At 26.3% G+C, this 144179-nt stretch overlaps 6 protein-coding genes across 7 annotated transcripts; 2 read left to right on the top strand and 4 right to left on the bottom strand.

The window, feature by feature from the left end:
• Positions 1 to 1621: 1621 nt before the first annotated feature.
• LOC145828540 (neutral ceramidase-like) lies at positions 1622 to 9045 on the top strand. Its single transcript, XM_082936296.1, has 16 exons — positions 1622 to 1733; positions 1943 to 2016; positions 2169 to 2350; positions 2999 to 3153; positions 3367 to 3484; positions 4128 to 4183; positions 4306 to 4439; positions 4644 to 4728; positions 5118 to 5304; positions 5599 to 5724; positions 6224 to 6402; positions 6668 to 6837; positions 7441 to 7603; positions 7773 to 7966; positions 8207 to 8469; positions 8823 to 9045. Exons 1-16 carry the CDS (start codon positions 1622 to 1624, stop codon positions 9043 to 9045), a joined length of 2421 nt encoding a protein of 806 aa, XP_082792422.1.
• A 1435-nt stretch (positions 9046 to 10480) lies between these two features.
• Positions 10481 to 18368, bottom strand: LOC145828539 (cytochrome P450 2U1-like). The gene is made up of 7 exons (XM_082936295.1): positions 18114 to 18368; positions 14375 to 14487; positions 13472 to 13587; positions 13089 to 13201; positions 12669 to 12813; positions 11196 to 11353; positions 10481 to 10789 (listed from the first exon to the last, which is right to left on the bottom strand). Exons 1-7 carry the CDS (start codon positions 18366 to 18368, stop codon positions 10481 to 10483), a joined length of 1209 nt encoding a protein of 402 aa, XP_082792421.1.
• Positions 18369 to 28465: 10097 nt separating this feature from the next.
• LOC145828538 (cytochrome P450 2U1-like) lies at positions 28466 to 45562 on the bottom strand. The gene is made up of 10 exons (XM_082936294.1): positions 45559 to 45562; positions 35339 to 35508; positions 34761 to 34909; positions 33635 to 33734; positions 33061 to 33173; positions 31874 to 31989; positions 31496 to 31608; positions 31073 to 31217; positions 29218 to 29375; positions 28466 to 28774 (listed from the first exon to the last, which is right to left on the bottom strand). The coding sequence occupies exons 1-10, from the start codon at positions 45560 to 45562 to the stop codon at positions 28466 to 28468; spliced, it is 1377 nt and encodes a 458-aa protein (XP_082792420.1).
• Positions 45563 to 52073: 6511 nt separating this feature from the next.
• Positions 52074 to 104814, top strand: LOC145829821 (cytoplasmic dynein 1 heavy chain 1-like). Its single transcript, XM_082937689.1, has 85 exons — positions 52074 to 52315; positions 53385 to 53466; positions 53716 to 53889; positions 55567 to 55825; positions 56620 to 56806; positions 57167 to 57270; positions 57936 to 58166; positions 58369 to 58460; positions 58735 to 58858; positions 59172 to 59277; positions 60423 to 60558; positions 61563 to 61635; positions 62557 to 62737; positions 63022 to 63254; positions 63526 to 63615; positions 63887 to 64031; positions 64137 to 64316; positions 64674 to 64810; positions 65127 to 65318; positions 65929 to 66126; positions 66580 to 66681; positions 67176 to 67346; positions 67546 to 67692; positions 67862 to 68061; positions 68219 to 68420; positions 68654 to 68878; positions 69298 to 69411; positions 70027 to 70122; positions 70375 to 70521; positions 70858 to 70943; positions 71215 to 71329; positions 71593 to 71732; positions 71982 to 72147; positions 72271 to 72404; positions 72689 to 72851; positions 73288 to 73428; positions 73795 to 73973; positions 74698 to 74854; positions 75066 to 75248; positions 75722 to 75877; positions 76263 to 76508; positions 76702 to 76873; positions 77187 to 77383; positions 77537 to 77791; positions 77991 to 78189; positions 78485 to 78594; positions 78792 to 78908; positions 82420 to 82587; positions 83014 to 83191; positions 83549 to 83681; positions 84181 to 84384; positions 85203 to 85431; positions 85624 to 85767; positions 86097 to 86288; positions 86390 to 86581; positions 86980 to 87160; positions 87298 to 87493; positions 87963 to 88118; positions 88502 to 88676; positions 89112 to 89299; positions 89473 to 89636; positions 90078 to 90240; positions 90501 to 90728; positions 91422 to 91581; positions 91980 to 92225; positions 92506 to 92714; positions 92953 to 93205; positions 93497 to 93769; positions 94081 to 94197; positions 94516 to 94676; positions 94809 to 94926; positions 95235 to 95339; positions 96035 to 96208; positions 96350 to 96478; positions 96770 to 96931; positions 97229 to 97443; positions 97843 to 98061; positions 98380 to 98555; positions 98788 to 98861; positions 99199 to 99353; positions 101845 to 102009; positions 102083 to 102185; positions 103298 to 103466; positions 103773 to 103903; positions 104438 to 104814. The coding sequence occupies exons 1-85, from the start codon at positions 52099 to 52101 to the stop codon at positions 104558 to 104560; spliced, it is 13989 nt and encodes a 4662-aa protein (XP_082793815.1). The 5' UTR covers positions 52074 to 52098; the 3' UTR covers positions 104561 to 104814.
• Positions 104815 to 111018: 6204 nt separating this feature from the next.
• On the bottom strand, positions 111019 to 119213 carry LOC145830088 (UDP-glucose 4-epimerase-like). Of its 2 annotated transcripts, none has more exons than XM_082937978.1 (6): positions 119011 to 119213; positions 118379 to 118553; positions 117846 to 117996; positions 117429 to 117594; positions 114728 to 114853; positions 111019 to 111698 (listed from the first exon to the last, which is right to left on the bottom strand). In XM_082937978.1, the coding sequence occupies exons 1-6, from the start codon at positions 119194 to 119196 to the stop codon at positions 111411 to 111413; spliced, it is 1092 nt and encodes a 363-aa protein (XP_082794104.1). In that variant the 5' UTR covers positions 119197 to 119213; the 3' UTR covers positions 111019 to 111410. The 2 variants fall into 2 exon arrangements, with proteins under 2 accessions (XP_082794104.1, XP_082794105.1); XM_082937979.1 differs by having other exon boundaries at positions 118379 to 118473; positions 119011 to 119209.
• Positions 119213 to 120662, bottom strand: LOC145830087 (intraflagellar transport protein 57 homolog). Its single transcript, XM_082937977.1, has one exon. It carries the CDS (start codon positions 120633 to 120635, stop codon positions 119421 to 119423), a length of 1215 nt encoding a protein of 404 aa, XP_082794103.1. The 5' UTR covers positions 120636 to 120662; the 3' UTR covers positions 119213 to 119420.
• Positions 120663 to 144179: the final 23517 nt, after the last annotated feature.

Raw genomic sequence — 144179 nt, 5'->3', positions numbered from 1 at the left:
ATATAGTAGACGGTGAACTGAATTGCCTAATTACTTAAAAGGCCAAAGTTACCTTAGAAGCTTCAAACTTTATCATAGGAATGCTTCACTAATCGAACAATTAAATAAATAAAAAACAAAAAGGTTGCAATAAGGATATTGCTAACACGATTTTCGGGCTTAGACTGGTAATTACTTTATATCTAAGAATAGTCCGGAGTATGGCTATTGGATTCTTATGGCTTCGATCTAGTCTAATGTTAGCAATAAATACTACATGTTAGTTATATTTTAGACTACTGATAAAAATTTATTTTTAAAATTTAACTTTTTTGGTTAATAAATTTTAACAAGCCCTTTATTTAATTGTTTCCAGACAGGTTGAATACTTAAATCAAAAGCTAAAATTATTGTTAATTTATGAAGTTGTTATTATTTTATATAGTTTTTTACTTATTTTCTTCTAATGAAAAATGAAAAGTATACAGTTAAAATCTCTTTTCTTTTGTATCTGCATACATAGCTTATATCATTATAGTATAATTTATCAGTATTGATTAGAATTAAAGTTTTTAGATATAAATAGCTTAAAATAATAGTTCTTTTCTGTTTCCTAGAAGAACATAGGTTTTGATTTTTAATTTTTTTAATAACTTAATGCACCTATGTTTATTAGTCTGAGCCTTTTTTTTTGAGCTTTTTTTTATGTTAATTTTTTTTTACATAGCTAAAACCATTTAAAGTGTTAAGTTAAATGTCGTTCGATGATCGAAAGACCTTTTTATACAACAAGGTCCTTCGACCATACTTTTAACGCCTATTTATTATGGTGTTAAATAAGTTAACTGTACGTAAACAGGTACACTTTTTGAACAATTTTTATTTCAATAAAAACTTTGAAAATTTTAAATACAATTGATTTATTAGAAAAATTTTTAAATAAACATATTTACACTCTTTTTCAAATACAACCAACTATTTTAATACGTTTTTTTATATTGTTAGTATTAAGTTTTATCACTAAAAAGTTTTATAGTCAAAAAAAAAACATATAGTTTTTAAATTTTTAGTTGCTGCAAGACCAATTTTTACAAAACAAGATTGTTATTTACTCAAAAAAATTTGACTGTAAATAAAAACAGTTTCGTGATTAAACAAACTTTTTGTTTCAAAGTAAGTGAATAAAGAGCCACTCTTTACTGATTCTTTATTTTCACAAACACTTCAAAAATGTTTTTATCGAATGGAATATAGAGTATATATCCAAGTTGCTTGTAAAACTTAAGATTGTTACAACTTTTCTTAAATGTTTGTTCTAATTAATTAAAATCACTGTTTTTTTTTGTTTGTCGTGCAATAATAGCAAGTAAAACATTAACTAATACCTCGTTATAGGCATTAATTACTAAAAGATATTAATGTGAACAAAGTCTTTTTTATATTCTAATTAGCTGTTACAAACTATGAAAAAACATAAAATTATCATTTCATAAAGTTGTTTTTTATTACAGTTAAAAACTTTTGAACCTTTCGTAATTTAGTTTTTTTACCATAAAACAATTAATAAATTTATTTTTAAACTTAATTTACGTATTACATAGTAAATAGATATATATGGCAATTTTTAGAACCATATAAAAATATGGGACCATCTAAATCATTTTTTGTAGTGACATGTGCAGTTTTAGTGGCAGTTGGAATTGGAGTTTTAATCGGGTTTCTTTCATCTGACAGCCAAAATAGTAATACTACAGGTATTTTTTTTTCTATTCATTTACTTTTAACTAAATATTAGTTTATTTTACAACAGTTCCAAAACTTTTTTTAACAGTTTTTAACCTAAAAGTTTATCACAAGCAGTTTTTGCTTTACAAAAATCACGCACTGTTATTTAATTAAGTATCTAGATTTTTTTTATTGTAGCCAGTTTATTCTAAAAAAAAAATTGAACAAAAACTTTTAGATGAAAACCCAACGTATTTTATGAGCGGTGCTTCGAAAGTCGATATAACTGGACCAATAGTGGAAGTTAACATGGTAAACTAAAACTGTTTGTAAAGCAACTTAATTAGCTGATCCATTTAAGTTTTATGATTTTTTCTATAAATTTTTTTAAACAGTTTCTTAACATCTAATAATAACAGTCTAAGGATAACTAAATACAACAAAAAAAAAACTCTAAATAATAGATGGGGTACGCACATCCAGAACAAATAGCTGGGGGCTTACACACGAGATTGTACAGTAGGTCTTACGTCATCAGTGATTTAAAGTTACGTAGCAAAATAGCTTTTGTGACGTTTGACGGTGGTATGGCATCACAACTGCTCAAATTAAAAGTTGTTGAAAAGCTAAAAGAAACTACTGATGAGTAAGAAATGTGATTTGTATAGTTTTTTTGATTAACTAGAAGTTATTTTACACACATAAAAAGTGTACTGCAATTTTATATATATTTGTAAAAGTATGAATGTTTTTAACTATATTAAGTTCTTGATACAAAAATATTAGTTGTTTTAACATAGATTATAGTTTTTAAAATTTAAAGCATAAAAAAGAGAGCAAAGATAGTAATAAGTACTAAATAAACTATATTATGCTTAATCGTATTGTTAAAAAGTTATATTTTTTAATGACTTAGTTTTATAAAACTATAAGTGTTTTATCTTGTAGAAAAAGAGAATAGCTATCGTTATGTGTTTGAAACTTCGAAGTAATACTCTAAAGTTGTTATACGAAAGTATGTCATATTTTAAATTATTTTTTGTATTAATTGCTTATGATATATTGTTGTTTCAATTTAAAAAAAAGTTTTAAACAAAATCAATAGATATATAAAACCAATATGATATATTGTTGTTTCAATTTAAAAAAAAGTTTTAAACAAAATCAATAGGTACGTTAAACCTTGTTTCAAATATTTAAACTCTGTACAATTTATCATGTAACAATTTCTTTGAGTAAAATTAAATTCACTAGAATGCAAAAATCTACAGAGATTCTAAAAAATATTTTACAGTTTCAACGAGAAGAACGTAATGATATCAGGAACTCATTCTCATTCAGGACCAGCAGGATTCTTTCAGTTTCTCCTGTTCGAAGTTACTTCACTCGGTCACGTGGATGATACGACACAAGCTTTTGTTGATGGAATTGCTAAAAGTATTCTGCAAGGTTATTTTGAAATTGTCAACTTAAGCATTACTTATACTGCTGTATTGTTTGTGTTTAAGTATTACTGGCAATACTTTAAGTAAGCGTTTCAAAAGTTTCAACTTTTTTACAACTTTAGAAAAATTCTAAGATTTTAATAACTCTGCTTAAAATTTTGAAGTAAAATTATAAAAGCAATAATACATTTTTTCCATAAAATAACAAAATTTCTAGCAAATAGCAACATGGTAAAATCAAAAATTAAATTGGGAAAACAAAAATTAAAAGAAGACGCAAATATAAACAGAAGCCCGACTTCTTACTTGAGAAATCCTGAGGAGGAAAGGAACAAGTACGTTCAAGTATTAATTGATTTTAAAACTTAATATACTGTTTTCCTGAATGTAAACATATGCACAACAGTTTATTTATGTTTTATTTTATAAGTTACTGAACTGGCAAAAAGCTGTAGTATTTTAAAACTTTTTTCTTGATCATATACTAAGTAATTTTTATTGTTTTTTAACTAAAATCAATGTAGTTTTCAATACTCAACACAGTTAATCCACAATAGTAGATAATTTTGTTTTAAACAAACTTAACCTGATGTTTTCATAGTATTGTTGTCATTACCAAAACTACATGTAGTTGATAAAATCATAACCACAAGTTTTTTAAAATCTATTATTACTTTCAATTATTTGAAAGCTTTTCAGGGTAGTTTCATTAGTATTACCTAATATATTTGATTAATAATAACAGTTTGTCTTGTAAAGCTAGTTTTACTTTTTTAAATAGACTCAGCAATCTATTTTGCCTATGATTCGTCTACCTTTATTAAATTTTTTAAAGATCTAAACTAAATATTCAGTACAAAATAAAAACCAACTTGTTGTTAACAATAGCTTTAAATTTTTCAAACGCTTGTTAATATACACTATATGGCAATCTTGTTTAAATACAAATATAAACAAACAAATGCTTTATTCTTAAAGGTATGAACACAATACCGACCAAGAAATTGATGTGATCAGCTTCGAAGATGAATTGGGTATATTTTATTTTGATTTATAATAAATTTTGGTTTCTTTTAATTCAAAACCTTTATAATAATTTAAGTATGTTTTAACTTTTAAAAAGTGTTTGCTTGATTAATAACCTTTTAATCTATAGGGACAAGTAAAGCTATGTTGTCATGGTACCCTTCTCATCCAACCAGCATGAATTTTACTAATAATTTGATAAGCAGTGACCACAAGGGGCGTGCTTCTGCTCTTTTTGAAAACAGAATGAACAAGAAGAATGATGTAGTAGAGTTACCACTAAATTTTTATAACTTTTTATAATAAGCTTTAACGTTGAGTTAAAAAATCAAAAAGTAGCAAATACAACTTTTTAGTGTTAATATGAATATAAGGATGACAAAAACAACTTAATTACAATAAAAACTGTTTTCGATTTTTTAAAGCTATATGTGAAAAAATACTATTCAAATTTAAAAACTTATGTAGGAATTTGAGTATGTTGGAGCTTTTGCACAAGCAAATGTTGGAGATGTTTCGCCTAGAACAAATGGGCCAATATGTATTGATTCAGGTTAATTCTTTATACTCCGCAGTCGAAAAATCTTAGTGTCTTAATTAAATTTAGAAGTTGCTAAAGCTTTTTATAGCATAAGATATAACTGCTTTTAATAAGCATCGATTTTTGCTCAAGTTGTATTCACAATGCATTATCGCTAAGTCGGATTAAAAAACATTATTTTTTAATTTAAAAAAGTAAAAAATATATATTAAAATATAATATGACTTGTTCAAATAAAACTTACATAAAAATCAACTAAATTCGATCAAAATACCAATACTAATTTATACTTAAATACAAAATTATTACTAAACTAATCTAAGTTTGTAGATTAAATATAGTTATCATAAAGTTAGTCCGGCTTAAGTAATAACTTTAGTTTGTAAACTTTCTTTATAAAGAAAACGCCACAAGCATAGGAAGTCCTTGTAGTTCTGAGCACTCGACCTGCGAACTATTAGATGGAAACAATAATAATATAAATAGAAGTCAGGGTTGTGTTGCGTTCGGACCAGGACTGGATATGTTTGACTCAACTGACATTATCGCTGGGAGACAGTACGATGCTGTTGTTGAACTTTTTGAAAAGTATGTTTTAATAGATAAGGAAATTAAAGTTTTGTTTTTTATATTTTTTATGTAAATAACTTTTTATAATGAGAAGTTGTAGGTACAAATAAAATTAGTAGGTTAAATTTGGAAAAAAAATATTTTAAACCTTATAAACTTTTAGACTATTTTTCCAAATATTTTTGCTAATAAAATCGCTTTTAATTCAACAAAAATATTCTTAGAAAAGAAACAAATAACTATGCTACAAATTTTCATAAATGAAAACAAAAATATTTACTTTGCATTTATTTAAAAAATAATACCTTTTAGTAACAACATGGTAGAGCTTAGTGGTGAAGTGTCTTTTGTTCATCAGTTTATTGATATGGGTGGTACTTCTCATCAGTTAGATGATGGCAGAAATGTAAAGTCGTGTCTTCCTGGAATGGGATACAGGTTTTGTTAAAGAAATATATATGTCGCGATTAAATAACACTTTTGTATTATGTCATTATTATAAACCGTAATGTTTAATTTAGAACTACAATTAAATACGTATATTGTCTATCTGAAAACTTTAACACTAATAACTTTTATATTTTGTTTTAACTGTTTTATAACTACCTAAAAAACGCAATTAGTAAAAACTTAAGTAGATTATTAATTAAACTTTTAGTATGACAAAAGTAGAACACAGCAGTAAAAGTATTAAAGCGTAATATATTTTGCATAACAAAAAAAATTAGCAGCATATTTTAATCTACATACAAACATTAAATAAAAAATAACTCAATCAGTTAGATTTTTTTAGTTATACTTGCTTAAGAAAAATTTTAAAATTTATAAAACAACACTTGATAATTATAAAAAGATTTAAATAAATTATCTCTAACAAAACTAGAAAATAAAAAAATAACAATAAAAATAAATATTAAATACTCCGAAAAATCTTTAGTTTTGCCGCTGGTACAACTGATGGAGCGGGAGCATTTAACTTTTATCAAGGAATGACTGAATATATTCCGTTTTGGGAGACCGTTGTTAGTATTTTGAAACCAATTGTATGTACTAACCCACCTACCAAAGAAGACTTAGAATGTCATTCTCCTAAACCTGTTCTTCTCCCTACCGGATGTTAGGTTTTATTTATGTGTAATTCTTTACATGTAAACTGTAACTTATGATTTATTTATTTATTTTTAGACAAACCGTACTTAGTTGTATTTAGAATATTATAATTATTACAAAAGACAAAAAGTTAGCTAAAAGTAAAACACTACTATACAGGTTACAGTCGTTAAAGCTAGCTTCCAGAATTATTTTTTCTGCAACTTTATTACGTTAGGTTATATCTGGTCTTATTAAAATTTATTTTTATAATCAAGTAACTTATTTTCAGATATGGATAAACCTAGACTTTGGCATCCAACTATAGTCGAAGTACAGATTTTCAAAATCGGCAGTCTTGTTATTGCTGCTGTACCTGGAGAGTTTACAACAATGTCTGGAAGAAGACTAAAAGATGCCATCAGAATGAAAATGAAGGAATATGGGCAAAATGATGTTCAAGTTGGTATTTTTTTGTAAACTTTAGCAGTGAGTATTGCATTTTTATTTAAAAACATTACTTTCATAAATCTAATAGAATAAAAGATACAAGTTTGATATTTATTACTATTATATTGTTATTGTGCAATGTTAGACTCGGGCATCAAAACCTGAGCCAAAACCGGGACACACAATGAGAAAAAAAAAACATTTATATTAACCAAAAAATAAACATAAACAAAACATTAAACAAAGTTAAAATTATAAAAAACTCATTAAAAGTTTAAACTATATAAAAGGTGATAACTTATTACATACAAACACATCTGTGCAAAGTTAATAAAAGTAAACTAATAGTCTGTTAGGGGGAGGGGTAGGAAAAGAAAACTAATTAATATTACAAATAGAAAAATTTAAAAATTACTAGTTAATTTAGATAGGATAAATTTTATGAAAATTTTATTAGTTTATTTTTCTGTATTGTTTTTGTGAAAAGTTACTGAATTTTTATGATATTTATACTATTTAGATAAAATCTTTTTATTTTTAAGCCAAAAATATATTCTAATCTATCTTTAAGTTTAAAAAATTGAGCTTTGTTGTAGTGTAAAAAATTTGAAACAGGTAGTTATAGCAGGGTTGTCAAATGTTTATACTCACTACATAACTACATTTGAAGAATATCAAGCTCAAAGGTATGAAGCTGCTTCTACTATATATGGACCCCATACACTTGACATTTATTTGCAGAAGTATAAGGACCTTCTTAATCCTTTATTAAATGGAGGTAATGAATCATACTGAAAACTTTTTTTTACTAGACTTCGAACAGATACAAAAAGTAAAAGCTTATTTAGGGTTAATCTAAACTATTAAAACGTCTAACAATAAGGGAAATTGTTTTCAAAAGAAGCCATCGGTATCTTCATATGATATATATTTTTAAACTTTAATAGGTTTTTATGAGAGTGGAGAACCCCCTTTCTTAGAAGAGCCTGAGCAATCAGGTCTGAGTTCTGTACCTGGCTATGATACGGCACCTACAGGAAAAAGTTTTGGAGATGTTCTGCAAGACGCTAAACAGTATTATTTTACCGGTGAAAAGGTTGTTGTGAAGTTTCAGGCTGCTAATCCACGTCAAAACATGAAAGTTAATTTTACAGTTATTTGCTGTACGACAAAAAAAAGAAACATTTATCGAAAATTATTCATAAAAAGTACATTTACGTATGACTGTATCTGTTAAATGTCCACATGATATTTTTTTATTTTATTTTTATAACCATAACCATTTTCAGACTTTAAATTGTAAATCGAAGTTCGTATGTTATTTATAACGTTTACCTTTAAGTACATATAGCTACAAAATTATAAAGGATCAAAAAAATAGCTTGGAAAGACATACTTGGAAGTATTGAAGTTAAATGATGACGGATCGACTCAAACAGTTTACAACGATGCTGATTGGTCCACAAAGTTTGCGTGGGCGCGTACAGACCAACCAAAAGTTTCCGGTACAGATGACGTAAATATATTTTCAGCCTTGTCTGACGTGATAGCCGAGAGTACTGGTGTCAGGTTCGATATAAACAAAGCTCAAAAACTAAACCAAGAAGGTAGATTCGAATGCAGCGAAAAAATGGAAAGACATAAGTTTGACATTTAGATTTAAGTTTAAAGCTATTTTCTATAGAATTTTTATTCGAATTTCGAAAATAATGTTGCTTAAGTGTGATTTTGTATCTTTTATTTCTAATGTTTTTATATAGTAAGCATTTTATTTGTTATAAAAATACTATTTCTAAATGAACAAAAACAACTTCTGTTTTTTTCTTACAAATACAATTCAAAAATATACAAATAATAGTACATGCGTTTGAAATTTGATAAAGTGTTTAAAATCTTTTCTTTCAATGGTATTAGCATATGTAGTAATAACATTACAACTAATGTTCAAGCTTATAAAATAAAGTACTTCTTTTTGTTAAAAAACATTTTTTACTTAGGTTAGTCGAATGTTTTAAGAAGTCAGGTGTCTTAAAAGACGAAAGCAAAACATCGCAACGAAAACAATCAAACGGTAGTAGTGAAGTTACAATAACATGGGAAATTCCTAAGAAACAAACAAGTGGAAATTACCAGATTGTGTACTATGGTGATTCAAAAAATAGAAAAGGTGAAATAACTTCTTTCGAAGGAAGAAGTAGTCAGTTTAAAGTTTATTACTAAAGTATAAAAATATGAAAACACTAGTTCTTTTTTTTTGTTCTTCTTATATGCTAAAAAGATTGTTGATAAAAAAAAATTCGATTGATATAAAATATTAGAGATTTTTTATTTTCTATGTAATAGTTTTGATTCTTTTTAATACACAGTGTACTACTTATATGTAAAAGTAGATAGTTTATGTACAACTAATTCCAGTTTTTGTTTTTCTGTTAGACCACAACAAAAATAAAAATTCAAACTAAAATATCATCAATGTTTGTTTTTAAGCAGCTCAGCGTAATGCAATCATATATTTGAAAATTATTTGTTTATTTTATTTCGTTCTCAACCCAGGCTTTTATTTTTAAATGAGAATATTACAATAAACCAATTTCTATTTGTTTCATAAATATACTTTTATAACAAAAAAATAAGAAAAAAATTAGCAATAATTTTTGAAATACTTGTTCGAAGAAAATTTCATAAACACAGTAAGAATAAAAAAGTTTAAAAAGTTAGTGAATATTTGAGGGTTAAGAATTGTCGTTTTAGTGCTTAAAAACAAGACTTATTAAATTAAACCTTTTTACAAAAGTAAATAATTTTAAGTACGTTTAGCAATAAAAATTTCATACTTTTTATAGTTAAAAAAAAAATTAACACTAAATTAATGTCCTAGACAAGACGTTAAAAGGTATCCATGGTGTGCGACTCAATAACCGAAAGGGTTTTTTCGTGCACCAGGTCCTAGGACCAAAATTTTTGAGCGCTTTTTTTTTGTCGTTCAATAAACTATACTTAAGCATAAAAATTTTACATTAAAAAGGTTTTATAAAAAAGTAGTTTATATTTTGAGGACAACCTATATCATAAGTTACAAAAATAAAACAGAAAAATAAGTAAACAACTTTTATAATATTTTGTTTTTTAAAGTAAGTGTTTGGAAGTTTATTAATAAAACGTAAAGTTCTATACTTAAAATAAAATTTATTTAGTAAGTAAACAATTTTTTTTGACAAAACTTAAACTTAAACGTATAGTAAAACTTAAAATTATAATTAGAACATAAAAAAATAAGTTCTATCTATATCGAAATACAAACAAATATATATAGTTTTTTTGTTGTGAACAACCTAAATTTCGAGAACATTAAAAATATTATATGCAAAACTGTTATAACTTATTTTAGATTACTTCATACTCGTTTTTATCTCTAAAACATTTAGATCTATTAATAAGAATTAAGTATAATGTAAACAAAACATTTTAACTTTAATATTTTAAATTTTGTTTTATTTGTAGACATTGAATACATATTTTTAAAATTAATATTAATTTTAGTTAAGACTGCTAAAAACTTATTTTTTATAATTAATTTTTTCTTTACTTAATTTTTTTTTTTGAAAAAAAAATGTGGGCGACAGTAACAATAAAAATTATCAATTATACAGTTGTTTTATCTTAAGCTGAAAACAAAGTCATAAGGATTTGGAGAGTTGATAAACCCTGGAATCTCATTGAGATCCGGATCTTTTTCAGAGTTTGGACTAACTCTAAACTTTTGAAAAATTCCGACTGTAAACAGGAATACTTCCATTTTAGCCAAAGTTGCACCTAAACAATTTCTACCTCCTAATGAAAATGGGATTATTTTTCTACTAGGAACAAAGTCGCCCCTTTCGTTTATATGTCGCATTGGATCAAATACTTCTGGGTTTTTCCATAAAGCTGGATCGTTGTTAACTGCCCATAAGTTTGGAATAACCTTTATAGTGTTATAGTATAGATTGCATACATATTTAGTGAAGTTAAAATTCTTACTAAACTATTGAAATTCGTTTGTTTTATATCTTCATGCATTTACGATTTATAATGTGAATAGTTTATAAAATTGTTAGCTACATTTGGTTTAAGATAAATAGAAAAAGTAAAGTAGATAAAGATACGTTGGAAAAAATAATTTAAAATACTTTTTGAGAAGATTTAAACTGCACAAAAAATTGTGGTTAATGATAAAAAAATACTACAAATAAAATCATTGATACATTTAACAGAAATTTTATAACTACTTTAAGGTAAAATCTAAATGAGTTCGTTGTCGTTATTTTGCCTTTATTTACAAGAAAGTACAGTCCACTAAAAAAAATAAAGGGTAAAGCATTTTCAAAAACCTCAGTTCCTTTTGGTATGTGGTAACCACTGACAACTGCATCAGAAGTAGTGAATCTCGGAATAGATAACGGAACAACTGTCTTCATTCGCATAACTTCGAGAATGCAAGCACGAGTGTAATTCAATTTTAAATCTTTTGATATCTTTCCATCTCTACCTTTATTATTAAAAAATTGTTTTTGATTAAATTTGTACATGACTGATGAATGTTTTTCTTATTGATGAACTTAAGTGATTGTTGAAATACAAAAAATTATATACTGTGTTGCTTTTGTTCTTACAAATAAGTTAACTTAAACATTGACTATTAATAGTTTACAACTTAAACTTCTAAGTCGAAATAGTAGTCTAAACTTTTTATGTCGTTGAATAATAAAGCTTAGTTAAAACACCTTATACTAATTAAGATAGGAGAGTAAAAACTAGAAAGTTGTTTAATTATCTCTACACAAAAAAAGCAAGTATTTACGTTAAATTATAAGTTTTCTTCTTAAAAGAGCTACAGTATAAATACAGTAAAACTCTATTTTGTAGATGTAAGAAGCCTTTTAATATATATTTCCAAGTAAAAGTATTTGTTATGTAAATTTATCTTGTATGTATATTGAAAATTTATATTCGTGGTTCATGGAGTTTAGTTCCGAGAAACACAGTAAAACAATTTAAAAAAAATTGTTTACAAAATTCTTTTGTCTTGTTTTACTTAAGCAAGCTTCAAAGACTTCAAAACTTTTAAAACATTTCGAAATGTTTTGTTATTAAATATATACCAATGTTGATTTTGACTAAAATAAAATAAAAAATTTTTAAACCGTTATAATTTTGTACAAAATAAGTACATAAACTGCTGAATGCTTGACTAAAATTTATATTGGATATGATATTTAAAACGTGGTTATATAAACGGAACATTCTTTAACTTGTAAATTACACCAAATAAATTTATAAATGTAATAAATGTATTAAAAATTTATTATTTTGAGTGTAACAGAAATAAAAATTACAAAAACACATAAAATTTAAATTTATCATAACTTTCTTTAAAATAACTCAAATTTTAAAAATTCGGTATTAAAATTACAACATTTTAGGACAAACCTTTTAGACTAATTAAAACTTTGTATAAAATATAAGTTTATATTACTAAAAATCCATAATTAAGAAACTTGAGAACTTTAAACTCTTACTAGAATATAATAAACTAAATAAGTTTTTTTTCAATGTTCAACTGGTTTTGATTTCTAATTAAATATAAAAAGCTATCTAAATGACAAGTAACTTTAAAATTTTACAAGCATTGAAAAAGTTATGCACAATTTCGTTTAATAACATACAACAAAACTTCTTACAGATCAAAAGCAAAAGTATTTCTTTTTATGTAAAGGTTCAAGCTTAGCTTTAAAGCTCTTCAGTTAAACAAAAAAATAGTTAGATCAAAGTTTTAAAATACTAAACATGTTAAATACGCTTACCAATTTTGTGGTCAATTTCATCTTGAATTTTTTTCTGAACTTCAGGGTGTTTAGTAACCATTAATAAAATCCATCTGAGAGTCGAGGCACTCGTTTCAGTACCCGCTACAAATATGTCCTTTAAAAACTGGATCAATTGACGTTTCTATAAAACAAAACTAAAAGTTAAATAAATGAAATATCTAAAAATATTTAAACAAAGTTCATGTCGTTATTTATTTTTATCGTAAAGTTCTATTCAAGTACTTTTCGACCACTTTAAATTCGTATAAAAGTATTAAGTCAGCTGAAAGTGACATTAAGAAATATTTGTTAATAAAACTTTTTACATTTAAAAGTTCATATATACTTTTTTAATCTTAAAAGTTTATTAAAAAATAAAGTTAACAACATTTTTCAGTACTTATCAGAGTAACATACATCAAAAGATTTGTTTGTAGCATCATTTTCCGCAATATAATGATCAATAAAATCTCTTATATCAGAAGAATCAAAAGTATCAAGATGTTCCGTTATTTGTTTATCCATTGCAGCTATAAGCAAAACATTTATGATATATTATTTTTAAAGGTTAATCAATTTCAAATAATAAAAAATTGATATTTATTAAATTTTTATTATACAGTACGCTTTAAGTTAAGCTAAAAAAAAGCTAATTAAAACTTTTTTACTTCAATAGTTTTTACAAAAAGTTTACAACTAAAAGTGCATTATGTAAAGTTATGTTTTTAGAAGTTAGTAGGATAAAAAATATAGAACTGAACAATTATGTTTTTAAAACAAGTTGTTTGAGTTAAAATCACCATATCCAACATCCATTCCTTCTTTCATTTCATCCATCTCCTTACCAAAACCTGGAAGAAATCTGGTCCAAGGCATAGAATAAAGCAAATTAATCACGATAGACTTTTCTCGACAACTAAAAGGTATTGATAACAACATACTTTTGTTATATACTTTAAAACTTCATTTTGATAAATAAAAATACTTTTTCTACATGATGAGGAGGTTGAGATATTTTTGCTTTTAAGAGTTTTATCGAAATGCGGTAACAGACTGATAAGTATAACAAATATGTTTAGAAGCAATAAACTTTTGGTTTTATATTTTACTTCATATTTTAAATTTGTAAAACTTGTGACATATAAAAAAGTTAATAAGTTAGTTGTACAAATGTTAGTCACAAGGAGTTCAGTATGTTCCTAAAATAAAAAAACAGATTTTTTTCAAGTAAAAGTAGAAGAGCTAAGAAAAAAATTACAGAAACAAATGTCAATAGTAAATATAAAACATAATGTTTTACTCATTACATTAGTTAAATTACTATCCTTATTTATTATTATTATGTTTTCACTTTTAAGGTCCTCTTATCATTAAAAAAAATTACCTACGCTTTCTATGTTTCAACCTGTAGAATTGCCATTAACGGTTTTTATACTGTCTAAGATTACTTTTAACTAGTATCAAATAGCTAGAAGAAAAATTTCAAAACCAAATTTGAAAAGTTATTTTATTTTGCTTGTTTAAAACTTATTAGATATTTAAATGTTTAACATAAAGTGTTTTAAACATAAAATATTTTCTTTAAAGATTTTTATCCTTAAGTATCAACTGAACTTTAACAAACTAATGAAATCTGTAAATGTTTTTTAACATAAATTTTCTGTTTAGTATCGTTTAATATACAAAAATTTAGTCTTAATTACCTTGTACAACTTATTTTTATATAGTCCATCAACAATTCATTGCCTTCATCTTCAACTCTGGATGAAAACATCATCATCGAAATTATATTCGAAACTGATGACATCATGTCCGACTGTTACGTAAAATTTGCTTCGTATTTCTTAATTTAAAAAGTTACCTTACTTAAAAATTTAATATAGTAAGATTTTTTTTTGAACTGTTTTAATTTAACGTAAACTAAAAATATTTTGATACTTTTGACCCGGAAATTTTATTATTATCAGCTTCAAAATACTGAGTTTTTTATAAGTCTTTATAACTTTTTTACTACTTTTTTATATTTGACGAGGCCGAGAGTTTTTTCCACTGAAACCGGGTAACAAGTAGAATTGTTATTTTACACATTTACTATTATTCAAGTTTTTATATAAAACACACAAAACGTGTCAAAATGTTTGTTTTTTCTTAGTGATTATTTTACAGTTTATGTGTAAAAAATTACGATAACGTATTAAAACTAAACATAAACAAAGTTATATTGTAAAATTATCGCCTTAGAAAAACTGCTAGTTCTAATAAATTTTTAAAGAAAATCTTTAAGTTAAAATAAAAAGCAATTTATTCAATTCTAAAAATGACAAACAACTATTTTAGATTAGTTTATACTAAAACGATAAAAAGCTAGTTTCAATTTTTTTTTATTTAATACAAATATGAATAGTAATACTATCAGCTAAGCAGTAAACACGGGGTCAAAAATCAATAATATTAGTATAAGTTTTTTAAATATAGCAGTTTCATCAGAAAACATATAAAGTAACAAAATATCTAAACAAACTCTAGATTAAACCAAAAAAATTAAAAACAATTTTACCTCAATATCATACAATTTGTTGCATTTATTTAATATTTTCTGTTGAAGTAAATTAACTTCGTTTAAAACAAAATTCTCCATATATGGTCTAACTGTTGATCTGTTTTTTTTTTGTTTAAAACTATTTAAGTATAACTTAAACAAAAAAGCAATCGTGCATTTTACTGTTTACACAACAAAAGACTGCATTAAGTGTCGTTAAACATTTTAAAAATATTTTTTTTTTTTTTTGTAAAAGTAAAGCTTAATGACTCGATTTACTTGATTTATGAATTCATAAAGAAATAAACCTATTGAAAAAGACTGAAGCAATAAATTAAGGTGTTTTTTTTGTTTAGTATTTCTAAAATTAATTCTAATGAAAAAAAAAATTAAACAGTTAAACTGTTGGCTGTTTATTTTTTGCTAAAATCAAAACTATATATTGCATTTTTAACGCTATGCTGTAGTTTAGAATTAACAACTCTTGTTTAAAATAAAATTAGTTTAGTATAAATATATTTATGCGATACGATATTTTTGACAAGTTTAAGCATAAACAACGATGTTTTTATGAATTAAAAATGTTCTAAAAGGTGCTTTAGGGTAAATATATTTAGTATTTAACTTAAAGTAATTTCTTTAAGTAAAGTAAAAATACTAAAAATAAGCTTTAGTGCTAAATAAATTAAAAAAAAACATTGGGTGTAATACATAAAACGAGACACTTTCTAAATGAAAAAGCATTATATTTGATCTTTAATTCTTTCCTTATGGCAATGGTAAATATGGCTTGTTGTGCTGGGGAAGAGCAAATAAAAAATGTATAAATGACATCAATGTTCTCATAAACAGAGCACTTATACATTATAAGAAATATGATGATAGTGTAAGAGAATTAAAAACTCAGAAAAAATATTAGATGTTGAAAGTCTGTACCTATATGAATTAAGTCTGTTTGCGTTTAAGTTTTACAATAATTTGTTACCAGCTTACTTTTATAATTTCGATAAAAGTATAAAAAACTTCCATAATCATCATACGAGGTCTTCAGAAACTAGTTTTTTCCTACATAGATTCAACGGCAAAATAGGTCATAAATCGCTATCCTACCAAGGAAGTAAGTTGTAGACTAATATACCACTATGTTTAAAAAATATAAGTCATTTTGGAAAGTTCCAGGATGAGCTTAAAAGTTATCTAGTAAATAAGGATTATCAAAGTCATTAGTGATCATTACTACTTATCTATTTACTTTTGTTCAAAAAGTTAACAATATTTGTCGTTTAATACCCGAAATTTTTCTTTGTTCAAAATTTTATTTGTTGGTTACAATAACAGTGGTTTAGTCTAGATTGCAGCATTTTCTATCTGGTTATTCTTTAGATTAATTTTTAAGATTAATATTTGAATTAAGTTCAAAATACTTACAAACGTTTTTTAAGCATGCCAATGCAAAAAAAATAGTTATAGATGTAAATACTTTAACAGAAAATTAAGTGTTTAAACAGTAAGCTGAGATAGCTGTTCTAAGCAAACTTATGTTAAAAAATCTTTTTTTCTAAGGAATTAAAAAAAAAAATTATGTTTGCAAATATTGTTTGCTTTCTATTATTACAATTTTAGACTTAGATAAGTATTCGAAAGGTAAAAAAGAATGTTTTAAAATAGAAGGAAATTTGTTGTTATTATTATTTTTAATTGTTATTGTTTTTTTTTCTTAATAAGTGCATAAATGTACAGTATTATCTTTATATTTTCATTTATAAAAGTTAAGTTCAGTTCTGGTAAATTCACTTCTTTAAAACTATTAAAAAACTATACAATAGTTTATTTATCTATTCAAATAGAAAGTTATTTTTACTTTTCAAGTAAAAACATTAAATAAAAAAGAAAAATTGCATTTTTAACACAAAATACTGATAAAATTTTACGCAAAAATATTTCAGCGTACTACATTTTTACATTCTTTAAAGAGTTTCTTTTAATTGATTGTTATGTTACTAAATGTTTAAACATTTAGACGATAAAAAAATTATGTGTAATAGCTCGTAAGAAATTTTATAAGCATGTGGTGTACGACTCGATAACCGAAAGGTTCCTTTGTACACCAGGTCTTTAGACTAAACTTTTTGAGCGCTTTTTTTGTTGTTCCATAAACAATATAGTGCTAAAGATTTAAGAAAAAAACAAATTTTTGAAACGTATACAGCACCAGAAGTAAATATTTAACATTATTTTAAAAATTTTACCCAAACAAAGTCTTTAGTACGAATTTTCGATAGGAAATGCTCTTTTTACTGTCTAAATAGAAAATTCCACGAGAATTGTCTGCAGCGAAGGCAGTGAAAAAGTTGTTTTTTCTTCCAATAAACTTTGAAGATTGCTTCACGAAAGCCTTGAAAATTAAAATTAGTACTACTTAAGTTTCTTTTGTATTTTTTCTAATAACTTTTAAAATATAAATTAAACCTTAATAAACTAGTTATCTTTTTATCCTTATTTTGTTAACTATGTTTTCCTTATCATTATATAATAGTTTATAAAAAGAAATAAACTGTAGTTATGTCCTGGACAAAACGTTAAAGGGTATCCAAATGGTGTGCGACTCGATAACCGAAAGGTTTTTTCATGCACCTGGTCTTAGAACCAAACATTTTGAGCACTTTTATTTGTCGTTTAATAAAGTATATATATATAAGACATGTTAGAAATTACTTAAATATAGAACTTACAACATCGTAACTTTTAGTTTAATTCTACGTTACAAAATCATGTTTAAAATTTTTACATCTAGTAAAAGAAAGTAATAAATAAATGTTAACTACTTAATTAATCTAAAACCGACATGAAAAACTCCATACAACTTTAACTAGTTATATAAATCAAGTGAAACAAATCTTTACCTCTTCAACTGTATTGAAAGAATTTAAAACTACAGTCCAAGAACTTCCAATCTTCAGATAAAAAACTGGTCCATACCTCAGTGCCAAATCTCTGAAACTTTTTTGGCCGTTTATTGACAAGAATGGCAGTGATCCTACAACAGGAAAACATGGTGGGCCCGGGGGTTTTCCTTTATTGGAACATTTGATGCGACGATTAAAATCGAATAGGATGACCGTAATTAAGAAAAGGACAAAAGTTATAAACACCAACATTTTGTTGGTTCCTGTCAAATAGATTAACAAGTTTTGTAAAACAACTTAAATTAAGTTATATTTACTTTTTTAAGATTTTAGCACAATAAAATATTATAAAACACTATGTAAAAAATGAAGTAATTAACACTGATTCCTAAAAAAAATACGATACCAACTTTATTTTAGATAAGACCACTATCTAATAACGTCTAAACTTGCGGCAAAATTACATGAACAACCAACTTACATGTATATTAGTTTAAAACAATATATGTAAGAATTTAAAGTATTCTCTTGTTATAAATTTTTTTTAGACTTTTAATATTTAAAGATAAAACGTTTTTGTTCATTGTATAAATGTAGAAGTTTCTTTGGGAAAAAAACAATAAATTAAAAAAAAAAAGGTGATTAAACAATCTGTATAAAACCTTGTTTTCAGATAAACTTTCCGAATTTAAAGTTATTTAATGTTATATGCTGATAAAAAAAAATTTTTGTAAGTAAACATAATTTTTCCTTGACAAAATTAAAACTTAAATTTAATCTTTAGACTATTGATAGGACATAAAAAATAAGTTATATCAATATAGAAACACATAAAGATATTTTTTTCTGATTAAATTCTTATAGAAAATTTAAAATATACGTTACAAAACTATTATAACTTATTTTCAAGTTCTTTCCACCTACTTTCATCTCTAAAACATTTAAGTAGCTAAAAATAAAAATTAAGTATAATCTAAACATAACATTTTTAATTTAATATTTTTAAAAGACTAGTTGTGGAAACTTATTATTTTAGTTTTAGTAACTGATTAATTTTTTTAATAAATTCCGTTTTAGTTAAGACAGCAGGAAATAAATGAAACAATATAGTCACAGTGATCAACAACACTTTTCAGAAAATTATCGTTTATCTAAAGATATGACTATTATTTAAGACTGGTAACAAGTTTATAACTTTAAACAAAAACTTTTTAAATCAGCTTATTAAAAATTAAATGTAGCATTAAACAATTCAACTTAATACACTAAAACGGAGTCGGTTACAATCTGATAAGGTTCAGCAATTTTTCCCTTATTATTGTCTAACACATCACTTTTTTCAACATAATATGCCTCTTCCTCCACCATAGTACACATCTACCCTTTCTTCTGTGTAGATAAACTAAAGGACTGCTTGCGACTCAGGCTGAAATTTTTGATCTGCATCAAAAAGTAAAACATGCAGCCCATCCCCCAAGGATGAAAACAAACAGAAAACGAACGCCTTTTCCTATATCAGGAGTTCCAAAAGTCATTTTTATAATCGTAAACTTTCTAGGTGTTGAAAAATAATCGCACCCTTAACTAGATATCGCCCCTTCACTTGTTAACTATATTTTTGATATCAATTACTTTTTCGCGCTCTTGTAGCCATCCAAAGGGGAGATATTTCCCCCTTTTGACGAACACTGTTTTAGACCCTTCTTAAAAAATTGTTGATTTTCTTGAACTAGGACTTGATTTGTATAAAATTGGTTTTTATTTTAGTTTTAAATGTAAATTAATAGACTTGTTTTAACCTTTTATAACTTTTTTACAATAACGTAAATCTAGATTAATAATACCTTTCAAATAATTAACAGTAATATAAGTCATCTTCTACATTAAATTTTAATTTTGCTCTGTTAGAATATTATTTTGATATCTTAAGTTTGATTTTTCAATCGGATTTCACATGTTTTATTAATTTCCCAAGTACTTTACCAATCAGACTGGGTCGAAAGCACTGTAAAATAAATTTTGTTAATATGGAATGTGTTATTCTAAGTTTGATAATCTAACTAAGATGTATAAATTGAGATTGTATAGATAATATTATATGTTTTGGTTTTAAGAAAACAAATAGAGAAGACTCAACTACTGGAGGAGAAATAATGAATTTATTCTTTCAAAAATTTATTATACAAACTAAGTTTCGGTCAAAAACCTCGTCGGTACTTAAATAAATCTTATTCGAATAGAATATTTTTTGTATTAATTCAAATCCTATTAACTCAAATGAATTAATAGATAATTCTATTTGAATAAGATTTATTAAAGCACTGACAAGGTCTTTGACCGACACTTAGTTTGTAAAATATATTTTTGAAAGAATAAATTCATGATATAGATAATTTTATTTAAAGAAAAAAAAACTTTAATAATAACAACTTGTCTGCCAACTCTAACTAAATATAGATGATTAACATAATATTCAACATAAACTTAAAAGCAGGAGTAAAAAAATGTTGTTGGAACAAAAAAAAATAAAACCACGATTTAATTTTAACATGACTATATGCTTAACTACTGTAAACTTACAATAGAAGTGACTGATTGAAAATTATGAACTGTTTGTTATTTGTATCTTAATTGAAACTTTAAAGAGTTTTTAACACGATTTATACATATATTTACCAACACAGAGATTTTAAATTATTTTTAAATGGAATGTTTTCTTTCTTTGTAGTTTTGATATAAAAATTGTTGTAGGAAAGTATTTAAAAATAGCTGTATTTAATGCATTGAAATATAACATATGCCAATCACTTAAATACTTCATACTACAAACAGTTTTAAAATTTTTGATATGCATTTTTAGATATCTTAAAGTTAAAAAATACTATATTTTTAAGTAATGTATTTTGAAGTCTTTTTTTTTTAAACATACTACATATTGTTTGTAAAAAAATTACATTTAGTTATTTTCAATAAATTTTGAATGTTTTTTTCTTGTAATTTATTGTTATTTGATTCAGTTAGTAACCTTTTTAGGTTAAACTTGAAACACGAAATTAATCAAAATGTTTTTTATTTTGTTTAATTACTCGTTTATTTATTAAAGAAAGTTTTTTACCATCGTGTACAATATCTTCTATTTAACTGAACGCACTAAGTGTACCAAAATAGAAAAGTTAATTTCAAATACTTGGTTTTTATAGAACGTATGTATTAAAATTCTACATATAAGTTACAACTTTCAACTAATACTAGTTTTCTAAACTTCAAAATGTATTAAAGTATATTGTTTTTATTGAAAGCAATTTAAATTTGGTTGCGATTTAATTAAAGAATATAAATTTTATTAAAGGTTACAATTGCTAGAACAGTTATACCTAAATTATAGTTCTGTTTTTATTTGTTTTATACATTTCTAACTGTTTTTTTGTTGATACTCACCACTTAAGATAAACATTTAACTTTTATAGTTTACAAGACTTTTAAACTTCCTTTTTGTAATAATTTAGTAAAAAAAACAATTTAATATATAAGTGTTAAAAGCAAACTCTAAAACTAAACTAATCTTAATGACTAGAACTTTTAAATATCTTGATTCTTTTCTAATAATTTTAACACAAAACTAGTCCGTAACTTATTGAACATTCAGAAAACTAGTGTAAGCTTACGTAAAGCAATAAAGACTTTATAAAGTTACTTTTATTCTTTTTGAATATTAATATTCTGGTTTAATTTTTTATATAAAATCACTTATCACCTGAACGTTTTCTCAAGCTTTAAAAAACGTTCGCTTAATATTCTTAACTCTTTGCAAAAAAAGAACACTGTTGATTCAACTGAAGCATACTACCGGTAGTATTTTGTTACAGCACACTATCTTGCCTAGAAAAGTAAAGAATGTGCAGTAGTATAATATAACTTTATTATTTTTTACTTATTTTTATTATAATTTTAGTTATTTAAATATATAAAAGTTGAAAAAAGACGTTAACTTTTCGAGTACTCTGTGAGTTATTGTCTACAGTGTATATATCTAACCAAAAGTATTAAACTTTATAATCAACATTTAATTAAAAGTATACGTTCGGTTACAAACCTGTAAAACATTTTATTATATAATTCTTTATATGAAATTATTGTGTTTCGTTTAATACAAGCATAATACATTTCAGAGAAATAACAGATAACACGACACGTTTAATGATTTTGTGCAGTAACCAACTTTATTTACAGTCTAGAGCTTTGATGTTTTGAACAAAAAAGCTAGCTGAAATATTTAAATTAAATAATTTTAAGTTATATCTTCAAGTGGTAACAGCATTAATGAATTTTATTTACAAAACTCAATGAAAGCTTGTTATATTAACTTTTATATTACTTTTTTCCAATGCATATATTATTCAAAAAATATTAAAGACATATTTTATAATTATCTATTTAAGTACTTTCGACCAAGGCTTATCAAATACTGTATCTTAATAAATTAAAATAAAATAAAAGCTTACTGTAGTAAAAGTTAAGTTAAATATCAAATGACATAATAATCGAGTGCTAATTTAGATTTTAAAAATTAACTAAATGTTAAAGCTGAAGATCATTACTGTTTATTATTATAAATTGTTAGATTTCAAATCTTACTAAATAAAACCAACGATAAAACTAAAAGTAACATTTTTCTTTAGTATTTAAAAAAACGACTAGTATAAAACTGATTAATGTAAAATAGTAAACATTATAGTGGTCGTTCTCTTAAATATTAGAAAATATATATATTACTGATAGTTTTATCGTTGGTTTTATTTTGTTTAATTTTATGTTAAATATTTTTTTTAATAAACAGTAACTTTTTTTTATCTATTAAAGTTAGTTAATTTTTAAATTCTAACTTTGAACTTGATTATTATATTATTTGATAATTTATAAACTTATTAACGCTTTCACTAAAGTAAGCTTTTATTTCAGCTATGTTTACTAAAACACAGTTTTTGATAAGTCTTTGTCAAAAGTACTTGAATAAATAATAATGAAATGTGTTTTGTTAACTTTTCTGACGAAAATTATTTTTATATAACAACCTAATTTGTTTTTTGTTTAGTTATTTAAAACTAAATTATGAGTAACTTTGTTTATCATCACGCTTGCATAGCGTTAATAAAATTATTAACTTTGTATTTTTTATTAAAGACATTCAAATTGTTAAAGTTCTAAATATTTTGTTAAAAAAGGTCCGAGCGAAACAAATTAGTTGGACTTTAGCAGTAACCGCAATTTGCGAAGTACTGTAACCTTTCGCTTAAGCACGGCTTTCTTAGGTACGCACTTTTTAGCCAAAAAACGCTGTGTTCAAAATGCATTTTTTTACTTTGAAAATAAAAATGAATCTAAAAGTAGTAATACAAAAGTATTGTATTTTTAAATAAAATATACTGTTTTGAATTTTGATAAATAAAAACTAAAGCGACCGGAGAAAAAGTTATGAACTTACTAACTGTATATCCAATCCAATATAAAAAAAAACATATTACAGTGTAATTTAAAATTTAAAATTTTTATAGTATATAACTGTTATTCTTTATTGAAAAAAAAATAGAAACAGTTTAAAATAAACTTGCATTCACCCAATTAAATCAAATGAATAAAAGGTATCTAAAGGGTCATACAAAATTTATATAATCGAAATTTATATACAGTGCAATTAGCATTATATACCCTTTAATTGAAACATAAATGTGAAAAGCGTATAAAAATTTAAATTATTATTTAGATAATCGAAAATAATTAACAGTGCAATTGACATTTACATACCCTATGACTAAAACATGATGTGAAAATTATATAAAAAATAGATATTAAAAGATAAAGTTCATTGCAGTTGTTAATTACATATTGTATGATTGATATATAAATGTAAAATTCGTATAAAAAAGCAATACTAATGTAAATTTTCATATGTTAGGTTTATTTTAGGTTATTAAAAACAACAAAAAAATTTTAGGTACTTAGGCAGCAGGTTATTGCATTTGCTTTTTTAAATCTTACGTACGTAATTTAATTTACAATATTTATAAAATGTTGTGTGTTTTATTAAAGTATCTTAGTCCTTAAACTAACAACGCAACAACACAATGAAGATATTATATTAAAATTTGATTTATTATTCCTATTAAAAAATAGCTATAAATAAAAAGTTGTATTTTTTTTAACTATTTTCTCTAATAGTTTCAAATTTATAAATACTAATCATTTTGCTTACCAAACTTCAACCTTTATTGTTGTTTAATGTTGCAAACGTTGTCAGAGTTAAATAAAAAAATTTAAGTTTTTTAAGTGGTAGCTAGAAAGGCGCAACGTATAAATAACTGTTAAGTTATTCAAATCTTCTTTAAATATTTTGAATAATTATTTTTTAATTAGCTGTTTATTATGCTTTAAAAAAATAATACTTGTTTATAATATTGATATTTATTCATTAGTTTACAAACAAACCAAAACAATTTTAGTAAAAATAATAAAACTGGTTTACGTAGTATACATAAAAATATCAACTTTGTAATTAAAATGTAGTAAAACAACTAAATAAGAGTTAAAAAAAATTCTTGTAAATAATTTTAAGAACCTTTTTTTTTCAACCATTGCTTTTTTGAATTTTTAAGTTTTACCTTACCTTCAAAATAAAGTTTATTCGTTTCGCTTCATATCAACTCTCCATCAACAGTTTCTCACGAATCGCTAATACACTTTTAATTGAAGCGTGAAAAAATTGAGTTGTTTAAAAACAAAGTGTATTACGAAATACTATTTTGTGGTGAGAAAATATAGTTTATAATTTATAAATAAGTGTTATATTACTTATTGAATTTATCTTGCTTATACTGTATAGAAGTCAATAAATTCACCTCAAGTTGTTTAAAAAAGTTTATGTTTGTTCTGAAATGTAATTCGCAATATTTTTTAACTTTGTGATAATTCTAATTACTTCTACTAGTAGAAATACGACTTTATTTAAAAATTAACAATATTGCTTAAAGCATAATTCTGTAAGCTAAGTAAGAATTATAAAAAAAATAAGTATTTAAAGGTAAAAGATACTAAAAGTTGAATAATTCTTGCACAAGCAATATAAATGAGTTGGTAAATCTTTACAAAACTCAGATATCAAACACAGTTTAGCAAGAGTTTAAATACTATTTTCAACACAACGAGTAATGTCTAAACAGTTTTAAAGTTGTTCTAAAATTAATTTTTATCACTTATATCCACTAATCAGCAAATCAAGTAATTAAAAGAGTTTTCGTTTTTAAGTAAACAAACCGAGATAATAACAACATAACTTTAAACAGTAGAAAAAAGTATTCGTAGATTATAGTTTTTGATCTTGCAAACTATTAATATATTTTTATTAGAGCTTAACTACAGTTTGAAACGAAATTTTTTCAAATAAAATCTCTTTAGTTGTAAGAAAATTTTACAACTTTTAGCATTTATTAGCTAAACTGTTTTTAATTTGAATTACTGAGTTTCAGAAAACGAAAGAACACTTATTAAAAAAAATCGCGCAAATACTTTATTAGACTGACCGCGTATTGCAGCAAATAAAACATAAACAGCTCTACAGAGTATTTAGAATCGAAGGTATGAATGTATTTATAAACTAAGTAGAGCTGTTTGTGAATTATCAGCTGCGAGATATGATGTCAGTCTAATAAATTATTTGCGCAAAACAATATTTATTTTAATTTTTGTATAGGCTTTGCATATTTATATCTCTAGCTTTAAAACCTTATTGAGTTATATTTTATATATACACATTATATTTTAAAAAAATACTTATGTTTTACGTTTTATCAGTGTAATTTAAAAACGCCATTTTTATGTTTCATGCAAACATTTAAGTTAGATATAAGTTTAAAAATAAGGTATCCAATAAAATGCTATAAAAAGTATTTCGCTTAATTTAAAGTAAATCTTATTTATAAAAATATATCATAAAGATTTTTTGATAAAGTTTAAAACATGTTTAGAAAATCTAAACTTTTCAAGTATCTAACCTTTTTCTTCAAGATAAGTCAATTTGTTTTTTGTAATTTTTTAAATGCTATTTAAATTAATTTTAGAACAAAAATAAGTGAAAAACGAGTACAGAATTAGCTGCAAGTTAAATCGAAATTGTGCTCAATATAATAATGGAAAAACTCTTTTTTAAAAACTATCAATATGATACAATTTTTAGAACTACGTACAATTTTTTTTTAATCGAGTCAATTAAAGTTTATTTCTTATATTTCCGACGCATAAACATTTATACTTATTTTAAACTTCTTGCAAAATATTCACTATCAAAAACCGTATTTTTAGTTGGTTTTAAATATTACTATTACTTTTTTTTTATATCTAAAGCTTAGTCTTAGTTTGAATAATATACTTTTTTAGATTATAAGAGACATCTTTTTTCGTTAAAACCTTAAGATTATTAAACTTCAAAAATAATTATTTTATATACAAAAATTTTTTATAGTAAAACTGATAAATTGAAATAAAGTTCATCTATATATAATATGTATAGACTTTTTATTTACCTATCTAATGAAAATTTCTACAAAAGTTCTCAAAAAGCTGTTTTATTATAAAAACTAATTAAACACATATGTTTAACGCCTTTTAACGTTACATCTTATATTTATTTATATATTTTTTTATTATTTTAATCTGTAATATTCAGTTTGTGACAAACAAAACCTTTAGCTTTAGTACTAAAGCAAATAAAAACTATAGGACTTACTGCAAATCAACCACATTTTAAAATGTTTTGCCTGTGTAGTATAGTTCGACTTTGTAATTGTTATACTATTAATAATAAATTTTTAAAAACTCTTTGTTGTATTGATTTAAGACTAACTCATTTAAAAAACTTTGTATTGTGTGTGTCATAATTTAATTGTGTAATTCTAAATCAAGTTCACCTATGCTATAAATTTTATAATTGTTAGAGCTCTTCTATAATAATAATTACCTAATAAACGGAGGAAATTTTACTTTTAGAAAAGTATAATAGTCTTATTTTAGTGTACCATTCAATTAATAACAGCGTTTAAATAAAAAATAAAGTAAGGTTTAACATTTAAAAACTACAACTTTAAAAGTTCTATTTTGACCATAACTATGCAAGCGAACTTTTTGTACTTAAAGTAATTTCTTCACTTGATTTTAATCAAAATAAGTTTAAGGATTAAAGCTTGTAAACAAAAAATTAAAGTAACATTTCTTAAATTAAGAGCTTAAGTTTAAGAGTTGTGCTAAAGTTTTAGAATGAGAGGTAGGATTAAATTTTTTTTTAAAGATTGAGTTGTTAAAACTAAAAGCTAAACACAAAAAACGAAGAGTAAATGTTTGGAGTAACGCTTTTTAGTGATCAGAGTTTAAGATTTGGGTTTAAGGTTAAAATATTAGAAAAGTTAATAAATATTTTTAAATAAATAGAGAACACCAAATATATAAAATTCTCGTTTGCAAAAAAATGTAATGTATGAAATAACATAATGGTAGTTTTGTAAGTAAGTAGAATGTCTAACTATGTTTGGTTTTACTTCTATACTGTTTTAGACTTATGATTTTATATACTTCATTAACTAGTAAAATATATCAATACACTTCTAAATTTAATTTTAATAATACTAAGTTTGTAGATGTTTATATTTTTATTAACGTTAAATCACAACAGTATTTCAATATATCAGGAGAATTAAAAAAGAAAAAAAAAAGAGAAATTGAAAAGTTTATAAACACAGTTAAGTCAATAATGGCCAAATAAGTAAAACAGTGTTGATGTATAGTAAGAAAAAAATTCGAAAATTTAAGTAGAATAACATATTTACCGAAAAATTAAAAAAATGTTTTGACACTTAGCTTTTTTCAAAGTTAGTAAAAACTCCAATAAAATTTCAAACCAAAAAATTGTTCGTTTATCTAAAATATTAGAAATAAAGACTAGCTTTTAGTATCATTAGTTTTATGTTTTAAGGCAGTTTATACAATGATAATCGTGTAAAACGAACTGTATGAAAAAATATTAAATAACAAATTGACTTACTAAAAAAATGTCAAAATAATTTTTTTCCAAATGTAGTAAGTACTAAACTAAGTAAAGAACTAAACAAAGAAATTAAAGCAGAATTACTTACTATTTAGCAAATTGACAATGAACTTCAGTCTATTTAGTACGTTTAGTGTTTAATAAATATACTCGTAAGTATAGAAGTTTGTTGTTCAAATTGATACTTTTGAAAATGAATATTTTTTTATAACTTCAGTTTATTTTGTATATCTTTACAGAAGTTTTCTATTGTACAAGTGTTTTATCTTAAGCTAAAAACAAATTCATAAGGATTTGGAGAGTTGATAAACCCAGGAATCTCAGTTAGATCCGGATCTTTTTTAGAATTCGGACTAATTTTAAACTTTTGAAAAACTCCGACAGTAAACAGGAATACTTCCATTTTAGCCAAAGTTGCACCTAGACAATTTCTACCTCCTAATGAAAATGGGATTATTTTTCTACTAGGAACAAAGTCGCCCCTTTCGTTTATGTGCCGCATTGGATCAAATACTTCTGGGTTTTTCCATAAAGCTGGATCATTGTGAACTGCCCATAAGTTTGGAATAACCTTTTAAAAAATAATAATATAAAATATGTTAACAATAGCCTTAATCGAATCTATACTAAGATATTGAACTACTTTAGTTTAGTTTTTAAAACAAAAGTTGTACAAAGTTTAAAATAAAATTTGAAAATTAAGTTGTATGAAAAGGGCTAAGCAAGCGATTTTGTTTTTGGTACGTAAAGCTATAGAAAATGTGCAAAACAAACTTTCAGATAAGAAAAGTTTTGACTATTTTTAACGAAAAATTGCATAAAAAAAACGAACGTATTTGTTGTACAACAAATCACATGTAATAAATTAATGTTGTTTTGAATTTAAAGGTTAGAAAAATAAAGCTTTAAAGTGATTTAAAACTTTTATTTTTGTCTTTGTACAAAAGACTACGACAGAGAATTTTAGCCTTAAAACTGAAGAAAAAACGACGTATTTGAAGCTTTCTTACAAACCTCAGTCCCTTTTGGTATATGGTAACCATTTACAACTGCATCACAAGTAGCAGATCTCGGAATAGATAATGGAACAGTTGTTCTCAAGCGCATAACTTCGAGAATGCAAGCACGTATGTACGGTAAATTGAGATCTCTTGATAACTTTCCATTTCTTCCTAAAATACAAAAAACAAATTTAGTTTTGATTGTACTCAACATGTGAATTAAAATTTTCAGAGTTTTATTAAAGTTAAAAACAAAGTACTCATAAATATAAACTTGTCTGTTGTAATAAACATATTTAAAGTGTTAAGTGATTATGAAGTTATTAAAGTTATAAAGAATTACAGAAAACCTCAAAACATTAAAATATTAATTTAATTAAAATATTAATTTAAGTAAAATAATAATTTTAGTAAAATATTGATTATATGCTTACATTGTAATTATTTTTTATAAAAGTTTAAGTAAGTTTGAGTATTATTTTTTAAAGATTACAAAGTTTACAGCAGCATAAATTTATAAATATTGAACAAAAAACATTTTATTTATATTGATTTGATCGAAAAACAAAAAAATGTTTATTCAGAACAATAAAAACTTATAGTTCATCTTTAAAAATTGTATGAATCTAATTAAGTTAAAATATTTTAACTTCTTGTGATCATTAATAAAGTTCATAAGTTCAATTTTAGATTAGATTTTTAAAATATGTTTTTGTTTTAGTATTAGTTTATTTTATAGTAAGTTTCTTATTGTACATAACTAATGTGATGTATATTTTTTTTAGAGTTTGAACTTTAAAAAAATAAATAGAAATACTAGCTACGACAGATATTTGTAATTATTTAATTTGCTTCTCTTAAAATTCTAAGAAATACTAGCTTAATGTTTAATTTCAACTTTGAAATGATTTTAAAACAGTTTTCAAATTAAGCTGTTTTTTTCAACTGGTCTTTACTTTAAATTGTCATATTGTAAACTTTAAACTGTCTTTTTTAAAGATAATAAATAAAAATATAAGAGATTTAGTTGTGTTGTGTTAGCTTCTTTAAAAAAAAATTAAAAAAAATATGTATATACCTGATAAAGTTTAAAGTTTATGTATAGATTAAGTTGTTTCAAAAAATATAAAATACATTTCGTTAAAAAAAAACTTTTTATACTTAAGGTTTTTTTTTACAATTATTAAAATACTTTTTTTATGCCGTATTATTTTTAATCTGAAAAAAATTGTCTAGGATTATTTAAAAAAAAATTTCTGCCCAGACCCCTAAAACTATATATAATTAGTTTTAAAACATTTTTATTAATTTAATATCTTTTATCACACTAATTTGTACTAGTGTGAAACTTAAAATAGTTTTTATAAGAAACAACTTTGTTATGGGTACTAATATTGACTTTAGTAAATAACCCTTGAAAGTTTGATTTACTAAAGTATAAGTTATTGAACTTTGTTAAAAAAAAAACATCTAAAACTAAATACTTTATTCAAAATCGATATAAAAAAGTATTATATTTAGGAATTTTTCAAGCTAATATGTTTTTATAGTAATATTTTATTTAATGTTCGACTAATTTTAAAACAAAAGGTAATTTACATTTATCTAAATAGTACATTAAAGCTCTAAATGTTATTCAATATAAATAGTATTTTTCAATAATAAAGTTAAATTGTTTTAAATTTATCGATATAAGTACATATTAAAACACAATATTAATCAAAAAAAAATAAAATAAAAAATATTTATAATGATACTAAATACTATTTTAAAATGTTAGCTTATGTATAAAACCTGATAGTTATGTTATTAAAGTTTAAAATACTTGTATATTAAACATGAATACTAAACATGTTAAACACGCTTACCAATTTTGTGGTCAATTTCATCGTGAATTTTTTTCTGAACTTCAGGGTGTTTAGTAACCATTAATAAAATCCACCTGAGAGTCGAGGCACTCGTTTCAGTACCCGCTACAAATATGTCCTTTAAAAACTGGATCAATTGACGTTTCTGTAAAATAAAACTAAAAGTTAAACAAATTAGATAGCTATACAAATTTTAAAAACTAACTTTGATAGTTATTATCAGCGAAAACTTAGTACTTAAAAAAACTTTTGAATCACTTTAAATTTGTAAGAAAAAATAAAATCAGTTAAAACTGACAAACAACTAAATATTTTTTAATGATTATTTTACATTTATGATTCATATAGTTTATATTTTATTTTATAAAATTATTGGAAAAATTGAACTAACAATTTTTTATACTATAAATAAAAGTAACATACATCGTAAGATTTGTTTGTAGCATCATTTTCCGCAATATAATTATCAATAAAATCTCTTTTATCTGAAGAATCAAAAGTATCAAGATGTTCCGTTATTTGTTTATCCATTGCAGCTATAATCAAAACACTTATGAGATTTTTGAAAATAATTTTAATCAATCTCAAATTATTTAGAAAAAAACGTTTATTGAATCTTTATTATATAGTACGCTTTAAGTATAAATTTAAAAACCATATTTAGTTTTAATTACTTATACTCTTTTTACAAAGTATTTAACAAAGTTGTATTAGGTAAAATTATTTTAAAAAAAGTGAGTAGGCTAAAAACTATAGAACAAGTTAACTAAATTAAAATCAAGTCTTTTTAGTTAAACTCACCATATCCAATATCCATTCCTTCTTTCATTTCTTCCATTTGCTTACTAAATCCTGGAAGAAATCTGGTCCAAGGCATGGAATAAAGCAAATTAATCACGGTAGCTTTTTCTCGACAACTAAAAAGCAATGACATAAGGATTACTTAAGTTACGAAAGATGTGTAGTATAGGTAAAAATAATAAGACTCTCTTTTCTGGGAGATTTTGATAATTTTTTTTTATACAATGTTACAATATTAAGTTTTCACAAAGGTAAAAACTGTATTTAAGATCATAAAAAGTCGTTTAAATTTAAAATAGTTTTTAACTAGTTCAATACACGACATAAATTATAATATAGCTTAAATAGTTTATGAGGAAAATAATACGTCGTAAGTAGTGATGCACCGGACCCACAACTTCGGTTCCGGCCGGACCCGGATCCGGACTTTTTTTTTCAAATTAGAATCCGGCCGGAACCGGATCCGGACTTTTTTTTAATATCAAGATCCGGCCGGATCCGGATATCAGACAAAAATGGCAATATCCGGCCGGATCCGGACCCAGATAGTGAGTCCGGTACATCACTAGTCGTAACTTAAAATATATACCATGTTTTTGTTTAAAATAAAGGTTAGTATCTATAATTAAATTTGAAACTTAACTTACTCTACGGTTTATAAATCTTACTTAGTACTTTTTTTTAGTTTTATTACAGTTCCAACAGAAGATGTTTTTTACTTACTGATAATTTTAGTAATGTGATAAAAAAAAATTTAATACCATATTAAAAATGAGAACAAACATTTAGATTAAGAAAAGTTTACAGGTATTTTTTATTTTATCTTGTTTTTACATACAGGTATCAGCTTAGTTTTACAAAACTGATCGTTTTTCTATAAGACTAACATTTGTCCATCATTGAGTTAAAAAACTGATTTTTTTATCCTTAAAATAATATTATAAGGCTAAACGCAAATTACAAAAAGTAAAAATAAATTTAAAAAAAAATTTTATACGTAAAGTTAGCTGTTTTATATAAGTTGTCTAAATAGTAAACAGCCAATTTAATTTAGTAAATTCTTATACAACTAGTCAACCTAAAAAAGAACGAAATTGAAAAAACATTATTATTTTGTTGGAAATTCTAAAACTATTACCGTTAAACATACAATAATTTAGGTAAGTTCTATTTTCAACCTCAATTACCTTGTACAACTTGTTTTTATGAAATCCATCAACAACTTATTGCTCTCATCTTCAACTCTTGATGAAAACATCATCATCGAAATTATATTTGAAACTGATGACATCATGTCCGACTGTTACGTAAAAACAATTTCGTATTTCGTAATATAAAATAATTTACTATCATAAACTGCTTTTTAATATGCTTATTTGGTAATTCTTTAAAAGCTAATTTTTCCTGTGACTAGATTAGATTGGCTCAATCGATTGAATGCTTGAATGTAAATAAAAGAATTACAAATAGTTTTAGTACAAAACACAGTACTCGTAGCTTTTTAACTTCTATATAATTTTCATTACTTAGAAGTTGTAAAAAATTCTCAAATTTCTTATACAGCTTTGTGTGTTAAACTTTGAAAATCTTTGTCTTCATTGTATGCATAAACTTGAACTAAATTTTTTGAGTTAAACTTTTAAAAATGTTTATCAAACTCAAAATAATTAAATTGTATTAGTTACTGCTTCACAAACAAACAATTTAAATATGCATAATTTATTTTATATATTATCAGAAAAAAGATACAAATAGCTTTACCTCAATATCATATAGTTGGTTGCATTTATTGAAAATTTTTTCTTGCAGTAAATTAACTTCATTTAAAACAAAACGCTCCATATGAGGTCTTACTGTTGATCTGGTAATTTAAAAAAAATTAATACAGTATAAATATAATACTAATAAGATATAGAAGTTTTTTAATCTTTAAAAGACTACATTATAACTGTCATTTTCTTTAAATATAGTCATAAAACTTGTTTTTTGTTTACATCATAATTTCTTGAAATGTTCTTTGAATTTATTTTTATGTACCAAAAATATTTTAATAAGAAAAACTAATGAAAAATCAAATAATGAAAAAAATCAGTCGTAGAAAATTATGTATTGTTTTGAAAAAACATAAGCTTTTGAACTGTAGGTTGACTGAGGTTTTATTTGATTAAAGTATGTGAAAGAGTTATAAATAGCTTATGAACTTAACACTTATGAACAGTTAAACTTAAAACTTTATCAATATATTAATTATAAGAGAATGTTTTTACTATTATTTATTTACTTAAAAAAAATATACCACTATATTAAAGTCTAAATTAAACTAATTTTTAAGGAACCTTTACGAGAGTTGAGATTTTTATATTTACAATAGAAAATTATTGTAAACTTCGTACACAAAATTTATTTAATTTTAATATAATAAAAATAATTGAACCATTTATATCAAAAAATCTTTTTATAGCTAAAATAGCATGGTATTTTAATTTTAGCTTTTGTTTTGATGAAAACACAGTATCCTTTTTTCGTAAACAACACGAACTTTTAAGTATTCTCTTGCACCGATATGTAGTTTGTGAAAATCGGTTTTTGCGTAGATTAAAGTTAATTTGTTTGGTAATAATATTTTTAAGCGCTCCCAATCGAACATAATTCCTCTGAATTTTCAGAACTGGGGACTTAAGTTTTTAAGCAAAAAAATTATCGTGACAATTAAATTATACTTTTAAAGTTATGATCGTATATCAAAATAAACACCTTGTAACTTTTTAAAACCACAAAACTTTTCGGTTAGCGTTTTAAATTTTTATTTAATATTTTAACTATTGATTGCATTATATGTATTAAAACAGTATTTGTTTTTAATTTAAAAGATTTTAAGGTAACTAACCCAAATAAAGATTTTAGTACAAGTTTCCGATGGTAAATGCATTTTTCAGCCCCATCTAAATAAAAAATTCCACGAGAATTATCTGCTACAAAGTCAGTGAAAAAATTGTTTTTTCTTCCAATAAATTTCGAAGATTGCTTAACAAAAGCCTAGAAAATTAAAAAAGAAATTTATATTTTTGAATAAAAGTTTTAAATCTATAAATACCGTATAAATTTGTCACAAAAATTAAAAAGTCGTAAAAATTTACATTAACTAGATCCATGTTGCAAAAAAAATTCTAATTACTCAATGTTAACTTCATAATTTTTTAAAGATGGTCTTATTTTAAATATTTTTATTATAGAATATTGTTATTATAGACTTGTTTTTTTGATGATCTAAATAATTAAAGTTTTACATTTTATCGACTGTTGCTTATAAAAGTCTTAGTTTAAGATTTTTTTAATTGAAAAAAAATTGAGTTTGAAATTACATATGTTGAGTATTAAAATATACTTAAAGACAATAAATGGAAATCATTATGAACAACTAAAAATTAAACTAGCTATATTAATCGAGTAAAACACAACTTTAACCTCTTCAACTGAATCGAAAGAGTTTAAAACTACAGTCCAAGAACTTCCAATCTTTAAATAAAAAACTGGTCCGTATCTTAGTGCCAAATCTCTGAAACTTTTTTGACCGTTTATTGACAAGAATGGCAGTGATCCTACAACAGGAAAACATGGTGGGCCCGGGGGTTTCCCTTTATTGTAACATTTGATGCGACGATTAAATTCGAATAAGAGGACCGTAATTAACAAAAGGAGAGAAGTAATAAAAGTGAATGCGAACATTTAATAAGTTCTTGTCGATTAATTTAGTAAAAATAAAATAAAAAGATCCTGTCAAAAATTCAACAATTTTATAAATTAAAACTAAATGAATAGTTAAAAAAAACCTTTGAAGCTTAAGAAATATCAAGCTATTATTTAAAATATATTAAATTGCATTACACTTATATTTCAATAAACTAAATTTATCTCTTAAAAACTGATAAAAACTATAGTCTTTGTAAAGATAAACAAACGAATAAAAAAAAAGTCATTATTTAATTTAGGAAGTGTTAAAAAACTTTATAGCAAACAATTTAAGATAAAGGTCTTTTAAAAAGGTATTAGCTTGCAATTTTCAATTTCGTTAATTACTTTGAATAAAAAACTTAAAGTGTTCAAAAGATTTTTTTTTTAATTTCAAAGTATAAAAATAGAGTTAACAAAAGTTCTAAAACCTTAGTAAAAAAACAAAACTAGTTCCAATTAAAATATGTAGACTTATGTAAAGCTTAATTTTTTAAAACATATGATGTTTAGTAAATAAATAACTATTATCTCTCTGATAAGAATTTAAAACAAACAATTTGGTTTGTAAAGTTACTTTAAATCATTTTCACATCGATTATGAAAAAAATAATTTATTATGGAACTTATGAATTTAGATCTAAGTAACAAATACTACACTCTTGCTTTTTTCAGACTCGTTAATGATTTTTTAAGGGTGTTTATAGTTTATGTTTTAAGCTTTTGTATTAATTTATGCTTATGGTTTTTAAATTAAGTTATGTAATATTAAATATTACTAAAAATCTGATCTGAAATTTTTTTATGCTATGGCAAAAAAAAAGTATTAAAAGGAAAAATAAAATTTTTTACATGCCTTTATCTAAAATTTTTTATTCCTAAAGAGTTATAGTAACAAATTATTATAAAACATTATGCAAGGAATATAAAATTGTAACTAATTATTTCATTATAAATTAAACCAAACCTGCAGTTTCTAACAAACCAGCTCTCAAAATAGACCTATCAAATTTGTTGCAATTTATAAAGCTATTTTAATTTTTTTGTAGTTCTCTCGTTTAAAATTAATTTATAATGAAAAATCAAAGTTGACAATTTCTTTTTAAAGTTCAAATGGAAGTTGTTAATTTTGCTGTTTAATTTAGAAATAGCTTGCCCCAGCATCGCAAAAATAAAGTAAAAGTTTAAATTTTTAAGTCACTTTTCTAAAATTTATTAAGATTAAAGCATCTGAATTTTAAAATAAACTTTTTAACTTGATTTTTTTGGTCTTTTCAACAACAAATTACAATTTAGAGTATGATAATAATCGTTAAAACAAATATTCTATAACTAAATTTTAACTTTTACTTAAATATTTTCATAAAACTACTTGCGATTAATTTGCTACTACAACGATATTATTGTACTTACAGTTTTCCGTGATAATTCAAATAACGAAAGCTTGAATTTGCTTAAAGGATAATTTATATCTACATTAACAAGCTTACATGTACAATTTTTTTTTAAAGTTTCAATATGTCTAAAAACTTTAATTTTATAAATAAAACATACATGAACAACGAAACCCTTAGATACTTACTTTTTTAATTTTCAAGTTTTTATGTTCTACCATAAAAATAAAGGTTTACAAATTATTGAATAATGAAATACTTCTATTTAAGAAAAAACTTAATAAATAAATAAATTTTAACCTGTTTTTTTTTATTCTAAATGAAAACTTTTTTTTTAATAAAATTTATCATGGTTTTTATTCTGTCTTTTTTATTTCATTAGGATTTTAGATAACTATATAAATATCAAATCTTGTACCTTATTTTAAAATTCATTTGTTGTATATAATATTTTAATACTATGGACAAGTATCAAAATTAATGAAAAATCTTCTTTTGTACAAAAAATTAAATTCAAAACTATTTTTGGGCAGAAAATACAGATAACTGTACCAACACGAGAGGGTAAACTACAACTTTATTTTATAACTAAATAACATATTAAATAGTAATTGAAATAATTTTTAAATAAAGAATATCAGATTGCGATAAAAAAGTTATAACTCGTTCAACTTCTGATGGTGAAGAAGAAAAACAAGTAACAACAAAAAAAAAATTGTACCTTTGAAAAGCGTTAAATAACTTTTGTTTTGTGTTAAATAATGAAAAGTAGTTTTAGTTTTCAAATTTTATTGTTTAACGAGAGAAAATAATTCAACCTGCAAGTAAATTTTTAAAGAGTCATAATGTTATTTTATTAAAAAAAAACGAAAATGAATAAAAACCTAATGCAGTCAAAAGAAGATTTACATACACTGATTAAAAAAACAATTACCTTTTTTTTTTGTATTATAAAACTAATTCTATTTGATAATCTTACTATGAACAATCATCGTATTTTTTACTAATGTTCACGTTATCTAGGACTTAAATACTTTTTTGGGATTTTTCGTTTACTTCCTTTTAATTGTCACGTTTTTTTATGCATTGTTTTGCTATAAAAACTGCTTTTATCCTAATTTAGCGCTTTATTTAATTTATGCATTATGCAAATTTGAAAATATATTTCAAGGGAGTAATACCTACCTGAAAATAGTTTTATAAAAAAAAACTTAGCTTCTTCTATAGTTAAAACTACGTACATTTAAAATTTATTGTTTTTTAGTTGTCTAATATGTAAATAGTTTCTAATTTAAGTAGTAATATATAAATATCGACTGTAACTTGTTTTCAATAGGGTTTACTTGTTTGCTTTTTTCTCTATAATTAACGTATCAAAAAAAGCAATGCTTCATGTACAACTTATCATTCTCAAACCTTTTAATTCCAATTAAAACAAGTTGTTTATCTATTTACTAAAGTCCAAATGTAAAAGGTGAGGTGCTTAAAAATTCAAATATTTTTTAATGGTTTTAGTCTTATTAAGTAAACAACAATTATGTTTAATCGTGACAAAATTGAACCCTTATAATTACTGAAATAGTTCACATTTATTTTTGTAAGATTTTCTAGGAAGTTTAGGTAAAAAAAGATTTGTATCAAAACTGAGGGGGTATTTTAAGCTTGCTCGCTATAAAAACTTACAACTGACTTTTTTTTAATTGTTCTATAAGATTAAAAACACAGTATTAACTAAAATCAAAACAGTTTTTAAAAATTATTTAAAGAAGAAAAAATAAGTATTTTGTTGTATTTATTTACAAGGAAAACTTTATATTAAGCATTTTGTAACCATTATGTCATCAAAGTTTAGTTAAATGAAATATTAAAGTCGTGAATTACTTTTATTAAGTAACAATATATTACATACTATATATAAAAACATGTTGTAATTTCAAAAAATTTAATATTTTTTTGATAAAACGTCTTATATATATAAAATCTTAACTGCATCATGTACCACTAAATAATTCAGTTCTTAACTAACTTAATTACATTTTGTTTAAGTACCGTATAATAATGAACTACAATTTATTCAATGAATTGATTGATTTTCTGTACCAATAACTTTTTTTTTTTAGATTTTGTAAAGTTCACACTTTACTTACAGTTTGATATGTCTAGATTTACTGTATTATAATTTTGAGGAAACTTGATCATTGAAATAATAATAACTTTTATATTCAATTTAAAATCATATCTAATATTAAAATTTTATAAGCAACTAATTTAAAGTATAGTTTTTATTTTGTAAAAAAATTTTAAAAATACATACACTGTGAAAAATCTTAAGCAATAATTATTTTGTATGAAAAAGAAAGTCTTTCATCGCAAAAACTTAAACTGTTTTTTAATTAGGATATTTTTAAATACTTATAAGTGTTTTTGTAATTCAACTTACTTTGTTTTAAAATTTTGAACTATATGATTTTTTTATGTTAATCATAAGAAAAAAAAGAGAAAAAATAGTTGGGTTATAAACTTCAAAATTCCGAAATACATGACCAATATTTAGTTATAAACTTGTAGCACTTTATAACTTGTCTAATCGTTATGTTTTTGTAAGCTATAAGCCACATAATGTTTATTTTAGATTTCAAACACTTTTTTTTCAAACAAATTGAAATGCTAAGTATTATAAAACACTTCACCAAACTATTTTAGTCATTAACTTAGCAATTTTTTTAATCTAGCTGACTAAAAATAGAAACTTACCGACAGTTTTTGTTGTTGTTGTTGTTGTTGTAATTTGATAACAATTTTACTTATAATTATATTTTTTTAAAGTTTCTAGCTCGTGGATTTTTAGTTTTAAAAAAAAAATTAAATAAAGTTCAACCGATTTCGTTATCATTTTTTATTACTTTAAAAATCACAATTTAAAAAAAGTCATTCTAGATTGAAAGTTTAACATTACTACACAAAAAGCTTCATTATAAACTGAAACTATTTCTCTAAGACTTTTTGTAACTCTCAGTAGACTACCTAAACTTTCTACATTGTTTCATCATTATATGTATACTATAATCATGTCTGTCAATTCTACAACGTATTTTATTTTTAGATACAATTGTTTTGTTTAGCGGCAATTTCAACAATTTCAACCAAAAAATCGTGAGAACATCTAATTTATAAACAACAATTTATTATTTGATGATGTCTTTTAAATAGCTGTTGAAGTTCTGGTTAGAACATTTAACAATGGGAAAACCCGCTATTTTTTTGATTTTTGACAAATATTTGCTAGTTTGTTTAATTTCTTGTTTATAACTTTTTTTAATAAGTAGTTCCTATAACAATGATCGGAATTAAAGTATAAAATTTATACAATGTAGTAACTAACAAAACTAGATATTAAAAATTTTGAGACTTTATTAAAGTAACAAAAATAAAAACAATAAACCTAAATATAACACATCTTCTATGAGTTTTGTTAAAATTTTACAAAATAAAACTACGCGAAAATGAAAGGACTCTTTTTTAACTATAATCTAAATAATTTTCTACAACTTCTATACATAAAACACTGCTACTTTATAATACAACTACGTATAAACATTTTGACAAATACCGTTCTAAGAATTAATTTTAAACTTGTAACAATAGAATATTAATACCAAAGAAAAAAAAAGTTTTCTTTTATTATTTGGTTATTGTTGTATAACTATCCTACATAAATTTAAAATTGTCTTTGTTAGTTAAAATATTCCTTTTTAATAATATAATTTTTCTTCGAAATAGTTATGCGTTTTCCTTTATTAAGTTAATAATTTTAAATAAGAATGTAACACTTTTAATAAGTTAGTATCAAATAGATATTTACCAGAAACTTTCAACTCTGAAAAATTTTAAATTCAACAATATATATTTATTTTTTTACCTATATTAATAACAATCAGTTTTTTCAATAAAAGTTTTAATATATTTTCACTGCAACTCATCAAAAAATTACTGCAGACATTTGAGTTAAAACAATAGGTTTTTTTACTAAAAACAATAAATTTTAGAAAACTACTTAAGTGATTGATTAGATTGCTGTAAAAATCCAATCAACAAAAATCAACTTTTAAATTTTTCTACATTAATGTAAAATAGTAATTAAAGCAACATAAACACTCTAAATTACAAAACAAAAAGTTTAAAACAAACAAAGATACTTTTAAGTAAATAAAATAACCAAGGAAACTTTTAAATAAATTAACTAAAGACACATTTAAATAAATAATTAAACCTTATAGTCAAACTCTTTCTGCTTACATAGTTCAGGTTTACTTAAAAAATTTGAGATTGCTTCTAATCTCTAACTAAATAAATGGAATTCGTACAATTGCTAATAACCTTAAATCTCGATAAGTCATAGATGTTTGGACAATTGACGTTGTTAATCAGATGTTATGCTACCGAAGATCTTTTTGTCGCATTTATAGCAGCTTTTTCCTTATTATTAGTCTTTTCTTTTATAAAGCTTAATACACATTTAGGTATATGTTCATTTACTCTCGTTTTTAGATGCCTAGATGTTTGTCCAATATAGCTTCTTTCGCAGATGCAACTAAATTTTCTAATTAATAAACTTTTATCAAGGATATTAGGTCTTTCAGTTCCAATCTAAGAACTGGTTTAGAAACAAATATTACTTTAGGCTTAACTTGGTTATAAGTCGACTGTGTTAGTTCTTTCACTTTCTTCTCAAATAAACTTGATACATTACTTAAATATGGTAGTTTATGAATGGACGATTGTCTAGTTATTACACAAACAGAGAAATTTAATGAGACTTTGTTTTGTAAGTTAAACATGTTACATGAAAAAATTTCATTGACTAATGAAACAGAAATCAATAACCAAATTCCTTTTTTGGATATAATAATTACAAAGATTAAAGCGAAATTCTTTACCAGTGTGTATAGAAAGACTCCCTTTATAAGGCAATATTTCCATTTTTAATCTTTTTGTACCAAAAAAAGAAAAATAAACCTGATAAAAACCTTATACCATCGGGCTTGTATAATTTGTTCTCCTGAACTGCTTCATACTGAAACAGAGAAGATTAAGGAATTTCTAATCAGAAATATTTATCCATCTGAGCTGATAAAAAGAGTCATAAAATCACACGATGACAACCGTATGAAGCCTAAATTGTTTGGACCGGAGAAACTTCCTGCGGTTCTTAAACTACCATATTTGAGTAACGTATTAAGTTTATTTGAGAAGAAAGTGCAAGAACAAACACAGTCGACTTATAACTTTATTACTTTTTATTCTTTTAAGCTTCTTCTAAATTTACATAACATAAATAAAATAGTTCATTTTACAAAAATAAAATACTTTAACTTAATAGAAGTATTTACTTTTTCATCTATTATCTATTATTATAATATATCTAAGCAATAATACTTACAGTACATAACTCTCAGTGTTTGCTGTAATATACGATTAAGTTTAAAAAATCTACACTTCTTATTATAAAATCACTTTTCATTAGCGTTAATTCTGATAAAAGTGTTGATTTTGATATTTTCAAAATGTAGATTAGTAAATGAAATATTTACGAAGCAACATGAAAATTTAAGATAACCGTTGCTTATTATTTTTTTATAAATTAAGTACGTATTTATAAGTAGAAAATTTAAATATATATATAATCCTTCTAACTGAGTAGTTTAAATGTATCAAAATCAATTACAACACAGCTTTTTATCTTTTCAAATCTACTTCACACTTAAATTTGTTAAAAAAGTTTAACATAAAGTAAAAAAAAATATTACATAATAATTTTTTAAACAAATTAGTTTGTATTTCTAGGAATGGCATTTTGTTATTGGAATACAAATGAGTATATATCTCCTTTAGTCTGATACAGCAATGAGTTTTTTAACAAATTGAAAAGTCTCTTAAAAGTTTTTCAAAAAAGTTTTACCAACAACTTTTCATTTAAAAGGTGTTATCAAAGCAACAAAACTTTGCAATTTAAGTATGTTGGTAAATAGAAAAAATATATTATCTTATGGGAATACATAATAAATATATTTCCTGCAGTAGAATGATAGAACATAAAAATACATAAAAAATACTAACGTATGTGAAGAAGCTGCAATCTGAGTAAAAAATTTTAGAAATTAAATGTATTGAAAAACTTATAGTTTGATAATTTTGTTTATTATCTGAAAATTATTTTAAGCTTTAATCCTCCATTAGATACAAATAGTTAGAAGTATTTTACTATTAAATTTAAAAGATTTATTTTTCATTAACTTTGAAAATTTAAAAAGTGTTATCTTACTTTTTAAAGTTATACTTTTTGGCAATGCGAAGTCAGTTTAAAACTTTATAAGTTAAAACACAACATTATCAAAAAATTCTTAAATTTGAAAATTTTTTAATAAATTTACTTACAAAAATTTCCCGTTTAAGACATTAAGTACGTTTTATCATTTGATACAAATTGTTACATTTTAAAACTTATAAAAATATTTTTTTTAATAAGTTTAGAAAAAAATAGATACTATTATTGATAAAAAATTATAGATAATAATCAAAAGTGTAAAATTGTTCTATTTATTTAGAACTAAAAACATATTTTAAACAAAATAAATGCTACAGATTAAAAGTTAAAGAAAATGTATAGACTCTTTGAAAAAAAAAAACTCAAGTTTAAAAATGATTAGAAAGTTCGTAAACTATTTTGAAGTTAAATGACTAAAGTATTTAAAAAACGGTTTAAAGGTTAAATGAATAATTTTGTGGTTTATTTTTACAAGTATACAATAATTAAAACAAGCATTAACTACAAACGAGATTTTCTGTGTTTTGTTCGAAGTAAGCAATTATAATGTTACGTAAAGATAAGCTTTTTGAATATAAATAAGTAATTTTTTGTAACGTTTCCATTACTTCTTGATAAAATTATTTTTTGTAATTCAAACAGATTACAATTTTAATGCTTAATAAACAAGCTTAGGTATTAAATTTAGTAACGAAAAATCAATTCTATCAAAATAACTACTTACCGTAGGTAAATCAATAAGCTACGTTTCTTGAACTTAGCTAAAAAAGCGTATCCTGCGTGAAATGTCTACTTTATAGTTTCAAGACAAAGTTTGCCCTTTCCATACCAAACAATAGCTACTATCTACTTAAATTTTTTTACCATCTAAATGTATTTGCATGTTTTACTTTAATAATTGTGTAAAATATGCTTTAACCATATTAAAAGCATCTTTTTATTCGTTTAATTAAATTTCAGATATATTTTTTTATGTGTTTTTGTTTGTACTCAATTTTAAGACTAAGCCCGTACCTTATCGATTAACTACTATATCTAATTTTGTGTTAAAAATGGTTTTGTTCTATACGTATCAGTTAATTTTTAAGTCCTTACAGCTTTTTAAACCGATATATTTGCTATAGTTTGTAGAAATTCAATTATCAAAGACATATTTTTGTATGCCTTTTTATATATTTCAAGGCAATAAGGGGGACTTTTAAAAAGGACTTTTTTTATTTTTATATACACTCTTTATTATTCACTCTAGATGTTTAATTTTGAGAAAAAATAACTAAATTTTTTGAACTTTTAGCAAAAAGATATCAAAAATCGTAAAATATAAAAAGCTTATTTAACTTAGAAATAATTACAGTCAAACACTAATTAATAACTTAAATACACAATTAATAAACATTAATTTACATAAGTTTAATAAATAAAATTTACCCCCTAAAGCAAAAGAATTTACCCCCCCCCCCCCACCCCCAGGGGTAAATTTACCTCAGGTTAAGAACCGCTGCTCTAGATAATATCTACAAACGGCTAAAAACAAGAAAACTTGATTTAAATCCTAACAAATGTTGAATTCTAACCATTAAGAAAAACAAACCGTTAGACCCGACCGACCTATTAATCAAAAAAACTAAGATACCAACATTTAAATTTTTAAAAACATTTTTATTTTTAAGAAAATTTATTTTGTCATTGTTAGTTTGTATATATTTTTTTTTATTAAATTAATTATTTTTATAGGGTTAACTGATACTAATACTCATAAAAAATTATGTTTTTTTGTGTGAAAACTTAAAGAACGTAGATGAAATTAGTCATTTCTAAAGGATTGGCGTTTCAGAAACAACTATCAACGATCTGCTTTGTAATGAACACACATTTCTAAAACTTAAAGACCATTTTTTTAGCTTATCTAAAAACATGTTACAATATATTAATCTTAAAAAGTATTTTAATATTTTGATACTACGACTTATATTTTGATTAGATTTAAGCCTCAACGAAACATCTGGTAAAAATGTCGTCAGGTAATCGATCCATATCCTGATAACTATACAAATTAAAATAAGATACTGCAAACAGTTACCTTGCTAATATTTATTTTTTTTGTTCGGAATGTTTGATGGTGTTAAACTTTTAGTGAATCTTAAATCAGTAAAGTACTGATTGTAAGCTAACCATGCATAATTATACAATTGAACTAAGCTGAATTTTCAAACTGAGTGCACTTTTCCATTTCAAACCCATTTTAAGTTAAAATGATATTTATGTAATAAAACATGAAATAATTTGTTGCTATCTCTCTACGTTTTCAAACTGATAAAATTGTAATCAGGGTTGTCAAATATTTTTTATAAATTTTTTCCAGGTTTTCAAAATTATACATTCTTGGGTCTATTTTTAGTTTAAAACTAAGTTTAAGGTAAGAAACTGTGTTAAATAGTTAAAATAAATTGAAAAGATATTCTAAAGCTACTTAAAATGTGTATTTTAATAAAAAAAATTGATGATGACAAAATAGTTTTATCTATAATCTATATAATAGAATCGAAATTTTACTAATTAAAATGTTAAAATTTATTTTAACTCTAAGTTTTTTTTTTATGATTTTTGTTCAAAACTCCATTTTTTTAGGCTTTTTATTTTTTTATTTCTCAAATTCCAGGTTTTCCAGGTTTCAAGGTTTTTTGCAACCCTGTGTAATTAATAAAAGAATAAAAAACATTTTTAAAGGTATAAAGTAAATGAGTTTCAGTCATAATATAATTTTTAAGTATAAATTTAGATGATCAAACGGAAATAATTAGCTAAATTCATAGCTTAGGTTTTACCATATTTAAAAAGAAACCAAGAGTTATAAATTAAAACATTTTTACACGACAATATGTAAAGTAACCTTTGTTAAACTCTGTATTTTAGTTTGAAAATAAGTAATAAACAACTAATTAGTCTGTTTAGAATCCTTCTGCTTACAAATATGATTGAAATTTCATTATAAAAAATTAATTTAAAAAATAAATAAAACGTTTACTATCATATTAATTCTTATTCATTTAGTTAAAGTAAACACCAAAAAAAATATTTTTTTAGAAAAAAAGTTCATTAATTTATATGATTTTAAAAGTATTATATCTGACAGAAATTTACAAAACGTTAGGTAAAAGTTTATTTCTTTACTAAAAAGACATGTTAACAAAATAATCAAATCACGGTGGGCTGAAAACGGAGTTCAAGTGCCCATTGACTATAATAAAATAATTTTACTAAAAAGAAAATTTTACTAAGTGCTAAACATAGTTAAACAGAACTTTATTTCTTTGTTTTAAAATTGGTTCTGTTATTTTCTGCTTAAGTGTTCAACATATTATTTAAGTTTTAATCTAACCACTTTATGCCTTTTAAAGTTTGAAAACTACTCAGATTCTTCATAGTTTTTGTCAAAAATTTCTCGCAGAAAGTTACAGAAAAATACCTGTAAGACTTATTTACAAAACATTTTTTACCATTTTCTTAAATTTTGTTTATTTTGTCAGGGAAAATACAATGAATTGTTTAAAAACTAAAAACTTTTCAATTTTTTTTAATTTTTTAAATGATCTTTTTTAAAGCAAATAGGAATCAAAACATTACTTGGTATTTTTTAAAAATAATTTTATGCCCAACGACAGGTTTTCGTTTAAATAAGAAATTTCATCACTAGGCATTTAAGATATTTTATCTTAAAAATACTCTATATTGCTTTACATAAACCAATAAAACTTTGAAAAAATAGCAGTATTTCTAAATGATAAAAAATATTTTTTTCTTTTAAAACTTTCAAATATTTTTTCTTAATCGATTTTTAATCACAGCAAATAAAAATCCTATAAAAGTATTTGTGTAAAAGCTTTTAAAGTAATTTTTAACAGTTGCTGTAGGCCTTAATTTCGACATAAATTTGAAGTTCTTTTATCTTATTTTTATACTTTAAAACAGCAAAAAATTACTACGTTAATTCTTAGATAACTTTTAATTTACTCAAAGCAGAATAGAACTAAACCAAGTTTTTAAAGAGGATGCCAAGCTCTAAACAACAAAATAAATCTCTTGGTTTAATTTTAAGTCACTAAAATGGTCAATGGCCACTTGCCAGCCCACTGTGCAAATGATATTTCTTCAATAGGTTTTAAAGCCACAAGATTATACAAATTTCTTTATTTTTTGTATCATTTAAAGAACGATTTATATTATGAGCAAAAAAATAAAATCTGTAAACTTTTGCGGCCAGTTAATATCATATTCCTTAATATTTTAATTGAAAACTTATTGTCTGAAGAATTTAATAAAATAAATAGTGTACTTTAATAAATTTAAAATGTATGTATTAGTATCAATCTTAAAAAAAAACTGTGTTTCAAATGTCGAATTTTTTCTTATCAAAGGTAAAACATTTAAAACAATTTAAAACGTCACAAAAGTATAATAACACAAAAATTACATAAAAAGTCGTCGGTTATCAATTTATTTTTTTAAAGATTATATTTTTTTATAGTATTCATTTACAGTATAGTTAACAAAAAATGATAGTAATTTCGTAAAGAATTTAGACTTTTTCAGGTTTCAAACAAAAGTTCGATATGCTTATTTTTCTTACGTTTAATATAATAAAATTTATTTAATTGTTTAAGTTTGAAATCAAAACAGAATTTTGTTTTTTTAAGCTAGTAATATGTAGTCAGAATTTTGTATTTTTAATAACATACAACATACTTCTTTGTTTATTGATTTATAATGATATATACACAAATTTAAAATATAATTTTGTAAGATTTATGTAAATTTAACTATAAAAAAAGATAGAAAATTATTATTTTTAGACATAAGAGAATAGTTAAACTTAGTTCCATATACAACTGGTTAAAAACAAGCATTAACGAATTTAAGAAAGAAATAATATTTTTATTTAGTTTCTAATTTTTTTGTATCTTTATATCTTATACAAATTTATGCTTGCTATAATTTTTTTTAACACTCATCTATTTTTGAAATGACTAATAAAAACTTTTCCTGAAGACACTATAGTGCTATTACAGAACTTTTTACATGAGGTATTTAGTTTTAGTTGTAAAAAGTTCATGATTGGAATTGTAATTTTATTTTTACAATAAAGATCAATAGTACAAAACTGTGTTTAATTTTTTGCGTTTTTTGTTATGCTTTTTAGTTTTCTGCTTCAATTATTATCTATGTTAAAATTCATATATTTATCGTTGTTTCTTCATGTGTTCATGTTTTAAGGTTTTAAAGTTCTTATTGAATAGATATATTATAATATGCAAGTATTTAAATAAAGCAAATGTCACAAACTTTTATTTTTAACCAATCAAAATTTAAAGCTATTGCATAAAAAAAAACATTTAGTGGTGTATAAAAAATTGTAAACTTACGTAAATACTTTATCTATCAGTGCTGCTACGTACGTATGCATATTTGATATGCCATATTACTTGCTAAAAAGCTGCAATTCTATTAAAAAACAAGGTTGAAACTTTTTTCGTTGGTTTACTATCATAATTTCTAACTCGCGATCATTTAAAGCTCGATAAAATCAAATTAAATTCGATCAAGTTAAACTTCATTAAACTTTTTTTTTTTGAGATTATTATTTTTTAGGTTATATTTTTTTGCAGAAGAGATCTTCAGTACTTAAATACGATTTTAAGTAGCTAATAAAAAAGTTTGCTTCATGTTTTTCTAAAAATAGTTTTGGTTTAAATTTTTACTTAAAATTAGCGCTTTAAGTGTCTAAAAAAAATTAAGAATTCTTACTACTTTGTTAGCTTAGTTATCTAAGAATGCCAGCAAAGACTATCAGAAACTCCTAATTTAAATGAATAAAACATGGAAAGAAATCTGGATAACAGTTTTAATTTGAACCAAAGTGCTTAACTGTAAACAAAGCAAAGTTTAATAGTATGAAGTTCATACAATAGTATAAGGCAAACACTGTTTATACATATGCTTCATACTTGATTATTATGCATTAAAAAAACTTCAGAAGTAGAAGAAAATCTGTTGCCTTTGAAATTAAGGTGTGGCCTGATTGTGTAGATGACTTTGAAAACTATCTTTGCAAGATCATGGCCAATACATATACAAAAAAAAATTAGCACTCACAACTATGTTCAATCAATTAGTTTGAAGAAAGACCTTTTGGTCCTTAAGCTACATACCATTTGCTTTTTGATACAAATAAGATAAGTAAAATATAAAGTAGTTTACTTGTGATAAATTTGTACTATTTTCATATTGCTACAAAGATTCTCACTATATGATATAAATTTTTGGTTTAAAATAAAACTACTTATGTAAATTAAAGACTAATGTTTCTTGACCATTGAAAATAAAAAATTATAAGCCAATTTCTAGATATTTTTTATAAAGAAAGTTGAAATAGGGTTAAAAAACCACACAGTTTTTTGTAAAAAAATTTTGATAACTACTTTTACCTCCTTATCAACAAACAAGGTTAAGTTTCATCATGCTTAACTTTATCTGCCTTTTTGTATAATTTAATTATATTTAACATACAATGGTTAAGTTTAATTATATTTAACATATATATCCAATATTACAAAAAATAATTTTATTTCAAAGGTACACAACTCAAATTAACCTTTCAAAATATATTTTGTGCTTAACTCTTCATTTGTTTACTGAGCAATTAAAATAAAGTTTAAAATCCAGCTTGTATAACAAGGCTGAAGTTTGATAGAAATTCATATTTACTAAATTCAAACACTTTCTATTTTTTTCACTTATGGACATCCTTTATTGTCTAAGCTATTGAAGTCGCCCTAATCAAATTAAACCAATGAAACTTAAAAAAATTAGTCTATTATGCAGAGAACTACTAATTTTGAAAGATAAATCTATAGTCAAAGATAATCAATGTTAAAATGGTAATAATTAGCAAAAGGTATTGACAAAACATAAATAGTTTTGTTTACAATGAAACTAAAATAAATAAAACATAGATAACAACTTATAAAACTATTTATGAAAACAAAAAAACAGTATAAATCAAAATCTTTATGTTAACACAACTTAGTTTTTTCTAAATAAAATACATATAGCCTCTAGTTTAATTAAATCAAAAACACTAAAACAATTTTTAATATATTTTAATATTTTCAAATTATATTTACTTGCACAATCAGGGTTATTAAATAGGTGTTCTGCAATAGCAGATCTTTTTTAAGCATGTACTACTCATTTAGATAAAACTTATCAATACTTTTTGGAATATGTTATTTTATCCTTTTACCAAATAGCCTTGAAATCATACTGCCATAACTATCTTTACAGAAGCAGTTAAACTGGTAAACTACCATACCTTTTTTTGTATATTGATATTGGATATTTGCCCCCAGATATAATCAATGGTCTTGATATAAAAATAATGTTGGTTTTGCTGAGTGGTAAGGTTTACTTATTAATTGGTTGTTATTTTCTCTACAATTCTTGAGTTCTTATTGACATAAGGTCATAATGAAGTAATCGAACATCTTTTAGGTCCTGCTAGCTTTATTAAGTAGGGTAGTTAACCAGTTTAACTGCTTCTGTTAAGATTATGTTGGTATGGTTTAAAAAAGAATTTTTAAATTACATTATAGATAACTAACATTGTTATGTGCAGTTTAATATTTTATTTTGCTTGAAGAGGTAGCAATTTTTTGCTACAGAAACCGGTTGTGAATAAAATATTTGATTTGCACACCTCTATTTATCTAACTCTTTAAATTCCAGTAAATTGAGCAATCTTTTTAGTTAGGGCAAATAAATAGTTTGTTTGTTAGAAATATATTTTTGAACAATTTTATGACAATGTAAAATCATGTTGTAAAACCAAGGTGGACCCCCTTATGCCCTTATAAATAAGGTAAGGTAAGATATAGAGACAGTAAAGTGGGGTCTACCATATACTTAAAAGTGTTATCTTAAATATCAGAAACTTTTCACAAACAAACAAAACTTTAAAAGTAGGCTACTAATAGAAGGCACAAATCAAAACCATAAAGTTCATTTAGTTTTTCTTCACTTAAATTTTTTTTTTTAATTTTATACTTAGTAAGTCCATTGCTACTAGTTTTTCCATAGGAATTTTTTAAATTAAAAACCTGTATTTTTTTACTTAAATTGTTCTTTAACTTAAAAATACTATTAATATTTTGAATTGCCATTTCTTTTGAGGTATTTCCTGAATGTTTCCTAAACATTTTAGGTGTCTAGCTCAAAAAATAAAATTCTTTATGAGTTTCTAAGTTAATGAGAAAAGACCATAAAATTTCCAGTTCATTTGTTTCTGTTTGAAACCAAACTTTTTAAAAGTTGTTTGATTAATTAAAATAATTTTTTACAATATATAAAAATAGGCATATATTTAATAATTTAAGCTATTTAAAAAGAGCCATTTATATTATTTTACTTTTATTTTTATACTTATCACTGTTAATGAAGTTATCAAATTGGTGGTCTGATGATCAAAGTGGTATGATCAAACCTTGTTAATTTAAGCTATCTTTATGGCATACGGAAGTCAAGGCTTAGGCTCTGTAGACTTTTGTCAATGTTTTTTTGATTGGTATTTTTATGTATATATATAATTTTTTGTAAAAATTAAGACTAACATTGTATATAAATTTTCAGAGTTTATCTGACTCAATTTTTTTTTCTTCTGTTTTAGAACTAAATTCAGTAATAAATTTAAAATAGGTTATTGTTTAAAAACATACTATTCAAATATGGTCGCGGATGACCAATCAATGCAGCCGTTAATTGCAGTAGACAAGCTTGCTTTATATATAAACAAGCTAGTTGAACTGCACTTGGATTATGGTAGCAAGTCAGATGGGGCTCTCAGCAAAAAACTGGAAGAGAAATCGACGCTAGATACTCTCAGACATTTTGTTTCTGATCCTCAAGCTACCTCTTTAATGATTGAAAGACTTTCTGTAAAAGGTAAACTTAGTTTAGTCATGTATAGATAGATTGAAGCTTGTAATTAGGTGTTTTGTGTAAATCTTGAGATTAAAACTTTCAAACAAAGCTTTAATTTTTTGTAATACTAATTTTATAATATAATTCTATTAAAAAGACAAAAACTTAACATGTATACTCAACTTAAAGTATTTAAATCTCAAACCTTTTGATAGATACTTATAGAATTAAAGTTACTTATTAAAGAAAACTTGATTTCTTAAGGTGCAATGTTTAACAAACTGTTTTTTACACAATTTATCACCAAAAAAGATTTTAGTTTTACAAAGTAATACATTGACCCGTTATCAATAGCTTAAAATATATACCATAAAATTTAATTTATAGAATATAAATATTTCAATCAACTTTTGAGATGTAGTCAGTTTTGTAAAAAGTTTTCGATACAAGTAAATGGAGGGAAAAATAAATAACTCAATTTGCTCAAGTTTTTTTTCTCCTTTTATGTTTTTAAAGTAATATGTGTTTTGTGTTTGCAGTGTTTAGAAAAATTTCTCTAAACTTATTTTGTTTAATATTGGAAAAATATACTTTAAGCAAAGCAAAATTTTTAACAACTTGGTCTTATTTTTTTGACTTCAACCAAGCTACTAGTTGTTCATTATAAATTTGTAAAGTTCAAAGATGAATTTCAGCAAAACAAAATTAGCTTGTAAAACAACTGGTCTATTTAAAAAGATATATTATACTTAAAACTGCTGTTTTTAAATGAAATACAAAATGTCTCTTTTAGTTTTTTTTTATCAGAGTAAGATGTCAATACAAAAGTACTATTATTGTTTTGACAGTTAGTAAAAATGACAGAATCTTTTTTGAGTAGCTAACATTTAAAATCTTAGCTTATGCTAAAGTACTTTCAACAGTATTAATTTTATTTATATATGTTGTAAGTAAATAAAAACTAAGAAAAGTATTATATTTCGAATTATTTTTGTATCCTTAATTTGTTTTATAATAGAAATGTTGAAAAGCGCATTAGACACAGAGCCAGTAGTTTATTTATAATTTTATTATTTATATTTTTTTGTAGAAGAGAATGAAGACTCTGATGACATAGAAGCTACCTATGTAATTTCTATTGCTGTTCACTATTCAAACGCTAAAGCTGTTGGGTTAGCTATATGTTTTAGTTTTAATTTGAATATTTTTTACTAACAAATAGCAAATTATATATCCTCATAGATTAAGTAAGACTACTGCTTCATTATTTTGTAGTTTTTTAGTATGTTAAACTAGTTTTTAATTAAAAAATGGACCTTTTGCTGTTTTTTTATTACTATAGACTAAATAAGAACAAAATTCTTGCTTTATTTTTCTAAAAAGATGAGCTCAACTTTTCTAGTAAAATCATTTTATAACAGTTTAGCACTGATAAAAAAAGGAAGCCAAATAGAAGCAGACAAACCGCTTTCAGCTCAAATTCACTCAGTTACTCTCACAGAAGACTCCCCGTATGAGACATTGCACTCTATTGTAAGCAAAGTAGTTGCTCCTTTCTTTAAGTCCTACGTTCGCGAGAGTGGAAAGCTTGAAAGGTTAGTAAGGTTTTTCATTAAGTAAAAAGTGTTCAAAACTAAACTTAAGGGGTAGGTGTCAAAAATGTACGAAGGGAAACTTTTGCACAAGGGGTCACTTTTTCAAGGGGTGAATTTTTTTTACTAATCCTTGATTGTTTTTTTTTTCTTAGGATTTTTTTGTTTATTTATTAATTTTTTTTACTATCACTGTTAACCCTTATCCTTGATCATATATATATTTTTTTACTCTTGAGCAAAATTGACTATCCGTGGAACAGTGAATCTTAGTTAAAAATGACCCTTTGTGCAACAGTGTCTTTGTGCAAAACTAACCCGTCTCCAAATATAAGATATAAACTTTTGTATTAATAAAAAAAGTCACTGAGGAAAATTAAAAAAAAAACTGTGTTTTAATAAGTTTTTAGAATTATTGAAAACAAGTATTATTACCAGCAAGTACTAAATACATTACTTAATAAGTAATTAAAGTGCTGGGATGAAGGTAGTCTGCCTCTTTTGATTCTAAAGACCGGACAGGATTGAAAATTTGACTAAACAAAAGTAAAAAATGGTTAGAACCATCAAAAATAAAAAATATACAAAAGATCTTTTCAAGGTGTTTATAAAAGGCTGAGACAATGATTTTTTTTTTTGACCGTTCTAACCATTTTTTATTTTTGTTTACTTAATAAGTGTATAAGGGAGTTAATTATTTTTCTCTACAAATATCATATAATATAATATTGGCTTTTAAATGAAAACTTAAAGTATGAACTTAAAATTTAAACTTTTCAGATATAATAATTTTCAGATACAAACCTATAGACTAGATATTTTTACTTGAAAACTTTAATTTCACTAAAATTCTGTCTAATTTCTTATTTATAAGCTAGAGGTCTCAAATTTTTTAGGATCAAACTCTTGTGCTAAATTTTTCTATATAATATTAAGATTAGACTATGGGAGTTTTTTAAAGATTATTTAAAAATCGTGAGAGGACATATAATTATAGTGAAGTATTTTTTTTGCTATTTTTGTTTTCTCCTTACATATAGAATCTAAGAAACTCTCAAATTTTTACTCCTTATATCTAAAAATTAAGTTTTTAAGCCTTAGTTTTACAAAAATAGCTAATCTACCAGTTTACTTATTATTATGATATACCTCCCCACCTACCCTTAATTACTTATTTAAATTATATGTAAAATAAAAAATAGTCCAAGTAAATCTGTGGAAAAATCTAATGAAAAAGTATTGCAGAGTGTCATATTGTTTTGTAAGCTATGTTTTTGAAATTAGGTTGTTTAAATAATTTAGTTTTCATTATATTTTTTATACTTTTAGTATATTTTAAGTTTTTATTTGAGAGTTTTGGATGCCTTTAAGCTATAAAAAAAGCTTCTTCTTTTTTTTTCTTAATTTCCAAAAAAATACTTATTCAAATTAATTTAAATCTATTTTAGTGTTAGCATTTGACTATGGGTTAAAAGTACGTAGCCAATTTAAAAGTGTTCTTTGTTTACACAATTAATATTTTGGTTTTAACTTATGTAAACATTGAATTCGTATACAACATATAAATAGACATCATAAAGTGTAAATCAACTTTATTTTGTTTTAAATCTAAGTACTAAGAATTTAAAACTCAGTCAAGTAGTAACAAGTTAAATTTATTAAACTATATAAATATTGAAGGGAAGGAGATAAGTTGGCACCAAATATAGAGAAGCGGATTTCGGAAGTTGAGGTGGGTCTGCTCCATTTGCAGCAGAACATTGACATTCCTGAAATCAGCCTGGTGGTCCATCCGGTCGTCCAAACTGCCGTTAAGAAGGCCAGGGACGAAGGAAGAGCAACACCTCGTGGTCAAGACTTTGCAAGTTACATTGAGGATTCTACTTTTCTCAATAACCTGCAGAACACAGTCAATCGATGGATCAGGGAAATACAAAAAGTTAGTTTTACTTAAAAAAGTTGTAACACTTTTTATTTACATGTAGTTTTATGTTTCCTGGTTATTAACTTCCCTTATTATTTGTTTAATATTATTAATTAAAGTTGTAATTTGATTATTATAGCTGTTAAAGTTAAGCTATTAATTTCAAAAAATAATAATACTAATAGAGTTTTATATTTTTATAATACATAATTTTTGTAAATTATTTAATTTTTTAATTTATTTGTATTATTTAAATATTATAGTTAATTAATTTTGTTTACATTATAAAAACTTAAGCTCAAGTATTATTATTTATTTTTATACTGCTTTGTATATTATATCAATGTTAAATTTTTATCAGTTGTTTTAAAACATCTAAAGCTTAGATTTATTTTGATGTTAAGCTTCGTAATTTTTTTTTACTACTCACCCTTTTTATATACTGCACATGATCGAAATTTTGCTATATAATTTAAGATTTAAACTTTTTATAAAACAATAATAAAAATAAAAAAAGCTTTGCACAAATCAGCATCAATAGTCGCTTAATCTTTTATGGTATATACTGTCTTAGTTAGGTCGTATCTATATACTAAACAGAAAATAACATACTGATTTAATTATAACAAAATGAAAAATGTTTCTAGAAGTAAGAACTACTAAAGCTTTAAAAAGTGTAAACTTAACTATAGTAAAATAAATCTTAATCAAATCAAAGACGATACATCAGTTAGAACAGAGTTGATAACACTAAAACACAACTAACTAAAGAAATTTGACAAATATTTTAATCCCCAATTTACTTGCAGGTAACCAAATTGGACAGAGACCCTTCTTCGGGCACGGCTCTGCAGGAAATCAGCTTCTGGTTGAACCTTGAGAGGTCGTTGCAGCAGATACAGGAGAAGAGGCAAAGTACTGAGGTGCAGCTTTCACTTGATATTTTGAAGCATGGAAAAAGATTTCATGCCACTGTCAGCTTCGATACTGATACTGGTTTGTTGAGTTAAAACATATAGACTTGTTAGGTAACTTATATATTTTTGTTTATAGTTAACAAAAAAATACCTACAGTTGTTCTATACTTATATTACTGAAGCTAATTTACTTTTGCTGATGTTTAATTATTCGTAATGCATATATTGAGATTATCTTTAAAGTAATGCATATCTTGATTATTAAATGTGTAACAAAATTATTTGGTACCAAAAATAAATAAAAAGTATTAAAAAAAACAGTAAAGAGTATATAATTGTAACGTTTTACCGCAAAAACTTTTATTTTTTTTGTTTATAATTTAGTTATACCTCTGGGTTATATAAACATTGTGCATAAAGTTTGTTTAACAAACAACAGGGTTGCAGCAAGCATTAGACAAAGTTAAAGACTACAACCCGCTGATGAAGGATTTTCCCCTACAAGAACTTCTGTCTGCCGTTGAACTGAAGAAGATAAAGCAAGTAAGTGTTTCATTTTTTGGTCAGCTGTTTCATGCGGAATAATCTTTTTTTATAAAACATCCTTTTGTAAAACCGTGAACAAAAATGCTTTGAAAAGTCTTTGCATCTGTTTGCACAGAGGTAAAACATCAATAATAACATCTTTAGCTCAATACTTTTTAAACTTCATTCTTTAATCTAAAACACTTAAAGTTTTTTCTCAAATGCTTTAGATATAGTATATTATTATGTTTAGTTTACACTAAATGTAACTTTAAGGCAGTTTTTATGAATAGTTGTTTTTTAAAAACTTGCAGAAGCAAATCTGTTCATAGTTATTTATTTTAATAAGCTTTAAAAGCAATTTCTTATAAAATTCCATCTAGTTTTAAAGTTTTTTTGATATACATAACAATAGATGCTGACGTTTGATTGGTTTTAAGTAATTTAGAAACAAATAATTTAATGGTTTTTAAATGTTATAAATAAAAATCTATACAAACCAAGTGAAATACCGAAGCTCTACAACAAACATGCAAAACTGTTCATACGTAAAATATGAAGAGTATATGTTAAATATGTACTGAGTTATCGTAGTTTATTTAACTATATAAAAATACTATTTATTATATTACAGATGCTGTCAGTTTGTTATACAAAGTTAATAAATTAATGCATATTATCAGGCGCTGGTGTCGATTTTCGCTCACATGCGCAAGATACGTAACTGCCAGCAGTACCCGATGATGCGAGGCCTGTCGCTTGTTGAAGCCATCAGCAGGGACTTGCTCGCCAGGCTCTTGAAAGTCCTCGGCACTAGAAGGCTGATGCACGTCAGTTACGAAGACTTTGAGCGGATCATGTTGGACGCAACTGAAGTGTTTAAAAGCTGGGAAGATGAATATGAGAAGCTACAGGTAAGGCGTTGTTAATTTTCAAAAAAACTTTTTTCTAATATTCTATATTAAATACCGAAAGAAATCACGGTATTCATAAGATAAATTGTTATTAAAAAAAAACTTTATTATTGATACATATGTTTTTATGCGAAGTATTTAAAAACTTATACAAGTCCAAAAGCAACACTAGTATTTAGTAACACTTATAAATTATTTTTAGGGGTTGATGAGAGATTTGACAAAAAAGAAACGCGAAGACAACAAAAAATTGATGTGGAGACTCAATCCTGCTCATAAGAGTCTTCAAAACAGGTTTAGATTTTGTAACATTAAGTTTAAATTAAGTCCTTCATTATTTTTAAATTTATATTTTTGTTGTAAGTTTTAGAACAAGTTAGTAAACTTTATACTGCTGAACGTAAAAGCTGTACTACTTACGACCAGTTTTTATTTATTTAAAAGCTAATGTAATCTTCATCAATATTATAAAACGCAATATGCTTGTACTACTTTGAATTGATTTTTATTTTTTTTTCAATCAGTCCTATATGGATACTTATTTTTACAATTAATTAACGTGTTTAAGGTTGGATAACATGCGCAAGTGCAGGCGTCAGCACGAGCAACTAAGAAATGTAATCATCAGAGTGCTCAGACCCCAGAGAAAATCATCTCAGCCCCCTACCCCCGACCCTGATCAGAGTAAAAATGTATGTGAAGTTTTTGTAGTTATAAAATCTTTTAAGTATTAAACAGATTTAATCAATAATTTTTTATTTTATTTTTATAACCATTAAATTTTTTGAAGCAAATTAAAAAAAAAACCTTTTAGGCAAAAATTGTTTTTTTTATACAATTAAGTCTCCTAGGTAAAGTGAAGCACTTAAAAGTTAGATGTAATTTAATTATTACCTCTACTTGTTTAGTTTTTGTATAACAAACTAGCTTTAATCTATAAAAGCCTCTTAATTTGTAGTTTAAATATTTTCTGGTGCAAATTTTTTTTATATACTATTGTTTCAGATGAATTTATCAATGGTAGAAGCTTCAGATCCTAATTCTATTGAAGAAGTCAGCTTAGCCTACGAAAATGTCAAGCAAGTTGATTGTTTGGATGTCTCAAAAGAAGGTACAATTTATCCTAAACATGTTTCATTCATTGTCATGATAAAATTTGTGTTTTAATAGTTTTTGCTGAATGCCTTAACTTTTAAGGGCATAGGGGGGGGGGGTAAACACCCTTTTTTGGTTTTTGATCTTATTTTATATAGTTTTTACTAAGTTACAAGATGCTTTTTACAGATTTTAAAAATTCAAAATAATTTTTGAGATATAGCCGGTCAAAGTCGGAGGCAACAATAGGTTTCTTATGGGAGGCGCAAACTAAAACGGCAAAAATAGACTATTTCACTAAAAATCTATCTTCTCCTACGTTTTTTGAGATAACTACCTCAAACTTTCAGGAAACGTTCCTTGATATATTTAGAAAAATTCTGTCGGAAGGAATTTTCAAAAAATTAAAATTTTATAAAAAAAATAAACAAAAAAAACAGTTTTTTTTAGTTTTTTCATTATAAAATTTTAATTTTTTAATTTTTTTAAATTCTGTTCCGACAGAATTTTCTAAATATTGCAAGGAACATTTCCTGAAAATTTGAGGTAGTTATCTCAAAAAATGTAGGAGGAGATAGATTTTTAGTGATTTCTAGTTATTTGCCGTTTTAATTTGCGCCTCCCATAAGGATCCTATTGTAGCGTCCGACTTTGACCGGCTATATCTAAAAAAATATTTTGAATTTCAAAATCTGTAAAAAGCATCTTGTAGCTTAGTAAAAACTATATAAAATAAGATCAAAAACCAAAAAAGGGTGTTTACCCCCCTATGCCCTTAACTACTTATTTTAAGAAATAGTTTATAATTTATTTTATTTAATGTGTTTACAAATTACTGTTAAATCTTAAAAGTCTGAATAGTTTGCATAAAGTGTTTACTTCGTATCCTAGCAAGCATTAAAAATCACCATTTATTTGATTAATACAAAAAAGCTAAAAAATAGCCCTTAAATAGCTGTCTAATGAAACAATAACCAAAACACTTTAGTTGCAAAGCTTTCGTCCTTTATTTAGAACATTTTTAATGCAAAAATACGACTTTCTTTTATTTGATTAATTTTGAATTTTGAAATAGTAATTTCTCCTTACAAATATTGAAGATACTCAGTTTAAAACAATGCTTCTTTAAAAATTAAAACGAATCGTTTATGTACGAAACAGGCAAGGAAAAGTGGGAAGAGGCGTGGCGGAGGTACAACGATCAAATCGACCGCGTTGAAAGCAGAATCACCACCAGATTGAGGGAACAACTAGCCACTGCCAAGAATGCTAATGAAATGCTCAGAATATTCTCCAGGTTTGTTTTGTATCATCTCGAAAAATCTATTATGAAAAAAGCATAGACTTAATCATTTACTTATTATTTATTTGTTTTAAAAAACGAGTTTTTTTTAGGCTAAGTTCTGAATTTTTTAATATTTAAATACACTAGCTGTATTTAAAAAAAGTAAATACAAAATCATCTTTTTAAATAAGTAAAAGCGTTTTTTAGAATAATAATAGTTGTTATTTAACAAACTAAACTTCAAAAAAATGTTTTAACTTGTATAAATAAACAAAATTATATCCTTATAAGTTTTGATTAGAATTCAGTTGTCTTAAAAAATCTTGTTCTAGATTCTTAATAACAGGGTTGCTAAAAAACCTCAAAACCTGGAATTTGGTAACTTGGGAAAAAAATCCAGGAACTTAAGAAATTTTGAATAAAAAACCTGGAATTTTGACATTTTTTTATATTATTAAAAAACACGTTTAAAATAGGTTTACAGTATTTTTTCAATGTTGTTTTACTATTTAACACATTGTTTTACCTTGAACTTAATTTTAAACTAAAAATAGTCCCGAAAACGTGAAATTACAAAAACCTGGAAGAAAATCAAAAAACCTAAAGCAAATTTGCAAAAAGAAATATTTTTGGCAACCCTGTAATTAACATTTTTTTGTTTGTCTCAACTTAACATTTTAAGAAAAAGTAAACATTTCTGGTTTTTACAGTAATTTTTGGTTTGAATACACTTTTTTTAAAGCTTAATAATGTAGTTACGTGTTTTATAAAATTAGATGATTTGTCCTGGTGTTAAGTATGTATTGAAATTATTAATATTTTTAGACATAACTTATTTGAATTCAGATAGCTCATATATAATAACGTAGATTTGTAACTTTATTAAACTTAACTTTCTGTAAAAAGAAACTTAATTTGTAAAAAAAAACATACTATAATTATAATTTGTTCTTGACAAATAAACTGCTTAGTTTTCTTTAAGTTTTAGTAATTTAATGTTTTTCTTTTTTTTTTAGATTTAACGCACTTTTTGTAAGAGAAAGAATCAGAGGAGCTATAAGAGAATACCAAACTCAACTAATTCAAAATGTTTGTTAAATTTTTTAATAAGTTTGAAAAAGTTCTTGACAAATTAAGTTATTTAGATTAATAAGTTTAATTTAAATTAGTTCACAATATACGCTATTAAGAATTTTGATGGATGTTTTAATTTTTTTGATAAAGTTTTTTAAACAGTTTTTTGATAATAAAGAAAAAAAAACGGGTAAATGACTGAAAAAGTATGCTTCGTTGTTTTAACAATAAAATGTGGCTTATGAGAAGCGCTCAGTAGCAAATTAATAATTAATAGCAGTTAGCAAACTTAAAGGTAGAACAAATATAACGCTTTAATTTTCCTTTATTTAAAAAATCTTCATTAATGATAATCTTATGTAATGTTTTCTTTTCGGTAGTAATGATAAATGCTCGTAGTTTACAAAATAAATTTTTATTTTTATTCTGAAAAAAAAAGTTTGTATCAAAACATTGTTTCTCAATAACTAATTAAAAGGTGATAAATAATTTGGTTAAAATGTTATGTTGCGTTTTTTAAACTGTCGATTGTAACTTTTCAAAAACTAATGCTTTAAAGTTAAATATTAGCTATATTTAAATGAACTTAATTAAAATGTCTTTGGATTTTAGCATAAATTTAATATTGTTACTTATTTTGTAACTCATGAAAATTGTTTTGTTTTTTGCTACAGTTTATATAAATATATACCTAAATCTTCTAAACAATCTTTTGCCAGTTGATGTCCTTTTTTAACCGATGATATAATAAAATATATATATCATAAAAAGATATGCTTGTATCTTCTATAAATAGTAGTTAATAATTTTGTTGAACAAAACTTGAAGTTTTTAGCAAAGCGTAAAACAAACTTTGAAAATTTTAAAAAACAAATTTAACTTAGCGAGCAAAAGTTACATTTTAAGTTGTCAAAAAAACTTTAAAAAATAATCCAGGTGAAAAAAGACATCGAGAGGTTGCACGAGAAGTTCAAGAAGGGGTTCGGCAAGTCGCAGGACGAGCTGATCAGCAGGGCCAGGGACTTACCCCCCGTTGCAGGCAGGATAATATGGGCGCGACAGATCGAAGGTCAGCTGAGCGCTTACATGAGGAGGGTGGAAGATGTGCTGGGAAAAGGTGAAATTGATAATGATAGAATTGTAACGAAATATTTTTTGTCGAATATCAGATGCACTCAAAGGCCTTTCATAACTATTAAGCTAACATATTTGTTGACAATTTTATGATTATCGACATTATGGAATAAAATCTAAAATGTAGTGCATCAATTAATCATTTGAATCACCACCAACAATACTGTTATTTAATACTGTAAATTAAATAATGTACATTAAAATTGAAGAAATCAGAATTTTTTGAGCCCCGTTTCACAATTGAAATTTGAAATGAAATAATGGCAGATTGGAAGCATCACGTTGAGGGTCAGAAGTTGGAAACAGATTCGACAAATTTCCGTAACAAGCTGGATGCCAGAAAAATATTCGAGGAATGGAGCCAGCGAGTTATTCAGAGAAATATCAGTGTGAACGGTAACATATTCGCAGTTGAGAACACCAGACAAGTGAGAATGGTGGTTGGTAAAGATGGAAGTGAGCACCCTGTTAAGATCGCCAGATTGAAAGTTAACTTTCAGGTTCGTTCAAGTTAGATTTTTATATCATAATATCATCTAACATTTTTCTATCATCTTTGCAGTAAATATGTTTAAAGATAATACGTTAAGGAAATATTTAGTTTTATTTCTATAAATTATAGTATTAATTTTATTTAGCTATACGTGTAGTTAAATTTTAATTAGTTTTAAATTACTTTGTACGCACTTATTAATATTCTTTTGAGGTTCATTAATAAATAAAGTTAATTATTATGCAAAAACAAGTTAAGAAGTACCTAAATAAATTTAGCCGGAAATAATAACACTGGCAAAGGAGCAACGTCACATGAAATCCCTCGGTTTCAGAGTTCCACTACAAATTGTCAATAAGGCTCATCAAGTAAGTTCTGTGATTACTTACTATCATTAAGTATTTAAGTTCCTTAGGATAAAATGCTACAGTTAAAGATTCTCAATACTTACTTTAACCAAGTCTTACCTAAGATAAAGTCAGTTAGTATATTGGAGTTTACGTTAATAAAAAGGGCTACATTAACAACATATAAACTTATAGTTGTTTTATTTATTTAGTTTAAAATTAAATTTAAAGATGTTTATAGTAAAAATATTTAACACTTTTTACAGCATTTTATAAAAAAAAACTTTAACAGGCTAATCAGTTATACCCGTTCGCTATATCACTAAAAGAAGCAATTCGTACTTATGAAAGTGTTCTTCGTAAAATTGAAGAAAGATCTGGTGTTTTACCGCTACTCGCTCAGTTGAGAAAAGATGTGCATGAAACCATACGTGAAGGTTTTTATATCTTTATTTTTTTTGAACTGTCAAAGTTTTGCGTTATAAAAAAGAATTTACCTTTTTATAAATTGGAACTTACAACTAATAATTATTGCTTTTTAGGCATGGCACTGATGTGGGAGTCGTATAAACTGGATCCATACGTTCAGAAGTTTGCCGAACAAATAAGTTCGTTCGAGGAAAAAGTTGATGATTTGCTGCTCATAGATGATCAAATTTGCAACGAAGTGAGGCTGCTCGATACCTGCAGCTTCAGCTTCAAAGATTTTAAAGAAATTATCGGTTAGTTGTTTTCTTCCATACAAATTATAGTGTAAATAACATTGAAGCTCAATCAAAAAAAAATGTTATATTTTGATAATTTTAAACTTAAGTTTATTTAAAAGTTGTAATTCCTATATTATATTGTTATTTCTTAAATAGATAAATGTATTATATTTTATTCACAAAGACCTAGAAACAAGTTTTGGTTTTAAATTTGTTACTTTGCTATTGTATAAGTTATAAGAAAATTGTCGATGTGGTTTCAATTTCTTGTTCACATAAATTTTTCAAAATTCAATATTTAAAAGTTTATTAATTATGCCTTATAAGATAAGTTTTAAATGTTATGATTAATATTTTAAGTGTAAAAATTAGATCGAATCCAGCAATGCGTGGATAATTTAAATCTGAGCTCTTACTCGAACTTGGCAATTTGGGTGAGAAGATTAGATGATGAAGTTGAAAAGAAATTGTCCGCTCGACTTGAAGCCGCCTTGCAAGCCTGGCATAATGTTAGTTTTAATATATTTTATTACTAACATTTTCTTCGCAAACATCGTAAGTTATTTAAAGTATAACAGTTAGCGAATCTTATTTTGAATTGAAAAATACAAAATTTGTATGGTATCAGTACATATTTTTAATCACAACAAACTTTTAAAATTAATGAGATAACACTTGACTTTTTAAAAATTTTATAATTATCCATTCAAATTGAAAAAAAACTTTTTAGATATTTCTCTAAGGTTATTTGAAACTGTATTTTTTTAATATATAAACATTGAATTGAAAGTAAACTTTATTAGAAAGAAAACTATTTATTGACAGGCGTTGCTTGGCAAGAAGGACAATCGCAAGGAAGACGATGACATGTTCGGTGGGGGTGACAACGAAGGGAAAAACCCCTCAAATAAAACTTACATGCTGGGAGGTGATCCGAAGATAAGGACGTTGAGTTTTGAGATGCGGGTGAAAAATCAGGTGATCTACGTAGCACCTGATGTTGGGCAAGTTTATCAGGTTGGTTTTTATTATTTAGCTCTGTAGAACACTATCAATATCTATATTAATTTTATTTTTCATACCTCAAATTTCTGTTTTGTACCCAAGTAGGTTTTTTAGAAAAGAACTGCTAAAAAGTTTGAAATCGATAGAATTATTTTAAAAATAAGTCATGTAAGACGTCCAATAAATAAATGATACTATTTTTTAAAAGATACAAACAGACTGACTATATATCAATGATTTAACAACATGTTTATAAAATCACCTTTATATGATTGTTTTTTTCATTACCTCCGACCGGGAATTGTAGAAATGTATAGGTAAAAAAATATTTGTATGTAAAACGTGTGATATACAAAAAATAAACGTACATACTTTTAATAAAATGAATGATTGAATAGTATTTATTCAATCACTAGTAAAGCCACTGTTTCACGATTACTAATTTTTTTTATTCGATTTATATGAATTTAATATTGCAATGTACTAACTGCAAAGCAAATTTTTATCCTAAGTCAAAAGTTCTTGTCATTAAATTATGAACTAACGTGATTTTAAATCTTTAATTGGAGGATTGTCGATTAATTTTGTAAATAATAATAACATGGTTTGTAAACTGCTATAGGGACTGATAGAAGATCTGCAAAAATGGGAGAATCACGTGTTGAGGTTGCCGAGGATCAGCAGCAACAGGTACCAGGTTGGAGTTGAACAGAGGCAAACAGACAAGGACTTGTACTATCGCGACTGCAGCACTAAACTGCCAGGTGGACCCGCCTCGCTTGAAAAGTGCTACGATTCCATCATGGACTTGCACCAACAGGTTTGTAATCGGTGTTGTAATAATAAAGTTTAATCTTCTTCATAGTACTAGGATTTTTCTGAGTTTAAATTTCTGTTGTGTTTGCACTTTTTGGCAGTTTAAAAAAAAGCAAACTCAAGAGGCAGACTACTATACTATAATTTAAACAACCATTGTTAAGTTTTATTGCATTATTTGTTCATAAGAACATTTTGTAATATTTATAGTGGTTTTTTGTTAGTTATAATATATAACTAGTGTAGACAAAATATTTGACTTTCGTAGTTTAAATACTATTAATTTATTATTAAGTTTATCTTGTAGTAACTTTACATTTTAAGTTAATTTAAACATCAAAAGAAAGAGACTAATTATAAATTGTTTTCCTATGATAACTAAAAGATACAGATAAATTTTTAAAGAAATATGCAAATAAATGTAAAGAAACTGATAATTTAATAAAAAGTATCGCAGGTTGAAGAATACATTAAAGAGTGGCTTTCATATCAGAACTTGTGGGACATGCAGGCAGAACAGTTTTATGGAAAACTTGGTATTGATATGCAATTGTGGCAGGTAAAATTTTTAGTTATTATTTTACTTTATATACACTGTTATTGAATTTCATGTATTATATAATATTGAATAGTTTTTAGTATTAAGCTATATAGAATGTATTCAATATATATGTTTATATATTATGATGCTTAAATAGCATAACAGAGGTCTATATATAGATATATAAATATACTCTATTAAGATTAGAAAATATCTTGAAAATTTATCGAAGACAAATTATTGGTAATAAATATACAAATGACCTATTTTTTGACTAATTTTTAATAAATACTAAGGCATAGTGATTTCATTCATTTATTGTTATTGATATAGCTCTCAAATTTTCTTACTAAACAAAATTGCTGCGTATCTTAGAAGTTTTTTATTCAAGGAAAAGATTACGCTTTTATCAAATAATAAGTTAAACTTAAGCAAAAGCATCACAACTCCGAAATCAACAAACATCTACAAACTACACAAAAAAGATTTATAAATTAAACACTACTGAACAGGAAGTTCTAGTAGAGATTCGTAAGAGACGTGCAACTTTTGATACGTTAGAAAATTGCCGTCATTTTGGTCCAGTAGTTGTCATGTATCAGAAAGTGCAGGCCAAGGTCAACCTCAAGTACGATTCTTGGCATAAAGAAGTTCTTAGCAGGTTCGGGCAACTCATTGGACAGGTAAGAAATCAAAACTTGATAAACTTAATTATTGTAGAACTGTAAAAAAGATAATTAGTTGCAGTAGTTTGTTGTATGAAGACTTCTGAAGACATTAGATTATTTTTTTTATTTGATTTCTATTAAGCTTTATTTAAAGACGAAGACAAATATCTTTAGATATACCTAAAAATTGCAACTTAAAACTATTGATTTTTAGGAAATGCAAAACTTCCACGGTGAAATTGGAAAGTCGCGCACGGATTTGGAACAATCCTCAGTTGAAACAGCAAATACTTCGGATGCTGTTGCAGTCATTACTAATGTGCAAGCTCTCAAGAGAAACATGAAATCATGGGAGAAACAGGCATGATCGTTATATTAGTAATAAAGTAGAAACTTAAATATTTACAATTTTTGCAATCTTGTTTGTTTATGTTTTCATAACCAAACTTTCATTTTACTTAAAAATGTAAATAAAGAAAAATGCCCAATAATTTTCAACAAACAAAACCAGAAACGTCCATATTAAACAGGTTGAGACGTACAGAGAAGGTCAGAGGTTGTTAGAAAAGCACCGATTTCAATTTCCATCATCATGGTTGTACATCGACAACATTGAAGGCGAGTGGTCCGCTTTTCAGGACATAATCAAGAGAAAAGACGTTTCAATACAAAATCAACTGGCCACATTGCAGATGAAAATATCGCAGGAAAATGGAGCCGTTGAACAACGGTCTGTTATTAATTATATTATATTAATGAACTGATATATTTATAAAATTTATAGTAAACAAAAACCGAAACCAATTTCTGACATCCGTAATTTAAAAGCCAAATGTTTATACAAACTAAATTTTTGAAATATATTTATATATTGATTCTTATCACAGAACAACGGAGTTGTTATCGGATTGGGACAGAGGTAAGCCGGTGAGCGGTAGTTTGAAGCCCGAAGACGCTCTGAGGAGCATAACAATATTTGAGACAAAATTCCAGCGTTTGCAGGAAGACAGAAGCAATTTGATCAAGGCGAAGGAAGCATTAGAACTTAACGATGGCGGAAAAACGAGTCCTAATGAGGAAAGAGTCGCTGTTAGTTGGCAAATTGTATGGTTATACAAACAAAAATCTAGTAAGATATTTTCTTAAAAACGTTTGATTTTATAAAGTCTGTTGTTAAATATTTCATTATAAATATTCCGAACTTTATACAAGTTAGAAATATTACGTTCTCTTCCAATTCTACATTTTTTGTCTGTATGTATACTAAAACATAAAAAATACGAATAAATACAATCTATTTTTTAAACTTAACAAAACAACAGGTTGCAGTTGAAGAGTTGGCAGATTTGAAGGAGGTTTGGAGCGAACTACTGAAGGTGTGGGAGAAAGTTGAAACTATGAAAGAGCAACCGTGGCTGTCCATCAACCCGAGAAAGTTGAGAGAAAGTTTAAACGAGGTTCTGGCCATTTTGAAGACTTTCAACTCCAAGTTGAGGCAGTATGCTTCGTATGAGCACGTGTTTAAAACACTCAAAAGCTACTCTAAAGTTTGTTTACTTGTTTTAAAGTATTAGTTTGAATTTAGAAAAAAAATAATTTAAAACTCAACATGACCTTACAATTTTTTTTATTTCTTAGCTTAATAAGATTAGTTAGGTGAAAATATTGTGTTAGATATAAAAGCTCAATTATGAAGAGTAAGACATTTTAAAAATTAATTTTAATCTAGTTCGTCTAGTCCATCGAAATTTATACTTACTATATTCGTGATGAAAATTGGGTTCATGAAATAGAAAATATATATTAATTTGATTATGCTTTTAAATAAAAACTAACATTGGTTTGATAAAAATACTCCTATATGTTTGTTTTAAATTTAGTTTAAAAGTCCAGAAAGTGTATTAATGACATCCTAAATTAGCTTTTAATATGATATGATTCAATTAAAACAGTTTATGTATTGTAGGTGAATTCGATGATAGTTGAATTGAAGGGAAGCTCTGTAAAAGAGCGACATTGGAAGCAACTGATGAAAAAGTTGAGAGTTGTCTGGGTACTCAGTGATCTCACACTTGGACAAGTGTGTTATATTATTATCTATTCAGGGTTGCCAAAAAACCTGGAATTTGAGAACTTTTGAAAAAACCTGGAATTTTGAACAATTTTTACATGTTAAGTAGTAAAATTTTAATTTGACACGAAAAATCTACCATAGAGATAAAAAAAAAATGTCATCATCAAATTTTTTTTATAAAAAGCATATTTAAAATAGGTTTACAATATTTTTTCAATATTGTTATACTACTTAACACAGTTTTCAACCTTAAACTTAGGTTTAAACTAAAAATAGACCCAAAAACGTGTACTTTTAAAAACCTGGAAGAAATTTCTCAAAAAAGTTTGGCAACCCTGCCTAGTTAAAATGTCTGAAAAACTCTGTACTTTAACGAATAAGTTTTATTTAAAAGTGATTTTTCTTCGTTTTAGAACTAGACAGTTATTATTGAGAAATTTGCTATAGTCTATTTCTAGTACAGTATCTGTAAGTTAATGATAATGACTGTTTGATCTTTCTCTTATTGTATTATAAAATTAATAGTGACCAGAAAAAAATGCATTAAACTGTGTCATGTTAATATATTTTAGTTAATTTAACAACTAAACTTGTTTTGATATTTTTTTTTTAAACAAACAGGTATGGGACGTGAATTTGTTGAAAAATGAGCAAATAATACGCGACATTCTCACCGTTGCCCAAGGAGAAATGGCGCTCGAACAGTACCTCACTCAAGTACGTTGTCAAGTGCTCATATATTGAACATGTAAAATTTATGTTTGTTGTATAATTTTTTTCTTTTTTTATATATCTTATGATGTTTCTAAATTTATTTTATTATTTTAATTCGTATAAGTAAGCATTTGTATTTTTTTATAATTCTACATTTTTATTATTTTTGTGGGTATTTTTATTTACTAGTCATTTAAATTTTTTGAATATAAAGAAAAAATTGAAAATGTTTTAAACTCTAATAAATTTTCATAGGTTCGTGAACAATGGCAATCATACGAGTTGGATCTGATTAACTATCAGAATAAGTGCCACCTTATAAGAGGTTGGGATGACTTGTTCACTAAAGTGAAGGATCACATTAATGCTGTATCAGCTATGAAACTTTCTCCTTACTACAAGGTTTTAGCATTTTAGTTAAAATACTAAACTAGTTAATATTTTAAAAACAGTTCCGATTATAATTTTTTCTACTAGTATTTATTTTTTTATTTAAACTAAAAAATTATGTTGCTAAACATGTTACTTCTAGAACTTTAAAGTAAAATTTTGTATTTAATAAGGATTTATGCAATTATTTAATAGTTTAGACTAGTTTTTTGAGAATCACTGAGTATATCCTTTAAAGTCGTTAGTTATATAGAATAACACTGGAAGAGAGTAATTAAGAACATGTATGGTGCACTAGTGACCTATTTGATATTGTGTACTAAATATTTACAAATTAATTTTATTTAGGTGTTTGAGGAAGAAGCCTCTTCGTGGGAAGAAAAATTAAACAAGATTCTTGCTTTGTTTGATGTTTGGATTGATGTTCAAAGAAGGTCAGATGCTTAACAAAACTTAGAGTTTTTTTTTTGAATTCAATAGTATTTATTTATATATTTCAAAAGATTTGAAGTTTTAACATAAATTATGCTTTTCCTATTGAAATAAGTTTGAACATTTGATTTAAAAACTAAAAGTTTGAAAAACTTAATAAAATAATGCATTTTAAATAAAAGTTAACGGACTTTCGAAACAAAAATAAAGCGAAACTAATAAAAAATAACTTTACAACAAATAATTTTATTATAATGATGTCATGTTGAGCAGATGGGTGTACTTGGAAGGAATATTTACAGGAAGTGCTGATATACCTCATCTCTTGCCAGTTGAAACACAAAGATTTAACTCAATATCCAGCGAGTTCGTTCAGTTGATGAGAAAGGTAATTTATTACTGTTTATTTTAAACCAAATTCATATTTGCGAAAATTTTTGAATACGAAAACTCTTTAGAATTCATTTTATACTAAAGTTCTGTGCATTTATTTAAAATGTAAGTTTAAAACATGTAGCCTTTTATAAACACTTGTTAAACTTATAAATTATGTTTGAATAGTAGTCTGAAATTTGTAAACTTGAAAAAAAAAGGTTTAAGTATTTTAATTCCAGTGAAGTTAACAAAAAAGAAAGTGATAAATTTGATTAGGTTGGTAAGGCACCACATGTATTAGATGTGTTGAATATCCCTGGCAGCCAGAGATCATTGGAGAGACTGGCTGATTTGCTCGGTAAAGTTCAGAAGGCATTAGGTGAATATTTGGAGAGGGAACGTGCTTCCTTTCCCAGGTAAGTATATTTTATTGTGCTTTATACACAATTTTTTACATTACTCATTAAGTGTAATATGTATTTAAAACTACTATTAACTGTCTAACAACTTGCGCTAGTTCGTAATAAATAGTTTTTGTACACATTTGTATACATATCATCACTATGATTTTTTCTAGATTTACGTATTTTATTCTAAGCTAGATTATTTTCATTTCTTAGTTCCTTTATAAACAATTGTAAACGAGTAATAACTTTGCAAACTAGGTTTTATTTTGTTGGAGATGAAGATCTTTTGGAGATTATTGGAAACAGCAAGAGCATATCGAAGTTGCAAAAGCATTTCAAAAAGATGTTTGCCGGAATCAGTTCAATTTTGTTGGAAAATAACGACACGCTTGTAACTGGTATCGTTTCTAAAGAAGCTGAGGAAGTTAGTAACATTAAAATAAATTAAAAGTAGTTAAAAGTTTATGGCTTACGTTGTTAAAATTTTATACTTGATTGGAAGATCACAAGCTTAAATGTACTTTTTAAAGTTTTTATTGACAAACAGGTGAAGTTCAAGACGCCAGTTTCAATTGCAAAAAATCCGAAAATAAATGTTTGGTTGACGCTTATTGAAAAGGAGATGAAACAGACTCTTGCTAAATTGCTCGCTTCATCTGTGACTGATGTTAAAAAACTAAAGTTTGTTCAAATAGTTTTATTTGCTGTTATGGTTATATTTTTGTCAGTTATAAAACATAAATTTTATTTTATAAGGCTAATAAGCTTATGATAAGAATTAAACTAAAAAAAAATTAAATTAAATAGATACAAAATATTGTGAAAACTCTATTTTTTACACTCAACAAAATTTTGTCAATTACTAGTAACTGTTTTTTTACAAGTTTTTATGAACGTTTTAAGCTAACAAAAAGTTTTAAACTTTTAAAATTTGTGATAATCCCAGTAAATAAATAAAAAAACAGGGAAAACAAGGAGATGAACAGAGAATCTTACATGCAGTGGCTTGACAGTTATCAGGCTCAGATTGCGTTGTTGTCAGCACAAATAAGCTGGAGTGAAAGTGTCGAAGATGCACTCGAATCTGCTGCTGATGGCAAGACTAAAGGAACTGACGCTCTCAACCGGGTTTACTTCATTTAGTTTTTTAGTTTGTAATAAATATTAGTAATTATTTACCACTGAGTTTCATAAATCAATTTAAATTAAGTATAAGTTTGCTTAAGATACTTTATCTCAAATATTCAAACGTATCGTTTCATAATGAAAAAGGTACCTTTTTTGTTTTCTAGTAGTAACTGCTACAATGTATATATATTTTTTTTTTAATTTTCAAAATTGTTTAGATTTCTTTTAAAATGTTTGCAACAAATTAAACAATTATCTTTTAGCAAGTTTTATTTTTTGTGTAGAAACATTTTCACTTGATTTTTATTGTTTACATTTTTCGAGCATTAATTACGTTATTTAATTTTTATTGAGTTACCTTATTCAGTATTTTAAGTGTAACTTTAAGTATGTAGTAAAAAAAAAACGGTGAAATATGTAAATTATTCCTATAAAGGTATTAGAAGAGGTAAAAGCGACGTTGAATGTTCTGGCCGATTCAGTTTTGCACGAGCAGCCAGCAGTTAGAAGAAAGAAATTGGAACATCTCATCACTGAACTTGTACATCAGAGAGATACAACACGCATGCTTATCAAGGTCTCTTATTAGTCATTTATAGACTTCAGCCTTTGTAACCAAGATTATACGAGCGTTATAATATAAAATTATTCTTATAAAAGATTAACCTTTAAATTTTAACTTTTTTTTTTTGATTTCATTGGTATGCTTGTTATAAAGTATACTAACTAGCGTTAAGTACTTATATGTAAAAATTTATATTTAACTCGATAAGGAATTTATTTGAATTATCCTTTTATAATTATTACCTGATTTTTTTTTAGAAATGTATTTATTAAAAGACTTAATAACTTTACTGTAAATATAAAGCTAATCAGCTCAAAAATAAATCTGAATGTTTTTGTTCTAACTTCTGAATGTATGATATGTAAATACTAATTTCAGGAAAATGTGTCGAGTCCTCAAGATTTTCACTGGTTGATGCAGATGCGTTTCTACTACGATCCTCGTCAGAAAGACGTTTTGCAGCAATTGTCAGTTCACATGGCCAACGCCACATTTCAGTACGGATTTGAATATTTGGGAGTGCAGGACAAACTCGTTCAAACTCCACTTACTGATAGGTACTTGCTTTAAATACTTTTATAATGTTGATAAAAACTATGAATTACTTGGAACTTAATTTGTTTCTAAGTTAAAACTTTATAATTTTAAATAGAACGTCATATACAGGGTTGCCAAAATACCTGGAAATACATGGAATTTGACAACTTAAGCAAAAAACCTTGAAATTTAAACAATTTTTACGTGTAAAATAACGAAATTTAGACTAGATATGAAAAATCTATCAAATACAATAATTTTTTTTGTATCATTTAGAATTTTTTAATATAAAAACATTTTAAGTAGCTTTACAGTATGTTTTCAATACATTTAAACCATTTAGGTCCAAAAACATAAATTTGTCCTAAAAATAGACTAAGAAACTTTTAATTACTTAAAAACTGGAAGAAATTTAGAAAACCTGGAAAAAGAATTTAAAAAACCTTTTGCAATTCGCATATAGTTTCTTTCTAAAATCCTATTTTACCTTTACACCTGAAAACAAATCATTCACTATATAAATGTTTTACGTAAATAACTTTATTTAACTCTTATAATTTTCGTAAAATTCTCTATGTTAACTTGTTTACGAAATAAATAACTTTATCTTAAGATAACGCATACAGTAAATTTGTTAAAATAACTCTCTGGTCGTTTAACAAATTTTTGTGAGCTCTGGTGTGCTTATGTAATATACCGTATTGCTTCATAAAAACTAGTAACTATAGTAACAACTTCTATCAGATGTTACCTGACGATGACGCAGGCGTTGGAAGCTAGATTAGGTGGTTCCCCATTCGGGCCGGCAGGAACAGGAAAAACTGAAACGGTGAAGGCGTTGGGCAACCAACTCGGAAGATTTGTGCTCGTTTTCAATTGCGATGAAACATTCGACTTCCAAGTTTCTTTTGTTTTTTTCGTTTGCCTAAAACTTTTTTATTTACTTATTTTAACATTGTTGTTATTGATGTATACTTTAAAACACATAACCCAACTTTAATTACTAGCTTAAACCTATGGATGTAGATCAATTATAAAGAAAAAGTATAAGCAAATCTATTAGCAAAGAGATAAATAGAAAACGAGCTTGTAAAATCCTATGTATAAAACAGGCGATGGGACGTATATTCGTGGGACTGTGCCAGGTTGGAGCGTGGGGATGCTTTGATGAGTTCAACAGATTGGAAGAGAGGATGCTGAGTGCAGTGTCACAACAGATACAAGTTATACAGGAGGCGTTAAGAAAGAGAAGCGATGGTAGCACCAGCATCAGGGCTGAACTGCTCGGTAAACAGGTATTTAAATGCGTCATGTTTGAGCCAGAGTACTTAGATGTACTATTAAGAACTGTTCTTTAACCAACTTAATGTATATTTTTTCAACTGTATTAACTAATACTATAAATTGTATGCCAGGGTTTTCCAAAGTGGGCAGTGTCGCTCCTTTAGAAGCGATATCTAAAATAGGGGCTTTATTATATTATTTACGCCTAGGGGGCGTTTATGGAAATGAGTTTAGGAAACATTGTCATATACTAATGGATTTTAGGTGTATTTTATATGTTTATTGACGTTCAACTTTTAAAATATTTCAAAAACCTATTTGCAATATTCACTTCAATTTTAAGGTTTTAGTACTGTTTCTTCTAAGTTTATTTATTATATGTTTGTTAATTTATATTTTATCTAATCACCATGCGACAACTAATAAGTTTTCTTTTTCTTGTTTCTACCTTGTACAGCTGAAAAAGCCGTACAAATTTAAACAGGTAAATGTTTCGAGAGACATGGCCATCTTCATAACAATGAATCCCGGCTACGCTGGCAGAAGCAACCTTCCTGATAATCTGAAGAAGTTGTTCAGGAGTCTGGCTATGACCAAACCCGACAGACAATTGATTGCACAAGTCATGCTCTACTCACAAGTTTGTCATTATAAAATTTTAATTAATTACACTTTAAAGGTATAAATATATGGTTTTAACATGTTTAAGTTTCAGAAAGTTTAATCTTTTTGTTATTGAGTCTTGCTCATTTCACAATTATATGTTAATATTTTTAAAAGTTAGGTTTATTAAATAAAACAAGAAGCAATGACACCAGAAAACATAACTACTAGCATTTTATAATAAATTAAAAACCTGAATTACAACAATACGTTTATCCTTCACATTACGCCAGAACAAAAAGGAGATGCGTTTTTAAAATTTTAAACAAAACTTTTAGCTATAACATAGACTAAAATAAGGACCTTCATAATTTTCTGAAGCACAATTATCAACTTCACATTTATAATATTTTCATTAAAAGGGATTCAGAACAGCGGAGAGACTTGCCAGCAAAGTGGTTCCTTTCTTCAAGCTGTGCAACGAGCAGCTGAGCAGCCAATCGCATTACGATTTCGGACTTCGCGCGCTCAAATCGGTTCTTGTGAGCGCTGGAAACGTTAAACGAGACAGAATACAGGCCATCATGCAAGGAAAACGAGAAAGGGGTGAAGAAGTGAAAGAGGCTGAAATCGCTGAGAATCTGCCCGAACAAGAAATTCTCATTCAGGTCAGTGGTATGAAAATAAGAGGAACATAATATTTTTTGCAGATTCTTGTAAAGAATTGATAACTCATTAAAATAACGGAAACTGCAAATCATGGTATTTTGAAGTTTGAATTTAAGTTAGACTATTTAATTTTTTATTTGAGTATTTTCATTTTAATATTTAATTTTATATGTAAAGTACTTGTAACAACAGAGTATAATGGAAACGATGCAGCCGAAGTTAGTTGCTGAAGATATACCTCTTTTGAACAGCTTACTCACAGACGTCTTCCCCAATGTAGAGTACAAACCTGATAAAATGCACAAACTTCGAGAGGAAATCAACAAAGTTTGCAAGGAAATGTTTCTGCAGTACGGTGCTAACAGTCAGTATTGTTTTATTTTGAAAAAACCTCTTTTGTTATATAAAAACTTAGTTTTATTACTTTCTATTGAAGTTGATCTTTTTACAGTATAGTTAAACATTTGTTTGAAAAATAGAAATAAGTTTCAATTGATAATATAGGGTTTTAGTAAATAATTATATGAATAAAAAAACGTGTAATTTCAAATTATAAACTTCTAGTTGTGTTCAAATTTTTAGTATGCCAATAAACCAATTTCTGAGCTTAGCATTAACTTTATGTTATACAAATATTTTTCTTATGGAATAAAACCCTATAGTCTGATATTTTTTAGGTGAGGAAACAGCAGGGGCGTGGGTTGAGAAGGTAATACAATTGTACCAAGTTTCGATGATCAGCCACGGACTGATGATGGTCGGACCGTCTGGTAGCGGAAAGTCTACGGCTTGGAAGGTTCTTTTGAAGGCTCTTGAAAGATTGGAAGGAGTTGAAGGTGTCTCGTACGTAATCGACCCGAAAGCTATTAACAAGGTTGTTGTTGTTCATTTTGAAATAGACTTAAATACAGTGTGATTTCTATACTAGCTAATCTAAATTTTTGTTAAATAGTTGTATTTTCTTTATTAAAAAGTAAGTTTTAATGAGCTATGATTTTGCTGCCATTGACTGTAAAATACTTAAAAGGACCAATTATACGGCACACTTGACCCGAACACTAGAGAATGGACGGATGGTCTGTTCACAACAGTGCTGCGTAATGTCATTGACAACGTCAGAGGCGAGTTGTCAAGGCGACACTGGGTGGTGTTTGATGGTGACGTGGACCCAGATTGGGTTGAGAATTTGAACTCTGTACTGGATGACAACAAACTTCTGACGTTGCCCAACGGAGAGAGGCTGGCCATTCCTTCGTGTGTAAGAATAATGTTCGAAGTTCAGGTGAAGATTTTGCATATTTTCATTAATTAGTTGACTTAAGTTTAATAAATAAATTAAATTGTTTAATACTTGAGTTTCCAGCATGTTAGAAAGTATCTTTCTTGCCCATACTTATACTCTATGTTGACTACAGGGGCAACGTTTACACATTTTTGTTTTGAATGACTTAAACATTTGAAATAAAAATTTTCTTAAATAGGATTTGAAATACGCCACCCTGGCAACAGTATCCAGGTGCGGCATGGTGTGGTTCAGTGAAGACGTTGTCAGCACGGACATGTTGTTCTGCAACTTCCTCAACAAACTCCGCAACATTTCGTTGGAAGATGGCGAAGGTGAGATGAAAACTTCTCAGAATGCCGCCTCCGCACAGTTCATGGCTCCTAAAAAAACGGAAGGTTTGTATTTTAATTAAATACTGTTTGTTAAGGTTCCGAATGGTTTTAATTACTACGTTTTTGTCTAAAACAGTAAAGAAGCAAATCGTTTTGAAATGTTTTTGCTTAATAGGAGTTAAATAATGAAATATCTTGTACTTTGAAAAAAAAGAGACTTGATTGTAAAAAATAATGCAAATAAACTTTGCTTTCTTTTGACTTATAAACTTTTATGTATCTTAAGATTTTGCATAAACAATAACTACTTAAATTTTGTCTACTCTTTTTATTGAGCAAAGAAAAATGTTTATTTCAGAAGAAATATCTCCAATGATGCAAGTCCAACACGATTGTAGTGACATTTTGTCGCCATTTTTCACTTCTGATGGTCTCATTGTTAACTCACTTGACTTTGCCATGAAATTAGTAAGTAATTTTGTAAATTTTAAATGAATTCTATATTGTGGCTTTTAATCACTACCTTATATTGTAACTATTAAGTTTTTCAAATACATATATAGAAAACAATGAACCAATTTTTTATCTTTAATATATTATATAGTTAAACTTTTTAGTCGATTGAATATTTAGCTTAGTTTGAAAAAAAAAACATAAAATAACAGGATCACATAATGGAGTTCACAAAATTACGTGCATTAGGTTCTTTCTTTTCGATGATCACCCAAGGAATAAGAAATATTCAGCAATACAATATTACTCATCCTGACTTCGTTATGAAGGTTTTTTAGTTTTTTAAACTAAGTTAGTACTGTTAGTTTATTTATAAGTAGTATATGTTATTACTTTTGCAGGGAGTTTTATTTATTTAAAAATAGTTTTATTAAAACTTTGATGTGGTAGTATTTGTAATATAAAAGTTTTTATTAAATTTGAGCTTTTAAGTTGTTACAATTTAATTTTTTTATAAGGCTTGAAGAATAACTCCTTGTCAAATTAGTTTAAATAATTTATTAACAATGTAAAATCTGAAAAGAAAACAAGTATAAACATAAACACTAAAATGAGCTATAGTCTAATTATCCTACATCCCCTCCAGCTCATTAAAGATAATAACAAGTTTAAGGCAATGACATAGCTCGTCAAGAGGGTATTTAAACGAGTAACAAAAATATTTTACTAAGATGAAACTAAATTTTATGCATTAAAAAAAAAACTCAATTGACTTAAATAAAAAATCTTTAAACAAGGGATTTATTTGAAGAAAATCAAAACTGCAATAAAACGCACTAAATAAATCCAAAACAATACAAATTCATGCTATTCCACGCTGAATCCTTCCTGGCTCAGCAATCATCACTATCAGCATCAATTGAACACTCAGCACAAACTTTTGTATAAAGAGGAACAAACAGACTTCACTTACGGTGATTTCCTTTGGAGTACTCCACTTTCAAGCCTCCCTGGCGCATTGAAGTCTTTCAACCTACGCAAAGCAAGCGGCACCTTATTTTTTTTGTGAACTATAGGAGCAGGAATGTACTCTTCCTTAACTCTTCATGATCCGCTTCAACCTCACTGGTTTTACCACTATTGGCACTGTTGGAATCCTCTGTAATCTTTACAGAAGAATCAGGACGTTGAGGACCAACATTGCACTCATGTGAGCTTGGTAGATTACTACTCCAACCATGGGAATTTTTTGCTTCAATGCTTGTTGAGGCTGGGTTGTACATCCTTAAAAACTTTCTGTTCCTCCGAGTAATTCTCCGTGAACCATCAACTCTGACTACATACTGATCATGTGGAAGCACCTCCATTACCACTCCGCTTCTGTCCAATTTACGTGGATTACTGCCGCTCTGGCTTTGCAGTAGACACCTACTGCCAACGTACAAAGGTCGCAACTTCCTAGCTTTGTGGTTGATAGCTCCACTGAAGTCTTGAAATCTATCACTATCTAGGCTGCCTGATTCATAAGAGCTCCAAAAACAATATCTATCTGGACCGTAATCTTCTATCAGATTTCTAACGGATCCCGTGCCACCGTTTCTTCGAACTGAGATCTGTGAATTCCCCAAACCGAAACGTAAAGTAAACTTGGAACGTTGGAAGTCGACACTTTCGAGTTGATTGAGACGGCTGTCTGAGAGTGAATAATTCTGAAACTCAACCGAACGGACTGGAATTTCTGATAAAGAACTTGTTGCAATTACATAAGTTTCATCTTCATTTGTTTCCTCAGCTGCATATTCGGAATTTTCAGCCTTAAACGGATGTTTGCATGGTTCATCATGGACTTTGCTTCCGGTTGGGCAACTGCAGTTATCTTTTTCACTCAAACTTGCAACAACTTTAGAATGCTTATAAAGCAGCTGAGAACCAACACTGGGAAAATCTCTATTTATAATTAGAAGATCAACCATCGTTTCATACGAGAGAAAAAACCCAGTCACTGAGTTACTGACATAAATAATACTGTTGCAGCTAATCACCTCATTCTTTGGAGACATTTCACTGATAGTAGCTCTAAAAGCGCCTATAATGTTTATTGGAATTTGGTTAGCAGCCCGAACTTTGACTGATACGGGAAGTAAGTCATTCTTTCCAAAACCAGCATTGTGAAAGTCTTTCCAGCCCCAAAGGTTTGATTGTGCACCAGTATCAGCTAAAGCATTTACCCATGCAAACTTGTTTGTGCCATGTCTAGCAATCTTGACTGATGCACGAGGATGATCAGTCGTTGCCTTGGCTTTACGCAAGGAGTTCTTGCTGAATATGGTGTTATTCAACATGATTCTTTTACTTGCGTGTAGTGACATTATTTGGGTATCTTGTTGCATAAAATCAGAATGATCAGCTTGGCATTGAACAGCGTTAACCTTTTTTGATTGACTACGCCAACAAGATAGACAATATCTGAAAGGCTTTTTATTTCGGTTACCATTTTCGTTGAAAGGATAGAAAAGCTTTTTACAGTTTTGGCAAGGAACATGTTTATCTCCTATGTTGACACGTCCCTTCTTCTGACGTTGAAAGGAAGAGACTGCAGATATAGTCCGCGAATTCTCAGTTGCATTGCGTCCCATTTCTTTACTTTCAATAAAAGAAATTATATCAAATGATGACCTGGATAAGATATCTTCAGTACTGAGAACTTCTCTTCTTATGTCATCGTCCCTAACGCCAGCGAGCATCACGTCTTTTATTGCTTCTTCTGTGTAGCTCGTCACATCGCTTTTCCCACAGTCACACTCACTGACTGTAGTGAAATTGCAGGTTTCTGCTTTGCTTCGTACACGTGTGGCAAACGTTCTAAATGGTTCATCATGGTCCTGATGTAGGTTCATAAGTTCTGCTCTCTTTACACCAATAGCAACTTTTATGACTGCAATCGATTCCATCAGTTTAGCAACGTAACTTTCTGATTTGGCCATCAGTCGAGGATCACTTGCTAACATAAGATCGCCAAGCTTGTCCTGCGCACACTGAAAAAGCTGTATGCTTGCATTTTGATTGCTTATATTCGAACCAATCTTGAATGCCTCCCACCTCCGAATGAAAGCAAGCCATGTCTCTTGGTCGATCCCCCGGTCAACCCTTGGTCGAATCAATTGAGGTGCATTTGGCATTACTCCATTATTGGATAACTCAGAATCTTGCTGATGCTCCACTTTGTGGAGGTTGAGAAGGCTACTCACTACATCACTGGATAGATCTGGCGTCTGGAACTCGCATCCACGGATTGGGCACTTTACTACAACCATTTTACTTTTCTCAGATTGTTGATAAGATTTTACATGAAGAATAACTCCTTGTCAAATTAGTTTAAATAATTTATTAACAATGTAAAATCTGAAAAGAAAACAAGTATAAACATAAACACTAAAATGAGCTATAGTCTAATTATCCTACAAGGCTATTTGTTTTTTTTTCAATGTTGCATAAAATACCTTAGACTATTTTGTTTATATTGTAGCTATTTATAACAAAGTTAAATATCATGTATAGTATTTACCAAACTAAGATTTTTAAATCTATTACAACACATTTAACAGTAATTAGTATAAACTTTACTTAATTAGAAGTTGGATTTGTTACTTAGCTGTATCAAGTTTTATTACTTATTTTGATATTAAAAGTTTTAAGGTTTATTTACAGGTATTAAAAGAACTGAATTATTGAAAGAAACATGTTTATCAACTATTTAAACTATATTTTTTTCTTTGTTGTAATACTAATATACAAAAACTTTTTAAACAACTAAAGTCAAATATTTTTGTCTATCAACAGAATGACGTTATGGAGAAATACATGCAGAAGTATCTCGTGTACTCCATCTTGTGGTCGTTCAGTGGTGACGGAAGATTGAAGATCAGAGAAGAACTCGGAAATTTCATCAGGAGGTCAGCCAACGTTCCACTACCAAGTCAGCAGAATCTTCCCATCATCGACTTCGAAGTTAGTTCCTGTATTGATTTGTTGAATAGTTTGTTAGTTAAAGCTTTAGATTTTTCAAACTATGTTAATTCAAGTTTATAAAATAAATTGTATTTTAGTCATTTTAGTTTTTTCCAAGTTGAATTTAAGTTTTTTATCCACTTTGAATCTTCTTTTTGCTAATCTGCAATACTTAAATTAATTGTTTTAATCAATAAAAAGCAATGTATTATAAATTGCTTGTATACGACGTTTATTCAAAGTCATAATATAATTTTTAAAGTTATTAAATTACAAATACTTTTTAAAAGCGATCAAAATAAACTGAGTCAGTGTGTTGGTAATGATTGCACTTATTTTAAAAGCTTAACAAAACATTCAAATATTAATGTTAGCATATAATTAAGAAACAACACATCGTATCATAAATTCTTACAAACACTTCAGGTATCGCTGAAAGGTGAATGGGTGCCGTGGGTTAACAAGGTGCCCCAGATCGAAGTGGAGACCCACAAAGTTGCCGCCCCTGATGTGGTGGTGCCAACCCTGGACACTGTCAGGCACGAGGCACTGCTGTACACATGGTTGGCCGAGCACAAGCCAATGGTTCTGTGCGGACCACCCGGTTTGTTTGTTATATGGTTTATGATGAGTTTAAATAAAAAAATATACTAAATAAATTTTATTATAAAAATTATTTTTGTTTAAATAAACTGCTAGCTAATAACATTTCATCTTGATAAAATAGTAATTATTTTAAATAAACTATTTTTAAGTGGATTTATGTATTTTTGAATTTATTAGTAAGTGAAATATTTTTATATCTAGTTTTAAATTTATATTCTTGAATAGTTTATGTTAATAAAACCAAAATTTGTTAATGTTTTCCATATTTAATTGCACAAATAAGATCATAGTTTTTTACAAATTATATCTGAGCTCATTGAAAACTAAAGTAAAATTCAAATGACAATGATTTTAGGGTCTGGTAAAACAATGACATTATTTTCCGCTTTGCGAGCGTTGCCTGAGATGGAAGTTGTTGGATTGAATTTCTCATCAGCCACAACTCCAGAGCTGTTGTTGAAAACATTCGATCACTATTGCGAATATAAGTAAGTTCTTTCTTTTATTTAAAATTTAATTTAAGTTTTCTTCAAGCTTTTTTTTATGAAGTTTATAACGCTAAAATACTTTGTTAATATACACTAAAATTTAGAACTTTTGAATGTTTGTTTTAATTTGTTTTTCTGTAAAACTTATCCAGATTAGATAATAGAACCAAAATTTCTATTAATTTTAATTTAAATATATAAACTTTCATAGTAAAGTAGCGTTTATCAAATGTTTTATAGTTTTTTGTTTTACAAAAGTAATAAAGTAAACTTACAGTTTTATAAATTTTATGTAAGTAGTTGTGTTGTTTGTTCAACCTTGAAATAACAACATGGAGCTATGAAAAACTAGTGTTTTACTTTTTCTTACTTCCCAAACTAACAATGGAAATCTGTCAGAAAAAAACATTTTTTTAATTAAATTACAGATAAGTAGTTAAAATTATTTATTTATGTATTCATAAAAAAATGAATTTTGACAACTGTTGTATTCAAACAGATGGACACCAAACGGCACAGTGTTGGCGCCGGTGCAGCTGAACAAGTGGCTGGTTCTGTTCTGCGACGAGATCAACTTGCCGGATGAAGACATGTATGGAACACAGCGAGTCATATCCTTCCTCAGGCAGTTGGTCGAGCACGGGGGCTTCTACAGAAGTTCCGATAAAGTGTGGATAAAACTCGAAAGAGTGCAAATTGTCGGGTTCGTGACTCAATTTATATACTCTCTGAATATTTTTTTAATCTTTTAAAAATAGTATCACTTGGTTGAGCTTTCTTCAACAGTATGTAAGTTGTATCAACTTCCGAAACAACATATAACTTTTAAGCAGCTGAAAAATTGTTTAGTGAAATACTACCAATTTTAAAATTTTGTTTAGTTTCTAAAACTTTAATTTGCAAAACATTTCGTACATTTCTTAGCTATCCATTTTGTATAAGTTTTAACTATCCTTTCTTTAAATATGTTAACATTTAGTTTGAATAAAGTAAGATATGACATCGCAACCTATTTATGAATTTCAAACTGTAAAACTGAATTTCCGAATTAAGAGGTTTGATTCTTTCTAAAAATAGTTTAGAAGTTTGAAAGCTATTTTTTTTCTGCTGAAAATTAAGTTAGAGCTGCTGGTAAGAAATAATTATTAAAGCTAAAAGTCATCCTGATAATCTTATATCAGCTATCTTCTGAAAGTCTTTAGCTTCATTTCTTCAGCATTTCAATTGATATGGTTTTAAACAACATTTTTTTTTTGATATACTATTAGTTTGAAGATTTTGCTGCATTTTGTACAGCTCATAGACAGTATTTAAAGTTTCTCATTAGTGAAGTTAATATCGTCAGTTTTGTCTTAATAAATAAGCTTCTATTTCTTGAACTATTGAAAAAAAATTATCATTTAGTTAAATTTTTTAAGTACAATTTTTTTAATAATGCACGTTACTAAACCTTATTAAGTAAATCTGGGTATGAAATATATTTTATCCATAAAAAGCAATCAATATTTTTTGTAACTACAGAGCGTGCAATCCGCCTACCGACCCTGGCAGGAAGCCACTTTCATTGAGGTTCTTGAGGCACGTACCCGTCATATACGTGGACCACCCAGGACCAGCCTCGCTCAAGCAAATTTACGGAACCTTCAATCGCGCCATGCTGCGAATGGTGCCTTCACTGCGGCCTTACGCCGAACCACTGACTAACGCCATGGTCGATTTCTACACCATGTCTCAAGATCGTTTCACACAAGTTTGATTGTTTTACATTCCATTTTTTTTTTTTAATTTGTAATTCTAAATAAAGTAAGGTAATAAGTTTGTGTAAAACTACCTTAGCTTGAAAAAACTACACTTGTGTTTTTATTTAGTATACGAAAATAATGTTTAATTCTACAAAAGATTATTTTCTGTAAGTAAACTTAAAGTTTTTAATACTACGCAGGATATGCAACCACACTACGTGTATTCACCACGTGAAATGTCCAGGTGGGTTCGAGGCATTTGCGAAGCTCTCAAGCATTTAGAATCTCTGGCCGGTGAAGGTTTGGTCAGAATTTGGGCTCATGAAGCGCTCAGACTCTTCCAAGTATGTATTGTTTATTTGTTAAATCTGACAGGAGTATCTACAGTTTAATTTAAAAATATAAGTTTTAAAGAGTTTTTGTTATAAATTTATAAAAGGTAACTGTTTACCAAAACATAAAAAAAAATAATTTGTGTATCAAATAATAGGTTTAAGTTTGCATTTTTATAAAGTTCTGAATGTTTTTGTTTTTAAAACTTTTGAATAAAATAAGGTACGCTTTAGTTCAAGCAAAATAGTGTGGGTAGTATTTATGTAAAATTATGTAGCAGTAAATAACAAATTATTTGAGTTAGTAAATCAGTGTGTTTAAATCAAACAAATTCAAAAAGGACAGGCTGGTGTACGACGAGGAGAGAAAATGGACTGATGAGAACATCGACATGATAGCAATGAAGCATTTCCCCAACATTGACAAGAACGAAGCTCTCAAGAGACCAATATTATACAGTAACTGGCTCAGTAAGGATTACGTGCCTGTCGGGCAGGAAGAATTGAGGCAATTCACTAAAGCCAGGCTCAAGGTTGGTGTTGTTTTTGTGAAACAAAGTATAAACTTTTGAATTTAAGTACTCTTTAGGCTTAAACGTAGTTTTTATATTTATATGTTATTAAACTTACACAGGTATTTTATGAGGAAGAATTGGACGTGCCTCTGGTTTTATTCAACGAAGTATTGGACAACGTGCTAAGAATCGATCGTATATTCAGGCAGCCTCAAGGTCACTTGCTACTGATTGGTGTTTCAGGTTCAGGAAAAACCACTTTGTCTCGCTTCGTCGCCTGGATGAATGGATTGAACGTTTATCAGATTAAAGTTTGTTCAAATTATACGAATTATAAAAATTGTTTAAGTCTCAAACATGTAATTGCTATTTTAATGATTCTATTACTTGCAAAACTATTTAAATGAAAATTAGAAAAAAAAGTCCGTTAGATTGACAGGCGATTAAATAAACAAAAAATATGTAAGGTTAGTAAAAATGATTCTGTTTAGTATATTCTTAGCTTTTTTTTGCCATAATCATAAGACTGATTTGCATAATTTTATAAACATATCATTAAAAGTTAAACATAGTTTTAGCTGCAAAAAAAGTATAAGAAAATAACCAAGTGTTAATTATAGTTAGCTAAGTTATTACCAATAGATGAACAAAGACAAAATATTATGCCATATATTTTTGTCAAACTAATTAAAAACAACTCGGTTCACAGGTGCACCGCAAGTACACGGGGGCAGAATTCGACGAAGATCTGCGGAACGTGTTGAGAAGATCTGGGTGCAAGGGAGAAAGGATCGTCTTCATCATGGACGAATCGAACGTGCTAGATTCCTCCTTCCTTGAAAGAATGAACACACTGCTGGCTAACGGAGAAGTTCCCGGACTTTTTGAAGGTTTGTATTGTTCGTAACAAATGTGATTGCTTGATGACAATTGCACCTACTAGTGTTTATTTCTATTTTTGAAATATATCTTTTGTGTTAACTAAAATTTTGTTTACTAACATTTAATGACTATATAATATGCTCAGGTGACGAGTACTCGGCGCTGATGACGCAGTGCAAGGAAGGCGCGCAACAGAAGGGGCTGATGCTGGACAGTCAGGAGGAATTGTACAAGTGGTTCACCGGGGAAGTGATGAACAATTTGCACGTCGTCTTCACAATGAACCCCAGTGAAGAAGGACTCAAGGACAGGGCCGCCACCTCGCCTGCCTTGTTCAACAGGTTGGTAGTTTAGCTTCAGTTCGTAGATAATTGTTAGCAAGTTTAATTGTGTCGTTTAGTCTATAAGCAAGTTTTCCATATCTATTGTTTTATTTTGACGTAAGTTAAGTACTTAATGTATTGTATTGTAAGACAAAATAGTAAATACCTGTATTTCATATAAATAAATTTGGTAAGTAAGTATAGTTTGTTAGTAATAGTTAAGATTTTTTCTTCAGATTACAGGGCTTCATTAAAGTATAAAATTAAGTTAAGAATTAATTTTCGCATGCAACTAAGTTTCTGTAGTGCTTTATACAAAAACTATTGTTTGGAAGATAACAATAAACTTTACAAAGTATCTACTAATATATTATTCTTTCAACTTTAACTAAATTAATCAATATGATCAGAGTAGTAGTAGGTTGTTATTTTAAATGGTAGAAGAACCGATAAACAAACAAATTCTACCAATATTCAAATGCAACAGATGCGTTTTGAACTGGTTCGGCGATTGGTCAATTGAGGCACTGTTCCAAGTAGGAAAAGAATTCACAGCAAGGATGGATTTGGAAAATTCCAGTTACAATGCTCCGTCTGATCTGCCGATTGTGTATCCACAACTGTCACCTACTCCTACACACAGGTTTGTTTCGTTCTTGTTTGTGTTCTTTTATTTAACAAACACATTTTTTTTAATTTTAATAAAAAATTTTAGTATGTTTTATTTAAAAAAAAGTTTTTAAACATTTGATTATTGTTCGAACTAATACAAGAATAATTTTGGTATTAGTTGAATGTTTAAGTTTTTCATTGCTTTTATCTCTCTACCAATTCTTTTAAATATTAGCGAAATAAAACAAATTAATTTTACTACGGATAATAACATTAGTATAACTAAATAATCTTTAATTATATGTACTTATACTTAGAATTATCTACCAGTGGACTCCTTTATCTCTAAGATAATGAAATGAGGGTTTTTAGAAATAAAAATATAGCCAGTAATCGTTATATTGGCTTTCGCAGAGACGCGATAGTGAACGCGTGCGTGTTCTTCCACCAGACACTGCACCGCGCCAACAAGAAGTTGCAAAAGAGAGGCGCCAGAACAATCCTCATTTCGCCGAGATCCTACCTCGATCTCATCAACCACTATTCCAAACTCATGCAAGAGAAGAAATCCGATCTCGAAGAGCAACAGGTTAGGAGCTTTAGTCTATTGGAAATATTTCTTTATATTATAAAAGTAGTCTTTAAATTAACTTATTTTATCCATGTGAGCTTTTTGTATGTTTAAAGCTAATCAATGTAATTTGATAAAAAACCTTATTTGAAAATATTTAATTGTTGTTCAGTAAAAGGATAATTTTGGAAAGCAAATTCTAATTTACTATGCTATAAGTATTATACAAATTTAGTACAAGTTCAAAATTAATGATTTTTTTATTTCTTAGCCTTTTAGGTCAACCATTATAATTAAACCTGGATTTAATCACACTTTTATAAACCTATATAACAAACAGGTACACTAAGATTTAGATAAAGTTTGGAAGATTCAATTTTATTCTAGAAGTTGTATAATTAAACAATTTTTGTTTCTGCATGCATAATAAAGTTACAACTAACCAACCACCAGGTACATCTGAACGTTGGTTTGAGGAAGATATCGGAGACAGTTGAGCAGGTAGAAGAACTTCGCAAGGAGCTTTCTAGGAAGAACACTGAACTGACGCAGAAGAACAATCTTGCCAGCGAAAAACTCAAGCAAGTTGTCAAAGATCAGCAGGAAGCTGAAAATAAAAAGAAAGTTTCCAGAAAAATCAGGTTGGTCAATAATGGTATAAACATTTTTCTTTACTCTCTATTTTGTATGAGTTGCAAACGAATAATTAAGTTTGAAATAGTTAAATGAAAAATAAATTTAAGCACAGTTTGTTAAAAATTTTGTAAATTTAACTACAAAAATAAGATTGGTATGATAAATTTTTATCATTAAGGCAAGATTTGGAAGAGTTGAACGCGAGCATCGCAGAAGAAACGAAAAAAGTGACTTTCCAACTTGAGCAGGTAGAACCTGCGGTGCAAGATGCCAAAGCGGCCGTCAAAAATATCAAGAGGCAGCAATTGGTTGAAATCAGAACTATGGGTAATCCCCCTAAAGGTGAATTATTTTATTTACAGCACATATGTGTATGTGTTTTAGAAAATTTCAAAGTTTTATTTGTTGGAATTAACACTGTAATTGAATTTGAAATAAAAATCAACCTTACTTTTTGTTGAAGATTTTGTTAAAAAAATTATTGAACAGTGTTTAATAGTTCGATTAAAGGTAACAAATAAAATTGTTTTCTATTGTCGCTTTTTTTTGTTAAATGCTGTTTTGTGATATGGTTTACGTTTTATTCACTTTATAAAAACTAGTTTTTAAAAAGAAAAGCTAAACTTATTGCACTTTTTTGTTGGAAAAACCTAGTGCCAATGGAATAACTAATGGTTTATTTTTGTATTTAAAATTCACGCAGATATAACATTAGAGGCAAAAAAGTGTTTTTTTTATTGTAAATAATATAATTTACTTAACACTTTCTTTACAACTGTATAGGTGTTAAGATGTGTTTGGAATCGATATGTTTGTTGCTTGGGGAGCCAACTACAGATTGGAAACAAGTTAGGCAAGTTATTATGAGGGATAACTTTATTAGCACCATCATAAACTTCAACACTGATGATATCAGGCCCAGCACTAGAAAACAAATGAAAGAAAAGTTAGTGGAATTAGTTTAATGAATTTATAAGGGTAATAAAAGCAGTATAACAAAATACAAAAAAAAAATTTAACTGGTTAGAATTTAAAAACTATTAAAAGTTTATTAAAATTGTATAAAGTTTTTCAATTATACACCTCGGTAATACTTATAATTTTTTTAATGAAAGTTTAAAAATAGATAAACGTGGTTCAGTTTACAATCAAATTATAAAGACGTTTAATGTTCAATTGTATTTAATTGGAAATTTTCCAATGCAGGTTCCTTTCCAATCCAGATTACAACTACGAGTCGATCAACAGGGCATCTTTAGCGTGCGGACCTCTGGTGAAATGGGCCACAGCGCAACTGTCGTACGCGGACATGTTGCAGCAAGTTGGTCCCCTCAGAAACAAACTGAGAAACTTGCAGGAAAACGCGGTTGTCAATAAGGAAAAGGCTGAAGACGTGGAAAGTACAATTATGAAGCTAGAAGAATCTATAGCTAAGTTTGTTCTTACGCATATTGTTGTATTTGTTTAATTTAACTTCTTATTGTGTATCAATTTGACTTTTACCTTTATACCAGCGATTCTTAACCTGGGGTAAATTTTGCCCAATAGGTAACTTCTCATTTTTAGGGGGTAAATTAAATTTATTACAAGTTGCCTTATTAATTTATAAATTAGTACTTTACTGTTTTTTTTTAAGTTAAATAAACTGTTTAGAATTTACGATTTTTTATACTTGATTAGCTTAAAGTAAAAAAATACTTTTTTTTTCTCAAAGTTAAACACTATTTTGTATATTGGGGGTAAATTTGGTAATAATCTTCCAAAAAGAGGTAAAACATGAAAAAGGGTTAAGAACCTCTGCTGTAGACTAATAATTGAAGGTTTTTAGGGAGTTTCCGTAGTAAAAGTAGCTCATATCTTTCTAACACAACAACTACAAATTTGAATATAGTTAAACTTGATAAATAAAAGTGCAAAGTTTATGATAGAATTTTCATTGTAATATTCTATGATGTTTATGCGAAAGTTTTTTTATTGAAATGACTCTCTAGACCTAGTTATACAAAAAAAGTTAGTTTTAAGTTTTTGTTAATTACTCAAAAGTTTTAAATGTTCAAAAAAAAAATTAAACGTGTTCAACGGTACAAACCAATGATGAAAAATTCCGAATTTATTTTTTCCCAACAGGTATACAGATGAATATGCTGTGCTGATTAGCGATGTACAGGCAATCAAGCAGGAGTTGAACCTAGTTGATGGAAAAGTTAACAGGAGCATGAGTTTGTTAGAAAGTCTCAGTCAGGAAAAGGAAAGATGGGAAACCACAAGCGTCTCGTTCAAAACACAAGTTCGTTTCAATACTTTTGTTTAAAGTTTTGCTAAACTGTCATAGTACTTAATGTACTTATTCATTAATTAAACATTTGTATGCAATATATTTAAAATGAGAGTTATGTTAGTTTTATACATCTTACAACAACCTTGTTTAAATAATTAGTTTTAGAACTAATTCTTTTTTGCTCAATTATTTTTATTTCACCTCGTTAAAATTTGTTTTTATACTTTCAGATTTTTTTTAACAATCGTTTCAATGTAGAAAAATAAGTGCAGGTTTTCGTTTTTGAATTTTTTTTATTTATTCCTGAATTAAACTATACATGTAGAAATTGTAAAAAACTATTAACTTGTAGTAATCCTAAACAACTACCTCATTAGGTTTTTGCCAGCAAAGTGTTTTTATTTCAGATGTCAACGATACCTGGAGATTGCTTGTTATCCGCAGCCTTCATCACTTACGCGGGATACTTCGATCAGCAGATGAGAAAGTCGCTGTTTTATACGTGGCAACATCACTTGACGATGGCCGGTATCAACTTCAGAGGAGATCTGGCCAGAAGCGAGTACTTGAGTGCCGTCGATGAAAGATTGAAATGGCAACAGAATTCACTGCCTGTGGACGATCTGTGCGTTGAGAACGCCATCATGTTGAAGGTAAAATGTACATAAATAGTTATATTTAATTAAGTATATAGTATTTGGTAATTTAAAGAATAGCAGTAGTGTAAAATAGAAATTAAATTTTGATTATACACAGAAAGCTATTTTATGAATATGATTTGCTAAAAAATATTAAGTACATTCTTCAATTTTTTTTACAATATAAATTTTGCGTATATTTAAAGCCTGATTTTTTAGTTAAATTTTATAGGACTTGAAAAAAAATTAGTAAATAGTTTTAACAAAATATTGATAATAAACTCTTTTTCTGCAGAGATTCAACAGATACCCGCTGATAATAGACCCGTCGGGCCAGGCAACCGAGTTCATATTGAAGCAGTACGCAGTCAACAAGATACAGCAAACATCTTTCCTCGACGACGCCTTCAGAAAGAATCTGGAAAGCTCGTTGCGGTTCGGCAACCCGCTGCTGGTGCAAGACGTGGAAAGCTACGACCCGATCCTCAATCCAGTGCTTAATAGGTTCATGTGTTATAGTAGAATTAACATATAGAACAATATAACAATAGAACATAGTTGATTTCTATCTTTCTAGCACTAAACAATACCTTTTAAATTCTTTAAATTATGCTTCTATGTATTCAAAACCTATATTTTTGAACAGTTAGGTGTGTTATAATGTCATAAAATCTATTGAATTTATCAATGCTCACATATTTATAAACAATTGGTTCTAACTGTTGGTTTTACATAAAACTAGGGAACTGAGACGAACTGGCGGCCGAACCCTGATCACCATTGGCGACCAGGACATCGATCTTTCTCCAGTCTTCACAATTTTCCTGACAACAAGGGACCCAACAGCTGACTTCCCACCGGATCTGTGCAGCAGGGTGACTTTCGTCAATTTCACTGTCACTAGGGGCAGTCTTCAGTCGCAGTGCTTGAACGAAGCTTTGAAAGCTGAAAGGCCTGATGTGGACAAAAAACGCAGTGATCTTCTCAAACTGCAGGTAAACATTTTTGCTTTTTTCTTAATGATTTATTCTTTCCTTTTTGTATTAATTGAACTTACTTAAACAAAGTTACAAAAAATACATCGTTTAAAGAAAAATGTCGCAAAGGCTCCAAATTTATTAAAATTTTAAATAACACAATAATGTCATAAAACACTTTTTTTCTTTTTAGTTGTTGCTTAGTTTTAAAACAAAAAATTAAAGTCAAACCAATTGGTGAACTATTCTAGTCATCACCATTTCATATGACATTAACTGTACCATTTCAAACAACTTTTATCTATTCAGGGTGAGTACCAGCTGAGGTTGCGCGAGTTGGAAAAGGAACTTTTGGACAAATTGAACAATGTGCAGGGGCGCATCTTGGATGACGACAGCGTCATCACCGCCCTTGAAACTCTCAAGAAGGAAGCCGACCAAGTTCAGCAGAAGGTGCTAGAAACTGACGTCATAATGGGAGAAGTAACTTCGGTGTCCATGAAGTACGAGCCGCTAGCTAGAAGCTGCTCAGATATTTTCTTTACTTTAGAATCAATGTCTCAGCTTCATTTCCTTTACCAGGTACAATATTTTTTAGTTTCTTTGATCTGTTAGAACGTTATGGATTTTGTTCGGCTTAATAAATATTTTGCCTAGTGTTATTTGTTAATGGTTTTTATGATTATTTTTTAGGTTACTTATTTGATTAGTATTATAAAGCAGCTAAATATTTTGCTTTATAGATGTTCTACTATTCTTATTTTACGTTTACAGTTAAATAATTTTATATAATAGTTGTAATGTATTACTTTCTAATAAAAATAAATGTCATGTATTAAAAAGTTCATATAATACTACGAATTAAACTAAATATAATCAAAATTATATTTCAGTATTCACTTCGATTCTTCTTATCGGTTTATCACACTGTGTTGTATGAAAATCCGCAATTAAATACAGTGAGGGACTATGAACAAAGACTTCAAATCATTACGCAAGCACTTTTCAAGGTAAATGAACATAAAATATTACAATTGTTGTCTGCAAAGTACTTTTTATCATTAATCAAATATTCATCTTTTTTTACCACGTGGTTTTATTAATTTATATTAAAATAGTGGAAAAGTGTATGAGTAAAAATACAACAAATCTTGATTTATAGAGCAACTTATTTAATTTTTACTCCTTTTTAATTAAGAACAACTACAAAGCAATATATTCATCGCTGATCAAACTTTTCACATTACGCTTTAAAACTATAACACAGTTTCTTAGTAATTATATTTATATTGAAAACAATAAATATTTACTTAAATAAAACCTTGCAGGTGGTGTACAACAGAGTGGCGAGATCGCTTCTTCACCAGGATCGCATCACCTTCAGCATGCTGCTCAGCAGAATTTACCTGAGAGGCTTCAGTAAAAACGATGTCATGTTGCAAGTGTATGACTTCTTTTTGAAGGGACAAGAGCAAATTGTCGGACAAAAGTTAGATTTTATGCTTTGAATATAACAAACTTTAAATTCATCTAGTTTTTGTATTTTTAAATACTTTTGACCCAGCTGATTTGAATATTTTAACACCAACGAACTGAAAACGAACAATTAATATATTTACAGTAAGTCAGTGAGTGCAGATATACAGAAGCTGAGTGATTGTCTGTCTGAAGAACAAATGGAAAGATTGCAGCGTCTCTCTCAATTACCTGCATTTAAACAATTCCCACAAAAAATCAGTGTAAGTACATTTTAGTTTTCTTTGAACTAACTTTCATTAATCAGTAATTAGCTTAATATCTATATCAAATAATATTTTTTAAATAATTTAGATTTTTTATCCGAGTACTTCATTTATTTCTTAAGTACAAACTCAACAAATTACATGTATGTAATAATATTAGTTCATCATATTTAGTTATGCTATTACAAGTACCTACAATGTTGATAACTTTTGTTTTAATTTAGTCTCTAATTTAACTTTATTCTATTTAATTACTGGTTGAGTGCCTTCAAAGATATATTTTTACTTTTTAAATGTAATTGTAGGAATCTCGCGAAGAGTTTTCTCATTGGTTGAAATCGAGCTCGCCTGAAAGCCAAGTTGCAATGATTTGGACTTCTACTTATACTGATGAAAATGGGGCTCAAAAAGTTTGTATTTTTGCTTTTTATATAGTTAATAGTTCGCATCCTCGATAAGTTAGATGAAAATATAAGTTGTTTAATAGAGATTTTAAATTTTAAAGACAATTTGTTTATAGTTTAAAGAAACATGATTATGATAAAAAAATTTGTTACTATTAAATATAATGTAAAAAGATGAAATTATAGAAATAGTTGAAATAAGAAAACACTAATAATTATTTAGTATAAATTAACAAAATTGTACAGTTTTAACATGGTTAATCATAAGATAAAATTAATAGTTCTCGGAGCAAAATGTTAAATGTTTATATAAGATGGTGAACATCCCAGCACATACTTATAATATTATAACATTTGTTTTATTATTACAAGTATTTATTAGAATTTTTTTTAATAAGAAATCTATGTTTTGTTCTTGAACTTTATAACTTTCAACATTAAACAAAAGTAATAATCATTGGTAAAAAGATATAGTCTAGGTAAAAAGATAATTTAAAACAAAATATTTTATGATATTGGGTTTTAACTCTCTTTTAGGCTTATTTCACACAAAAAAAAGTTTTGCGCAAACAACTCATTCATACAAATAAATCTAAACAAATTATGTGTGGATATCAAGATTTCATATTCGCCTCAAGATTTTTAAGAGACTTTTAAATTAAATGATAAAACTTCATTTGCTTAGCTATTACTCTCCACAGGCGAAAGGAGATGCATCAACGGCCTTGGAGTCGCTGGTGATAACGCAATGTTTGAGAAGCGACCGGGTGAAAGCTGCTGCTGATTTGTATGTGAGATGCGTCATGGGTGATCAGTTCATGCACGACAGTGAACAGGAAATCGATCTCGCTAAAGTCGTTCAATCGGAAATTAAAGTGAGCTGTTTGTGCATGGATAAATTACTGGCATTTTATGTTGGATCTGTTTGGTTTACAGATACAAATAAGTATAACTTAGGCACATTTTTTCAGTAAAATCAATAGTTTATTTTAATTTATTAATAATAATATATGCAGTCAAATGAGCCGGTACTGATGTGTGCGCTACCTGGGTACGACGCGTCAACCAGAGTGGTTGATGTCGCAACTCAACTAAACGTCAAACTCACTTCTATTGCAATCGGTTCTTCTGAAGGCTTCGAGCTTGTTAGTTACCATTAGTTTGTTAGTAAAGTATCGGTTTAATACGATTTATAGATAATTTTAAAAATAAAATTATAGATCTGTTGCTTTATTATTTTTTGTAATAAAATTGTAGTTTTTTTAAACAGTAATAACTAGCATCAGAAGTGCTTATTTATTTAAACATGAAGTAGTTAAACTAGCAAAGTTATACAGTCAATCAACTATGTAATTATAATCTATTATCACCTAATATTAAAAAAATGAACTGTTTCTGCAAAGTTAAAGTTATATTTAACACTTTCATAATTTCAGGCGGAAAAGTCGATAAATTCTGCTGCCAAGTCCGGAGTCTGGGTAATGCTGAAAAACGTTCATTTAGCTCCTAGTTGGCTCGTGCAGCTCGAAAAGAAACTGCACACTCTCACACCCCATGCCAACTTCAGACTCTTCCTAACCATGGAAGTCAACCCCAAGGTAACTTTGATACTTCATTAAAATTTCAATGTTTAGCTTTCAATTCAAATAACTTGATGATTAAACAATGAACTTTTCAGAAGTTTTTTATACTAAAATTTGTTTATGTTTGAACTTAATATTATATTTTATACACATCTGTTTGAATTAATTGTAATAAGGTTCAGTTGTTATTTTTTCACTTCGAAGTTTCGTTCATTATGATTTGTTATGCAGTGTTCAATTATGAAAAAAAAACTTTTTTGGACCAAAAAGTACCAACTTAAAATCCAAAAATATTTTTTCATATTTGTCCAGGTACCAGTGAACCTGCTAAGAGCGGGAAGAGTGTTCGTTTTCGAACCTCCACCAGGAGTGAAGGCCAACTTGCTGGCCACGTTCAATAGAGTGGCAACGCCGTCCAGAGTGCAGAAGGCACCGACTGAGAGGGCGAGATTGTATTTCCTCCTTGCCTGGTTCAACGCTGTAGTTCAGGAAAGACTGAGATATGCGCCATTAGGATGGAGCAAAAGGTTTGTTATGTTTTCGAAATATGTTTTGAATCATTTTGATTTCTCTGCGTCCACTATGCTATAAATTGTTTAAGACGTTTTTGGTTAACAATTTCCACAGATACTACTCAACAAAACTTAACAAAGCTTAATTTTTAGTTTGTATAGATGCATCTAACTAGTTTTGAAGAGATGTATTAAGTTACTCATTTACCAAGATCAGAATTTCTGATCAATGATTCTTCAAGATAATTGCACGGTGTTCACTTTCAGATAACTTTACTTTAAAATAAATACTTAAATAAATGAAATTTCTAAAATATTGAATTTAATTAGCTTACATAAACGTGTTTCAATCACAATAAGTTCTTTACCTCTAACTTATCATAAAGACAAAGTGACCACAAAATTTTTAAACAGATACGAGTTCAACGATTCCGACTTGAGATGCGCGTGTGACACGATAGACACGTGGGTTGACCAAGCTGGCAAAGGCAGAGACAACATACCACCTGAAAAAATGCCGTGGAACGCTATTAGGACTCTCATATCTCAAGCCGTGTACGGAGGAAGGATCGATAATGAGTTTGATCAGAGATTGTTGAACACTTATCTCGAAAGAATGTTTACTGTTGCCAGGTAATTATGTTGGTTATCTAAAAAATTTATCATCCCTATATTGCTTATTTATATTGTTTTAAAACACATAATTTTATTTGACTTGCAGTAAAAGCAGTGACATAGCAATATTAAGTAACATGTATCTTTTTATTTACTCTAGTGAAAGTTTATAAGTACGTGAATATAAATTAATTACGTCTATTTATTTTATTTTCTAACTAGGATAAACATTTCTCTTATAACTTCTTTTGTCTTAGTTTGAAGCTTATTATTTTTCATAGTACTAAGGTACTCTGCACCATCATACACCGAAAATGTAGTAAATATATTTTACAGTTTCGAAGATGAGTTTGCGCTTGTTCGCAACTTCGAGGGTGATCAGATAACGATGCCTGAACAGGCGACGCATCAGCAAGATTTCGTTGATTGGGTTGAAAGGTTGCCTGACAAGCAGACCCCTGCGTGGTTAGGTCTCCCTAACAACGCCGAAAAACTGATACTGACTACGCAAGGTCTTGACTTTTATTTATTTATAAGCTATTTTAATTTAGTTTAAATCTGTACAGGGGTGCGTCTGTTAGCTTCATTATTTTAGTTTTAGTCTGTTTAGTACTAAATTATTTCATTAAAATCAAGTAAAAAAAAAGTTTCATAGACACCTAACTAAGCAATAGAATACTTTCCTTAAAAAATTTGAGTTGATAACAGTTTATCAGGCACATTTTCTATATTTTATATATATAGGAATGGATCTAACAAGGAACTTGTTAAGAACTCAGTTATTTGACGAAGATGATGATACCAGTAGTTATGAAGATGTTAGTTATATTTTTACTCCTGTTGTAGCTTTAAATAACTTATAAAAATTGGGCTGTTCCAAAACATATTTCTTTAAACACAATTTAATAAATAGTTTTGTGTTTTTTGGTTATTTAAAGTTACTCTTAATAAATGTAAGGCTTTTTATTTTTATATATTAGTTTACATGTAGGCTTATTTTTAAGTTTTCTAAAATATGAATAAAATTAAAATACAAAGAGACACTGCATTTTTTACGAATTTATACTTTTATTGAAGTCTGTTTTCGTTTTATATTAAAATGCAAATAAACTTCTGTACTAGTCGCTTTTTAAAAGAGTTTAATAAACCATTCAGATTTCTCGAAACGACCAAACGGACCAATCAGGACAGAGGCCTCTGTGGATGCGAAACATGCTGACATCAGCCACTCATTGGAAGTCCCTCCTGCACAAGACAAGGCTTCAGAACCTTGTCAGAACTGCTACTAACATAAAAGATCCTCTTTTCAGGTTTGATATCTTAAATAGTGAATTGCAGTGCTTCTGAACCTTTTTCTAGTGGCGGAACCCTTTTCCAAAGTTCAACTTTTCCGCGGAACCCCTAATTTAATTTTACATAAAATGTTTAATATAATATTTCCAGCAAAACTAATATAATTTCAGTGAAAAACGATTTTTTAACAAAACTATATTATTGTTAGAAATCATTTGTAATAGTATTAAGTCGAGTCAAACTTAAAGTGCGCCAGAGGCATTAGGTATTTTATGATTCTATTATAGATAAACGAAAACAAATATGGTTAATCGCAACGTCATAAAAAACTTTCCTTGCATAATAAAAACAAAATGAGAGCTACAAAAAATAACGAAATGAAGATGAACCTAATCAAATTCACAGATTACGTTAATAAACGGGTAAGATGCTTAACGAAAAATAGATAAAAAGCATTTAGTGCGAAACTTTGACTTGTCTCTCAGCAACAAGTATGCCAATGCGCGGCTGGATTTTGAATAGACTGAGACGGAGACAGGCAGAAAAGGTTGGAGTCAGCATACAGTTCCTTTGCTTCATTTTAATGTTTGTTACATGCGAAAAGCCGGACTTGCAAAGATAAGTGGTGGTGAATGGTAATAGAAACTTTACTGCACGCTTTGCTAAGACGGGGTACTCTGAAATTGCACATATCCAAAATTCTAAAAGCTCCTTACCTTTGAAACTAAATTTTAAATTGCTATCTTTAGATAGTTGCAGCAATTCGTTTTCTGCATCTGTAGGAAGATTAACTTCTTCTGAAGCAATATCACACATAAAAGGATTCAAAATCCATAAATTTCCGATGCGAACATCTTCAGGAAAATAATGTTGAAACTTTATAGACAAAAGATCAAGGTGGTTGTATATTTCGTCAGAGAAGTTGAATTCTATGCATTTTTCATGAGCCTCATCAAACCGGTGAAACATCGCAAAATTACTATTGCTAACCTTTTTCTTCCAAAAGTTAATTCTATTTTTTAACGCCTCAATCTTGTCTGTCATGAAAAAAATTGAATTTTGTTTCCCTTGCATGCTTAAGTTCAAAGCGTTCAATTTTTCAAAATATCGGTGAGATAAGCCAGCCTGGCCAAAAAAACATCACCTTCAAAGAACTTTACTAATTTTAAGCCTTCATCTTTGAGAAAGGTGAACACCTGTTTCTATAATTCAACGAGACGAATTAGTGTCCGCCCCTTCGACAGCCAGCAAACTTCGTTGTGATAAAGAAGTCGCAGATAGTCAGCATCTCACATAGGTATTTGAAACATCTGGCCTTTGTGTCACTTTTCTTTATAAAATTAACAGTTTTAATCGATGCTGAGTGAACTTCTTGTAAACAAGAAGGAAGATATTTTGTTGCCAGATTTTCTCTATGTAAAAAACAATGCATTTATTTAGCTTCAATTGCTTTATCCTTCATTTTCCTCACTACACCATTTTTGGACTCAGTCATAGACGCTGCACCGTCAGTACAAATGCCGACACATTTATTCCACTCTAAACCCTTGCTGATGAAATAATTTTCGACACATTTCATTGTTTTTGTATGTAGTTCTCCACAAAATAGTATATCTTTGTAGAATCCTTCCTGCCCACAATATCTAACAAAATGAGTAACAAGGCTTTGCCGCTACGTTAGTGGACAGTTGAAGTTTTATGATTTATGTTTTTTTTTTTTTTCAAATTTATTTTTTAAATTTCGAAAGGCTTCGCGGAACCCCTGAGAAACGTCGCGGAACCCTAGGGTTCCGCGGAACCCCATTTCAGAAGCACTGGTGTATTGTATATATGTTCGTTAAGGTTAAGCTGGAAAAATTTGTATTTGTATATCTCTAACAACGAAATAACTTGTTTGTTTTTCGATTTTATTACAAATATATTTTCCTTTAATAGTTCTCTATAGTTTAATTATTTCTTAAAAAGCCTTCTTTTTTCGTGTTAACCGACTATTTAAAAGTTAGTTACTCTACTACATATACAACGTTTTAATCTAGATTGTTTTAAAACTCTTCCATTTTAAATGACTACATTAAAATACTTTATACTATCAGGCGCAATAAATTATGTTCTTTAAGTTTTTAACCTTAAGATGTTACCAGTTTTACAGACTATAAATATTCTTAACAAAATTGAACTCCACGTGTTGGGTATAGAAATGTAACACTTTAGTTTGTGTTAGTTTTAAAGTTTTATAAAAATTAGCTCCTAAAAGTATAAGATTATTATAATTAGTAAATTTTTTTAAACTAAATAATTGACTATAGTATTTTATAAAATTCAATTTATACTTTTAAATATATTTTACTTACGTAATAAAATGTTATAAAGATAAACTGCATTGTTTTTAAGTGTAAAGTAGTATACTTTTATAATAAGCTTATGATTTTTTTTACTAAATATAATTTTATTTAGTTAATGTTTTATAACAATGATGAATTTAACACAATGCTCTGTTTGAATTTGCAGATTCTTCGAACGAGAAGTGAAGTTGGGAGTGAAGTTGCTAAAGAACGTTCAGAAGGACTTGCAGGAAGTGGTGGAAGTTTGTGAGGGCAACAAGAAACAAACGAATCACCACAGAAGTTTGCTGAACACCTTGGGAAAATCGCTCATTCCTAAACAGTGGAACAAGTTGGTAACTTTGATAATTTTCTATTTACTTAGACCTTTTCAAATACGTTGTACTGATTTAAATCCATTTTAGATACAAAGTACCAGATGGTTGGAGCGTTATTCAATGGATCGGTGATTTCAGTGAAAGAATAACTCAGTTGAACAATGTTGTTACCAATTGCAATAATCTCAAGGTAATACGCCTTTAATTATACTGAAATATTTGTTTTTATTGTTAATATTTAAGCTTTTGCTAGTTTTATTGTACTCTGAAGTAAATTTTGTTATTTTTGATGAACTTTGCTTTTGAAATAGCGAATATGTTAGTGGAGTCTCGGTATTTAAATGCTCTGCTGTGATATTTGACAATTTTATTTTTAAATTTGGGAAAAGTTTTAATTTCTTATCTGGTTAATTTCGTATAATTATATAAGTTTGCTGCACTCGACTTATTGATAGTTATTTTAAATATTTTTTTTTTCCTAAACATTGTTTAATGATTAAAATAAAGCTACAGTTTTGTGAATAAAACTAAATTGTTTTTTTTAAGCACTTAGTTCAACATATTAATTTTAATTAAAACCACACAAATTCTGCAAAGAAAACAACTTAAAAAGCATTTAGCATTATCTTTTTTACTGTAGAATTGTTTCCCAAAACCTAACTTGCACACATGAGAAATAATTGTGTTATAGTATATCAAATAGTCCTTTAAGTAATCAATTTTTTAAACTTAATATTTTACAAGTTTAAAGTTTCAGATACAAAAATTGCTTAGCTAAACTTAGTTCACAAAACATTACATACTTTTTGAAAATATTGTTTTAAAACTGTTTATAAGCTAGTTAATATTTAAGATTAGGATTTTAAGAAGAATTTTATTGATATAAGATATTGTAATTAAATTATTCTAAATACATAGTGTTTGTCTGTTTGTTTCTATATTTAAGCTTAAGTATTTACTTCGATGATTTTAAATTTGATTACTTATCATGTTTTGTGTTTCTGTAATTGTTTTAAAAGCCTATCACTTTTTAATTTAAAGTATAAATTTTTTTGTTCGTATATTTATTTATCTAGAATTAATGTATTATGCAATTATATACCGCATAGATTTATCTTTTTCTATAAAAATCTCAACTGGCATTATTTTAGTAGTAAACAAAATTATCAAAATTTAAAATACTTACACCTATTGTGTTTTACGTAGGTGTTCTGCCACAGTAGATGAAACTATTTTTTCAGATTCTAAAAATAATTGCTTTTGTAAGCTCAATCTAATTACAAAAAAAAATATTTCAAACAGAACTTACACGTATGGTTGGGTGGATTGTTCATACCAGAAGCTTACATCACTGCAACAAGACAGTATGTAGCTCAATCTAACAACAGATCGCTTGAAGAACTTGTATTGAGAGTGAAAGTAACCGGCGACTCCGGTGACAAACTTGACAAGCACACATTTGCTATAACTGGTTGGTTTTTTCTTTTTATGAAATAAAATCCCTTTATTTTCTATACAAAATTGTACGTTGTACATAGAGCCTTTTATTTAGTTTTTTTGTAATATCAACTGCTTTGTTAATAAAGTAGTATTATATTACTCACAAATTTGGAGTGCAAATTTTTTTTAAGTAAAGAAAAAGTGCCCGTTAATTTTGTTTTGCGAATAATTATTAACGCGTTGAAAGTTTTGCTTGGCCACTACTTAGAAATAAACAGATTTACAATAAAAAAGAAACTCTTTATTTACCTTTAAAATTACCAATCAATTACAACAGGATTACTATTGCAAGGAGCAAATTGTAATAACAACAGATTGTCTCTGTCCCCTACTATTTCGACAAAATTACCAACTACTATGCTATCATGGGTGCCTAAAACTGATATGAATTCACAAGACAAAAACGAGGTACATGTACTGGATTACTCTAAATTGTTGTATCAATAAAGTACAAATGTATACTTTTTGAAGATTCTACTATTATAAGTAAATGGTATTTTAAACAAGCTAATGAACAACTTATTTTGTTAAAGAATAAGCTAAGTATTGAAAAGAAAAAGATTTTGAGTAGCTCCTAGTTAAACTATAAAGTTTTATAAAAGCTGAGTTTGTTTATATAAAGTATGATTAATTTAAAATTATAATTTTTTTTTTTCATCAAGCATATAATCAAATGTTTTTTTTTTCTCATATTAAAGCATACTGTTAATTTTTGTGACTAGTATTAATATTGAATATGGCTAAATATCAGTTTTTATTAAATTATCAGTATAAATATTTTAAAATCATATATATGTCCACTTATACACATTTTTTTCTCAATCTGCATCCATATTTATATATAAAGAATGTGTAAAAACGCTCTGAAAATAATCTTACATAAATTAACGTAAGCATTCAGAATAGTTTAATGAAAGTTAATTATTGTGTAATTTTTTTCAGGTTGTACTACCAGTATATAGAAATGGTATGAGAAGTGACTTACTATTTACACTGAGCTTCGGTGTGAACGGTGAAGAAAGCTCGTTTTACGAGAGAGGTGTAGCTCTATTGGCTGCAGAGTAAGGCTTACTATTAGAAGGATATTTTGCATGGATGTTTTATATTTTATTAGTTTATTATCAAGCTAATATATTTGAAGTTTGTCGTATTTAGTTGGTCTATCACATTCTTTATTGGATTAATTTTAAACGTGAAATAATTCAGTTGAAGTCTTGATCTATGTCAATTTAGGTTTCGCTTATATGCTTATGTTTCCTACAACTATTTGTTTTTTGTATATAAATAATTTCTTATTAGTTGTAAATAAACTATTATAAACTAAACTACCTATAATGTGCAACTTAACTGATGTAATTAAAATTAAGTTATAATATATTAACAGTTTTACTAAATAAATCTTATTATTAGGTATGTCACTTTATCGAGTGTACTTTTTAGATAATTTGTCCTTTAACCTGAAAATGAGCTGTCTATATAATAATAAACTAGTTAAGTTTTTGAAAAACTAATATTTAATTAATTCTTAGGTTTATACAGTATTTTTTTAAATAAATCAATACCATTTTTAAACTAGAATTGTACATTTGATTTAGGTATTAACAAGTTAAGCTTACTTATAACTTGAAAAAATGTATTATTAAAAAACAGAATCGAGTTCTTAGATTTTATGAAATGTAAAAATATTAATTTTTCTATATTTTAATTACCAGTAAACCTTAAAGATTGCGGACTCGTTTTATAGATATCAATTTGCATCTAAAACGGGTTTGGGTAAGTAAAAAATCGTATATCTACTTATATATTTATAGTTGATGGGTTGAGTTCTCTGTTACGTGGTTACAATTAACTTTAAGGATTGTATAAATTCAAATTAAAATAAAGGTTTGTTAAATACGATCATAGAAAACACCGGCAAAAGTCTAACAGAGCCTAAGCGTGGACTTTCGTATTCCTAGTGAGACAAGCTGACTGACTGTCAAGTTTCAATAAAAACGAATCCGGGGTTTCAGTCGACTTATAATATTTTATCATTACTTACGCAACTGTTAAACTTGTAAAATATTGAAGCTAAATTACAAAAATAGTTTATTAAAGATTCTACCAAAGTTATTGTTAAACTTTTAGTAAAACAAAGCATTGTAATAGTTCTAATAAGTACTTATTCGTTTCAATATTAATATTCTTTTCATCAAATAACTGCTAACTAAAATAAATAGTTAGGCGGCGATAAAACATTAAATGGGTAATTAAGTAGCAAAAGCTCGATATCTAAAAAAAGAAGCAATTATTTCAAACTCTGCCAAAAAGACGATTATGAAAGTGGTTTTGGGAAGCCCTGATTAATGGATTTTAACAAAATTTTAGTATAAAACTAAGTTTGAAAATTCTAAACATTTTAATTTGCAGAAAGGTTTTACTTATATATAGTTTTATTGTAGTAGATATGTTTTATAATTAGTATTTAAATGTTCTGCTTTTTCTATAGCCTTTATATTTAATTATAGGTGAAAATAATGTTCATAAAATGTGTAGGTGTCAAAAATGCACGATGGGTCACTTTTGTATGAAGACTCTTTTTCACGAAAAAACTTTTGCACAAGTTAAAACTTTTTTTTATTGTTACCCCTAAAACTTGGCTGGTAACTTTCTTTTTCTTCACATTTTTATTTATTATCACTGTTAAATCTTGCACTTAATCGGTAATTTTTTTTTATTCTCGTGCATATTTTACCAATCCTCCAAACAAGCTGTTAGCATAATTGTGTTAAATCATTACGCATAAAACATTTACTGGATACATTTTTTAAAATTAATTTGCACATGAATAAAACTTTTAGTTAAAGTTTTTTTTTAATCATTAAAAGAAACTTTTTTTATTTGAAAGTGAGTTATTTTGTTTTATAAAGGTTTATTTTAAAACTAATAACAACAACATTATTAGGTTAAAAGTTTTTATTGAGTTTTATTTTTATGTACTCTTAATTACTTTTAAGACTTATATTCAATTTATTTAGTATTTAAGTAATACTTTTCAAAATCACTCAAAAGTTTTTTGTTTTGTAAACAAGAAATTAGTAAAAATTAAAAAAAGACAAAATTACGTGAAAAGTTTCGATAGTTTGTTAAAAAACAGCATTGATTTAAGATATATATTATAAAAAATTCCAAAAGTGTGTGCACACCAGATTATTTAGAACAAGTAATGTAATAGAAAAACTAATATTACTCATAACTCTGTTTTTTTTTTTTTGACACAACTCATTAAAAACTTGTTTTTTTAACTTACCTTAAAATGAAATAAGAAAACTAATCAAAATTTTTTAAATAGTTTGTGTTACTCTGATTTTTTCTTCATAGCAAATAAGTTTCTCTTCACTTTTTTAGAAGTATCAAGTTAAAAGGGTAGGTTTCAAATATGCACGAAGGATCAACTATGCATGAAGACATTTTTGCACGGGTTGAATTTTTTTTCTCTATCATTGTTATCCCTAACCCTTACCCTTGGTCAGTAACTTTTTTTCTTCGTATTTTTATTTATTAACTTTTTTATTTTATATTTTTTAACTATCACTGTTACCTCTTACCCTTGGTCGGTAAAATTGTTTTCTTGTTGTTTTTTATCAATTTATTTTAGTTTTTATGTTTATTATTTTTTACTATGACTGTTACCCCTAACCCTTACTCTTGATCGTTTTTTTTTAACTTTTGTGCAAAAATGACCTTTCGTGCAAACGTGTCTTCGTGCAAAAATGACCCTTCGTGTATATTTTACCCATCGTGCAAAAAAGTCTTCGTGCATAATTTACCCGTCCCAAATTAAAGTCAAAATTAATTTCTAAAATTGTTTTTAGTGTACTATAACTATAAACTTACATTTAATAAACAAAATTACATTTTTTTTACTTAATAGTATTTTTTTATTAGTTTTAAACATTTAGTCATTATTAACTTTTACCTCACTAAATTAAACTGCTTTTGTTGAACAAAGTTCTAAGAGTTTCACCGGTCGTTTTTTATTTAAATAAAACTATACCAGAAAATTTCTAATGACTTTCACTACCAGATTACTTAATTAGCATTTAATATACTAAACATAGTATTGTGTTAAGTACAACAGATAATTTTAAATCTAATGTTTACTACTTTTAAGCACTGACTTTTTGTAAAATTTTATAACTTTTTTTACAAAATAGGTTTTGTATAAATTAACTTAAACAATTTGATTGTACTTACCGTAGTTTTTAGAATTTAAACAGTAAAATTTATCTAGTAGCCTGGTTTTCATACTAGATATGTAAAGTTAAGTCAACAAGATTCTAAAAAAAATTTTTAAAGCATCAAATACTATAAACACTAACATCTGACAAAGTTCGTGTTAATAAATATACGTTTTATTGTAAGATTTTTTTTTTCGGTGTTCAAAATTCTTACTTGTGTTTTGGTAATTAACCTATAAATGAGATCCTTTAAACATATTTTTCAATTTCCATTTCTTTATCATGTTCAATTAACTGCTACCTCTGTGATATCTGTTTTTTAATCCTTTACTTAAGGGTTTAACATTCATTGAGTTTACAACAACTATCCTAGCTAATAAAAATACATGGTGTTTAGCTCTAATCAATAAATTTATTTTCGAACAAACGTTATACATATTTCTTTTAATAGTTTATAATAAACCCGATACAAACCATTTTAAATTCTATATTACTCATGGTAAACATAAAAACAAGCAAAAATAGTTGAAGTACTTTTATTTATAGTATTTTCTAGTTATAATTAAACATCATTTTAAATACACCCCAACTAATACCAGCACCGTTTAATATAAAAACTAAAAATTATTCTTTGTTTGTATTTTTTTTAACAGCAACAATGAAGATTCTATTTGTATTAAAGTTTTCATGTTTTTTCATGTATAAACTGACAATTTTCGTAAAAAATTTTCGTAAAAAATTGTAGTTCATTTTTTATTTGTTTATTGTTAAATAGAAAATTTTGTTGATAAAGTGCAATAAAAACAGAAAATTTTGTTATTTTTACAAGAGTCGTGTACAGTAACCTCTCGCATCTTTACGCACGCGTGACGTTACGCACTCTCGTTTAGTTACGCATTTTAGAATTATAAAAGATTTAAAATATAAAAATTTTAATTTTAATTCGTCAAAGTTCTCATGGCATGAAATTTAATTCCTACTCAAAAATCCGTTAATTTATCTTTTATGCAATGCAAGACAAGTTTATCCTAATGTGGGAAAAGGTCAAATTAAAAAAAATTGTAGTGACACAAATAGTTTTATTAAACATTTTTCTTATATTTTATATATTTTTTGTTCAAAAGAAGAAATCCATTACAGCACCAAATACATATTTCTGTAAAAGGCTATAGAAAAAAAACAATATAGACACCACACCATTTCTAAATTGTAAACAAATGCTTAACTATAAATTAAATTTTCTAAGTAGAATAGAATATAAATGCTAAGTATCATATAAGTCATATATAACTAAAGACAAAGATAAAATCTACTTATTTTAAAAATTATTAAAACTTTCTACAAGTATTATTGTTTTTTATAATTTTGAATCCTTTTTTTTATATATATGTATAGTTTAATATTTAGTTTTCATACTTATAAATTAATTAAACAAATTGTTAAAAGTAAGAAAGTACCCACTACCCAGTTTGTTTTTAACTAGAAGCAATATCAAAAAAATCAGCCATTATAGAAAGTATATTTGGTACCTCTCGTATCTTTACGATCTCTCGTATCTTTACGCATATTTTCTTGGGACACAATGTGCGTAAATAAGCGAGAGGTTACTGTATATACAAATTATATAAAAAGACTTTTTTTTAGTTTGTTTACCGATAGAAGACTACTTGATAAGAAGATCGAAAGATAAAATCTTTAAACAAAACCTCTTCATAATTGCTTAACAATAAAACTGATTACTTGGTATGGTATTTAAAATTTTAATTCTGTTTTAACCTACTTAATTTTAAAAAATTATCCTAAAAGAAAAGATGAGAAATGACAAAGTTTTTTTTAATCAAATTTAGTATGTATAAATTTAATTAACATACGATACTTTCTACTTTTTTAAATCACGAAATTAATTGTTTAGTGTTTAAATTTTGAATATTTAACCATTTAAGTCAAAAATCTAAGCACACTAAGGTACTTACTAGGAAAGTATTTTATTATTCTATAAAGTTTTTCAGTTATTATAACTAGCATCTAAGTACGTTTCTAAGTAAAAATTAAATACACAGTTAAGCTTTTAATATAAAATTTTACGATTTTTTAGTATTTGTATTAACGTTTATGACAGCCCAAATATTTTCAGTTAGTTTGTGAAGCACGTATATCCAAGTATTTACTTACCAAGTTATGGAATACCACTATATGTCGCATTATTTATTAATTAAGAACTGTTTGAGTTTAATTCTTAAGATGTGCTCTACATTTTTTTATTTGTTACCAATTTTTAAATTTCAAAAGAATGCCGAAATAAATATAAGATCTTTATTAGAACTTAATTAAACGTTATAGTAATTTTTTAAACAAAGAATTAATTAAACCAGGTGTCACGTACAATTAAATTATACAAATTAAAAACTATGATTAAATATTCTTTGCTGTATAGAAATGTTTGTTTACCTAAATTTTATTATTAGTCTTGTAATTTTACTGTACTATTTAATTTATAATTTAATACACTTGGTTAATTTGTCTTACATATTTAGTTTTTAAGCACTAATTTTAGTTATTTTGCAGTTTTATTTTAGATAATGACTAATAAAAGGTCGAAACGCCGTCAAATCAAAACAAACTATAAAATAAGGATGTGTATTCACCTACTATGATCGCTTATATCTTAATAATTACTTTAAACTTTGTTAGAAAAATTCTAATAAATAACTAAGATAAAAACCTACACAATAAAAATAACTTGTAAAAATACAAGGGCAACTCCGTATCTAAGCCCTTTGTGTATTATTTTTGTAAGATATTTTGTTTAAATTATTTAAGTCTTGTTTTATATTAAGTGTTGTTTTAGTACAAGCGTAGTACTTTCTATTAACTAAAATAAATTAAAGCAGTAAAAACGGTGTAAAGTTATATAAGCCGCTTACAATAGTTAAGAGTTTTACTTTAAAACAACTTGTATTAAGAAACCTCCGAAGAGGCTAAGTATACCTTAAAATTTATATAAAATCAGCTTATCAAACAAAAAAATTAAATACGAGTTGTAGTATAATATTTTACACATGTGAAATATTTTTTAACATTAATTACAGTTTAATTTATTGTATGCATTTGATATTACTCATACCAAACAATTATACACCAATAAGAATAATATAAATTAGCTTAAAATATTTTTTTTAACTTAGAAATAATATTCGGTTAAAGAATAGCAGGTTAACGTGCATAAAAGCTAAAGCAAAAATGTATAAAAGCGTATTAAAAAGCAAACATGAAGATTAAAGTAAATATAACTTAACTTTAAAATAACTTTGAGGATACTAAAAATATTGATTGAGGTAAAAAAATTAAAAAGTAAATGAACTAAAAGCTATCTAAACAGAGAGAATATTGTTTTCTATAAAACCTAAAAATATTACTAGAAATCGTAGTTTGAACATTAAATATTCTTTAAAATTATATGAATGTCTAATTATATTTAAAAGAAACATTTAACTAACTACAAAACAAAGCTAACCGACAATTGAAAAAATTGAAGAGCAAACATATACAAGCAAATTGAAGAAATTAAGCGAAAAATAGAGATAAATGAAAAAGATTGATATTTTGCATATTTGACTAAATTAATGAAGAAGATAAGGTGTAACAGCAAAAGATTTTTATGGTAGTTAAATGAGCTAAAATAATAATAAAAAATCTTAATCGTCGTGATAATAACCATCGGGATTTGCTTCCTGGAACTTCCACAAATCCTGACACATTTCCTTCAAACTCCTTTCGCACTGCCAGCCCAACTCTTGTTTGGACCTTGTTGCGTCACAATACATGGCGGCAACGTCACCTTCCCTCCTGCCAACCACCTCAACGTTCAACTTCCTACCGGTCACCTGCTCGAATGTGGCCACCATTTCCAGCACCGAAGTTCCCCTTCCTGTTCCGAGGTTGTAGCACCTGAAGTTGCTCTTCATTCGACCGTCAAACATCGCCTAAATTATAATTTTCAACAATAATTGCAAATTAAATATTTTAAGTAATATGTACAACTGATTTAACTTCTTTACTTCGAGTATATTTTAGAGATAAAAGTTTGGGATGATTAACTATTTTTATTTTATTAATAAACTGTTCTTAACCTTAACTTTGAAATACTTAATTACTTATAAAAAACGTGAACATTTTCATGTTTTATTTATAAACACTATTGAAAATTTTCAAAGTTTTTTGAACTTTTTCAAAAATTTTCAAACTACAAGTTTTCTTGTACTTTTTAGTTAAAATTTAATTAAAAGCTGTTGTAGTGCTACTTTACATGTTTTTATTTCACTGCAACTTTTAATAGTTTTATATTCAAGATCTAAGTTCTTTTCATAAGAATGATATAAAGTTTTACCATTCATGTGGCATGAATAGAGTTTTATTAGTTACGAGTTAAAGTCCATTCTGAAACTTTCGCTCTCCTTATTAAATAAAAATCAACTCAATAGTAACTATATGTAAAAAAAGAAATAGTACATAACTTACAACATATTACAGCAATTTTATATGTTGGTAACAACCACTTTTTTTTTCATATAATGAAATATCAAAAGTGGTTTTTGTAATTATATTTTATGTACTTTCAATTACTGGATATAGTTTTTATAGTAATACTAAAATAGATTTATGCTAAATTTATTTATATTTTTATAAGATTTATTTTTATAATATTTATTATAATTTATTTATTATAATATTTATAACATTTATTTTTATATTTATATATAAATTTCTATAAGATTTATGCTAAAAATAGTAATACTAAAATAAATAAAACTTATGACTAGTTGCTGTAAAAATGTTCAATTAAAAAAAAAAACTATTAAAAACAACCTTAACTCAAAAACGAAAACTGCTAAGTGTTTTTTGGTTGTTGTAACAAATCATTTCCTTTTGGTTAGACTAAATTCATTTCCAGACAATGATTTTGTGACTAATTAAAACTTTATAATGAAAGTTGTGATAGATATTTGCCTAATTTGGCTATGCATATTGCGAAAATAGAACTTAATTGTTATTTCAAGGAATTTCAAAAAATGATTTTTTAAAGTTTTTATTAACTTCTGCTATTTTGGATTTTGTTTTTTAAGAGGACTTGTGTAAATTCGGTTATGGTAGCTTTGAAAAAGGATACAACTGAATTCGGTATGTTTATGAAAAACATAACTGATCTTTTAAAACTTCAAAAGAGGAAATGTGATATAATCTATAATTAAGTAAAATAAAATTTATTGTTTCGATAAAGCAGATACTTAAGATGAGTGTGAAATACCCTGTAAAAACAAATTTACACTGATATAAAACTTACCAAAATATTTTAAATAATTAGCAAATTTATACTATATAACAGTTTTAAATATATATTATTTTAAACCCTACAACACTACTATATATGGTTAATAAAACGGTAAATTATTTAAAATTTGAACAGTTTTATTATTAATAAATTGAAGATGTAGTGCTAATAATGGAAACTTAACTCGTATTAATGAAGTATAGAAATCTAAACCTATACGAATACAATTTTTGAAGTCAGGATTGTGTAAACAAAAGTTTGTTGAGCAAATTTGTTTATACAAACATTTTGTTCTTTACTTTAAACGTTTAATCAATTATTTTAGGCCTTTGTTGCTATAAATATCTAAACTGTTTGTTTGCCATTGCCAAATTAAGTTAATTTATATGATACACGCCTAGTTTAAAAAACTGTTTATTTCGTAGTTACATACTTTAATACTAACAGGGTGGCCACTTGCTTTTTAGAAAATTATTCCACTTTATCTGATTTGCTTCAAGATTTTTGAAAGTATAAGTTTTTTGTTTATATTTGATTTAAAATTAAATTAAGGGTTAAAAAAATTAAGTACAAAAATATTCATAAGAAAATGTATTGCTGCTATAAATATGTTTTATATGAAAACATTCTAAATAATTCATGAAAAAATATTGTATATGATAGGTATTTGGTATATAATCTAAATTTCATTATTTTTCATGTAAACCTGTCCAAAATTTCCAAAATTTCTATATTTTTTGAGAAAACTAAAAATTTCAGGGTTTTTTGCCTAAATTTTCAATTTTCAGGTTTTTCCGGGACTACAGGTCAAATTACCTTGCCACCCTGTACTAATAAAACTCTGTGCAGCTTGTTAAACACAAAGAGCTTTAATAAGTGTAAATGAAAAAAGTTTTGTTTTTTATTTTAATATTTGTATTAGAAAATAAAACAGTGTATAAACTGTAAATAATTATTATCTGAATAAAATTTTCATTAAAAAATTAATGATTAAACCTCAGCAACAACAAAAAGAAATAGAATAAAGAAAAAAATTACCAGCATTTCGAGAAGAACATACATAAGTAAACTATTTTTTGTTGATTTGAAAAATTTTGCAACATATTTTATTTTAAAAACAGCAGCACCCAAACTAATTTTAAATATAAAGCAACAGTTATTGTGTCATAATAAGTTACTATGCTTATTTCTTATAGTTTAATGTAAAAACGATTGTGATTTTTTATTGCCTTTTACAAGAAAGAAGTTAATAAAATATCATTTTTTTAATTGTTTTTTTTCAAATTACAGTACTTAAATTTATTTTTTTACAATTTTTCTCATTGTTTTGTAAAGTTTTGGTTTTTTTATTTACTGTTATTATAAAAAAGCCTTATATAAAGAAAAAAATTAGTTGGTTTAAAACTAAGTTGTAATTTTATTTTCAGCTTAATTAAGTAATTTAAATTTGTTTTAAAACTTTAATAATTTAAAGTCGTTTTAAAACTTTAGTATTTTAATGTTTTGCAATATTTTCTATTAAAGTTTAACAACAAAAAAAAACATCATGAAGTGTAAATAAATGTTATGTTCAAATTCCTCAAACAAAATAACCTAATAAATAATTTACGGCTCAAAATTTTTGTTTTAAATGCTTAGTTACATCAAATAAATAAGGGAAGCTAATAAATATATTAAGAGTACCTGCAAAGCTTTGACATGTCCCTTGCTAAGATCAACAACGTGAAGGTAGTCTCTGACACCAGTTCCATCAACAGTCGGGTAGTCATCACCAAAAACCATCAACTTTTCCCTTCTACCCACTGCTACCTGTAAACCAGTCAACTGTAGGTTACCAATTAGTTTGTTAAAAAATGTCATGTTTTTACTATATAAACAATATTTTTATTTTAGATGCATTTAAAATAAAACTTATTTAATATTTTTGTTTTAACTAAGTTAATTTTTGGAAATTAGGATCAAGCTGGATCAGGATCATATTTTCAAATTCGGATGTGGTAGATCACTAGTTTGATTTAGTTTAAAAAATAAGTTTTTGTTAGCATAGTAACCGATTTCTGTTAGAAATATATAAACTTTTATGTGAGATCTTTCATATAATTATTGGTTTCGGTGTTGTGCACCAAGCCATGCGAAACAAAACTGCAAAAATAAAATTCATTTAATACAATGGGTAACGAAGTGTAAACTTTTAACAATGGTGTGAAAATATATACACAATTTAAAAACGCATTAAAATATGATGTATTAGTAGGATTTGTTTTTGGTTGTACACTAGGAATAAGGGTTTTGGATAAAAAATAAAATGTTATACTTTTTTTTTAATATAAAAAAGCTCATAAATTAGTTGTAAAAGTACAAAAAAAAAAACACTGTTACTAATTAAGTCATATAAAACTTTAAATTTACCGCAGCAATAAAAATAGATAAAACAGTGTATAAATTACTAGGTATAATTAGATATAGATTGTACAAGAAATATAGAGGTTAAGCATAGAACAAGTATAGGAGATTGATTTAATGGGGTTTGCCTTGTGTAAAAAAAATGAATGGTAGAGATCATAATTGAAGACAAAAAAGCATAGCTAATGGTATAATTACATTAAGTATATTCTCTTTTCTATTCGAAACCCTTATTCCTAGTGTAGAAATAAACAATTCATACTCAATTATTACACTTTATTTAAACATCTAGTATTTTCTTTTAGTAAATTTTTATTTAATTCTTTATCTTGGTTAAAAGTTAAAAATATGTTACCCATTGTAATCAGCGACTTCTATTCCAGCTTTGTATCGCATGGCTAGGTGCGTTGTAAGAAAAGTTAGCAAAAATTAATACGATACAATTTTACTCATAGTTTTTAAGTTAAACAGACTTACTTAAACTTTAATAAATAACTGTTGTTACTTAATCATTAACTCTTTAATGAGCAACTACCATGTAGTTTTTTTTTAAGTCTTTAAAAACGAGTTTTATTTCAAAGAAGTAGATAAAATTTTAAAAAGTATCATATTGCATATTCAACTAAAACAATAGCATATTTCAAAACTAATTTACTGATAAATTTTTATTTTTTATTATATGTTTTGATTGAAACTGAAATTCACTTAATAGAGGTTTTTTCATCAGCTAAAGCATTAGAAGTTAAGGCAATAAATTCTAGTACTTATTAAAAGTTTTAAGTATTATGACTGAAATTGAATTAATTTCATTTATTAAACATACACTTGTTATTGTTTGTAGTAATGAGTTTCTCAGGTTTGCATATACAATACTAACTTAAAAGAAACTTAACTTGGAGATATTATTTTACCTGCTTCAAGGTTCATAAGATTTCCTACAACATTACAGGAATTAAAAACGTAATGATAGTTTTAAATAGAAACTAAACAATTCTTTTCTTAATGCTAGGCTAGTATATTACTTTACTGACAAGTGATAGCAGTTTATAGCTTTCACTAGCTATAATAGTTTATTAATTCCAGTGAGACTTTATGTTTAATAAACTTTCATCTAAAGTACTTTTTTTTTTCTTAACTAAATAAGAAGTTAGGGTTCATATATGTTGTTAGTAATAAATTACAAAGCATTACAGTTTTAAACTAGCATACCCTTGTTATACATATTTATATATATACCATTTTATTATATTTATTGTTTATGTATACCTTTTTTAATTAAATTATGTACTTAATATATTATTAATAATAATAATGCAGCTAACTATAAGAATACAAATGATAGTCAGTAAACTAAGCAATTTTACAACCGACACTTGTAAACAAAGTAAAAAATAGTAGATACATTGTAAAAGTTACAACAATTGTTTTTAATTTTACTGTTTTTGAACAAAATACTTTATTACAACCTTTCTAACAATGAAAGTTTTCCATAACTAATAGACTTTTGAGATGAAACATATTTATAGTACTAAGGATTTAAAAAAAAATAATAGACTAGTCTGAGTCTTAAAAATTATTCGATAAAACTTTTTTTTTAATCATCTATGCCTTTTATTCTACCTTTAATTTCACTAAAATTTTAATAAACTGGCTAATACAAGATTGAATGGAATCTTGATTTTGAATATATTTCATAAAAACGAAAAAAAATTACTTTAACAAGTTTTGTTTTGGAATACTTTAAAAAATTAACCAGCTTACCAAGTATTAATTACTAAAATACCTCAAGACTTCATAGACAGACTTACAATAAACTTTTTTTATAAAAAAAGTTGTTGATTCTTTAAAGAATAGTTGAATTTCCCTTAGCTATATTTTGTTTAATATTTTGTTTAAAGCTAGTTATGTTTTATAACAGAATTTATTTTAATAATCACTAAAACCATGCACTAAAATATTTAAAACTGAAAAAAAACTATACTTGTGCAATAAAAGGCATTAGATTGAATGGAATTCCTTTTGGATCTTCTCCTATTTTTCCACTGGGGTGTGCACCGACCGGATTAAAATATCTAAGAGACATTATCTTCCAACTATCATCTGAATTACAAGTGTCTTGAAATATTGTTTCCAAAAAATACTTGGTGCTGTACAAAAAAGAAGATTATTTGGGTAAATTCTATATATTTAGCTTTTTATATAAGAATAATATAAAAAACTACACTTACATTTATGCTAATAATGTAAAAATAAAAATAAATTAGTTTTTATATTTTTACTAAAATTAGAAAATTTAACTTCATAATAAAAAACGTTTTTTTAGAACACTTTCATAACTGTTTTTTTTTTGCAAAGAATATTAATATAGGCACAGACAAAATATTCGTTAAAAAATAACTTTGCATAAGCACAAGTACAATTTCCAGTCAAACTGTCTTCTGTATAAGGAAGTTTATCAGGAGCTACTTCTGAGTATACAGTTGCTGAACTACTAAATATCATGTTAAATATTTTGTATTTCTTCATACATTTCAGCAAATTTAGAGATCCTAGAGAATATCATAAAATCATAAAAAATAATTGAAAAGTAAAAAACTGTAATAAGTTAATTACAAAAATTTTTCCTAATAAAAATATTTTTGCTTACAATATAAATTTTCTACTTTATAACCTTACTACATAGAAAATAATTATAAAAAGCAACTTGTCAAGTAATACATATAATTGAAATGTTAAATGAAAAAAAGTTGCAAGGTTATTCTTTTTTTATGAATATAGTTGTATTAAACAAGTAATTGCATACTACTTTAGTATTTCATGTCTAAACTTAAATTAGAGTACCAATTTTCATAACAAATCATCATAATACAAACTTTGATACACTAGTAGTAATAAAGTTTATTTATATCTTTTAAACATAATCAGAATTACCTATCAAGTTATTTTCATAATACTTCAAAGGTACTTCTTTAGATTCGCCAACAGCCTTATAACCGCCAAAGTGAATTATTGCTTCTATTTTATGTCTAGAAAAGATTTCATCTAGCGTTTTTTCGTCAGCGTAATTTCCAAGTACAAAAGTTAAATTTTTGTGTACTTTTTCAGGCTAAACATTAAAAAAAAATTGCAACTGTTGCAATAAAAAGGAAATTCTTATTTACTTTTGCAAAAATAAATTAATGAAAATTAAAAAATTAAAAAATTTTGATTTTTTACTTAAAATTAGTGCTATAGATTGTTTATAAAATAAAATAATACAATTTTAATATTTAAAATAATAGGGGGACTTAGGAAAACAAAAAAAAAAAAAAATTAATTATTTGGTTATTATTTTTGCCTTATTTATAAAAAGGTTAAATTTGTTATTATCTTTATCAATTTAAACATTTATAACTCCACTGATAGTAACACTGAAGAGTAGTATCAAAAACTTTTATGTTACAATTTTTTAGATTGCTTTTTTTTTAATATATTTATTATGAGCAGAAAGAAGTTTTTTTTTGTATAAAATATGTTTTTGTTTTAAAATCAGTAATGTTGAATCAAACAAATTTAAAACCAACAACAATAGATAGAACTCTTCTGAGTGATGGAGGGAAATAGGGTTTGACATTTGATTTACCAGCAGCAGCATTTGATAGATTATCAAGCACAACAACTTTATAATTGGATTGGAGAAGTTCTACCACTGTGTGACTTCCAATAAAACCTGCTCCTCCTGTGACTAACACTTCCCTTTCCAGCTCCATTGTAGTTACTCAAAACTCTAAAAAATACAAAATCACAGCCTGTTTTTATATGAACTCAAGACAAAAAGTATGTAAGTGTGCAAAAGTTTGAGATGAAATTAATAAAAAGTATATCACAGCTAAGATAAACATAAAAAATAAATGTTAACATTGTTTAAAACATTGGTGCAGGATCTAGTTTTATTCTATAAAAGCAAAATAAAATTGTGGCAAAAAATGTAAGTTTAGTAAACATTCTGTTTAAAACCACCAGTAGATATACCAAAAGTTTTGTCTTTGAAATGAGCCTGCCTGAGAACATGTTCAATAACACCAATTCTAATATCCATCTGAGTTGTTTCTGTTTTCAACTTGCCAAGTGTCTGTTTTATTTTGACCAACGGTGCTCCGTCTGTCATGCTACTTCCTTTTTCTTCCATTTCTATCTTAACCTTTTCAAGTTCCTCGCTTACCTCTGCAAGTGACCTGGATCTTTCTGTCACCCCACTACTACCTTGCTTGTACTTTTCCTTGGACTGAGCAAACCTTTCCTGCACATTTCTGTAGTCTTGCACTAGATTTTCGAGCTGCCCGTTTATATACTTTTCCCGACTACTAATTTTTTCCAGTGTCTTTTGAATTTCAGCTTGCATTTTGCTAAGTTGCTGCTTTGATTGGGCAAAAGTTGTCTCAATTCCTACTTTATGGGTGTTCATTTGCTCTACATGAGCCCTCCAGTCCTTGTTGTCACTTCTCACTGTCACTTTCAATGAAGGTGTCACGCGTTCAATCTCTAGTCGCCATTTCTCACTGCTTGTATTTGACAGCATTATTTGGTTTTCTTTTAAAACTTCCTTGCCTGCCTTTGCAGTTGAGTTGAGATCTAGAAAAACATCAGTATCATCGTCTGAATCATCTGCCGCTGCTAGGTCATCTTCAATTTTTTCCAGTTTCAGCTCAGCATCATCCTCTTGATGCACCACTTCATCTTCTTCTTCATCTTCACTCTCATACAAGGGTTTTTCCCAACTAAACTTTGTACTTTTAAGAGCGTTTTCTGCAAATTTATCCAGCAGCATGCAAACATGGGGACCACTTCCAGACTTAAGTTTATTTGGTGGAAAGTCAGTATTTGTGCCCAAAGACCTTGCTTTATCTAAAATTCTAGAAATAGTAGCATTGGGATCATCAAACTCCTGGGGCATGTCAAAATTTTTGCCAGTGATATTGATTAACCAAGCACAGAGAGAAGTGAAGGTATAAAATTGCTCTCCAGGATTTGTAGGCATGGCAAAATAATGTTTTGGTATAGGCTTCATACCGTTGACATCAATAAAATTCTGCTCAAAGTCCAACAGCTTTAGTTTATCTAACAGATCTGACATAATGTCAAATATTTTATACGTTGCACCAGGACCTACATTTTCGTCAGAACCACCTCTTCTTTGGTCATCTCCCATTTACTTTGTATGATTTTAAATTACCTGCAAACTAAATTTTGTTTATTTCTTTTAAAATAAGGTACCATAAGTTGTAAAAATTTAATTACTTACTTATAGAATTTACAACATTGCAAACCTTATTTTATAATTAACTTTAGTGTATAATTGAAAACAGCCTTAGCTTGAATTGAATAACTTAAATCAATAACAAACATATAGAAAACTGAACTGACAAACTAAATAACTCTCAGAAAAATAAAACTTTGCTTCTTAAGACAAAAATGGAGTAAAGCTTTTACGATTAAAATAAAGTGTTCTATCATTTGACTATCTACTCAACTTTAAATTAAAATAATAGTGCCCCCTGAATTTCTAAAATTATTTAATTTTAAACATAAACATTGAATCACTGGTTATAGTTTATAGCAACTTATGTCATTTATATTTACTGTACATCTCATTTTTTAATTAGAATATTAAAATTTTAAAATTTAGTTTTAACTAGAAGCAATAATAAAAGAAACAGTAAGTTGAAAGTTTGACTAATAATTTAGCTGTATAACTAAGCGAATCAACAAACTTAAAAGTATATCTTGAATTATTAAAGAAGCATAATGCAAGTTTTAATTGAAAATTTGTTTTATGTTAAAACTAGCCTGAGCAACCAGAAAGTAGTAATTAAAAAGATATAAGTTATTTAATAACAAGCTAAATAAAACTATAAGTAAATAAATAAATATCTAGTACAATTTAAAAACTAATTAAAATTAAAGTATTTGAAAACTGTACAAACCATTTTAAAAACTAAGTAAAATATTTTATATTTCAACTTTAAAAAACATTAAAATCTGGTTGAAAGCTCTAAGTAAAGCTTATATCATAAATGATAAATCACTTTTTTCTCAACTTGATTCTATTTTATTCAGTTTTAAGTAAGCCAAAAGTAATTTTTTACAGATATTCAAAATTCAAAACAATTGAGATTTAGCTGCATAAAGTTGGAGAGTACCATGGGTTCCTTATGGGAGAAGAAAACTCAAACAGCAAACAAATACAAATCACTAAAATTCTATCTCCTCCTTCGTTTTTTGATACAAATACCTAAAATTTTTAGGATATGTTCTTTGCAAAGGGTGCACAACTATTCAAATTAGGACAATTCAAATTCATAAAAAATACTTTAAGTGCCACAACTCAAAAATTAGTGTATGTTTTTTTAAATATAAAATAGGTATTTAGGTCTTATTAATATATACAAGCTATTTTTCTTTATTGAAAAATTTTAAATACTTTTTGTGATGTGGCTAAAAAATGTTTCAAAGTATAGTTATTTTTACTAATACTTTACTAATATAATATTTTACTAATTTAAAATTATAAAAGATGGCTTGTAGATATTAATAAGCCCTACAAACTTATTTTATAATTTTTAAAAAATATTTAACTTTTTGCCATATGGTCTCATTATTTTTCTTACGAATTTGAATTGTCATGTAACCTCTTGCAATATTTATAAAAATCTGTTGTAACAATTTTCATATAAACAAATAAATAAAATTTTACAAGAACAAACAAAAAAGCTTTTTTTTTGGTTTTTGTCTGAATTTTTTTTATTTTTTTATACTTGCTATGACAGAACAGTATTAGAATACACATATACATGGTAAACCAAAATTCCTTAGAATTTTTCAATTTATAAAAAATGTTTAACATCTCTTATGCTTTAAAAATAAGGTAATATAACTTAACCTTAGATAACTACTTGTGTTACTATTTTCAAAAAAAAATATTGTTTTTCCAAAGAGTAAAAAAAAGGCAATCGTACAGCTCATTTTGCAGGGGGAAAATATAGAAACTATGCTTATGAAGGTGTACAAATATACAGTTTACCATGTTGTTATTATTTAAAGAGCTTAATTCATCTGAAGACCTTTCAAAAATGGAAAATCGCCTACTTCTCAATTAAAGCTGTACAGGAAATAGTATGGTTAATCAAATGAGACCTGTAAGGTAATTAGTTATCTTTAGAAAATATGTAAGTATGTCCTCAATGAGAATAACCATCAAACTGATCTCAAACTCCTTCCCTACAAGTTTAAATGAGAAAATACTGCCTAGAGAATTCTCAACAGGAAAAAAAAATCATTTTTAGTTTATCTATGAACATGGAAACCCAGAAAGCCAAGATTCTAACTGTAAAAAAATGTTTAAAAACTCTATCTAGAACAAAAGTTATGCCAGTCAGTGCAAAGCAATTAAAGGGTTTTACTTAGATCTAATTTTGATGTCTTTAAAGACAGTCTGCTTTCATATAATAGTATTTTATTTCTTTTTTCATAGTCTGAAAAAGGTGCTTTCAATATTTGTTTAATAGTTTAATCTGTAGCTTCATAAAAATTATCATCAGTCTTGTTTTCTTTAAGAAATAAGTTTTTATAAATATTCTATTTTTCTAAACTTTTAAAGATTAAGAAGATTTTGTTTTCATTAGAACCTAATAGGCAGACCTAGTCACAATGAATAGTTGTATCAATCAAACCAAACTTGATTAATTACTTTCATACTAAAGCGTCTGTTTGTCGGTTTCAGATTATTTTTAACTTTATTGAAAATTTTTAATCATAATTTTTTATTACTATGAAAAGTTTTTCAACTTTTAAAGTATATAGCATTAATATTTTTGATTAGATCAAATTTTATTTTAATAAAAAAGCTCAAACCATTTGGGACTTAATATAATTTATATGCTATAAAAAAATAATCATGCAGTTCTTCTGTTTGTAATTAATTTTGTAATGAAATGATTGATTTTCATTTGTAAAAGAAGTTTTAACAAGGTACTAGTTTAGACTAAAAAATTATAAAAAGCATGCAAAAATTTTTTTAATTGTAATGGTCTATTTTTAAGTGAATAAAAAATTACATTTTATCTTTAGACTGAGACTAATATTTATGATAACATTATGAATAAAAGATAGTCAATAATTCTTAAACAGATAAAATAATGTAAAAATTTAAATTTTTATTTTAAATGTTTAAATTTTAATTAATATGATTTAAAAAAAATTTATTTAGAAATTGTATTAGTTTGTTTGTTTTTTATTTAACCATTTTAGGTCTAAACAGAAATTATCTAAAATGTTTTTTATGTAGTAATAAGTTTTAAAATTTAGAGTGAATTTTTTTCATAATAACAAACAAGTAAACTTTTAAACAACAATAAGAAAAATAACCAAGTACAGTAACCTCTCGCTTATTTACGCACATTGTGTCCACAGAAAAAGTGCGTAAAGATATGAGAGATCGTAAAGAAACGAGAGGTACCAAATATACTCACTATAATGGCTGTTTTTTTAATATTGCTTCTAGTTAAAAGCAGACTGGGCACTTTCCCACTTTTAACTGTTTGTTTACTTTATTTATAAATGTGAAAAAAAAACAGATAAAACTATACATTTATTTAGAAAAAGGATTTGAATTTCTATAAAATAATAATACGAGTAGAAATAACTTTACTATTTTAATAATAAGTAGAAATTATCTTTATCTTTATTTATATATGACATTTATATTCTATTCTACTTAGCAAATTTAATTTATAATTAAGCATTTCTATACAATTATAAAATGGTGTTTATTAATATATAGGTCAAGACTCCTGTATTATTTATTTGTGTTTTAAACTCTCATTATTTCATTTTACTTTAATTATTAAACACAGTTATATTTATTTCAGAATTTTGATTTCATCTCTTATTGTTAACAAAATTTCTGATATAATGAGGTATAACTAAATGTTTATCAATTAATCAAGGAACATAAATTTACAAAGTCTAAAGATGTAGAGAGGTGTGTTAGCATTCAAAAACATATTTTAATTCAAAATATACATTAAACCTAATTTGTGCAATATAAAAAAAATTAGAATTTTTATTTTTTGATTATAGAATTCTGAAATGCGTAACTAAACGAGAGTGCGTAACGTCACGAGTGCGTAAAGATCCGAGAGGTTACTGTAAATTCAATCTATAAGATGCTTTTGAAATTTAAAAGCAAAAAAAAATAGTTTTTAAAGTATAGGGGAAATATAAATTTTAGTTTTTAAAACATAGTTCAAAGAACTTGGTTTATTTTGTTAACAGTTTTTATTTTATATTTTTAATTAAGTTTTAAAGTTAGCAGCTAAAATATCACGAAAAGTTGAAATAAGTTATAATTTTATCTAAAAAGTAGCTGACCTTTACAGATAATATTTTTAATTAAGTTTTAAAGTTAGCAGCTAAAATATCACGAAAAGTTGAAATAAGTTATAATTTTATCTAAAAAGTAGCTGACCTTTACAGATAATAATTTTTTCAAACACATGTATGTATAGATATTTGGACCTGATATAAACATATAACATATATCATAAAAAAGTAAGTGTTAAAATAAGATTAGTAACAGACTAAAAAAGTGTATGGACCTTTCCTAGATGAAGTTTATAGAGATTGTATTACTAAATAAAAAAATTTAAGTGTCTAAATTTATTTTTATACAAGTTATTGAAACATTGGTAGTTTTTATTTTTCAAAACTCTCCTGTTTAACTATATTCAAAAAAATCAAGACTATAGTGACCACTTAAGTTGCAAACAAAAATAGCCTAACTCAGCCAACTGTGAAGTAGGTAGTAATAAATACATAAACAAAATTTTGAAATAATTCTGACCATATTTCATTGAAAAATATTTTAACTTTTAAAAAAGTTGAAAGAGGTTGTGATTGATATTGAAAAAACTAAAATTTAATTGCTTGAAGATGTCAATTAAATCTTTTAGATTCCAATTTTAGTTGACTTCTTTTTAGGTTTAAACAACTTATTTCAAAGAGTAGAGAAAACATATTCTTATAAGTATTTATTATTTAAAAAGTATAAATGCTTTTAAAAAAAGCTAAACCTTAGATTACCAAAGGGATTATTATTTCAATTTTAAAAAAATTCTTATGTTTAAGTCCACCATTAAAGATAAAAAAAAAAGTTCAATTTTTAAAAAATATAGAAATATGCTAAATAGAGTTATTAAACGCTCAAAAAGAATAAATTTTAAACAGATTGTAAACAAAAATAAATAAACAGTGAAAGTTGTTGAAAACAATTGATAATATTGTAGCTACAAGCCTATTTCTCATTCTAAAACCAATGATCTGCTTAATGTGCATAGTACTTTTTTCGATGAAACAAAAAAGGTAATGTAATGAACAAACATTTTGTGCCTATTGCTGATGATTTTATACAAAAAACAATGCATGTTGCTTGTGATTATGGTGAGTTTTCTTTGGATTCTGTATGTTTTTTAAAAATGTATCAACAAGTAAAATTTAAAATTACATTGGAATAATGAAGATTCTATTTGAATAAGACCTGTTTACAACAACTGAGGATCTCCTATATGCAAGTATATGAGTGAAACATTGTTTTGTTAGTAATAAACTGTTAAAATAAATATTGGATAAAAATCTCTTAAAAGACATTTAAATGGAGAACTTTAAGTTGTTTAATTTAAAACAAGTTACAATATTAGAATAATGAACCCTAATAAGAGTGTGCACTCTGATGTCCCTAGTATTCGTTTTGTGAAGCTTAAGTACCATGAGTCACCCTGATTTTTTTAAATTACATCCTTTAAAAAAATTTGCCTCTGGTGCAAAATAAATATAGCTCTTGTTTAATTTTCTGCTTAAAAATAAAAAGGAAGGTTGTTTGTATTAGTCTTCTGCATTATATGTTCACAAATTTATGAGAACTACTGTTTTTGAAGGTTAGACAACACTAGTCTATACTCATTTTTTTAGCTTTTTTTTTACTGAAAACAAGTATCTATAATTTGTGTTAACAACTTTATCTATAAATTAAGGACGTATAAAACTGCATATTTTTACTAAACTATATAAATAACTTCTTTTCAACACTAACTTTAAATAAAAAATGGAGACAGAAATTCATTTTTCAATTTATTTTTCAGTAATTAAACATATTTGTGTAAAACAGTAGACTTGATAAAATTTTAAGATTATACCCCATAATAGGTAAATAAAATTATATGTACAATGCAATGCTATTATAAAGTTATTTAACAAAATGTAAAGTATAAAGCTAAAGTAATAGAAATTGAAAGCATTAATAGCAATTTTAATAAGAGGAACCAAACTTATTTAAACTTTCTTTAAAAATAGAATTAAACAACAAAAACAAAACTTAGTAATTTGTTGTTAAATTTTTTTTTTTAAGTAAGTTTAAATAAGTTTGTTTCCTCTTATTAAATAAGTTTGTTTCCTGCACTGACTCCAACTAATTCTTTGTTTGTGAAAACTAGCTCACTGAAATTTGAAGGATGTTTTTTTCAAGTTTGTAAGTTGATGCTGAATATTTTGAAATGATTTGAGGTTGAACACAGTTGCTTTACTCCAGTAAGTATTTTATACACACCATACCAGACATTCAAAAAATAATAATTTTGTAAATGAAACCCTAGAACAGTGGTTGGCCTAAACTCCTTCAGATATTTGGGTCCTAAGTTGGAGTTGAGTGCTTTAAAAAATTTCAAAAATCTTTAAAAAAAAAGGTCAGTTTAAATACAGTCAAAAAAAATTCTTGTTGAGCCAGTATACTAAGTAATTTAAGAATGCTTTCATTGTGTAATTGGTGTTACATGAAGATGTTGCTAAATTTTTTGTTGGTATTTTTCATTTGTTTATCTTAATATACGTATGGTCAGTTTTGTGTATGTTTATTCTAACTTATGGTTAGCTAGTTTTGGTCTATGAAAGTGGAAGTAAGTTGTATAGGTAATGGGTATACTACATGATTGTTTATTTGCTTTTTTTATATAAATTTATTATGCATAACTAACTTTTTTATCTTTTTTACTTGCTATAGACTATATTTCATTCTATATATACAAATTTCAGAAATTTCAACTTCTCTTAACAGTTTTTAACTAAGTATTTTTTTCTAAGTAACACTACAGCAAAATAGTTATTATAAAGGTTTTAGAAGAGTTATTAAACGTTAATGTATTTATCATAATACTAGTTTAACGTGTTTTTTCAACAACTGATTGTAAGTTAACTCTGGTGACAGTGATCACATGGTTGGATGTAGTTTTTTTTGTTGTGGCGCCAGTGAACACTTGCTTGGGGATTTGAGCTTCCTGATTTTCCCACACTTTATGGTTTTTAGTGTTGAGATTTTATCCTTATGAGTGTTCTCAAAGTAGCATGTCACCAAGGGTTTTTATTTGTTTAAAAGATAGTTTTTGTTTATTTTATTTTTGGATGATTAAAAGTTGAATATTATTGGGGTATGCAAAATTACACATGATGTAACACACTTGCTTTTACCCAAAAAACGTTTATTCTTGCATGGGGTAGAGTTTAAGACTAATATTTTTTACCATAAAAAAACAATGTGTTTTCAACACAAAAATTAAGTTATTCTATTGAATTTTGTACATATTATCTAAAATTTACAACTTTTTACTCACAAAAAAAGTATAAAAATTGCTAAACATTATTTAAACCAGTTAGTTTAAATATTGTAATATTTACATAACTACTATAATTAATTAGACAGACTACTACTTTTAGCAATGTTTGTTTACAAAATTTATAAATATTTATTAGTGTCCCCTTGTTGAGAGCTGTTTGAATAAAGTGGCTAAATCTATTTTACTACTAAAAGGTATACTTATTTAGTAAAGTTATCAATAAAACTCACAACTTTTTGAAAAATCTGAAGTATCAAAAAAAAATTGAACCAAAAAAACGATCAATACTAAGAATTCAACTCCTAATAAATACATATTATCTTTTTTTTTATTGTGCTATAAACCAATTAGTGCAAATAAAAGTAGAAAATATATTAAGTAGTCTATAAACTAAATTAAGTATATAATTAAGGGATCGGCAAACTACGATCTATGGACCGAATTCGGACCTCAAAACTATAATCTGCGGAGTGCGGTTCGCAAAGTACTTTATAACTCAAAATATACTTTTTTCAAGTAACGTCTTTCAAGTTACGGCTTACAATTAGAGTCAGGCTTATTATAATAATTACTTATTACTAGTGCTCTACTTTTGTTTATAATATCACATTTATAGTTTAAAGTAGTGATTTTATGTTGATTACTAAAAATATTTTAAAATAACTGCATCCCGCGGAAGACTTTTTTTATACAGTGGGGCTTGCTAGCAATTTTATCTAGAAACAGAAGTCCGCTACCGCGTCTTATAAGAGGCTGCCAAGCCAACCCTTGTTTAAGTTAAAGACAAAAAAAAGTGTAAGTATAGTTATACATAAGTTTAGAAAAAAAAAAACATTTTTTTAAGTATTTTATCGACTATTTTGATTAAGTTTTAGATAAACAACAAAAAATTAAAATTAAAAAAATATAATAACTTCTTCAGAAGATTATGTAAATCATACATTTTTCATGGCGAACTAACATTTTAAGATTTTAATTGAGCATGCAGCAAAAGTTAAAAACTGCTTTTAAGCAAAAAAAGATGATGCTAGTTTAGATCAGAATGATGCTTGGTTATATTTTCTATGATGCATCAAAATAAACCTTTAGTAATAAAGTTGTTTAAAAACTGTTAGCATTTCAACTATACTTGCCTGCTATAGTTAGAGTATGGGTAAATATTATAGTTGCAAATTCTACTTTTTCTTAATTTTTAACCGCCAAGCATCATGTTAAATGAAAAGTTTAAAAAAAACTAAGACAGCTAAAAATAACAAAACTTGATTTTTAAGACTCAGCATTGAAAAATATTAAGTATTAAATGTCAGAACGAATCCAATCATTTGCGCTGACATTTAGTATGATTTCGATTCAACAACAAAGCAAGGTTGCTATAACTTGTCAAAATTTATGTTTTCGTAAAGCCAGCAGCTGTAATTATATTCTTTATTACACTTGAACTTTTAAGCACTTGGTCACAACTTTTAGCCTGTTTTTAAAATTCAAAAATTTCTGATACTACTCTTATCACCAAAAATTATTCAGGGATGACATTAAGACAAAAAACGTTTAATAAATATTCCGTGCTCTTAACTTCCAGCAATAAGGTAACTGTACTACAAAACTTTGTATTTAAGACTAACACCAGAGTATTAGAAATAAAACAATAATACACAACTCAATGTTAATATTTAACCAAGTATACAGATAGTATCAAAATGGAAACAAAGAATGTAATAATAATACATAGGCTATACATAGCCATGTAATAATGCTAACTAAACACCAAAATTAAGTGTATTTAACAAAAAAAAAATCCCAAGAGACAAATAGACTTTTAGATTTTTATAGTATAGGGTAATCACGAAGTCTTTTTTTTTTTTAGTTTTTTTCAAAATAATTGTGCACTAAAATGAAACAAAAAGCAAATAGTATGGATTTTTTTTTAAACTAGTGACAAAGTTATTTTTTTCCACAGAAGATTGATTTTATGCAATGAATTACCACATGATGTAATTTTGTTTAAAAGAATAGAGAATTTTCGTTTTTAACTTAAATAGTTAGATTGAAAAACAATAGTTATTAGTAAAGTTTTTTGAAAACCAATAATGAAAATTTTAACAGAAGTAAATACTTATTAAAAATTTACCTTTATCTCAATTAATAAATACTGCTAGTTAAAAGAAAATTTCCCTACTCCTACCCTTTAATAATATTTAATTGTTTCGTCTACTATATATATTTTTTGTTTGTATCTAAAGCTTTTAAGTTGTTTTGAATAGTTGAAGTTTGTAAGTTTATTTTGACTAAATGTACTATGTATTTGAATAATACATTTAAAAAGTCTATTTGCCTTAAAATATTATGCTCATTACACTTTTCGTTTCAATTAAATTGCACATGTATTCATTTTTAAGATTTTTTGAGCGTTTTATTTTTGATACATTATTTTTTCTCTTTTTCAACTTTTTTTTAAGTGCTTAGGCTTTGATGCATGATTCTTCGTTGGACAATAATCACAATAAATAAAACAGCGCAACAATATAATCAAACTTTTTCTGTTTACATAGGGTTAGGTTAAAAAAAGTGTAAATAGCTTTAATTTTGATAAGTTCATACTTAATTTCACATTCATTTTGTGATACTAAACATAGAAATGTTATATTTCTCAGCACATTTTGTATTGTTTATCAAGTTCTCAGTATTTGCAGATGTCAGAATTGATTCGGGTGGGAATTGTGCGGGTGGGAACAGATTCGGATGGGAATTGTGCGGGTGGGAACTGGTTCGGTGAGAATTGCGCGGGTTGGAATTGTAAATACACCAGTTTAGATACAAAAACTATGCTAAAATTATCAAAGTCATAAGATTATTTGTGATAAAATTAACTTTGTTTACTGTTAAGTACGGTTTTTTGCCTAAGTGTAGAAACTTTAATTTAAAACAAAATATATTTCTAAAAAATATTAGAATAATTTTCTGTCAGGCTCATTTTATAAAATTTAACTACTCTGGAATCGTGATATACATTCTTACTAAAAAGCTTTTTATATAGTGTATTTCATTATTAAGCAAACTAATAAAATAGATCATATGTGTCACATAGACTTTGTTTACTTATTAAATTTTTTTATGTACTTATATGACTGTTATACATGTGAGAATTCTTCAATCATGACAGCGCTTCTACAAAGTGAAAAACAACACTAAAAAGTTTTAGTAGAAAAATAAATGAAAACAGCTTTAACTTTAAAAAGCTATGATTGGTTAATGTTGATTAATTTGAATTACATAATTTGTAAAAACTTAAATAAGTTTCTATGCACCATCTGCAACTAATAATGCAACATCTGCAACAAATTTAGATCATTTAGTCTCTTTCTTTTATTTTATGTTTACAAATGTTTTCAAAATAATTAAAAAAAAAAATTTAAGTGATTTATGAATTTGAAAACTATTTAGCAAGTTAGACAAAATAAAGATAAATTTAAATGAATATGACATATGAGTAAATTTTGTTTGCTTTATGTTAAAATTTGTATATGTTTAAATCCTTCATTCATACGTTAAAATACTTAAAACTTGTTTTCAAACTTTATAAAAGTTTGTTTTAGGCTTGTTATATCAAAAGAACCAATTATTTAAGTTTAAATTTTTGTTATTTTGATGTTTTCTCAAGAAACTTTTTAAATGAAAACGTTCCGTGAAAACCCTTCAATCTATGCTTTAATTTTATTTTTGTAAGCTAGAAAATAATCACAAGTAAGTTTTAAAGAACATGTTGAATTTGTGTTCAAAGTAAAACATATCTATAAAGAAAACTTTTACTAATTAGTAACTAGTAAATAGTGTAGCTGTATGTTCTCATTTTTAGCTACTTTCAAACTTAACATAAATTAATAATAATAAAATTGTTTAAGGTTGTATAACGATATCTCTTATTATAAGCAAAAAAATCTAGTTTCTAAAATAATGTTAAACAATTATTTAATGATTATTTTAGTAAAGTTACGTACCTAAAATTTACTTTTAAAATAGTAAAACTCAAATAAAATATTGTTATTTTAAAAATCAATTAAATTGGACATTACATACAGGTTTATTTTTTAATTCAAGAAGTTGTAGTTAATTAAATAAACTTGTTGTTTTGTTATAAAAGTTTTGCTCGTTGTATTAATTCTTAATAACTTAAAAAGCAACTTATATCTAAAAATTTCAAAACAAAGCTTATAATGTGTAGCTTTTTAATTGTGTGTCTTTTTTTAATTAGTTTATAACTTATTTAAATATATTTGTATTTTAATGCAAAGCTCCCTTAGTACAATTTTGATAAACTGTATTACTTATTAGCCTTTCAATTTACAAATAGTTTAATTTTTTAAAGTTTGTTCAAAAAAAATTTCTTTAACTCAAACTACATTAGAAATAATTTTAAGTATTTCTATTTACAGAAAACCTATATAGTTACTAAAAAAACTGTTAAAAAAGTCGTTGTATATTGTAGTTTACAATTATTAATTTTATATTTATTTACAATTTTGAAATATTTTAAGAGTTTTTAGCTCAAATTTTATTGCTTATTTATCAAAATAATTAAAACACGAGACAATTAATTTTTAAATTTTTTTATATTTTAAATATACTGATTAAACTATTTTTCAATACTGACGTATTTTTAAAAACATAGAAAAGATTTTAAACATACATATTTGAAAATTAATAAGTTTTTGGAAAGCTAAATAATACTACTTTAAAATAATTAAAAGTTAATCTACTACCAATTTTAACACGTAGACGAATAAATTAGTTTCAGTATAATGCGACAGTCATTTAAAAGTAAAAACAAAAATTCAGGAAATAATAAGAATGACAATTTCATCTTAAATTAGATTGCAGTAATCTTAGTCGATTTCTCCATATTCACTTTTGTGATTAAATTTTCTAGTCGCACTTCAGTTTCTTCGTAGCTTTGACCATTTTGTGACGTGTTGTAGGAAAAATAAGCGTTTTTATTTGATTTACTCCTTTTTTTATTTTTTCTTTTCCTATATAAAAATAGTACTAAGAATAAAAAAATAAAGCATCCAAACAAAGTTGCACCAGAAAAAGCCGCAAATAAGATCGGTTTTGCTGTAACATCTCTTGATTCACCGACGCGAGGAAAAATTTGCTTTACACTTTTAACTGCTTGTGTGAAACGATGCTTTGCTATATTTTTACTTTTATTGTTAAAATTCGAATAATTTTTTTCATCAAGGTTTTTTCCAGTATAGCTTAATTTACTCAGAACTTTGTTGTTTGACCGAGGATTAAAGCATATAAAAGGAAGAGCCTCATTACATTTGTATCTAAACAGAGTTCTTTTGTCACGATCTATAAAACTGCTTTGACATTTTGTTTCACGTTCATTCTGCTTAAAGTATGAAACAATATTTATATGGTACTGTGGGTAAAACAATGTATCGTCTGAATATTTACCTTTTTTAGTTTCCCTGTCAAAATTCAATCCAACTCTCCATTTAGAAGGGCAATCTTTACCTTTAAGCAGTTGACTTACTCGTCTCATTGTCTCTCTATTTTTTAATGGTAACAAAGTAGCATTATGCTTTTCACATGTTCTTTGACTTTCTTTATACTTTTCTTTACTATTAAAGAATAAAAAGCTGTTTTTCGTGTAAGTACTGTTACTCAGACAGTTCATTCTTAACTAAAAGTAGACTAAAAGTAAAGCGAAGAATAAACAGTAGATAAATCGCCGGATTTTTTTCTTTCTCTTTGTGCTTTTCTCACTAAAATTTTGCATGTAGTTTTCAAAACCATAAAGAAAACTTACTGTTTAAAAAAAAATTTACGTTTTACTTTAAAAGTAAATAAAAACTTAATTTAATTTCGCACTACATTTTATTCTATGTTTAATAAATTTGCTTGAAGAAACATTTACTGTAAATAAAAGCGCTTTTGATAATGTAAAATATAAAACTCTGAAACTAAAAAAATCACCTTAGTTAGTTAAAATATCTCAATAATTATTTTTTAAATATTTAGAGAGCTAAAGTTTTTAATAAACTTAGTATATCTAATATTAAGGATAACTTAATGTACATAAAATTATATAAAGATTGATATTAAAGTTTGTGATTTTTTATAAAAGTTTAAGCTTTTTAAAACAAAGAGCTACAAGAGTATAAGGATTCGCTATGCAAAACAAATTAAACTAAATTTACTTCACTAATAAAATTTCAAAATTTAAATACTTGGTCAAAAAATTGGTTCATACGCTGCAATCTTGAAGTTTAATTCCAAAAAAATAATTTTAAAATACTGCAAATAAAGTTTTAATGCACAATATTATATTTTATAAGTTATTAAGAGCATAATTAAACTATAAAACATCTATTTGCTCTAGGTCCATTTTAAAATATTAATTACTTGGTTATACGTTTTTTTAAACTTAAAAAGTATGGTCTTAGGTCCTTAAAGGGTATTTTTGAAGTATATCCATTACTTTTAAAATAAAAATGTATAGTTTAAATATTGCTGTTGCTTGAACGACTTTTTTGACTTAAAGCCTACATTTTTGCCTATGATCTTAAAATATCAGTTCGTGTTTCTTCACTTGTTTATTATTAACAATAGCAACACTTTAATAACTCAACAAAGTGTTGCTTCTATAAAATCTAAAAGAAATAATAAATAAAACTGTTAAGTTTTGGTTGCATGAAAATTAAAACTTTGACAATTTAAACTAAGTTCAACTTTTTATAACCTAAATTATTTCGTCTTAATTCTATTTATTAGACCAATATAATTATTTTTTGTTTTTTTATAATTGAAATTGAACTTTAACACATGACTAAATTAAGTTTTAAATTTTACTAAAGGAAAGTAAGTTTTAGTAATTATGATTTTTTCAAGTTTTCTTACCGAAATACTCTTATTAATTATGGGAGTTTTTTATTAAATGATATTTACTTTTTAAGATGTGTCTCCTTAACAGTTTTGATAAGAGTTAAGTTGTAAGAATGTGGATTATCATGTAACTTATTTTTTTACGATTATGTTGATAGTAACCACCATTGACATCTCTGATACAGCTTCAGGAGAAAAAAAGTAAACAGAACAGGGGTCGACTCGGCAGCATTTTAAAATTATGTGTTGGGTTTATTATAATACTTCTTTAGCGACAAAATTAGTTAGGTAAAGTCTGTCGTTGGTGGTCATAATTCTGAAACACTTACTTAAAAGTAATAAAGTAAAGATAAAACGCAGCATTGCCTTCAAGTATTCATTTCATTATTATAATTGTTTATAAATATCTTTATTAAAACAACCAAATTGAAACTATTTTTGTAAATTATTATTAAAAAGATTGAACATCAGTTTTCTCGCAAAAAAAAATCTTTAGATTAAACTATGTTGTGGGACAAAATTTTTCTTGACAAACAGGATATGGCCCGCGAGTCGTACTTTTCTAACCCCTGCCTTGGTGCTAATGTCGATCTAACTAAATTTTAAATCTAGTAAGTAAAGCAAGATTGTTTGTGTCATTCTTATAGCAATGTAAACCTAATTAACTTGTTGTCTTTAACATCAACAAAGTTATTGATATAAGTTTATAAGTATAACGTAATAGTCTCTTAATCAAACAGCAGTCACCTTTACTTTACTAAATTTAGCGGGCTTTACTAATTTTATCGCCTTAAAAAGATAAGCGATCAGCGCAATCTAAAATATTTGCTTTACATTAAAATTGAAAATGTAACGTCGATTGCTCATGACTATGTTACGGCTACATTTAAAATCAAAACCTAAAGTGAAAATGTCGAAGTTGACATGTTAAAAAAGCTAACTGATGACAAGTGTTGTCATGAATTTTTTTAAACATAGCTGTTGTAATTGCAATAGGTGTTTACATGTAGATCGATATGCGTCTGTGGTTACTTTCGTAATGCTTCTATGTCATGTTTAATTTTGGCTTTTAATAATTTAAAAGCCAAAATTAAACATGACATAGAAGCATTAATTAGGTATAAAGCTTGTTTTAAAGTTTTATATATGTGTATATAGTTTGTTGAGCGACAAAAAGCACTCAAAATATTTGGTCTTAAGACCTGGTGCACGAAAAAACCATTCGGTCAGCGAGTCGCACACCACTTGGATACTTTTTAACGTATTTCCAGGACGGTCATTGTATGATATTTCAATCGGATTAAAATTAGGATAATCTCTCTGTAGAGTTTTATTCAGTTGGTGATCTATATTGAAAAAAAAAATTGTTTAGAGTTTTTTTTAAATATTATGTTGAATGCTGTTATTAAAGTGATACATTTTTAGCTATTTCTAGTAGAGTTTATATTCTCGGTTGCTAACAAATATTTTTGAAGTATTCAAGGTTTAATTTTGTTAATTATAATTTTTTTTTTAATACTCCATGGATACTTTATTAACACTTTTCAAATATTTTATTTTTTAGTAGTTTTAAAAATCTGTTTTGTAAGTTCTGAAGTTGTTTCAAAAAATCAGAATAAAAGAAACTTAAAGTGAGAAACAATAGGTATAATTATATTACTTTAAAAGTAGGGTTATATAAAAGAAGATTCCCAATTTTACTTCATTATAATTTTAGTTATACTGTTAATTAATTTTTTAACCATTTTAATTTCAATTCTTCTATGTCTTTCCAACTAATAACTGTTTTTATCAGATAAAGACATTACTATAACTAAATTTCAATTTTTCTCAACTTTACAGTTTTTAACTCTCTTAAAACTTAATACATTTATTTAACGAAGTAATGTCTGTGATAAGTTTGAGTAAAATTTAATAAATAAAAGCTCGTTTTAAATAAAAAAATCTTTTTTATTTTACAAAAAAATCTACGAATTTATATGTAGATACTTTTTGTAAAATAAGAAAGATTTTCTTATTTAAAACGATTTTGATAAAGACAAAAAAATCACGAAGAACAACACACAACCAAGGGAAGATTTGAGATACTTAAAACTATAATATTCTTACTATAAATAAAAGCTAAAATGTCACTAATATAAAGTTTTTAAATTTGAACCCTACTTGGGTAATAGACATTCAAAATATATCAAGTTATTAGTTTTCATTCAAAATTCAAACTGAAATGTCACTACATTAATTTTATCTTCAGATTATATTATCGAATTTGACATTGAATTTTTTGTTTTAATAAATATATATTTTAGTTTTATATTTTTTTACTAATCTAATCAACTTAACTAATCAAGATTTTAAAAATTTGGGTATTTAAGAATTCTAACATAACAAAACAAACAAAAAAGGTATTTTTTGGACTACCAAACTATCTAAAGTACTCATGTAAGACTTTATTTATCTGTAACTGTTTTAAAAAGTTTTGATCAAAATGTCTTAACAATCTTAAAATGTAAAAATTTGTATTGTAGTAATTCAGGATTTCTGTTTAATGTACACACTTAATAGATTAGCATATGTAATATTTTACTCCATGGTGGGCAACATACAGTTATAAATTAAGTTGAATATAAGTGATTTTAGTTTTAAATTTAATAAAATAAATTTTTAAGTTTGTGGATGAAATTGTGGATAAGATAATTAAATTCTAAATGTACTTACTGTAACAATTAATTTTGATTAAACATTGCAGACTCATGGTTGCCACAAACTCAGGCTACTCAGAATATTAAAAGCTAGTCTAAAATAGTTTTTAAGCTCAGGATAATTAGGGTTGTTTCAACTTTTTTAAAAGCTTATACTAATTCAGACTTATTGATTAAGGTTAGCTAGTAAATTTTTTTTCTTTGCTTCATTTTAAAGTTTTTTTTTACATTAACAAATAGATTTTATTAATATTTCTTATTCTCAAAGTTTTTTGTTGTTTAGGCTTGATTTTTTTTTAAAGTTTAAACTTTAAATTTATTTATTAAAAACTATTTATTTTCAGAAACTCAGATTACAAATTTTATAGTTGAGGCAGGCTTTTTTACCTCGAAAAGCAGTAACCCTTCAAACACAATTTAAGCAAACTAAACAATACCTGTTATTTTGTTTTCTGTATGGTATCAAATATATTTAGAATATATATATATATATAGAAAATCTAAAAATTAGGTATTAAACCATCTTACACAGAGCTCACTTGAAGGGCTTTTAATTAGTTTATTACGAAAATTCGAAAAAAAAAACAGTACATATGTTTCTTAAAAACAGTTTAACTGTTTTTAATCCTCAACTGTAGTTCGATTTTAAATGCACTTTGCTAAATAGTCATACAAAAGTTATACAAAAAAAAACAGTGTGACGTAATTATGAAACTTTGTAGAGGACAAATTTTCATTGTAAAAATTACACTACTCTCTAAACAAACAATTAAAATTCACAAAACTACAAATAAGTGACTATAACATGTTATAGTCACTTATTTGTAGTTTTGTGAAATTTAGTTGTATGTTTAGAGGGCAGTTCAAATTATTTCATACAATTTTCGCAATAAACTATATCATATATATATATTAAAGATTTTATAAAAAGTTCTGGTCGATAGTGCTCGACAAATTAAATTGGAGCTAAATATTTATCTAATTATATAAAAACAATAGTTTATACAGCTGTTTCATACATGAAATATAAAATTTCATGTACTCCTCAGTAAGCTACAGTTTATTACAATAGTAAACAGAAATTTAGATTTGAAAATTTTTATAATAATTTTGACGTAGTAATGATGTAGTTTATTGTACAGTTAGCTAAATTTGAAATAATACGCTGTAGTTGTTAACTTATGCATTTTGGAAAGTTTAGAAAGGTTGTTTTAGAAAAATGTTTTAGACTGTTAGAAAAATATTTTAAAATACTCGTGTTTGCGGCTTAAATTTTATTTTGTTTTAATATTTAGTTGGTTTTAGTTTTGTTAAAAAAATATTTTTGATAATGTTTACAGATGTTTTGTCTTTCGCTTTTCTTGTTTAATGTTACGTTCTTATCTGATTTATCAATTAATTCTTTAATAAAGCCCTTAAGGTGGGCTCAGAGTGAAAGATTTGATTTATCAAGTTAAATAACTTAATTCTATATATATATATATATATATATATATATATATATAGTTTATTAGAAAAATACGATTTTAAAATACTAGTACATATGTTTCATAAAGCTAAACGCTTTAATCATCAGCTAGTTAAATTTAAAATAACAAGCACTTTACTAAATAGAGATGCAAAAGTTATGCAAAAAAAAAAACAACATGACGTAATATTGTGCATTACAAACATTCGATACAAAAATTTATCTTGTCATCTAACTAATCAAATAACTAAAAATTCACAAAAACCACAGTTAAGTGACTATAAAATACTTAAAAATATATTGAACTTTAAGAGGAGCTTTTTCATATGTCGACAAGACGATACGAATTTACTCCTCTCATTTAAACAATCTTCCTTTTTTAACGCAATTTCTTAAGCACAGCCTTCAAACAGGGTTTTTACCCTCTGCTATTGGCTGCGCTCTTTTTATCACCTCCCAAGTTAATCAAAAATCGATGTTTTTGCGCTTTAGGCCGCAAACATACTTGAAAGCTCAGTCTCATTTTCGTATACACCACCTTTAGAAGATTTTTTAATGGGTAGCATACCGAAATCTGAACTGAGTTGAGCATAAGCCGATGTAGAACTTTTTTTCAAGGTCAGAGTTAACTGTTGCCTTTTAAATAACGTTCTCTGACAGGCAATTGCCCCCTTTCAAATTATATTTACAGCCTTCAGCGCAATTACACTGATTATTGTTTAAATTACTTTTGTTTAAAATCTTTTGATTGTGTGACTTAATTAATCTCTTCAAATTCGCCATACATGAATAACTTATTCGCATATTATGTTTGTTAAAGATCTTTAATAATGGGTTATTTTTGTTGAAATGTTTTATAATATATTTATAAACTCTCTGCCGATATTTGTTTTCATTGAACCACAGAATGGGGGATTATACCAAATTATATATCGCTTTCTTTTATTTTTATTGGTCGTTTTGTGTTTTTGCTCCGTTGTTTCAAAATTAAGTTTATCATTGTATTCGCATTTTTTCATTATTAATTCGTAATCGTGCTTTGTCTTTAAAAAGTTTTCTTCGTTGCTTGATCTTTTATTTAAACGTTGATTAATTATTTTTGGTATTTGTTTTGCAACATTTTTTGGGTGGCTAGAAAATTTATTTATAAACATAATTTTTGCGTTTTGCTCTTTATAAGGCATATAGCAGAGATCATATAAGTTGAGCTTCACGTCTAGGTAGTCAGTCTGTAATGTAGTGGGGTACGCAATACTTTGCGCAGCGAGGTCAGGGTGTACAACTTAGCCGAAACGGAACGGCTGGTAGATGGCGGAGTCGTGTAGCGAAGTGATGATTCAACTTCCAGCAGTGATGGACGCGTCTTGTCTGAAAACACGTTGGACTAACCCGTGTATGCACTGAAAAGTAGAAGCACAAAAATTTCTTTTTATTTGCCTTTTTGTCTAATAAATAGTATATTAAGACTTTTTAGTCTTAAAGTTTGAGTTTGAAAGTAAGACTTGAAATTATTATACTGTTGTTTGAAATAGACCTACAACTTTGGTGCTTCGCTTTTTTTCTTTGGAATCTAGAATTAAAGTATGTGTTTCGTTTTGTGTCTTAGGTCAAACTGACCAGTTTATTTTTTTGTAGTTCGTACTATTTATTACATTAATGTTAAGTTGCTAAAAAAAAGTTTTTATAGCATATTGTGAGAATATTTTAAACAAAATTTTTAAAATGATAGTTTTTTTTTTCTCAACGCATGATACAGTTTAACTTTTACTAACGTTTTTTAAATCCGCTTATAAACTAAACTCTAATATTTTATACTGTCTCCAAGTAATAAGTTGAAATTTTATATTAAAAATGTTTGGTAGCTTTCAGTCTAGTTATCTAATAAATTAAAATAAAATTGACTACTAATTAATTGTTTCAATATTTGATTTAAACCTTTCTTTTAAAGGATAACGATTTGAGAAACTTAAAATTGTGGTACTGTTACTATAAATAAATAAAAATAGTTTCTAATATATAAATATAAATTTTTATTATTATTTTTTACTTCAGCCGACTTGAAGTTTGAGTAAAGTTTGAAGTACATACAAAAACTATTTATTTAAGTCCGACTTATAATACTGCTGATGGTTATCAATCAATGTTAAATCAAAAAAAAAAAAATTTATATTGTTAGTTGGGTGGAAATAATAATTTTGCTTACGGGCATAAAATTTTAATAAGCTGAGTAGCTATTTATTTATTAATCATTAAACTCAACACTTTTATACCAAAAAGTAGTATTTTTTAGTTAAACGGCTGTAAATGATACAAAATACATTTTTAAGTTGTACTACTAGAATAAAAACAATACTAATAATGCCTCTTTATTTGCCTGATTTAATTTAACTGCTTTGTCATCTTTACTCAAAAGAAAAATCAAGAAAAGAGGACAAAAAACTTGTCCTTTAAAAAATTTCTAAACTAGCTAAGCAATCTATTAATCATTTGTAAAAGTCCTCTGACCACCTACTTGACACAAAAAAGGTCTTATATAAAAAATATTTAAAAGTCAGAATTTGGTTTTAAAAAAGTAAAAAAATGTATTGTAAATGAATTACGCTTATGCTGAAAAATTTATAAAAAGTACTCGTTTATACAATTTTTAAAATAGTGAAATAAATAGAATGAAAATGAAATATAATTAAATATTAATAGTTAAGTTAATGTAGGTTATTTTACTAAACACAATGCTTTTTTTACTGGGTTTTATTAGTTATACAATATTAATTTCAAAATGTTTTAACCTAAACCTTCATATACAGTAACTAAATTAAACATGTTTGTTCCTTTGCATTTCTTTGATATGTTTTTTCTATCAAAACTCAACAAGAAATAAAATATTTTAATTGAAGTAAGTTTAAAAACTTTAACAAGCCATTCTGATTTGCTTTTACACTGCACGCTAGGTTCATGAGACCTTTGTAGTAAACGAAAATTAGAAAAATAAGAGTTGTATGTAACTTTAAACTCTTATAAATCAGAAGTAATGTGACAATAATGACACTATTATGAAGTTTACTTTTTATTTTTGACCAAAATATTTTTGAACGTTATTTGTGTAAACTATTGAGGTTTTTTTGTAGCCTGATATCAGCCAATTTATATTAGTTTAAATTCCGTATGTTTTTTTGAACGATTGTTTAAAACAATCATATATTTTTAAGTTAAGAACTATAAGTATCATAAGTCAATTTCATAACAGTTGAAAAATTAAATATTTTTCTGAACTTTTTTACCAAAAATGTTAGTAAAAGTGTATATCACAATACATACCTAAATTTACTGATGGGTAATAAGTACTGATTCTATTCTTAATGAGAGTTTTAAAGTTATCTTAACTTCAAATAAAAAAAATTATGAAATATTGATTTTGAGGACAGTTATAAAGCTGATTAGACCTAAGGCGTAATAATTGCTGAGGATTTTTTCAATCAGAGGTGCTAAAGTGCAGATGGTCTTGATCTACCACAATTTAAGGAACCCTCCAAATCGCCTCACGTTAACTAGCATTACTTCTGTTGTAAACAGAATTCTTTAAGCTTGATTTTAAACTGTAACTGCGCTAGAATTTTTGTTATTTTTAGAATAAATTCGAAAACCGTTTAAAGATAAAGCTTTTTTCTTTTTCAAGTTGCGGGTCCACTATTGGGGTAATTCTTATAACAATTCCTAAATTTACAATTATTTAAGGTAAAATATACTTATTTCGTAACAAATTATATTAAGTTTAAAGCTTATGACTTGAAAACTAAACAATTAGTGATCTAAACTAAACTTAGTCAGGATACTTTTAAATATAGCTTTAATTCAAAGATGTTATTTAAAAAAAGATTATTTGCCTAAAAATTATCTAACTAAAATATTTATTTTTGTATTTTTATTTAACTTTTATTATACTTATTCCATGTACATAAGAATTATCATACAGTTTATGTATTAGAACTTAATATATTAGTCTTAATTTAATCGAAATTAACTTAAGGTTTTTTTGAGATCACGTACTAAAAGTTTAACTTTTGCATTGCAATTTTTCAATACGAAGTCTTAGGCGAAGTATGAAAACAGTATTTAGATTTGTACAACAAATTTGTAAACAATGTTTACAAACAAAAAACATTAACGAAACAGTTTAATAGGGAACTAACAAAATAAATAGGCATTTACTGCAACAAAAAGTTATCATTTGTCATCGCATTATGTTGTTACTAAAAACAACTTTGTTTTGAACAGCATGAGTTCAGCATAAAACTTTTGGAGGTTTATATAACACTTTAGATAATAGTGAAAAAGTACAAAGGCTTAGTAAAACCGTCAGAAAAAGTTTTATTTATAAAATTTAGAAAGAAAAAAAACAAATGATAGCATTGAAAAATCTACAAATTTGTTGCATATTAGTTAAGTTTAAAAGGTTTTCAGATTAAAATTCGTCTTTAGTAAACTTATGATTAATTAATAGAACTGAAACACATTTATAAAACTAAGTAAATAATAGTGAAAAATATATTACGACGTAGTAAGTCAAAACTGTAAGTCTGAAAGATTTTTCACATTATATTGATATTTTTGTATGTAAAAGTATATTTAAATTAGTTTAAAAAAAAATCCTTTTCCGATATAAATATTAAATTAAAACTATCTTAGTAAGGAACTGTTTGATGTAAGTTATTGTTAATAAATAGTTATTGTTATCGATGAGTTTAAAATAAATAAAAAATGCCAAACAATACATAAAGTAATTATAAAAACCTATATCAATAAGAAATTAAATCTTACAAACTTCTCATCTTATACAAATAGTATTATCGATAAATAAACATTTTTTTTTTGGAACAAATCCTAAGTAAAAAAAATGTTTTTAATAAAACTATCTTAATAAATTCAAAAAGTGGTAAAATTATTGAAACAAAAAAGAATTTGAATTGCAAAAATTTTTGAGT

The sequence above is a fragment of the Thalia democratica genome, chromosome 2 (assembly GCF_965202585.1).
Source record: "Thalia democratica chromosome 2, ktThaDemo2.hap1.1, whole genome shotgun sequence".
Classification (NCBI taxonomy): Eukaryota; Metazoa; Chordata; class Thaliacea; order Salpida; family Salpidae; genus Thalia; species Thalia democratica.
This window is presented reverse-complemented; position numbering and strand designations above follow the sequence as displayed.

Excerpts from the sequence above, each read along its gene's own strand:
- LOC145828540 (XM_082936296.1), top strand. The coding sequence starts at position 1,622 with ATGGGACCATCTAAATCATTTTTTGTAGTGACATGTGCAGTTTTAGTG. Across the intron at positions 4,440-4,643 it reads GAATGAACAAGAAGAATGAT|GAATTTGAGTATGTTGGAGC; the intron begins GTAGTAGAGTTA and ends AAACTTATGTAG. Across the intron at positions 8,470-8,822 it reads GAAAAAATGGAAAGACATAA|GTTAGTCGAATGTTTTAAGA; the intron begins GTTTGACATTTA and ends TTTTTTACTTAG.
- LOC145828539 (XM_082936295.1), bottom strand. The coding sequence starts at position 18,368 with ATGTTGGTGTTTATAACTTTTGTCCTTTTCTTAATTACGGTCATCCTA. Across the intron at positions 13,588-14,374 it reads ATAAAAATAAGTTGTACAAG|TTGTCGAGAAAAGTCTATCG; the intron begins GTAATTAAGACT and ends AATACCTTTTAG. Across the intron at positions 12,814-13,088 it reads CTACAAACAAATCTTTTGAT|AAACGTCAATTGATCCAGTT; the intron begins GTATGTTACTCT and ends TTTGTTTTATAG.
- LOC145828538 (XM_082936294.1), bottom strand. Across the intron at positions 34,910-35,338 it reads CTTTCGATTCAGTTGAAGAG|GCTTTTGTTAAGCAATCTTC; the intron begins GTTAAAGTTGTG and ends TTAATTTTCTAG. Across the intron at positions 33,174-33,634 it reads ACCAACTATATGATATTGAG|TCGGACATGATGTCATCAGT; the intron begins GTAAAGCTATTT and ends TTTACGTAACAG.
- LOC145829821 (XM_082937689.1), top strand. The coding sequence starts at position 52,099 with ATGGTCGCGGATGACCAATCAATGCAGCCGTTAATTGCAGTAGACAAG. Across the intron at positions 88,677-89,111 it reads CCGATCTCGAAGAGCAACAG|GTACATCTGAACGTTGGTTT; the intron begins GTTAGGAGCTTT and ends ACCAACCACCAG. Across the intron at positions 98,062-98,379 it reads AGAATGTTTACTGTTGCCAG|TTTCGAAGATGAGTTTGCGC; the intron begins GTAATTATGTTG and ends TATATTTTACAG.
- LOC145830088 (XM_082937978.1), bottom strand. The coding sequence starts at position 119,196 with ATGGAGCTGGAAAGGGAAGTGTTAGTCACAGGAGGAGCAGGTTTTATT. Across the intron at positions 114,854-117,428 it reads TAATGCCTTTTATTGCACAA|GTAGCAGTGGGTAGAAGGGA; the intron begins GTATAGTTTTTT and ends ACTGGTTTACAG. Across the intron at positions 111,699-114,727 it reads GACATGTCAAAGCTTTGCAG|GCGATGTTTGACGGTCGAAT; the intron begins GTACTCTTAATA and ends ATTATAATTTAG.
- LOC145830087 (XM_082937977.1), bottom strand. The coding sequence starts at position 120,635 with ATGGGAGATGACCAAAGAAGAGGTGGTTCTGACGAAAATGTAGGTCCT.